This window comes from Aulonocara sp. 'chitande type north' Nkhata Bay, linkage group LG7 (assembly GCF_057382095.1).
Source record: "Aulonocara sp. 'chitande type north' Nkhata Bay isolate Kocher_YH1m ecotype deep benthic linkage group LG7, A_spYH_male_GT1.1, whole genome shotgun sequence".
NCBI classification, from domain to species: Eukaryota; Metazoa; Chordata; class Actinopteri; order Cichliformes; family Cichlidae; genus Aulonocara; species Aulonocara sp. 'chitande type north' Nkhata Bay.
Genome location: NC_141350.1, coordinates 11,535,180 through 11,679,358, shown reverse-complemented (window position 1 = coordinate 11,679,358; position 144,179 = coordinate 11,535,180). Strand labels below are relative to the sequence as shown.

At 38.9% G+C, this 144,179-nt stretch overlaps 1 protein-coding gene and 3 long non-coding RNA genes across 5 annotated transcripts in view; 1 reads left to right on the top strand and 3 right to left on the bottom strand.

Moving 5' to 3' along the window:
- LOC147324645 (uncharacterized) overlaps positions 1-6,015 on the bottom strand; it is an 11,917-nt gene extending 5,902 nt beyond the window's left edge. Inside the window, exons 1-3 of the long non-coding RNA XR_015130206.1 lie at positions 5,832-6,015; positions 5,665-5,744; positions 1-2,236 (exon numbers count right to left, since the gene is read on the bottom strand). The exon at positions 1-2,236 is cut by the window's left edge and continues 5,902 nt beyond it. This is a non-coding gene — a long non-coding RNA (uncharacterized LOC147324645). The remainder of the gene's footprint in view (positions 2,237-5,664; positions 5,745-5,831) is intronic.
- Positions 6,016-7,549: 1,534 nt separating this feature from the next.
- Positions 7,550-13,022, top strand: nr2f2 (nuclear receptor subfamily 2, group F, member 2). Of its 2 annotated transcripts, none has more exons than XM_086298589.1 (3): positions 7,550-8,834; positions 9,845-10,390; positions 12,534-13,022. In XM_086298589.1, the coding sequence occupies exons 1-3, from the start codon at positions 8,384-8,386 to the stop codon at positions 12,806-12,808; spliced, it is 1,272 nt and encodes a 423-aa protein (XP_086154715.1). In that variant the 5' UTR covers positions 7,550-8,383; the 3' UTR covers positions 12,809-13,022. The 2 variants fall into 2 exon arrangements, with proteins under 2 accessions (XP_086154715.1, XP_086154716.1); XM_086298590.1 differs by having other exon boundaries at positions 7,553-8,834; positions 9,863-10,390.
- A 22,385-nt stretch (positions 13,023-35,407) lies between these two features.
- On the bottom strand, positions 35,408-133,736 carry LOC147324642 (uncharacterized). Its single transcript, XR_015130543.1, has 5 exons — positions 133,685-133,736; positions 132,471-132,551; positions 114,520-114,613; positions 67,763-67,869; positions 35,408-35,910 (listed from the first exon to the last, which is right to left on the bottom strand). It is a non-coding gene; the product is annotated as an uncharacterized LOC147324642 (long non-coding RNA).
- On the bottom strand, positions 93,020-94,537 carry LOC147324643 (uncharacterized). The gene is made up of 2 exons (XR_015130205.1): positions 94,123-94,537; positions 93,020-93,288 (listed from the first exon to the last, which is right to left on the bottom strand). It is a non-coding gene; the product is annotated as an uncharacterized LOC147324643 (long non-coding RNA).
- Positions 133,737-144,179: the final 10,443 nt, after the last annotated feature.

Here is a 144,179-nt window from a genome sequence, read left to right as displayed (position 1 = left end):
TTACTCATGACAATTACAAACAAAACAAAAACACATGAATAGAATTTGTGATATCTTCAGGCATTTAGAGTTTTTATTTCTATAGTTATTTTCAGTCAGTTTGTTTAACATTACAGTTGTTTGCTCGTTTATTTTCACAGTTCACATTTAGAAGATGCACTTTTACCTTTGGGCAATCATCCCGCTACTGCACAGCTTGAAGTACTACATACTGAATTCATTTAGTGTTTTGTGACTTCTAGTAGTATGTTCAAGAGTTTGCATTAATAACAAAATGCTAATCCTAACCTTCATACATTAGCGAATAAGAAGTGGCGAAATATAGTTGCTACACACTGATCTAAAAACTTTGTATATCAAATACACACTGTTCAACATATATTTCAGATCACAATAAGACATTATTTTTTTCAACCTCTGCACATTATCACAACATTTTTACAACTCCCCTCTCAATTTATTGTGAGAAAAACAACTCTAATATTCAACTCAGTAAGTGTTGCGGCTCACGTTCTAAAATAAAGCTAAAAGTAACTCCTGTATGTCCTCGTGTGAAGATAAAGTAACTGAGACAAACAATGCGTGATTTTTGGTTTCAAATGGCTTTCACTCTCAAAGTCATGAAATTTTCTTCTTCTTATGTCGAGTCATTACGGATGTGGAGGTCTTTCCAGATCCCACTCACGTTCCATCTTGCGTTTATTCCCTCCCTTATAGACCACTGAACAAATGTGGATTAAATGTGACTTTAAAAAAATTGCATTGCAATATTTGCTATTATAGAACATGTTTTGGTAACAAATGCTGAATATGTGTCTGTGGAGATGTGGTTAAAATTGTCGATATTCATGGACTGCTGGTTTTGGTCATAGTTACAGTATCAGTGACTGCAGTGCTTTTACAATGACGTGCATTTTGATGACAGAACATTTACTCTGGATTGATTTCTCAGTCTGCATTTCTTGTGTTCAAAAGTGGTCCAAGTTATATTGCACAGCTACAGCTTATGTGCGACTGTGTTGAAACCCTGTAAGTCACATAAATCTCAAAACTGACAAATGCTTCTCAGTTTTGAAACTTAGGGTAAAACTGCAGAAGCTGTAGTTGGATAATCAAAACGTTCCTTAATTTGTACCTTACTCCTAATCATTAAATTACCAGAGATGCGTATAGGATATTGTAATTGTTTTTTACATTAATGCCACAGGAATATCATTCAAATATAAAATGAATAGGACTTTATTATCTTAATTTCAGTGAGCATCGTTAGCACCTTAAAAGCACCAAAAAACCAAGCATCCTGCCAAATTACTAGAGCAAGACACTGATAGCTTATACATTTAAGGCAAACAATCACAGTAAAACTGGAAAACCTCATTCTTAACATGTATGATACAGTAGGTGCTATAAAGAGAAAAGCAGTCAAAACACAGCTCATATCTTAAAACTTTATTAGTGGTAAATGTTGCAAATTGATATTATACACAATACTATTTAATTAACTTCTTGACTAACATATAAAACATTAATGCTTAACTGGTTATCTCATAACTTTACGTGGTAGACCATCACATAAAAACTGTGTATTTCCGAGATCTCACAAATGCGAGACCTCATGCTACAAACAGTAAAGTTATTCAGGAAGGAAGGAACATATACGAAAATCACTAAACTGGAGATACAAGGCTTTTAAAACAGAAGCAGTTTGAAATAATTGGTTAATCAAATACTGGCTGATTATCACTTGAGAACGTAAGCTGCTGTTATAGCTATAAATGACTGTAAATGACCTTCAAGAACAGAAACAACACACTTTAACACTGAATAGCTGTAACGGTAAGCTGAAGCTGAAGTAAGCCTCCACTACATCCGTTTGTGTAGTTTTTACATATCCCCCACTGCTACCACATTACACCTTGAGTTACAGTAATTCAATACACTGTCTGCTGCCTTTGGGGCCACATGTGAGCCACGTCTGGCTCGAGACTGAATGCTGCTACGACTTTCTCTCTTCTTTCTTCTCCCAAACTTTTTCTCTCTGAGTGCATGAAAAAAAAAGTGTGAAGCAAGCGGACTGCCCACTCTTCTCTTTCAAAAGGAAAAGTGAGGGGCTCAAAGAGACACATATCACAAGTGCCTGGTACAACTGCACTGTTGTACTGATGGTCACCGTACAGCTCCACTGGGACAGATGGGATTTAATCTGCTTGGCCGATGGGCACTTCAGCAGCAGTTTCTGGGGGTTAGAGAGCACTTATCACACAATTCCCCTACCCAGACTTTCCCAGCGAGTCCTTGGAGTTAAACCATTGACCCTCTGGTCATTGCTGCTACAATGCTGCTGCCTGAAGTAATCATCATGCATGCTCCATCTATGCAGTCTTTAGCAGCCAAAACAACACATCGCTTACAACACTCATCTTTCTCTCTCTACAGTTTTGATCACTTTAAACCTAACAGCAATGATTCAAACCAAAAGCATTTACAAATACATTAAGAGCATGCTGGCAGTCAGCCTAAAGAATTCATTGAGACAAATTGATCCCTATCTGTTTAAACTGGCACTATAATCTGTCATTGGCAAATTGAACACAGTGAGCTATCTGGGATCTATTGCCTTTTTAGATAGTGGCCCTTGGGGCAAGCAGACAGAGAGAAAGTGATCCACGCCGCTGAATGAACTCTATGTAAGGTTTTCAATTGAAACATGCATGGCTGCTTATACGAACACACTTTAAAACACACCTTTTTTCCTCACACTCCACATAGCTAAATGCTTTTATACTGCCTGCACGCGTATGCCGTCAACTTGCTTGCACACATACCACATTTATAATAAAGCGCTGTTACTGGAGGTAGTGGAATGCTGTTTTTTGTGACTAAATTAAAATTACATTTACATCAGAAAAACAAGCACAGTAGTCTTTAAACCTTACAAAATCCCTGTTTAGAGCAATATAACCATTAAAATATTCATATCAAAATAAACTACAGTGTACGTCTGGTCAGGATAAAAGCCAAAAAATAAAATAAAATAAAACAAATTCTATATTAATGATATAATTAAGTTAAGTTTGTTTATTTATCATAAAAATGTAAACTTTAAAATATCCCTACATCATGCTACTTTTCTTATGCTGCCTTTTTGTTCTTTGGTCCTGTAATAATGTTGGTAAAAAAAATAAAAAATTTGAATATTTGGTTTGTTTCTTTTTCCCCTACCCATAATATCACAAAGACCTACCATTCCAAAGAGTCAACCTTTACCGGAGGTAAAAGGTACTGATTGATATTCAGTGCAACAGATGAAAGTCCCATGAAATATGGGACACATCCACCATAATCAAATGAAGGAGAAACAATTTGGAGGTGTTAAGTTTTTTTGGCTCTTTGTTTTGTTTTTATACTAATGTGTGTGTTATGCTTGTAATCTTTTTTTTTTGACGTGCTGCCTTTTTAACTAGAAAATAATCAGCTTATAAGTTATCTGAAATTCTTTCTTCATTTACGATATTTTGATTTAGATTGCGTCAGTGGGCAAAAATATGACCAATATCTCTCTTCGGGGTGTTTTTTAAGTGGCACAGTTTAGTTTCTGTCTTGATTCCACACTGTCATCTAATTCAATCAGACTCTTGAAGTTGATTAGCCTGGTTAACCTTTGCTCCTGCTTGGGTCTGGAAGGGTTAATCAGGCCGGGAACTTGGAGACCTCCGGGTCAGTATCCCTCTATCTGCATGAAGGACTTGGTGGAGGAAGATTAAAGTCAACTTCTTCTTTTTTTTTTTTTTTCATTTTTGACATTTAGCACAAGTGTGAGAGAGCTCTTTGGCCGTCAGCAGTTCAATTTTCTTTTTTTAGATCTTGGTGCGTTTTAAAAGCATATTTGTAGGAATTTAAAAAATTTTTTTTAACTACATTCGGTTTTTAGTATATGTCTATAACGTTTTGCAGAATATAATCACGTCGGAGCGCACTTCCCAGTTTAACCTGATATTGGAGGGAAAGCTTTTCCTTCGCACGCCCGTAAATCTCAAGAATTGTCTATCTCGCTATCGATTAATTTAACTGCAATCATTCCAATCAGCACATCTCCAGTCCCGTGTTCCAGAGACTGTGCTTTGTTTTACTAACAATAATAAAGTGATTTAGTCCTTTCTCCCTGTCAGAGCATGGGAAATCGTTAAAGATCTAGCTATTTGTCTGTGATCAGTAAATATTTAGTGCAGGCGACATCCTCTGTCTCCTCTTAATCGATACTGATCCCGTTGGGCAGCGCAATTGTTATGTGCATGCAGGCTTGCTGAGCATACACTGCTTTTATCCTCTGCTTGAAAAGGAGAACCAGTACAAATCACACAGGAAACTTTTAAATCCGCGAATTAAGAAAAACTGCAGGACAAGAGTTTTGAAGTGGGGGGTCTAATAGTTAAGCAGTTGTGCTGCTGTGGGAACGTTTATGCGTTAAGAAAATAGTGCGCAAATTTCTGTGCATATTTACGCGTGGTTCATTGGGCAGTCATAATTTATATATAGGCTTTCCTACTATCTGCCTGATGCATACATGCTAAAGGAGTATCTGCTAAAAGGTTAATTACCCTCTTATGTCATTACTGATATTTCTTAATAATAATAATGATAATAATAATAATAATAATAATAATAATAATAATAATAATAATAATAATAATAACTCATGTATTAGCATTTTGTAGGATAAAGTTAGAGCATTTATTAAATTATTTATGCTAAATTAATTTTTACGTGTTTAATAATAGCTTGGCTGATATTGCGTCTTGGCTTGCTTTCTCCATATATTTCCTAATATGCAAAATCTCATAAAGATTGCTCGCCATACTTAAAGACAGGTGTCTGTTCTGACTTCACCCCCTCCCTCTCGCCTCAATAGCCCACACAAAGCAGCCGCGTACGAGCGCGTTTTGGCCATATTACTGTAGGAGAGAAAAAGGCGCACAGGATCTCTCTCTCTCTCTCTCTCTCTCTGCCTGCTGTAAAGCTTACTTATCATTTCCAGAGGCAATCAAATGATATTCTGCTCGGACGACACGTCAACTTATATTTCCAGTCTCTCGCCTAACAACACATGACGTGAATCAGTTGTTTGTTTTGGCTCTCCAAAGTTTTTGCATGATCAGACATTGCAATTTTCCAATAAACAGCGTGCTTTTTGTGTCTGATCCCGTCTGTTGGAGAGGAAGCTTTGCCAGCTTCAGTCTGAGCACTGTGTCGAAAAAGAGAAGACTAAATATATTCTGAATAAGAGAGAAGATGCATCCCGCTACGGACGAATCAGCAACATATGCATTTGGTAGGTTTGTTACTATAAGAATACAGCCTCCTGCCTCACTATCACTATCGGGTAACTTTATGAATGGGTGTTTGCAAACTAGTTGGGCTTGATGCGATTCGTCATATAAATTAACGCTGCGATAATAGGCAGAGATGACTGACGGAGTCGTCCGTAGTCAGTGCGCATTGTAGAAGCATCGTATATATGTAGTCTACGTTATGCTCCGTCTGCAGCACACGTCTTTTATTTGAAGAGATGAGCCTATTTAATATGAGATTTAATTGTGAGCAGAAGGATAAAGCATTGCAACATTGCTGATTTATCATAATAAAGCATACAAATCGCATACTTACCATTTGAAGCAAAACTGGGTCCTCGATAAGCCAGTACCTTGCGGGGTATTTTATTTACAGACTTTCCATGTTCACGGGATCTGTAAACAAAACCGACAAAATAGTAATGCAGACAAAATATAATCGGCTAATTTGTTCTAGAATAAAGACACAATTGGTCTATATACCACCGCTGGGACTGCCTGAAGTGGCAAAAAGTAAATCCAACTTTGGCAACTCTCAAAGGTTTGCCGTCCAAGTCATGTAAAACAGAATTTAAACAAACAGTCATCAGTTTAAAATGGTGCTCGTTAGTTTGGTCGATGCGAGAGAGCAGACTGAATCGGTTTCCGTGTCCGACGGCTCCTCTAAATTGAATCTTATTTGAAGCAAAAAGAATTCATACGCTAGGGGGCACCCATATACTGTAATAGATCCTGGGACAATGCATGCATGCTGCTGCTCTCTCTACAGGCTAACACAGTGACCGGGCTGTAGGTTCATCTGGAGGGCTCTGTAAAGTTTTACCTGCAGTTCAAGTTTGATAGCCTCAGGCCACGGTGAAAGTAAATCAGCCCCGTTCAAATACACACAAATATCAATATAATATATTATTATTATTATTATTATTATTATTATTATTATTATTAACCATGTGGGCACAGCCATTCTCCCCCTTGTTACAAACACAGCATCGTTTACTTTGTTTCTTATCGTCATTAAAATAAGATGTTTTTATTTTATTTATTTTAGTGAGCAAAAATCCGACAAGTATTAAGGTATCGTTTTTGTGTGGTGTGTCAATAAGGGGACTCTGCTTTCACCCTAGCCTTAAAGTGAAGGGCATGGCCTTTGACCTCGAGTGACATTTTAATTGTGCTCCGCATTTAAAGCTGTAGTCGTCTCAAGCTCTGACCACATATACAGACAAAACTGTCTTTGGAGAAATCATGCTTTTGGACCTCCTGACCATGCAGATGATTAATATTTGTGGCTTGCGGGATTTTTTTGTTAGGCAACGGCGAGCTGTGGGATGATTTCACCAGGCGATAGCGACAATTTCACGAGACATGTGGATTGTGATGTGTAGCACCTGGTACGATTGGAAAGCACTAATATGTACTATTAGCCTCGTAGAAATATAGAGGTTTGTTTAAAATGAGAAATAAAGAAATCCAGGTGGCGTTTTCTTCTCTTCTTCTTTAAATGGGGAGCGACCTTATTCAGTGTCTGGTTTTACAGTGTGCATGGAAAGACAAATCGAAGCCTACACTTGTTTTGATTTTTTTATATGCATTTATTATCAATAATAATAAACATGTTATTTGGTCTAGGTAACAGCATCACCAGTCTTAAATTAACGTAGCCCATCACACAGCCTTTTTTTGTTTCTTTTGTGTGTTGTTTTTTCATTCATTCAGCAGTGGAGTCTGTCTTTATATCCACATACCTAAAGGATCAAGACTGTAATGAACACAGGTCATGCCAAGAAGGTGCATCTGTGTCTCAGGGATAAGAAAAAAAAGAAAAGAGAAAAAAATCCTATCTTCTTTTATATTTCAGCTTGTTATAGGGTTACCGGATATACTGTAGCGCGACATGATGCACTGCATTGAATTATTGATATTTTCCTTTTTTCCCCACTTGAAATTGCTAAAGCTTTACCAGGCTGCATGTGAGTATACCTTATAGTCTGGGTGATTTGAGTGACTATCAGTGAATACTCTCTCCGAAAAGCGTCTCTTTTTAGGACCAAGCGGCCCTCTCGACCTCCATGCTGGCTCTGGCAAGGTACCAAGTAGCACAAGTGCCGACTAGCCAATGGGGTTCAGGGGGAGGTCCCTGAGCTCTGACCAGTCAAACACACTCTCCTTCCTTATATGGCAGCAGATCTCCATGGTAACGTGTGCTAAGTTGCAGCAGTCGTGTCAAAGTTCACTATATAGAGAGCTCAGTGAGCTGATCAGAGAGAAAGCATTCTGCCAGCCCGGCTCCTACCAATCGCAAATCACTTCCTAACCTCCGCCTTTTTAACATATTTGATCACTTTGATTCTCTTCTCCTTTTTCCTATTATTTTTCAGTGCACGGAGGAGGTTTGTAGGTTGTGATCCTTGTTTTTTTATGTTTTTTGTTTTAGTGCTTTCGCTTTTTTGGGGAAGAGTTGTCTTCATATTCCAAGCTCTCAAAACATTGGCTTCAGCTGCGCGCTTGCTGGCGCTACCTCACAAGGAGAAAAGGAAGAAGACGCAGTTTTTTTCTTTTCTGTTTTTTTACCCAGTTGGTGATTTTCTCCGAGACTTGTGCTGGAACTTGATAGTAGCTGCTACAGTGTGCTCACTAATTGTTTTATGCTGCTGCGAGCACGGTCTTATCAACCTGCTCCATCATCCACTGACTAGCCCATGCTACCTCGGTTGGTTATTTTTGAATATTTAACCCACCTTTTCCCATTGATGGGTGTACTGGATGGCTGACTGTAAGCGCCCCTGGACTTGGCCTTTAAGCGCAAGGCAGCGACTCAGCTCGCCATCGCATCAGTTTTGAAAACGTGCTTCGGCAACGTCTCCAACAGCAATAAATCGACAGTTTTCGGGAGATTCAGACTGGATTCAGCGTAGGCTAGATCTGGCATTTTGTGTGTCCGACTGTTAATCACAGTTTACCGCGTTTCCTTGAGACATTATTCACCGCGACACCAAAACGGCAGACAAAAAGTTTCTTTACGTTGACTGATAGATATGGCAATGGTAGTGTGGAGAGGCTCCCAGGACGATGTGGCTGACACCCAAGGCACCCTTTCCTCGCAAACCCAAGGAGGACTATCTCTTCCCACACCTCAAGCAGGCCAGTTGAATTTGACAGCCTCTCAGGTCGCCCCTCCGACCCCTCAGACTCCGGTCCAAGGACCCCCGAACAACACACAGTCCACGCCGACGAACCAGACGTCGCAGCAGTCGGAGAAACAGCCACAGCACATTGAATGCGTGGTCTGTGGGGATAAATCTAGTGGCAAACACTATGGCCAGTTTACTTGCGAGGGGTGCAAGAGCTTCTTCAAACGGAGCGTACGACGGAACCTCACTTACACATGCCGTGCCAACAGGAATTGTCCAATCGACCAACACCACCGCAATCAGTGTCAGTACTGCCGCCTCAAAAAATGCCTTAAAGTCGGCATGAGACGGGAAGGTATTGGGATTTTTTGTTCTCTTATCCATGTGTGTGTTTGTGCGTTTGTAGGTTTTAGACATCGAACCATATCATGTCGCTCCCACAGCATGTTTCCTTTCCCGACTATTCCCTCTAAGGCTGTGCGGCTGGAGCACGCAATGGAGCCGCTCTCTGCCTGTGGTCGAGACGGGGCTCTCCGGATGTTCCTTTTAGCCATGCATTACAGTGTCTAGCGCCAGTGCGTTATAGCTCTGCATTTGACAAATACGAGCCCACCCGTGGCCAAACTGAAGCTGCCGAATATAATGTGATACCGTGACTGCCGTAGAGATACATCTGTGTTGAATTTATGATACAATAGCCCTCTGCGCTATTATGGCGAGTGGCGAATTAAGAGATAGCGTGTTCTGGCTACATCTCCACATCTTGCCGCTTGCCTTGTTCTCTGTGTCTTAAGCTGGACATTAGCGTGCGTTTAAAAAAAGAACGATCGTGCTCCGTCTAACCCGGAGAAATTATCTGAATTTTAGTCTAAAATAGGCCTTCGTGTATGGGGTAAAACGAGATGAATTGCTAAGTAGGTTAAGGGTTAAACATGCAAGGTCTCCCTTGCCCTCTTTGTGTTCCTTCACAGCCAGCTCATGTTGCTGTTGCTGAATAACAACAATTTAAAGCTAGACATGTGCGAGGCTTGTCTTAATTGTGTTTAAAGCGCATCCCTGTTTGTTTTTTAAATTTATATATATATATGTATATTCAGTGTACGGTTTCTCACACTACAGCCTCTTTATTATCAAGGCACTGTGTCTTATCTCTTTTTAAACTCGGGTAATAATATGTGTGTGTGCGTGTGTGTGTGCGCGCGCGTGCGCGTGTGTGTTTTGATACTGCACAGGCTAGTAAACATTTACAGCTTGGCGTTCAGATTTCAGTTTTCTGCACTTTAAAATACTGTACTGTTTAACAGCCACCCTTAATGCTCAGAATGTCTGTGATCATTTGTAGAATTCAGGCTTCAATATCTGTAGTTTCTCTTTTTACTGCAGCCGTGCAAAGGGGACGGGTGCCACCCACACAGCCACACCACGGTCAGTTCGCCTTGACAAATGGAGACCCACTCCACTGCCATTCCTACTTATCCGGATATATCTCTCTTCTGTTGAGAGCGGAGCCCTACCCGACGTCCCGGTATGGCAGTCAGTGCATGCAACCCAACAACATAATGGGTATCGAGAACATTTGTGAACTAGCAGCCAGGATGCTCTTCAGTGCCGTGGAGTGGGCCAGGAATATTCCCTTCTTTCCAGACCTTCAGATCACAGACCAGGTGGCTCTGCTGAGGTTGACGTGGAGTGAGTTATTTGTGCTCAACGCCGCGCAGTGCTCCATGCCCCTGCATGTGGCTCCTCTCCTAGCGGCGGCTGGCCTTCACGCCTCCCCCATGTCTGCGGACAGAGTGGTGGCCTTTATGGACCACATTAGGATCTTCCAAGAACAAGTGGAAAAGCTCAAAGCTTTGCACGTTGACTCTGCTGAATATAGCTGCTTAAAGGCAATTGTGCTCTTCACCACAGGTAAGACAATAGACTGCTCACTCAAGTTCAGTGTGTGTGAATGTCACTAACCTGCACACTGACATCAGCTAAATCAACGCTGACCTAAATATATCAGCACTGGCCAGAGGCTGTTGCTTGTATTAGATGAACGCTGTACTTAAACGTTCACCTATGCTGCCTTCATGGCCAAGGGCTTTCAGACAGACCCTAGGCTACTCAATTATAAAATCACTCGATTGATCAACTGGTTTATCAGTCACATGCGCAAGGATAAAATGAAAATGGTGGAATGACCACACCAGATCTATCTTGGTTTAAATGAACAACAAAGCAGAGCAAAGTATGCCCAGACACACACATACACACACACAAAACCCACCGCAAATTAAGCTCGAGTTAAATAAAACTGATAACTCCGCAATAATTGCTTCAGGCATCATAAAATCGAGATATTAGAACTCTTTTGGAGACTCAAATAGCCTGCAGATGAATTTCTACACTTGGGCTTTTCGGCCATTTATCATTGTGTGTATACCCCACGTCTTGTTTGTAGGAAATGACAGATATAAATGATGTCAGGCTACGAGGGGGATGGGAATAGAAAAAGAAAGACAAGCCTAATGTCCCATTTGCACACAGTAAAAGCACTGCCCAGGTTTCAACGCTTCCTTGTCATTTAGGTGGCATACATGTGCTACCATAAAAAAATACATAAATAAATAAATAAATACATAAAAAACACGGACACCCCTATATTTGCAAAAATGAGAGAGTCTAACAGCATTGTGTGATATTGCGCAGTGACAAGAGGGGCGGCTTTAATTTTTATTTGCAGAAATATTCTCTCCGCCTAAGATTCAGGGCGTCTCTGGACTCGCTCGAGAACTGGGTCATGACCTAAACATAACCCAAACTTCCCGGCTATTTTGTTACATTAGCTACACCGTTAAAGGAGAAGAAGAAAAAAAAAAACACGTAGGGAAGAGATTTACAAGGTTTCACCGACGACTGAATGCATGTCTTTGAAATGATACCATACCTGCAAGCCATCAGTCTTTTTATTTCATTTAGCTGTGGCAATCTTCAAGTGAGCTCATGGTGGCTGGTTAGTTAGCCCTTTCTGAAATAAAATCATAGTTCATGTCATTGAATTTTACTGTCAAGGCTTTATACATCCACGATGGCTTAATTTGTCTCCTCCATACCTGAGTCCCGGAGGCTTGAACGTGAGCTGTGTGTTGTAGCCTGAGTGACACGCCTTTGCTACTTTGGCGGTTTGGTTGTTGTCATGCATCAACTTTACAAACTTACCCAATGTGCGTACAAGCGTTTTTGGCACATCATCAGCTGCCGCCCACATGCAGCAGCATAGATAGTGATTCTGCGTCTCCGATGGTATAGTATGACGGCAGCTCCGTAGGCTATGGGCCCTTTTTTTTTTCTCTCGAGCTAAATCTCTGCTCACTAAAGGTCAGTAGGTCTCCCTGTCTTTCCCTCTCTCCTCCCTCACCCCCACCCCTCTCTACCTCGCACTGCCTCTGACTGTGAAAGACACAGGCCCATCTGAAACACAGTCTTTAACTATGAATATGCTTAATTATTTAGTTCACTTTTAAATGGCTTTATCGGGGAAAATATAGATAATAATAGCGACGAAAGGAGAAACACAGAATTAATATGACGAGGGAAGCAAGGCTCTCATTTTTATCTGCCCCTGTAAGATGGCAAGTCCCCCCCCCCCCCCCCCCCCATCCCCTTTTTCATAAATTAAACACACACGCAGATAAGAAAATAAAAATCAAAGTAAATAGTTTAAACAAAATAAACTGGCATGCATGTGGAAGCGTATTTTGGTTAATGGTGCCTTACATTATTTGTTTAGCGTAATGCTATGGTTATTGTATTATTGTCATATAATAATTTGTTATTATTTTTTTTAAATCGATATTTATTAAATCAAGCCTTGAGACCATTCAGCTACACTTTTACATGTAATGTTGAGATTTTAATTCTGCAAATAATTGATTTTTTATTTTTATTTTTTATGTGACAGGCTATCAATTTTCGCTGTAGTGTATCACCACAGTGGGAAAAAGCTCCTAGTGAGAGAAACACTTTAGGTTACACTTTATTAATGTTTATTTGTTTTTCCCCCTCTCAGATGCTTGTGGCCTCTCAGATGTGGCCCATGTGGAAAGTTTGCAGGAGAAGTCCCAGTGCGCCCTGGAGGAATATGTCCGGAGCCAGTATCCCAACCAGCCAACACGGTTTGGGAAGTTGTTACTCCGCTTGCCTTCCCTCCGCACAGTCTCTTCCTCGGTCATAGAACAATTATTTTTCGTCCGATTGGTAGGTAAAACCCCCATTGAAACTCTCATCAGGGATATGTTGCTTTCGGGGAGCAGTTTTAACTGGCCTTACATGCCAATTCAGTAAACCAAGAAGGCGACGAACAAACAAAAGGTAGGGTTGGGGGGCTGCGAGACTACAATGATTATAGCTGCTTTTGTGGAAGGAATAAAAAAAAACCCGGCTGTTACACGGGGCTGGCTTTCATGAAGAAAGACATTGACGTAAATGACTGTGAATTCCCCCCCTACTCAAAAAAAAAAAAAAAAAAAAAATTGAGACATCCATTGAACTTTCAAAATGGCAGATACATGCTCCCAGTGTTCATGCAGAACAACCTGCTTCGATCCTTTTTTTTAATGAAAGAAGAAAATGAGGGAAAAAAAGGGAAAGGGGATTCTGTTGATCCGCGTGAGGAAATTTGAAGTATTAAGTGCATTTAAAAATGAAAATTTGGGTTAAAAGAGAAACTGGAGAAAGGGAAAATACGAAACGTGAATTTTCTTTTCTCAGATGACTTGTCCTGTGTCCATGTATAGCTGTGTTTTGTACTTTCTTTGTTCCTCCTTTCTGGTTCCAAACCGGCCTATGTGATTTCTGTAGTACAGGTGGTGTTATTTTCTAAGACAATGGTTTATTTTGAAAAAGGTGAAATAATGAAAAAAAAGAAAAAAAAAGTTCTAAAAAGAATTAAAACCACAGCAATAGGAAAATAGGCTTATGATCTAGGCTTAATGCTGCAAACGCACTTATGTTGTTAGGATGACCAATCTGGACAAAAGGGAGTTTTTTTTCTTCTTCTTTTTCTTTTTTGGAGTTCATGTTAAACTTTATGACCCAGCGGAAACACTTCGCTCTTTATTACTATGAAGTTACAGGATCCACTTTTGTTTTCCACTCCTGCTTTTAACTAAAGCTGCATAAGCTCTCTTAAATTTTTAAATTAATTAGTTTGACGCTGACAGACATGAGGGCTTTACACGATTTTAATTATTTGGCGAATAATCTTCCCAGTTTCATCCAGCTCTGAATATTTGGCTTCAGTTCCCCAATTGGATACAATAATAATAATATTTTTTCTTAAAAAGGAAATTTTTAGAAGTTGCCTAGACCTGCTGTTATAAAAGGTATGTAAAATAGGTTGCTCTAAATGCAGTACATGCGCATTTAAGAGCTTTTGCAGAAGCTGAAAACTGTACTGAAAGCATAGTTGGCTTGCTTGAAGAAAAAAAAAGTTGGAGAGGTCAAGGGTCATAAAAGTTTGAAGCCTAGCCAGAGTAGTGTTTAATAGCAGTATTATTACAGCGTCCCTGAAATGTCACCCTTTATTCACTTCAAGCATTAAGTGCCTGACAAGCATGGTGTGATTTCTTATCAAAACGATGTTAAAGTAGGCCTACAACATTTTTTTTTTTTGGGGGGGAGGACGACACAATTAGATATGAAACTCCAGTCATGTATTTCACTTGAAAAAACTGATTAGAGGCAGTATTCTTGTAAATATAGGTCAATTCATTTCAACAAGTTTTTTCCTTCATACAAAGTATATGTGATTAAGAAAAATCTGTGGTTGCCATTTTTTTTTCCTTCTCGGTAATACAACGTCTTCAAAATTGAGTGGCAGACTTAGCTAGTAGCACTGAAGGTTATGTTTTTAATGTATATACATATTACTACAAATGTTTTCTTTTTCATGTATATTTAGACTGTGAATGCATGGCCACAGGTCGCTAACCTATTTTACCTTTGATATATAAATGTAAATGTTTTTTCTCTCTTTCTTTCACTCTTTTTTTGGACTGTATAGATATAATCTGTGCATTCAGTACACTAGCCCTTGTATTTAAAGCAACAGAAAAAGAAAAAGAAAAGAAACGACGTTCATTATTAGGCTACAGACTTAAACAGGGTGAGCAGGTTTGGGGACAAAAAAATTTAGAAAAAACCTAAAAAAAAAAAAAAAAAAAAAAAAAAAAAGGAGCTGATATTTTAACTTTAGTGTTATGGCTCCTTTTGGTCTCTGACAGGTGCCGTGGTGTGCATGCGCGTGTGCGAGAACGTGTGTGTGCGTGCGTGCGCGTGTGTGTGCGTTTGGAAGCTAGCAATTTTGTCCTTGTTTTGAGGCTTTTCTTCAACACACACATACAAAAAAAACACAAAAAAAACACCATGTTGTGGTTGAATTAAAAGGGATCACTGATTGAACACTGATCTTTGGCTGTTCGGAGCCACATATGGACCAGAGAATGATACATGATTGTAATTATGAACAGTTTAAACTGACCCACGTTTTTATATAAATATATAAAAATATATGACTGCAGGGTATTGATAACGTATAGATACTTTTTTTATCATTATTATTATTATTATTATTAATTGCAAGTGATATATGTGAGTGTGTGTGAAAGTTTATAGTTGAACACAATTCTTGTTTGTTTGTGTTAGCTTATTGTAAACAAGCATTCTGCTGTAAATTTGTTCTTGGTATTAAATTATAATTTATGAATTTGAAAACACCAGTTTTTCATGGTTTCTTTTTTTAACTTCCCAAACTTTATGTGTGAACTTGTCCTTGTATGGGTGTGCGTGCGCGCGCGCGTGCGCGGGGGGTGTGTGTGGTCGGTTGAAGGTGGTGCTGGTGGTGGTGGACGGGGAAGGGAGGGGGGGGGGGTGACTGGAGTCAATTTGCTGTAGCAGGATGTTGCCCTTTTGCCCTTTGAAAGTGATTAATGAATTACAAAATAATTAATCAATCCGGCAACAGGCCCGCTCAGTACCTTAACCCCCCCCCCCCCTTTTTTTTTTTTTTTTAAATTTCCCTATAAGGTTATACTTCCTAAATCCTGATCTCTAAATTACCAAACTGTTTGGGAAATGATGGATTCAAGGTTGCTGTCTGTTAAAGCCCAGAAATGGAATACCACTTGTAATAAGGCGCAGTGCCTCAACAGATAATAACATTTCATAACAGTAGCCCGCCCTCACACGGGACTGCGACCATAGTGCAGGAAATACCAAACCCTGCCTTCCCACCGCTTTATCTGCGGAATAAAGTTTCACCTTTGTACGCTCGCATAAATATTAATGGGCGGAATTTATATAGGAGCCTGTACATTATGCATAGTATCAAAATAAGATAAATCGTATTGAAAGGGAAACCGCTTTGAATGATTTCATGAATATAGAATTGCTCTCTATCGCTGGCAGTGGTTTAGGTTGTTATGCTCTGCTTTTTATTTTTACTTCCAACCGATTCACCGGGCTTCATCAACACTACCAGAACTTCCTGAACTATAGGCGGCATAATGCACATCATCGTTATCGTTGCTGTTATGTGTGTGAGAAACTCGAGAAGTGGATGTAAAGGTTTACAGTGCCAGCTATTTACACGCACTCTACTCTGACGCTAAAACTGTTTGCCCTATAATTATTATTAGTATTGGCTTAGTTGGAAGTTAAATCTGAAGTAGAATTAGCCTTGTTGTGCAGAAGCTTTATCAGGATCGGTATGAAAGCCAACTTCACCGCATTTTTTCCCCTGCCGCTGCTGCTGGTGTGTATCTGTGAGTGCGCCTGTGTGGTTGTGTTGCTGTTGATAATGAAGAAAATGATGATTATAATGTGGCGCTGATGGTCTTTTATCACTGGCTTCTTGCTGAAAGCGCTATTTATCCATACAGTGGTGCTTCCCCTGTTTGTCCAACCAAGCTGTCCCTGAGGTATAGCCTACACTGGGGCCAAACTAAGCCCATATTGATAATTAAAGGTGGACATCTCGCTACACGCGATCATCAGTTAATTGGACAGAGTGTTTAAAGTAGAGCAACCCCGGCCACTCAAAAAAAAAGAAAAAAAACTTTTACCATTCACAGTGTTAGCAGGGGGTGAACACTTTGAGGGATGCAGAATTCACCCACGTATGTCAAAGTAAAGCTTTCGAGTGGGTCTTGACCGGTTGGATTTCGACACTGACCGGATTGATTTGAGGTGACAGAATTTTTTTTTCATGACATATTGGATCTATTGGACTCCATAATTTCTACTTCTGTCCATTTATTAGCATTATGCAGGGGAAAAAAAACCAACAAGGTGTAACTTGCTGCGACGTCACTTTTATTTACGTCTGCGTGACGTGCCAACTGTTTGACACGCGAGCTGGTTTTGCCTATAAGCAAAAGTTTAAAGAAAAATCCTGCAGCCTGCTGACGATGCTACGAGGCTGTGGCATGTATATAGAGTCTTTAATGCTCGGTTAGTTTGTTGGGGTTTTACACACAGAAGCTTAGAACTTATTTAGGGCTCACGGGCTATTAGTGGCGCTATTTGTTTAATAAGATAAGGATATGGTTTGCATTCCCTTGCTCTTCCGCTGTCTACTTCACACGAAAGCACACAAGTACATGTCTGCGCAGTTAAGCCACAAATGCACATATGCACATTATTTGTACCTTGGCACTATCACTATGACAAATTATCCCATACTGCATGCGCTTTATTCCATATAGTTTCAGGCACCGCAGCTCATTTACAATGTAGCCTACAAGTCAAAGGCTTAGCAGCTTGGGGCACCTGCCTCATATGTTAACGCACGGGCTTTGAAGACAGAGGAAAAAATAATTAATATTATTATTACTATTAATATTATTAATGTTATTATTAATATTACACATTGACTATAAAGTGGTGATGAAAGCTCAATCAGCAGATGCAAGACTGTTTTTTCCCATTCTGTAGCAGTTTTCTTTATTTTAAATGTTTTATTTTGCGATCATTTCTCCACTTTGTCTTTCGCCATTAAAATAAATTGCCTTTCACTTCTCCTTAAAGCAAACGCCTTCCCTGCACTCTGTCCATAAATGTAAGAAAATTGTGCCATCTACCCGCTGTCCCTGGAACTGTAGCTTCCCAAGACCTCGGAGACCTCGGCTCACTTTAACACAAACGGAAAGGCGGTCGGCGCTGCACATGCAGGCGCCTCCTCGCGCGTCCATGACAGCAGCTGCCGGCTGCTATTAGGCTGTAACTTTACAAGTAATGTGTGTTTTAAGCACCTGTCATCCACTCTGTATCCCACTGCGTCAGTCTGTGTGAATGGAGCAGATAGTATACGGCCACTGGGCATCTCTTTGCCGGAGAGTCCAAATTCACATGATCCTGAGCGCAGGAGCAGGCACACACACAAACTATTTGGGGGGGGGGGGGGTCGAAGGTAAAATGTCATAGTTGGGGGATAAGCCTTTTTTTTTCTTTTTGGAAATTCGTGAGACCCACGACTGTAATTTACGCCTATAAAGAACCGCGTTCTGCTGTTGACTACATCAGCGAATTTTGTTCCTGGTTATTTAGCATCTATAGAACATGTTATAGAACATGTAGAACATATTTCCCGCACAACTGTAGACCTCCTGGGTTTATTTACTTTTATGAAGAGTTGTTTGCAGCACGCCGTTTTTATATTTACGCCGATATTAATCGATAGTACTGAGTTTTGTTCCGCTTAACTTAAACAGAGCGGTTCCTTTCATGAAGTTTTCATAAGTGTTCGGACCGAAAGGAGAGAGAGAAGGGGACGTGCAGAAAGAAGGGCCAGGCAACACTACCAAGACAAAGTTCACTTGAAAAAAAAAGAAAGGGGGGGAAAAAGGGAAGGGGGGGAGAAAACACTGCTAGACTTTCAAAAGGGGTGCAGCGCTTTGTGGCCGTTAAATAGGGGAGGTAAAGACAATTGCAGCTGATGTAGTCCAGGAGTATGAATATACCCCGTGCTGAATTTATGCCCGTTTCGAGAAGGCTATTTGAGTTTTCTTTTAGCCCAAACACGCTCACAGCTAGTCCATCTCGGTGCCAGCGAAACATTCCCTGCGGTAGTTTGAATATTTACGTGCCAAATGGATCAGAATGCAAACTGATATTTGGCCACCGAGTTTAGCATGAAGACCGTTTACAATATTAAAATGTATTTACGGCCGAGAGAGAACAAACCTTTTCGTTCTTTTTTAAGAGGAGCATGCTGCTGGGTTTCTGTCACACTACTGTGCGCCCGAAACTACAAAGCGGGGAGACCGGCACCTTTTTAAAGCGCACGTTGTAATTTGTCTTAATATAGACGATCACACACAGAGGGGAGGACTTAGAAGAGCGGTGAGCCAGAGGGATGATTTGAAGAGACCGCAAACACTCTGCTGGATATTAGACAGCCCCCCTCAGCCTCCCCAAACCCTAACGCATTACTTCATCATGAGTACTTCATAGGTATTGATCGATATAGGCCTACATCTTGCATTGATTTGTTACTCGGGGTACATAGATACTTTATTAAGATTCCCATTAGGTGCACCGCAGCGGTTGTCAGTCTTCCAGGGGTCGCAGTATTAATGTTACACACTCTTCACTCTGAAATCGTTTGGCGCGGGACCCTGAATGTGCCTACAGCCCACACGTTAACCTGGGGGTTCCCGTGCGTGCGTTTTGGAGGTCCTTGGGGGTGCGCGTGCTTGTGCGTGTAACTACAAAGTGGCTGATTAGGCCTGCGTAATTGGCGATGTCAGTTAACCAGGTTTGTTGACTTAAATCGCACTATTGCGCAAACAGTGGTGTCCGACTTAAGCCAAAAGACGATGAGGAGGAGGAGGATGGCGATACCTGCCGCAGTGATTAGCGTGTATGGAAGACGCTGGACGTAAAATTTTGCATAAATTGCTCAGATAGAAGCTAAATGTTTAATCAATTCTGCATTAATTTGACGGACAGGCCTTCCATGCCTCGCTCGTGTCACTCCACACGCAGCTCTGCCTGTCTTACCCGTCGGTTATGGGGATGTTTTCTGTTTTCCTCCCTGTAAACCTCCCTCACCACGGAACTGTGTGTGTGTGTGTGTGTGTGTGTGTGTGTGTGTGTGTGTGTGTGTGTGTGTGAGAGAGAGAGAGAGAGAGAGAGAGAGAGAGAGAGAGAGAGAGTGAGCGTCTATGAGTGAGCGTCTATCCCTCTGTGTGTGGATGCGTGTGTTTGCCGAAACTTCAAACGCGCACTTGGCAAAGCTCTCTCAAACTGTGAAATTAATTTGGCGTAATTCTGGTCGATGCTGGTGGTAGACTGAAGGTGCTTTAACAATAAATCTCACACCCTGGGCGTTATCTCTTGTCCAGCCTTCATCTTCATCATCGTCATCATTATCACTGTTATTATCATCACCATTTCCACCACCAACACAGTGATCAGCAGCCTACACGTTCACAAATTCCACAGGTGAAAAAAATAAGCCAAACAAAAATCCTCCAAAAATGTAAATTTGTAGACTCACCTCTGCTGTGGAAATCCTCGAGAACTTCAGCTTCAAGAACGTGAATTCTACTTTTTTGTACCCATTTAACCTAAAACAGGGACTGCTAACATTTTCTATTATTCTTTTATTTTACTTTAGGACATTTCTTTCATCGTCCAGGCTATATGTTGCTCTGTCCCTCTCTGTAAACAGCCACGGGAAAGCGTTTAAAGTGTTTCTGTAGGACGGACTTTGCGTATTTCAACTCGTGTTTAAAAAAAAAAAACATAAAAAAAATACAAATAAAAAATAATAAAATTAAACACCAAGCTCTAAACGGCCAAACATCTACTCGTATATTAGACTGAGTCTCCCGCGGCATTTATTTGACCTGTAGGCCATAATAGCGGCAGATATCGGATTCTTTCTTATTCAAGTGTTTCTTAAAAAACATGAATATAGAAACAAAATAAAATTAAAGTGAATGGTTAAATAAATAAACAAACAAATAAACGATGTTATGTTTACGTCCACGTACCGATGGTTTCTCAGATCCTCAAGAAATCCTTAAGGATTTGTGACTCCTTCCTATTCCCTTTTTTTTTTTTTTTTAAATCATCCTATATTTTCAAAGCTGTTGCGCTTAAATTTAAAGTCGCCTCTTTTTACCTTAACTTTTTAAAGTAGCATTCTCTTTATTCTCACCTCACCCAAACAATATTGCGACATAAACACTGCGCGTGTGTGAACAAGTCTTCTCTTCGGGCTCTTTCGCTACCAATTCATGGGCTCCCACACCTTTTCGTGTCACGAACACCAGACGCAGTTACGACTTACAGCCCCCGGATCCCCGCTTGATAAGATGTTGTCACGGGGACCCACGTCTGACATTTTCTGAGGCTTGATAGGATTTTTTTTTTTTTTTTTTTAACACAGTCTCCATGTGCTGCAGACTAGCAGATAGCAGCAGGGAAGCTGAAATCCAGGATCAACATCCACGCAGGATGTATACATACATCCTGTAAATGTGCAACTAGAAGCTGAACGTGAATCACGAGAGGAATTAAATTATTTCTCTGATTTCCGAGGACCCCATTTTATCTCCCTCGGCGAACCAGTATAGCTCACGGGACCCCAGTTTGGGAACCAGTGTATATGTCGGACTGTGATCATTTTTTGTTGAATTAGATTACAGTGAAATGACAGCACTTCTCAGATTGCTGAGGACGACTTCACCCCCTCCTTCGGTGACCCCCGCTGGTCCCGGGACGCGCTCCGGGACCCCCTGCACTAATGAACAGTGATAACAGTATAACTGGTGGCCGCCAAAAGACAGCAGCATGCAGGCTGTTGTCATAGCTGGCTATGCACACAGAAATCGGTCAACCTTATGAGGGGACAAACCTTCACCGAGGGTCTCCGCGGAAAAGGGGGGAAATGTGAAGGAGTATCTGCTTGCAACAGCGAGATGGCGCTATTCTGCATGTTTAACATCAGCTGCGCTCCAGTTCTCTCTGTGCCTGTGAAATGCTCCATGTCTACCTGACCACCTTTGATTTCTCTGCAAAATACGCCGAATGAAACTAAATACAGATATCAAAGGGTAAATAATCGGCAGACTCCAGTCGGACAGGTTAAGCATGGAATTCCAGATGTTTTGTTCACATTTATGCTGAAATGTATGCAAATTCCTGAAGAAAAAAAATTCTTATTATTAACTAAATGTCTACTTAAGGGGGAAAAGAAGTATAGAAAGCACAGTAGGTAACAAACCCAGCTACTGTTTGTCAAAGAAACAGTGAAGATCAGGTTTCACATAGTGTTGCGCTATAAGCTCATTACGCCTCTTCCCCGCAGGCTCCAAATTCGCGATGATCGGTGCAGTTTCGATATTTTGTGTTCATTTATTGACAACTGCTTTATGTTGAAATCTGATCTGCATTATGCTTTTTGTGTCCCGTTTATCGAACATTGTGTTACATTTCAAATAAATCTGCTTTAAGTGTCCAGAACACATTTGAAATTTCTAAAAGAAAATAATTGATAATATAATATATAATCTATATATGGCCTTATTTTTTTCTACACTCTGGATTTTTTTAAATTTTATGTTATTTATTTACTTATTTTGAACCTTTTTCAATTTGAACTTCAAAGCGCTCTGGGCCTGCTGGCACTAGTCTCTTGTATCTCTCTCTGTTGTTCATTTGCTTCGTAATTATTATTATTATTACAATTTATGGTAAAATATTTATTATGATTTTTATTATTGCGATCCTGTTTGTTTGTTGGATCGGAGGTGCTTCCAGCGGCCTGTGAACGAGCGGCGCTCCTGATATAACAAAGTGTAAAATAACACCATGTGATAGTTCATTCGATATCATTTCTCATCCGGTTGTATTCTCTCTGTTTGAATGACTGAAAACAGGTATATTTTCGCTTAAGCTTCCTTCAGCTTTTTATTTATTTATTTAATTATATTTTTTTTTTTCAGTTTTTCCTCCTCTGCACTTCAAAGAGCGGTGGGAGCTGAACTATTTCGATTTTATGAAATTTTGTCTTTTAGCTGATTTTACTTTTAAATTATGAATTGAAACCTTGACCTAAAAACGTTAAACTCCAGCGTCAACACACTGAAATGAAAGATAGTGAAACAAATGCCCCCCGCAGCCTCAAGTAGTCTCAGTAATGAATAACAGTATTAGTTATCATTACTAAAGCCACTGCATTGTACGTACGCACACGTGTAATTTACTTGTGTATCTGCGAAAAATTGGATACAATTAACAAAATAAATAAATAAATCACACTTTCTACTTCTTTAAATTGTTTTAAAAAGTTCGCTTTTGCATCTGAATGTAGGTAAGGCGATAACTGAACGACCTAAATTGAGCCATTTCGTGATGCTGACGTTGTGGACTCAGTCATCAAGCTCCCTGAAGCTTTGGCCAGTCCTCTGAACTCTACAACTACATGTAAACAAGGTGTCAGTTTGGGAATAATCTTTCTTACTTTTTATTGGAAGGAAAATTCAATCTCCCAAGCTTAGATTAAGCAGTTTTTTCCTTTTACTCTCACCCTCTTCTTCTTCTTCGTCCCTTGTCATTGCTGGGGCTGGACTTTGGTGGACAATAATGCGGGAATTGTTGATGCTTTGTGACCCATAAAATTTGAGGGTGGCTATTCTGGCTTTGGTATGTAATTATGCAAAACACTTTGCATAAAGACTTGCTATCCGATCTAATGATAGAGCCTGCAGTCTCATTTCCAGAGAGGGAGACACCAGCAAACCCTACACTCCGAGTGACGGTGGAAAAGCTGCCATAATAAAACCAAGACAAGTGCACATAAGAACACATGCTATTGTTCAGGTAATTTTGTTTTGGTATGGATATTTATAATCTAGCAAAATAGAAGACTGTATTTAAATGTAACTGCCACTTACAGTATGTGTTTCTTTCACATTCATCTCTTTTTCCTTTTTTTTGCCTTTTGTTTCTTTTTGAGTCCACTGTTCTGTTTTTTATGAAGCTCTTTTAATGTGTGAAATCTTTTGGTTTTTGACTTTTAAAATGTCTTTAAAAGAAAGAATAAAGAAAAGGCAGACAGGAGGAGAAAGTCAAACCCTTTGCAGAATGTGTCTGCTCTGAAGAGCAGGTTCATTGTGATATTGTTCAGCACACTGGTTTTCTTCACACCAGGGGTCTAAAAAAATATCTAAATACAACCTATGTTTCTATAAACACAAATCATGGCAACACTTATTTACTTTTTTTTTTAGATTATTCCCAATAAATATGTAAAACAAAAGAATGAAATAAAATAAAATTTAAAAAATGGATGCAATATTTACATGGATATATTTTTTGTCACAATTTTCAGCCTGTTTATTAAAAGACTGCATACTGCATGTCTTTGAGGTGTGCAGTATACGGGATATTCTGTGTGTATGCACATAATAAACACTTGTGCTGCCTGACAGAGGTGTGAATCTGAGAGCTTTTCTACCAAATGAAGTGCCAGCAGAGAGAGAAATAAAGAGATCTGCAGCTGTCAGGGGTCAGTCAGGCAGAGATTGCTTCTAGAGATCTTTTGAAAAAATCACACGTTTGAAGGCTTAGTACTTTGCTGTCTTCGCATTTCAAGCTCAGATCAGTGGAATCAGAAAAAAAGGGAGAACATGGGTTGGAGAATTCTGATGTTGGGATGGACACCGGACGAGTGCTTTTGGAAGGCAGGAGACAAGTCTTTTACCTGATCCTGTAGAGAGAAGAGGAGAACCCATGTTTTTTTTCTTTCTTTTTTTTGTTCTGACATTAAAACATGTATTCCTCAGTTAAAGCAACAGCGTCTTTAATGTCTGTGGGCGTGCATGTGTGTGTGTGTTTGTGCAAAGGAAATGTAATGTACAAAACATGCTCTACACACTCCTCTAATTTGCTGTGTGTGTGTCGACAAAGAAGGAGTTACGGAAAACAACTCTGAACTCTGAAGTGTTTTATAATTCACTCACATATTCAGTTTGTTGCTGCTTGAGAACCTTTATAGTTAAAATGTGGAGCACCCCCCTTTTCCAATGTAGAATCTTTTTGGCACTGTTCAGGAACAAGAAACCAAATAAATTACACTGAGATTGTTTCACACATTATTCATTATTTCAAGGATATAATGCGCCACATTTACTGTTACTTTGTTGTGCTTTTTGAGCAACTTTTCTAAATCCTGAGCCAAGCAGGAGCCTTTTTTGCTCTTTCCTGGCTGATATTTTGTGGCGATCACTTACTAATTTTAGGTCTTTTCTTGAATGATCAAACATTTTTTTTTCCTACAAGAGTTCAGAGGATTCCACAGACACAAAACACATTCTGGAGAGATGAAGTTAAGCGTTTAAGGAAAGAAGGTGAGTTTTTATGATATTAAGAAGTCATTAAAAAAAAAAACAGAGAATCGTTATTCCCCATGTGTTTCCTAATAGAGTGGAGGTGGAGCAGTGTCTCGACAACTGTGAAGCCAAGAAAATGTAACTGAATACACACAATTTAATTTCAGGACTTTGAGGTCCGGGTTGCAAATAAAATTTAAAAGAAAATATGTCATGAAGGTTATTGATTATGACTTTTAACGTACTTTTAAGCAGCATTTATCTCTCTCTGTGTCTCTTAGACAAACACACACACACATATGCACACAAAGCGAGCGTGCTCTGCATCAGAGCAGAGTGTGCTCCAAAGCAAACCCCAGTAGGCAGTTGTAGTAAATTTTGCCAAAGTGTTGAGTCAAGCTATTTCAGCCAATCACTACTCTCACTGCAAAATCCAACAGTGTGAATTTTCCTTTCGCCTCAGACTCCTGCACAGAGCAATGTTCTTAAATAAGGGCAACGTTTTTATTTACAACATAACTTTTGACATAAAGCCCCGTTGAAAGCTGTTGACCTTTTAGAGAGTTTTGTTTAGTGACAAGATTTTAAAAGATCTCTAAACTACTATATTTGGATTTATATCTTTTTAAAGTTTCTGCTATGTTTCTATGATACAACACTAATATCCTGTTTAATACTAGCATCAGAAATCTGACAAATATGCCAACTTGTTCTTTAAACATGTGACAAACTCACCAGCCAGTCAAATAGCGGAGAAGACGAGATTTAGCACTTTGATTCTTACATTGTATGACACTGCTCCCTAAGCAAGGACTAACATTATTTGACAGCCAAGTTTTAAGTGTATTTTGAGACTGGTAAAGCTTTTTTCTCCCCCCCATTTCTGACACACTATAAAGTAAATCTGTTTAAAGATGAAACAAAAGAGAAATGAACCAGAGGGAAACTGCTATGGTGACAGAGAAAAGGAACAAAGTTCAAGTAAGCACATTATGACTGATTATTTGATTAATAATCTTCTTGACTTTGAGTCTTTCAGACAGAAGAGTTTAAAAAACTGTTCTTGAAGAAGCTTTCACCTTGAAGTCCTCACATTTTCAATCACAAGAGAGTTCTGGAGGAACATGTCTGTCTTAACGTGAACCCTAACTCCTGCCTGTGTTTTCTAACCACTTGTTTTTTTAAAATATGCCAGGTGATTTCTTTTGCCTGCAACTTGAGGAAGGCAAAATATGCAAATCCCATCAGATTTATAACACTCTGCGCATTTCAGTTGTATGTGCTTCTGCTGTGGTGTATTATTATTTTCAAGGGTTCTCAGCAGGACATAAAAGGATCATAAGTTATTCTTCCACCTGACAAAAATATTTCTTTTTCCCTCCGTTTCAAAGATGGACCCAAGTAAATGTGATAATGACGTGATTTATTATCATCTGAATGGATGACGGTGAGCTGATTGGTTTCGACGGAGCTTCATGCAATGCTGCATATGGAACAAAATATAAATTGACGGGGGGATGCTTACGATGAAGTGGAAAAAAAAGTCTTTCATGTGACAGCGTAGTGTGCTCATTAAATCATTTGCAAACAAACATTTTCATTCAGGCGACTATAGGAAAAGCCCTCTGAAAGTGGGCTGAAAGTGGAAACGAGAGCAGAGTCCTGGCGCCTGACAGAAAAGCTCTTCAGTGAACTCTGAAGTTTGATTTTTCCCCAGAGATAGTTTTCTTACTTTCTATTTTTTTAAACTAAACAAACACTTACCAATTCTTCAATGGGATTTTTCCCTTGAACAGTTGGCATACTGGTACTTCTTTTTCTCTTTCTTTAAAGGTTGTCCTGAATCGGGATCCGCCGGTTTTGACTGAAAGACCTCTGATTGGCCTGGTGTTAAAGAGCTCTGATCTGGGCCATGACAGCTTAGTCCAATCAGCCTGTTCAACATGCTGGTTTGACTGTCACTTTCAATTTTCACATGACCCCTTGGTCCTAGAATGGGGGATAAGTGGCAGAAAGTAGGGCTGAAAGCTCATATTATTGGTCTGACAGCTTCACTCATCTGAAAGTAATGCAAACCACAGTTCATATTTATTCTCTGACCTTATGCTCAAACAGGGAATCTACTGTATCTGCATGTTGGATGCTAAGAAAAAGGCCAAAATGGCAAAAAAATAAAGAAACAAAGGAAAGAAAAGTCAAAATTCATATGATTTCCTCACTAACTATCCTGTGAAAAGAAACAACTGTGCCTTTTAGGCTAAAGAGCAAAACTACATCTTTGTACTTCATGTATTAGGAGAACAGCAGGTGCATGAGCAATCCATAGTCCATATTTTTTCACCTTTCACTTAACACAATGGAAACAAAAAAACATGAAAAACACAGTGTCTGTTGCTGCACATTCACAGCTGATAATATTCTCAATATTCCTCCCGAAATGTTTTTATCTGAGCTATATTTATGCTCATGTAGGTCATAATAGAAGAGCGCTATCAGTGTTGCTGGATGTGGTCATTATCAGACATGGTGCTAGACAGAAGGGAGGGGTTCATTGTTCACTGTGTGCTGCCTGCCCAATGACTGAATAAGGTGTGTTCATTGTTCATTCTCTCTGTGCGATAGCCACAGGCTCCAGTTTTACACCAGTGTTGTTACTGCGCTTAACTATCACACAGCAAATAATCTGGTGACTTTAAAATACTGTAATTTTTTTTTAAAGGGGACATAAATGAGAGAAACTGACATCACCTCCCACCACGGAAACGTTCACAATATTTTGTCATTTACCGAAAGGCTGTAAATGAATGATGGAGTTTGGTTTAAAAACATGTTCCCTTATCAAACTGAGGTCACTAGACATATCAAATATTTCCATGAAGAAAAAAGAAAATGTCAAAAGGTGCACGTTAAAGGCACCGTTTCTCTCTTCTTCTTTTTTGCTCTTTTTTTATATGCTAGTGTTATCTCATTTTGTGATATCACTTGTCATAACTCCAGCAGTAAACATGTAGAGTTGGGTGCTGTAGCAGTAAAGGTTGTTGTCTTTTCTGTATAATCCTCACTTCTTGTCCCCTGCCTGCCCTCCTAATCCCTTGGCATGTGTTGGTGACATCACATGGCTACTGGCTCTAAATTCCCCCTGCAACTGTCATTAACTCTGTGAACAAATGAATAATGACTGGGAGACTCGCTGGCTCCCACCACTGACCTTGGGTATTATTAGAGTGACCTCTCTTTGGCTTGACCAAAAAAAAAAAAAAAAAACCTTTTTGATATCATTGCTGAAAGTACACTAGGAATGATGGCCTATCTGCCGGGGGGTGGTGGTGGTGGTGGTGTAGTCGACAACCACCACTGTCGTGTAAACCTATACTTTCCTCCCACTGCTGTTTCATGAATACTTAATTAGAGCACACAGCCTGAAATACCCGACTTGCAAGTTGCCTGACCTCTCTTTACCAACAATGCACAATATTTGGGTTTAGCCGGGTGACATGGTCAGATGACATGTTTCACTGTAAAGGAGGGCCTTTTGGGAATCTTGTGGCAGTTAGCTGTGTGATATCATCTGTGCAGACAGTCAGGTGTGGCTGTGGGAGGAAGCATCTCCATATGTCACAAAACTGGTGCTCATAAGAACATGCTGGAAATCGCATGCTGATAATGATCACAGCCTGCAGAGAGATGAGTGAGGTTTTATTGTCAGCTGTAGAGGTGTAAAGTAATACAGTGCATTTACTCAGTTGCTGCATTTGAGTACTGCATTGTACTCAAATGAGTACTGCGCAGCTTATTTTTAATTGGCAATTAATAGCTAAAGATTAGGATTTGATATAGCAATGCTGCATTTTTACAGGTTTGACTAGTCAGCATATGCAGCCTGTATTTTCAAATTTCACTCTAAATGACTTAAAATTTAAAAGAAACACAATCACATTATTATCGTTATTATTAAAGAATTAACATGGATCTGAAATTATTTATTTATTTACATATAATGGCTATTTTTAATATCAGTTTGCCAAAAGGCAACTTTAGTATCAATGTATTCCAATGTAAATATATTATTTGGTAACAGTAACACCTGCAAGAGGAGTACTTTTACTTCATGAACATTTAGATATTAATGCTTTTATTGCATGATACCTTAAACTTATTATTGCTACTTATACTATGTTATTATTAATATTACACTTATTTTATCTTTGTTGGTTTATAGATTTAGATGATATTTATAGATTTTATAGATTTGAATATTATCCATGCATAATATAATAAAACATTGAATCTGCAACAATATTATAACGACAGTGTATACAGTGATAACATATTTTATCAGACTTTTATTCAATTATTTATTTATTTTTACAGTTCAGTATTTGTACTTGTTTCCAGTGAATAGGCTTCTTTCACAGCTGAAGTAACTTTTCACAGACGCATTTGCTAAACTCCACTCTGAAAAACAACAATAACAAAAAAGTACATGGCTCATTACAGCACAGCTCAAAGAATAACTGTGTTTTTAAGGCACATCTAATAAACTCATCTGTATGTTAACGCCAACTTCATCTGAGTCCTAATCAAGCACTGAGATCAGCGTATGAAAGAATAAATGGATGAAATGAAGCTGGCATGGTGTTAATCTTAACGGTAGTTATGGAGAAGGCGTCCCTGTATGGACAATGACAAATACATATCGAAGCTGCAGCTATTTAGGGATCGTACAGAACGAATAAATACCTGAGATGAAAGGTAGACACAGAGACTGGCTGATGTAATCAGTGCTGCCACAACGAGGGCTCTCCATCATTGCAATCTGTAGATTGCAATAAAAGTTCCCAGAATTGCACTGAGCAACCCAATCTAAACCAATGGACAATCACAGCCTCTGATCTCAGTCCCAATTGAGACATATCCCAGCTGAATGTCCCAGAAATTAGACCTACTTGGTGTGTTCATGATCTCGAGATGGACAGATAGAGCAGGTGTCTTCCCCCCTGTCTCTCTCTCTCTCTTTCAAACACACACACACACACACACACACACACACACACACACACACACACACACACACACACACACACACACACACACACACACACATGCGCGTCAGTCGATAAGCTTCAGAAAAAGGTTTGTTATTTACATCACTTTATGCTGGTACAATTTTACACGGCATTGCAAAAGCCAGAGGGGGCAAAGTGAATCGCAATTAAAGGGTGACAATTAGTCGTTTGGTTATGCTGAAGTCACTAAAGCCGCACGACAGAGCAGCACGACCTCTGGCAGCGGAAAACAGCAGAGTGGGGAATGAAGGGGCGACAGAGAGGAGAGCCCCGCTTGTTCACTTGGGATGCTGATGTTGTCGGCTACAGAGAGCGTCAAAGCGCCGAGTCTATGATGTTACACGGGGCTGGTAAAAGAACCGTGTCCCGTGAGTTTTGGGACCGGCACACCAAATGAAAAAAAAAAAATCAGTTAAAATAGTGGGAGAAAAAAAACTTTCAAAAGCGCATTCTGTTGATTTTTCATTGTGTGATGACAATAATCTAAATATATAAAAACACACTGAAAGACTAGATACTTGTAGACAAAGCAGCATTAATTTCTATCGTTTAAACAATCCCTCATCAGGCTCTCAGTAGTTACCTCCCTGGTCATTTAATTTTTGGATGCGTCACCATTTAAAGCTGTGTGCACGTAAACATTTTACGCAGGTGCATCACCGCAATGTTAATGAATAATCTCTCATTTATCCCCTCTTCGCGTTTAGAAATGTACAGCCTGGATCGAATTAAATACTACTACTACTACTACTACTAATAATAATAATAATAATAACAATGATACATAATAATTGCCCTACGTTTTAATATTTTGTTTTTATTTTTCATTTGAAATAAAATAAAAGGATAAATAATAATGAAACAATTCCCAGCGCACGGAAATTATTTATTTCTTTATATATTTTTTAAAACCTCACGCGGTTCTTAAACGGAGCCAGATTCTGTCTGGAAACGAGTTTTGAAACGCGGCGTATTTGGAAGCAGAAAACAGCAGGTTTAATGTCCGCCCAGCACCTGTCATGACTTGGATGTTGTTGACGAGCAGGAGGTGGAACAAGAAGAAGATCTGAGTGACAAAAAAGGACGCGGGAAGATGTGAAGGAGTGAGAGATAAATGTGTATGGATCCGACCTTTCACAGAAAGTTTAAATGTGCTGGGCCAAGACCACGTGTGACCAAGGTGGCCAAGATGATAGAAATCATCATCAGAGCGGTAATTATAGTATAGTTTATGGCTGGCTGCCTTTGCCAAAAACAGTAATTGGAGCACACCTCTTCTTTTAAGCGGAGAAAGCGTTCAGCTTGGAGGATGGAGGCAGTTGTGAAAGCAATGACGGATACTATTGTCCAAAATTTGACCCTCTATTAACATCTCTTGGCAGAATCTGGATTCTGTCACCATGGAAGAAGACAAAAGTCATTTTCTCAACATACCAAATCCCCTCTTTTTAAATGCCTCCCCCACCAATAAATTGGTGGAGGCCAGCCCAGAAGCTCTTCCTTTAACACTCTCCACGCTACCACCTCTCCATCCTCCCTTTTGTTTTGCAGGTGTCTCCAATTACCTGCTAATTTGCCACTAATCTTGGCACGATTCTTAATAAACATGTTTATCTCCCCCCCTATAAAATAAAAGTTGCTGAAAATCTGAGCGCACACTGACAATAGCACTGACATTCTCCCCCGCCTTGTCATTAAACAATGTGGCGATTTATTAATTTCAGTGTAAAAGTATTGCAACCCAAGAGAGAAGTGAAGAGTGTCGGTGTTAGAGATGGATGCAGGTTGTCGGGTGGCATTTCATTATGAATTTCCTTGGTGAAAGATGAGTGCCAGGGAGCAGTCAATTCAACACAGACACGAAGAGAGAAAGAGTGTTGCTAAGAGACAGGGATGCTGCACAACTTCCATCAGGAGCTTGACTCTGACCTTATATGCAAATTAGCTTCTGCCAAATCTTTTGTGTGAAAGCAACTGTGGTGTCACAGCTACCTGGCCTAAAAATGCTTTAATATCTAGACTCCTCTTAGAATGCAAAATGCACTTTGGAAAGTGGAGCAGTGCAATAAATAAAGACCCAGGCGCACTTGTTGGGGTTTTAATGGGGTCTAAATGAAGAGTACAAAAGAAGGATGAGGGCTGCTATGAACCTTTACTTGAATTGCTCTGTGTAGAATCAAAGGCTTTCTTCCCCTTTAGAAATAATGCTCTGGGAAGGGATATTCAAGAGCTGACATGTTTTCCAAAATTGCCCAGTGCATGAAATTTCAGCTACATCTACTGCATATTAAATTTAACTGGCTTTAAACTGTCCTGTAAACATTTGTTATTTACCTTTCTTCCTAAAGCTACCTGATGAAGCAGGAGATTTTGCAGGTGGCGTCTAGAAGCGACATGGATTATTCACACATGACACATCAATACTGCACAGTTTTCTTGACCTGTAAGTCATTTAACACAAGAATGATAATGATGCTGAGGGCGGGGAGGTGGGTGGAGGTGGTCGGACAGGGCAAATAGGTTGCGACCTGCGAAAAGGGGCTGTATCAGGTTGGAGCATTTTATTTGAAGTGGACACTGATAATGGCCTTTTAGACATGCCAGGTTTGATCTTTCACCACTCAGAAGAGAGCGTAAATCAATAATCGGAGTGAGCAGTGATATGAGGTTACTGTATGAGCAACTAGTAAGCAGACGACAGCATCTGTACATGGCTTAATTGGCTGGACATTTAATGGGGTCAACATGAGAAAGAAATACAGATTCACTTATCAATAGGGAAATGCTTTGGGGGGTTCTGTCATGGAGCGCTTCAAATCAAAACCATTGTGCATCGATTGTACGTTTTAATGTTTGGTCTTTACGCACGAAATAAACACTTTTGGAAATTTAGAAATTATGATCACAGCCAGCTCTTCACAGATTAACTTGCGGGAGCAATGAACACAACTTCAAGGCGCAAGCATAAAATAGCCATTTTAATCAAAGCTAAGTGAAATATAGATCCCTCTCCTCCTGGGGTTCTTCACATTATGCAGAGATACAGACAGAAAGAGAGTGGGAGGGAGAGAGAGAGAGGAAAAAAGAGAGGAAACGGAGAGAGAGAGAGTCCAATACACTACTGTGTTCAAAGCCAACCTTGTCAATAGTACTCACAGTGGGCTAGGGGAGTGTAATAGCACTTCCCTGATTCTACATTGATATCATATAATCCAGTGTGCCCTGTTTCAGTATCATATTTATCTAACCTGCTGGGGGACAGGGTAAGGGGGACAGTGTCCCTGCTGCTAGGAGCAGACACATTACACACTGCCTCGTGTATTCTTATTGATTACTCCCAACCCACAGCCCAGGGACCATAATTTAACTCAGCAGGCACTACAGTTAATACTGGAATTCAAACATTCCATCTACACTTCAAGAGACAAAAACAATTGACACTTTAAAAATGTGCAGGGCCTCTCTAAATGGGATCTGAAGGGAATGGATCTCCATTTTCTGGTCTGTTTTTTTTTTTTCCTTTTCCTCTCTCCTACTTCAGTCTCCTGCCTGCACCACTACAGCATTGTTTCTGAGCAGAACTGTGAGCAAACAGCTTTAAATGAATTGCAGTGAGTCAAGGAAACTGGTAATCAAGAAGGACATGAAAAGATACATACATTCTTTTTCTTTTCTTTTCTTTTCTTTTCTTTTTTTTTTTTTTACAAAAATGTTCTTTTAATGCTTCAAATATCTGGAAAAAAGCATTGATAATAAAAAGCCCAAAAAAAAAAAAAAGCAAAACAACGACAAAAAGAGCATTTTCTAACTCCAGATAAAAAAAATAAATTCCTCTGGTAAAGTTTGAACACTGAAAAAAAAATGACGAGATAACAAAAAGCACTATTGACATGACGTGTGAGGGTGGTGTGCCCTGCTCAGGAAATCACAGGTACCAGCAGTGGCAGGAAAAGGAAGCTGCCTAGTTTAATAAGAGTGTTTGAAATGTAAACATAAGCATAACATTGAAGCTAAAGTAATTAAACCCTTGCGAGGTTATGCAGGAGAAGAAAAAATCTTTTGCAGGACTCTTTGTTGGTGACCAAGTATGGGGATGTGGACTAAATCTATGTTGTTGCTGATCATTTTTAAAGCATACTGAAAGAACCTGTCTCTGTAAAATGTTGAGCCAGGAATGAACACTATTCATTCGAAGGACATTCCTTCATTTGCTGTTTTTGATGATGGTGGTGCAGGCACATTTCTAACTCGCTGCTCCCATAGGTGTTCAGTTAAGTTGAGATGTGGTCACTATGAAGGCCATATGAGTCACATCATTTTCATACTCATCAAACCATTCAGTGACCCCTAATGCCCTATGGATGGGTGCATTGTTACATTAGAAGAGACCCCTCCCATCATGATAGAAATGTTTCATCACAGCATAAAGGCGATCATTCGGAACAACTTTGTATTGATTTCTAGTGACCGTCCTCTCTACGGGGGCAAGTGGACCAAAATCATGCCAGCAAAAGGCTCCCAGCAGCATATCAGAGCCACCAGATCTCCTTAGCGTAGGGGTCAAGGGTTTAGATGTATGAAAAATTATTTGTTGTCCTTTTTACCATCTATTGAAACCAAGTAACAAGCAAAAAAAAGCAACAAAAACAAAAATATTGGTAATCCTGTAAGATAAATTATCCCATCAATAACTATTTCATAAACAAATCTACAAATTCAGAAAAAGTGAGACCTCAGTTTCTTTCAAACCGAGGTCTCATTTTGATTCGGAAAACGATCAAGCCTTAGAAATAGACAAATCTAACATAGACTGTCACACTTTTTTAAAGCTAAAATGAGCATCACAGGGGATTAATATGCATTAATTAAATTGACTCTGTTTCCTTTAATGAGAGGGAACGGATTTGATGTTAATGCTGTTGATCTCACAGAGGCTTGAATCTACCTAATTAACCAGTATTTCTGTAACACACTAAAATAATCAATAATGAAAAAAAAAGAAAAAGAAATTTCATCACTACCATGGATACAGATACCTGAAACACATGAAATGCTACCTCACCTCGTCAAAAACAGGCTTTTCAGTTTGGAAATGTTTCTTTTATTTCTTTTCTATTCACTCCCTTTCTTTTTTCATCTGGTGCAATAATTAAAATGACTGCTTTATCTCAGGTTTTAGTCATAGTGTGGCAGCACTCACTGTTGCATCTGTGTGCTGTGCAGAGATAGAGAGTCTGTGGAGGGCCAGGGAGCAGGCTCCAGAGATCCATCCATCTCAATCTGAGGCTACAGCTGACACCTTACAAAGAGGTACAATTAATAAGGGCATTATCCAGCAGTAGGCAACAATAGAGTCCTAAAGCAGAGACACCAACCTCAGGAGGCCCAGGGAGGAGAAAAAGGGAGAGTGTGTGTTTATGGGTGGGGGAAGGGAAAGCCAAAGTGCTTCAAAATGGGATGCATTACAAGCGACGTCTTCGGAACATGAATTACAATCTATTAAAACTGAGGTTTATGATGGATGATAGAGGCTATTTTGTGTGCTAAATGGGTCACATTAATTTTACTGCTCTAAAATCTTACATTTACCGAAGTTTAAATGATGAAAAGTCATTCATATTTTCAATACATCAAGTTGCTTAAGCTATGAAATTCCAGACTGGCAGAGCCGAATCTGAAAAACAAAACAAAAATGATTATTAGCGCTTTGTTTCATGACTGCTGTTTAATTTATGAAATGGTCATCATGAAATCTGAGCTATCAAATGCAGCATAACTGATAATGGAGCTCTCATGAAAGTGTCCTGTTAGTGCAGGTTGAGTGTAGCTCTGTGGTTCACAGGGGAGAGGGCGGGGACAACGCTGCACTGACATTTACAGCAATCCAGGAGTTGTTTGTGGTCACTGGACTGGAGGCAAACGCTGAACCCCAAAGGTCAGAGGTTGGGGCTAAATTTCATCCACAGTGGAGGTCCCTCTGTTGGAAAAGACAAACAGAGAAAACAGCTGAGGTGTGAAGTGTTCCTGGTGTCGGGGGAATCAATCAATCGTCATGTATAAACACAAAAAGGAACACCAAAGGACTACAGACCTGCCTAAATGTTGGTACAAAAAGTGTTTAACGTCGTAAAAAGAACAATAAACACATGCAGATCAATACAAGATGACGGGTGAAATAATAATCAGAGAACGTATTCTTAAATAACTCTTAAGGCTGCTCCAGTTTTTAAAAGGAGTCAAGAGTTCCCCCCCACAGTGATCTTTTTATATTTTCCTGCTCATTCCATGGGGAAAGGATGAGCTTGGTTATGGATTAACGCTGTGATCAATAACAAGATAGGAGCCCGGCTCTCTAAGCTCAAGAAAATTAATTCGAAATGCAGTCAAACTCTTATCGACCTGCAGCCAGGGGTTGCTTTCATTGCAGGTAGTTGATAATCCACCAATATTGTGATGAGCAGCTAATCTCTCATTTGAAATATGACCTCCGCCGCACATAATAAAAGTTAAGACTGGCCATGCATTTGTTGTCCATACAGCACGGTCCCCTGGCTTTTTTGTCAGTGGTGAGATTTTGTGATCTATTCCAGGAGTTTGAGTTAATCTTCGCTTTAGAGTTTGAGTCAATTAAACCAACTTAAAACATCTTGATTAGTAGCTGCTCTGAATTAATTATATGTAAATGGCGTATAACAGCTTTCAGATAAGATTTGATTTTTTCAACATTCTTTTTTTTTGACATACTAAAACTCATTTAAGAGAAGCTTTAAAAAAGCTTTAAATAAAAGCTTGGCATGTGGAAATGCTTATGAAAATGATCATGGGTTAACTTTTGCATACTTTTTTTTTTTTTATTAAAACACACCAAACAAATTAAGGGTTTGCTAAACATACAGCATTAGAGGTCTGAAAGAGTCCATCTTCAAACTCAAAAAGCAAATTTAATCAACTCTCATAAATTTAACTTTTGCAGGTTTAAATTCTTTCAAAACATTTCACATAGGTGATGAGAATCGCAATTTGTAATAATGTCCTAAATGTCATCAAACATCAATTTACTGGAGTAGCAAAAATGTTCCAGCAGAAAAGAAATCACTCTAGCCTTCTAGATTTTCTTCCAATTTCCGTTTACTTTCATTTACTTGGGCAATAATAGGAACAGCAGATAATGGCGATGAAGATGAAGGCTATTTAAATGTTGTGTTAATTATTATGCATCAAAGACAATTAATATTCAGTCTTCCTTTTCAATCAACAAATCAAAAGTTGTCCCTCCATGACACGGGGCAGCTCTTGTGATGTATCTTGGTCACCTCCAGCCAACATTATGCACAAACCTTAATCACTGAAGAGCCCGAGGAAAAGTGGTGTTATGCAAGTTTCAAATCAGAAGCCCAACAAAGCAGGTTAATTGATGATCAACATAGTCTGACTTTAATGAGGCCACGTTGCCCATGGCCAGGCCCAGTCCAGGGTATACGGGACTTTCTCCTGACTGCTCCACTTTCTTTGATCTTGTTTGCTTTCTCCACTGCTGGGACTGTCATTGTTGGTTTTAATTACTTCACCACCAAATGGTACAGATAAAAGATAGGTGTCTGTAATTAATAAAATCTCCATAAATTTGAATCACTAACCAGTCTCATTAGCTTCTGCCTTTTGTTTTGACTGAAGTTCTCATGTCATCTTTTTCCAGCTCTAACTATACAGAATAATATTACTTAGCCGAAGAAATCACTTGATATGCACCATATTTTCTGATAATCAAATTCACTGTAGGTAATTAAATGCAGCACATACTGTAGTCCTCCTGCAATGATTGAGGTCAGCCTGAAGGAAATGGCAATTGTTGTATTAAACCAATATAACACTCGAAAGTCTTTTCAATTAGTCATTTCTGAGGAACACTGGATGTCGATTTTAGTCAAGCTCAAAAACATAATCAAATTGTTGAAGAACTCATCTTTGATCATGTGTAATCAGGATCAGGGCTGTGTGATGCATCCCTGGGCCACAAACTAAATGAGTTGCAATGCTGCTGGCACTTACTGCTTTGGATGGCAGTCAGCTTGGCAGTCACAGAGCTGCAGTGTATTCACATGATAAAAAAAGCACAGTTACACAGAGGGGCATTTTGGGGGGAAAACACCTGTTGTTTTGGTGACTTTGAATACGTTAGCATTCTGATCAGATATGTGTTTTTAATGTAATCCCCCACAACCCCGCCTCTTCTTTTAAAGTTGTTTCTTTTGCACAACTTGAACAACAATCTCTCAGCAAAAAAGAAAACAAAAACTTTATTCTTGAAGAGTTTAACACATTTCAAACACAATTTTGATTACGCATACATCATTTTTTCAGGCTCACACCATTAAAAACAGACTTTATATTCAGTCATTCGGTCCATATTAATAATTCATTGCATTACAACATAAAGCACCTGTATTTTAAATATAATAAAGACATCCTTCCGTAAACATACTTTTTCTGTTTACCTGCAGCGTAAAAATAAAGCTATTCTCAATTATAGCACATCAGGTCAGACACAGGGAAGCAAGTCTTTGTTGCTTTGTGACAGTGCTCTATAATCTTGTAGAGAACAGCCTATCATTACCAGGCAGTGTGGTAATAGACTGACATGGATGCTATGGGGAGCAATTGATTCCACACATCAATCAGTAGGGAAACTCGCCTTAACGATTGCAGAGAAGTGGCTTGTTTGTCCTCAACATCGCGATAAATGCTAACACGAAGTGGTGCACAATATCTGCAGCTGAAAGCAGGGGCAGTTACTCATCATAAGAAATTCATTAGTCAACCCCTACTTTTCCCAGGTCCTTCTTCTGATATTGTCAAGCAATGTTTAATACCTTAAAATGTGCACTGATGTTCCCCAGCTTAGATAAAATGACAAAAAAGTGGCTACCAGCAACAAAGGAGTGATCTTAGTTTACATTTCAGACCATTAATCATGCATATCAGTGATTTTTTTTTAAAGCCTACAACACCGGATTTAGTAATCCTTGTTAATAAGCTATGTTTCAAGTCTACTGATGATAAAATAAACTACTAAAGAGATATTTTTAATATTAAATTTTATGATTCATTTTTAGTATATTCACTAATCCACAGATTTCTTTTTTGGACCTCAGATAATTTGCTTTTTTCTACTAACAAACAAAACTTTTGCCTTTTTAAAAAAAATAAAAATAATACTCTATGTCTTTATCGGTGCCAGTTAGTATAAAAGTCACAGCTGGATGCAGAGAATATACTATGTTCTACTCTAAAAGAGAAGGGTCCCACCTGATTAAGAAGGGCAGGGGAAAGACTTTGGCAGGCCAATGGGAGAGGTCAAGGATAGACCAACCAGCTTCACTCCCCCACCACATCATTTTTGTATGACAGCACCACCCTAAGGTTGAAGTTCACTGAGACTTTTCATGAACAGAGCGCTTAGCGTCAAACACAAGATTAAAGCGGGGGTGTCGCATCTTGGCAGGACCAAATGAAAATATCAACTGCTAAGCCCCCCTCTGAAAAGCCAAGGGACAGGTATCTAATATTAGAGAGTAAGCCTAGTTAGCAAAGGCAGCCTGCTGCTTTCCACATTCTCAGTGGTGGTCAAAAGGCCAGCCTGGCTTTGGAATTGCTTTATTGGTGAAATATATTACAGTAGAGGCCTGCAGAACTACCTTATTAAGGAGGCAGAGAAGAGATGCCCTTGTGACATATAGCAGGAACTGAGGACATTTCCATATTACAAGACAAGAAAAAAAAACCCTCTGCTTTTCACAATTTAGAAAAAAATACAAATATAACCGAGGATTATTTCACTAAAATACAAACAGTCTGATACCGCAAAATAAAACTGAAATCAAGTATGGGATAAAAACTCAAAAAGGCACCAAGTATAGTAACATTACACCCGAAATTGATCATTTTAAAATGTTAATGTTTCACGAAAGTGCTGTGAGTGTCCTGTGAAATGTAAGTTTTATATTTTAAAGCTTAGACAAGCTATCTGAGCAGTGGTAACTCTTATAGCATATTCTGGATCTGAGGGAACACATTTTAGAAAGAAGCCATTTTGTTGTACACAAATGACTTGTTTTCGTCCCTCGCAGAGTAGCAACAGAAGCTGGTGCTTCAGCTCTTTAAGTGGCTTGGAATCATAAAAGAGGCTTATCTGCCCCTCTCATTTCTTCTGCCACACAATCAGATGACCTGAGGAGATCTAAAGAGAAACAAAGTCATTCAAAATTCTATCTATCTATCTATCTATCTATCTATCTATCTATCTATCTATCTATCTATCTATCTATCTATCTATCTATCTATCTATCTATCTATCTATCTATCTATCTATCTATCTATCTATCTATCTATCTATCTATCTATCTATCTATCTATCTATCTATTATTTTCAAAATGTCAAAAAGTTTCAGTTTCTTCAATTTCTTTTTGTATTTCATTTCAAACAGACAAATTGTCCAAAAATAAAGCAACGTCACATTTAAATAACAAGAAGGCAAAGCTCATGACCTAAGTTCACCCATCCTGAAATGAAGACATACACAAATTCATCAGTCTGAAAACACAACTGTGCGGTTATAATAAGTGAAATCAATTCACTTATATATATTCATATATATGAATTCTTTAATTTACACCTTCCCACGTGTTTACTATTAAAATTGCTTATTACGGGTATTACTTTTGTTTTATCAAATAAAGAATAAACACACATTGTAAAATATTTAAATTATTTAAATGGATGGTGAGATTAAAGCATATATAATTAGTTTTAAATGAAATTTAGAAAAGTATGCCCCACGTACCATTCCTTCTTTTTGACATTGTAGGTAAATAAACAGCTTAAAGATATTTTCTCCATATGATCCTTGCCAACGCCTATTTTTTTTTTCTGTTACATCGCACTATTAATAATCAGAAACTCTAGTAAGACATGAAGCTGATCTCGAGGCTTTTCTATAATCCCTCCCCTGGAAGTGGTCTTTACTGGAAGGCTAGTTTGTGATGGGCTCACCCAGTAGCACAATGTTGCATTGGGATACAGCATTCAGCTTAAGCCAACTTATCAACTACATTCAAAGCACATCCATTGAGCTATGCGGGGAGACTTTTTGCCGATCTATTAAAAATACTCTTATCTGTATTTAGCATATGCTGTGTATGTCAGTGCTGGCAGCTTTAGACGGATTTACACTCAAAACACCTCAAGGTATTCTTGAGCTGAAACTACTGATAACATTCTGAAAGTTCTGCAGACAAGCAGGTTTTACAAATAGATAAATTCATTCAGCACGCTGCTATATCGTATATTTACTTATTGTTATTTTTTGGTGGACAATAACTGTTTTTAAATACCATTTTGCCCTTTATTTCTTTAGTGTTTTTTTATTTTTATTTTTAAGAATCATTCTTTTCCTTCCACCTGCATATAAATAAAAGCTCTTTTAAATATTTATTTATTGCTTGATCACACAAATACAACAATTTACAAAGTTAACAGAACAAGGAAATAACTTTTTGTAAGGTCATCTTGTTTTTTTTACTTTTGATAATAATAACAGTTTATTAAATATTTTTTTTAAGTTGATCTTTATTTTGTTGGGTAAAGTGAGAGAAGAGCAAAATTGTTTCTTGTAGAGAAACAAACAGTCAAACAAGGCGGTCAGTATAAAAGAATTGCTGTTGCTAGTTAACAAGAACTTTTTGGAATCCAGCAGCAAATAATGTGGAAATAATCCACGCATCAGGCTTTCGGTGCGTTTCAGTGGGAAGTCCTTCAGAGGAAACACTGGGGCTGCAGAAAGCCTCACATTCTCTCTTTCTTTCACTTTTCTTTCTTTGCAGCAGACAAGGCTTATTTGTACTGCGGGATAATTACTATTAGACATAGGCAAGCTCATGTTTACTTTAACTAAGATGTAATTACAGCAAAAATTTGTTGAAATTTTAAAAATACACAAACTGATTTAGGGCTTTCTCGGGCAGTAAGGAGAAAAAGAACATTTATTTTTCCAAATCTAAACATATGCGAGGGGAATTTATTTATTCACAGAATTATCATGGCTTAACTTGCTGTTCTGATATTTATCCATAGATTTTTGTTGTTCTGGAATATGTTTAAAATATTAATATGTTGGGTTTTTTTTTCAATTGCAGGCAAACCTTTATTTAACTCTGCTCTCTGGGCAGTAGAGGTTTGGCCTTTGAAGCGATTGAGAAAGAGCACCGTTATTCATGCTGCATTCAGTGCTGAGAACTGAGACTCCAAAAACAGCAGTATCCTCTCATACCTGTTGAGAACACTTTCATCCTTAATGGGCTCATTAGCCACATTGTTAATTGAGTGCTATTCAGGCCAACATCAAAGCTAATAATAATTGTTTACTTACTTACTTACTTCACTAAAATGGACCCAACTGTAGCATAATGCTGCTCTCTTGGAAGCTATATGTTCATAAAGGGACATATATTTATGAATAAACTGGGGGGAAAAATGGGACACTCATCATTAACAGTCTCCCTTCACACTTCACACACACAGAGAGACACACACACAGAGAATGCTGAGCCTTTTGTGGACGTTTTATATAACAAAGCTGCTTCAGTTTGACTGAAAAAAAGAAAAACGAACACACAAAAAAGTTAATTTAAAATTTACAGCTTTTGCATTTGAAACCTGTCACTGCCTTAAAAGTTTTCAATAGTTTGTTTTAATTATTTTTTTATTTGTTTTTACTTTTTGTATAAAAAAACCCCCCAAAACAAATGCATTATGGTTACGAAAAATAGACAAAGAACAAATAAATGTTCAGTGTAATTATGCAGCAACACTGGCACTAATAATTCTACAAGTACTACAAACAACTGCAATAATAATAATAATAATAACAATAATTATAATAGTAATTTATTTTTTTTATTTATATATAAGAACATATATTTTATTTTTGAGTTCTTGTCCTGTAAGTTTTCTCCTCCCACGCGCTGCTGCCATATTAGTGGATAATAGGATCCGAAAATGGAAGCTAACTCATTGGAATTAAATTTATCAGCATGTGCTCAGAGGTAATAAGCTGTCAGTTATAAAATGAAGATTTGTATTTAGATATATGATAGGAAGAAAAATGAATAGGCAAAATAAATGAAGCTGCTTTACAACTAAATTACTTATTTGGAGCCAACAGACCACGAAGAGAATTATGATGATGACAATGATTATTGCAGATAATATTTTCCCTATGGAGGTGAAGATAGCAAATATGAAAAAAAAAAGTCATGCAGGTCCATAAAGAGTTAACAGGAGGGAATGTTTGCAGAAATGTTCTGATAGAAGGAACCAAACCTTGAGGCATTATCAAACATTATAATGGAGGAAATCTAATTAGCACTAAGGAGGGATGTTGCTGTTGAAAACCAGACTCGGAAAAGTGCTGACTGACTCACAAATGTTTATATATAGAGATATAATAAGCAGCAAAGATTGCTAATTTTTAAACCTTCTGACAATCACACATAGTGCTAATTATATACATTTGTGGAAATGCTTGTAAAACAGTCTCACTTTAACTACGATTACAGCCCAGTGGGGAATCTGAATATCCATTTCAAACTGAAATTTTCATCATAGCAGGATTTCTATTTTTAAAAGGCTGAGCTGATGAAAGCTGGTCTAAGCTACACCTAGGCTTGGGGCTAAAGCAGCTGCATTTCAATTGATTAGGTAGCCATGCATGATGAAAGTTTTAATAAATGACACCATAGTCAAAACATTTCAAAGAAAACAATCCCTGCTGTATGCCAGCATACTGCAAATATGCCAGAAACCACATGGGAGAATTAGATGAGAGGAAAGTGAACACAACTGGGTAACACATAGGCAAATTCAAACACACTGAATTTAACAATATATGACAGTAAGTGTCTTATTATTGCTTATTTTTGTCTGGTTTCCCCACCAACTAATTTGTAGTTTGCGTAAGATGTCATTCTGCTATTTTTTAGGTGACTTGACAGCTGTGAATTGTTATTATTTATCTGTGCTGTGTTTTAAAGAAACTATTTTTACCAGAACAAAGACATTTGGAGAATTATAGGTAAGAATTATAAATATGTTTATGAAAAGAAACAAGCATCAAGGTTGGAAAAATCTATCTACAAAAACAAAAGTACTGAAAGCTGCTGGAGGTTTTAATATTTTAACATATATATATATATATATATATATATATATATATATATATATATATATATATATATCACTTATTGAGAGAGAGAGGGAGATGTGATAGATATGTTTTTTTTCATCTGAGGAGCCTGGTGAAAACAAGCAAAGAAAAGTGTATTAAAAATGTCGTGTCTATAGGGCTCATGTCTGATGTCTGTCAAATCATTAAAAAGGAGAGGCACTGTTATCGAATGCTCGGGATCAGCAATAGTGGTGGCACATCACTGAGATGAGGTATGTCTTCCATGGGGGCAACTTGAAGGCCTTTTGTGAATTTATAGAGTGCGATAAAATCAGCTTCATATTTCTCTGCGAAATCGGCTGATGAAAGAAGCCTGGGAGAGAATTACATGGCAAGAGTTTTGTCACCAGACTCATAGGCTTTATAGGCTGGGAATTGAAAAGGTAATGAGAAAAGCCATGCTGCAGTTTGGCTGTGTTTAATAAGTCATCATGCCGCTATCTATTGTTAGTCGCGCAGACCCCACCAAGATTGTGTTTTCACCATACTTAATACTCTGCAGCTAGCGGGCATTTCAATGGATATAATACATCCAGCGCGGAGGAGAAAGCTAGCAGCTTATAGCACAGACACCATTACACAGAGTCGTGTGATAACAGTGAACAAAGAACAAAGTCTAAAAAATGAGACTGTTCTCCAGTTGCTTCTCTTCTTGAAGAATATGTGATTGCAATTAAGATAGATAGCTTTACCCCCCCCCCAAAAAAAAGGCAAATTCTGGGATGGGCTAATTACACGCACAACTTACAAGTATAATTCTCCCTTTCTGCACAATGGAGTTTGTGTCTGTGCATGTGTGCAAACACACAGAATTCGGGTTGCAGTCGACAACAAGATAAAGAGTGAGGTAAATGCTGTCCTCAGGATACTGAGGATGATACTTGGCAGATGTATTTTTCTCCTTTTTAAAATTTGTTCATCTCATAACTCATCAAACAAATTTCCACCATCCCAGTGATCTCTTTATTCTTCTCACAGATTTTCTGTCTCTTAGTAAACTCGGCACACAGGAGGATAACAAAAAAAAAAAAAAGCAGCCTGAAGGAAAATGAATTTAAATGTGAGCTGATGATGAATGGATGAACTGATTTTCTGGCAAGAATTAAAGCTTTGTAACGACACTTGACACAGACTGGATAAAAGGAAGAGTAAGACTAAAAAAAATTAAAAATGATAGGACTACTTTTTACAGTTTGTGTAATTACTGTGTGACATATAATGGGGCATATTTTCCATTTTGACAGCACACTCTACAGCCATCTTTTGTCTTTATGTCACTGCCTCTGGGTATGCATGAAAACAAGACTATTACTACACTCAAACCTGGCCAGACTGTTTGTTGTGCAGTTGTAAACTGCCATTTACTCACATGAGCAGACTTGTTTTAAGAGACAGGCTTGTCATATGCTCTGATCAACGAGAGTCAGTGTGAGGGATTTCTGGAGCGTGCAGAGTTTTTAACATGGAAATTGGCTTTGAACCCCATCTGCACAGGTCGGCACATCTTTGGGCAAAGCTCTGGTACTGCTGACAGGGAAAATGAACCATCAATTCTTTATAATGTGGCCTGATTATTATCCTACTTACCCCCCCCCACAAATTTAAACTGCAAATGTCTGCACTCTATAAAATCTGCAAACTCAGAGAAAGAGAAGAACTTATGTCTTCTCGCTCTTTTTTTTGGAAAAAAAACAAACATTCAAATTGAAGCACCATCAACACTGCAATTTCAAACTAAAATAACCTCATCAACTAAACACTTTTAGAAAAGTGCTTGGTGGTTTTACTAACACACTTCAACACGTTTTCCAGCATACAAAAATCCATCATATCCATCTGATATCTGAAAAGAATGCACCTCTACATCTGAGATAAAATATTCAAGCGAATTAAATGTTTTATATAGGTTTAAGGTAAGGCGCAAATGTTACTTTAACATAAAATTCTGGAACTATGAAATGATTAAAAGTATCCTACCTGTGTAGAAATGTTGATTTCCAAATCAAATCAAAACCAAAGGAAACGAAAATAAAGGTTTTTACTGTATATGTTAGGTTCTTAACAAGTGAAATGGGAGTCTGACTGTGAAATGTGATACAAACCAGAGCAAAGTTTGAATGAAGCATGTTCAGCAACTTTGGGAAGGGATCTGTCAACGGCCAATCTGAGATGTCTTTATTTGACACGACTGGTTTTGTTAGGTCTCTTGCGCCAGTCCAGCCTGCCGGTGTCCCTTTCACCCCTAAAAGCAGCTGGGCCCTGACCTCTGCAGCACTGGCCCTCAAAGCCGAGCTCTTTTCAGCTCAGGCATATAGGGAACCTCCCCATTCCCTCCCACAAGCAACATCCCATTCAGCTGCAGAGATAACTTTATTCATCTTGTGCATCATTGTATCCAGTTGAATGCAGATACTATGCAGACACTTGAGTGAATTGAACTAGCAAGCGTGCATGTGTTAAGGACAGGAAAGAAGGGGAGGTGTTATGTCTTAATTTCTTCATTTTGACAGAAAATTCATGCGTGGGTTCACTTTGAAAAGCCACCTTCAGCCGTTTCATTTCAGTGTGAGTGCTTGGAGCATACCTGAGGTATCAGATTTTTAGGAAGACGTGTTAAGATGACATTTTAGCACTTAAAATATGCAATCATGCCAAGAAATTTAAATAAATTCAGGAAATTACACCAGTGTCTGCAGATGATTTCTCTCCGTTACTGGTGCTAATTTACATGAAAGTGCTAAACAGCTATTTTTTTCTCTCTCTTTTTAAATTGGTAAACTCTGGACAGACAGCTGGCAGGGACAGTTGAGCTTATGTTCACCTGCCTAACACCAAAACAGCACCAGGACCACCCTGCTTTTCTCTCATCATTCATATTCAAGCCAGGGCCTCTTGACAAGTCTGCTGATCTCACTCAATGTTTTGTGATTTGGACAATACGTTTTTCACTGTGTGGGCAAAAATGCTGAGGCCATCACACTTCTTGAAGCCAGTCTTGTGAGACTCAACTGAGGCAGAAGGTCTCAATTCTTCCTCCTCTGTGAGAGTTATCTCTGTCTAACGCTGTGGTCAGATAGAGCATGGGATTCTCGGTTTCCATACTAATGTGGTAAAAAAAACCAAACCCCAAAACACACAATTTACGTATAACTTCTGATTGAACATAAAGATTCAAATTTAAACAATCTTCTCTCCTGAAAGTTTCTCATTTTAAAGCTAATATTTTCTTTTTTCTTTTATATAGAATTTGACAGAATTTCAGCAAAACATCTAAATACAAAATCCTCACCGCAACATTTTATTTATAATGCTGTTCTTTGTATAACATTATTATACAAAATACAGCATTGACTGAACTTTTTTTTTACAAATAGAAGTGGCTTGGCTGCCCAAATAGACGTGCATTTATCATTACACCGTTTGATATTAGACATAGTTTTTCAGCTGTTTCATCACTTGTTTACAAGTCAACAAATATAAAGATAATATAAATAAATACCACAAACTTTAGGTTTTTCGCACCACTTTCAATCTGTGGTTTAATACGACGTAAAACGCAGTGGCACTCAAAAATATGATTCTCAATAAAAAGCGTGAATATTTGTGATGTAGCCAGTGGTAAAAATCCTTTTGGGGATTTCGATATCTAAAAGAGAGAGGTTTATACATTAGCGCTGTAGTTGCAAAACACTGTTGATATTCAAATGATTATTGTGCAAAATCTGGGATAAGCTTCTGTGTGAGAGCTCTTCTAAGTGCCTACAACTATTGCTAATTCCCCTCACCATTGTGGGCCGGACAAAGGCCTTAATCCCATTTCACTTTTGCAGAAGGCTGGGGCTATTTTCCCTCTCATAAACCAACAACACTCCCCCAAGCCAGAGCTGAGAGGTTCTGAGAAAGGGGCCAGTGTGTGCATACTTCAAGGCTTTTTTGTCCAGCTTGGCTAGTGCTCTGCATAAACTTTTAAGTGGTCCCAGTAGGCCTCAAACACCTTTTGGCAGAAAAAATAAGCTACCACAAACTGTAAAAAGGAAACCAAACACTCTCTTAACCTGGACAATACAAAAGAAAATATATGAAGTCTTTTATAACTCAGATTGGGTCTGGGCTGCAAAGAGTTAACACGCTTTTTTCAGGCGCTATAGTAAAGGAACTTTCATTCTTCTGAAAGCAGCTCTCTTTCTCTGCATTGTAAATCCTTTAATACATTATTTATAACATGGTGGTCCACTATCAAAGAAAGTGGAGTAGAACAGGATTCAGTTCTTGTACTTTGTAGTATAGCTCTAGTTCGCAGTGAAAATAAATCCACTTCTCTGACTTTGACATAATATTTTCTCTTTGTTATTGAACCTACTTTAATTCTACCTTTTAAATTTATGATTTAATTAAAACAAGAGACACTTTAAGGGATTTTGTCCATTCCAATTATAATTTCATCACAGAACCCTCACTGCAAATATGAAAAAAAATATCAAGACATACAATAACTTTGATTTTTATTGAACTCTGCAGTATGTCATTTTTGAATTTTATGTCATATTTGAAGAATAATTTAAGTCTGATTATCACTTAATTTCCCTTTTGAAAACAGGGATGATGAATGTAACATATATATGTAAAGACTGTCTTTTTTAATATTAAATTGCATTTTCTTAACAACAACAAGAGCAGAATATGTGCAAATGCGAGTTCGTGAATATATGCATGACTGGCGAAGCTGCCTGGAACTGAGAGCAATGCCACTAGCTCAGTTGTTTAGTAAGTAAGTGATGGCTTTATTCAGCTGCTGTGTCATGCAGTGCATGTGAACCAGCATGCAGACCAGCATGTGGCCTGTGTTGGCTCATGTTAGGTGTGTAGTTGGAGGGTTTACTCGCACTTAAAAAGGAGGGGCACAGCAAATACAAATCAGCCAGGAATTTTCTTCGACAGCCAGACAAACCATTCTCCTTTAATCTTAATCAATTAGACACCCATGAAGTGCAAACAAATCACAAACCTGTCAGCATACACAATACAGTGTAAAGAATCTGCAAATTACATGCAGTGTAGACAAGCTGTACCCCTTCCTACAACGCTGCTGGGTTGAGTTCCCTAAAAAGCTTCACATCACTCAGCTCATATTTGTGCCACTGACTTACAGTATAATAAAGAGGATCTCTTTGCTAAGATGCCCACCGGAGTCCAGAACTGTTAGTTTAATATCCACTGGGATCCACTGGGGTTAGTGTAGCCTTTCACATACAATACTCAGTCCTGGAAAGTGATACGTCTTTGCTTGATGTTAATGGTTTATAACATCCCATGATAGCTAAATTTATCTCTGGAAAACCTGGCCTAATGATATTTCCCTTGCTCAAGTTGACAAAGAGAAAATCCATGGTTAAAGTACTATTGAATTTTCACACCTGCATACAGGGAGTCATGTATCACATTGTTTCGACTCTTAACTGCACAAAAGTACACCTGAGGGTTTTCTTACTGCTCGGGGGTGGAGTGTTGGGGGTCAAGAAAACCCACCATACCTATTTCTTGGTTAACATTTACACTGGTTGACAAGTAAAGAGAAACACAAAGCTTGAACATTTGCCAAAGCCATATATGAGATAATATTCCTTTGCTAATTTATGTGTTAATGACAATTATTTCATTTATGATATGTTAATTGTAACTTTGTGATATTAAATAATTGTGAAAAACTGGTTGGTACAGCCATTAAACATAGTGTGATTAGTAACATTGTTTCTTATTACTATAGCGACTTTTTTTTTTAAAGAAGGAACAGCTGTTGAATAGATACAATGTTGTGACAAACTGGTACTCAAAGCACACTACCAGTAACCTGTAAGTATTTAAAGAGGAAGATGACAACTGGTAATATGAGGATAATCTACTCAAAAATGGTACATTGTGTTTCAGATATAGCCAAGTGCAAATTTGATTTAGTTCCATCAAATATGCAGACATTTTAGTGGGTTGTTTGAAGATTTTATTTGTTAACCACTACCGCATGTTTCAGCTGACTAACCTTATCCATGTAGTTATTTTTTGAGCACTTCCTCTCCATAACCTAAACCAAGTAGCTTCGGTTGTCTAAACCTAACCAAACCTTAACCATACTGTACTTGTCATAAGCAGATGTTGTAGGAATAATCAAGTGGAAAATGTTGGCAGCAAATGCTCAAAAATGTTGTCACGAGCGTAATCTGGGTTTCCGAGAAATCATCCAATATCAGCGGCCTGTCTGGTGAGTGGGTTGTGTAAAAATGATCTTTGCAACCAACATGTTGTGAGTTTCCCCACAGTAAATGTCCTGGCAGTAGGATCTGGCACAAGAATCATTTGCAGGGTGTCCTGATTCAGTTACTAATATCCATTCAACTGAATGCTGTCTGTGGTTGCAAAATCTAATTTAACCCATTTATCCAGCTTCGAATGTAATGATCACAGAATCTACTCACATACTCAGTAAGCCTGTATGTATGCTTTTGCTGAAATCGCTGTGTTTCTTTTTGTAGTATTAGTGTGGCATTGCATTTAACCACTTTTGATCCTCTTCTGGCTACAGATTTATAGTTTTCCTTCAATGAGTTTCAAAGTGCGTTTTGGCACCTGTCATAAAAAGTAGAAATTGAAAAATATAGTGTTTAATGTCAGTTTCTTAGACAAACTTTTTTTAATCCTCTATCACAGCTTCTTTAGAATGATATATTCATTGAATCAAGAAAAGAGTATTTTCTTTATTTGGAAAGAAATACCAATTTAGAAAGCAAACATTATACAGAATGGCTTTCATGCTTGTAGTGTATGAAAACTTTAAAAGAAGCATCTATAAGAGCAAGATATTAGTAGCATTTATAGTTGTAATAGCATTATTAGCAATAATACATTTATTAGTTATGTAAAATCATCAAAAGATCTTTTTTTTAATCAAAAACTAAAACCCCTCTCTTAGGAGGCAATGAAGAAGCGTCCTGTTCAGATATCCATACCACCTCAGCTGGCGCCTTTCGATGAAGAACAGTACTGGCTGTGGTCTTAGCACATCCTGTGGGACCAAGATCCACACTAACTCTAAGGCTGAGCTCAGAGACCCTTTGGAGAAAACTCATTTCTGTTGCTTCTTTCAGTCAGTATTCACACCAAAGGTGAGTGTAGGCACATAGATTAAACTGTAACTTGACAGCTTTTAAATTTACGCCCACCTCTTTCTTCACCACAGCAAACTGTTACACCATCCAAACCAATGTGCCTGTCAATTTCTTGTTGCACTCTACCCTCACTTGTGAACAAGACCTCGGGATACTTGAACTTCTCCACTTTGGGCAGGAACGTATTTATCCATGACCAGGCATCAGTACTCCACCCTTTTCTAGCTGAGAACCATGGCCTCAGATTTGGATGTGCTTATTCTCCACCCAGCTACAAACCACCTCAGTGTAATCTAGGAGCCACTGCCTCATGGAGCCAAAAGAAGCACGTCATCTGCAAAGAGCAGGACAAAATCATTTGTACCTCTGGAGTTTGCAGTCAGTAGGATGAAGGTAAAACTGAGTTTGAACTAGTTTGAAGTAGTCTGAACTGTGAGGTGTGCTCTAGTAGTATGGAATTCCAGGTCGATTATCACAGTCCATTAGGTTGTAGTGAATGTTGAACTTTAGAGTAGCCCCTTATTTCTAATCCATTGTGATGAGGGTGAGGAGGATTTCCATTTTGGGAAGCTCAGGATAGAACCCTTTCTTTTTGCAGATGATGTGGTTCTCTTATCTTCATGACGCTATGAACTTCAGCATGCAATGAAGTGGTTTGCAGCCAAGTGTTAAACAGCTAGGATGGAAATCGCACATCCAAGTCTGAAGCCATGGTTCTCTGTTTGAGAGAGAGGTTGCCCTAACTGAAGGAGTCATAGCATCTTGGGATCTTATGCACAAGTAATGAGAAAGTGGAGCGTGAGTTCAATTGGCAGACTGGTGAGGCATCAGTAGTAATGAAGGAATGGTTTCAAACTGTTGTAGTGAAGAAAGGCACTGAGCCATCTGCGTTCGAACCCTGTGATCCTGAGATCAAGGCCCTGAATACAAGTCGCCGAAATGAGTTTTTTCTGAAGGGTGGCTGGGCTCAGCAACACACAGGGTGATGAACTCAGACATCCAGAGAAATCTCAAAGCCATTTCAAAAGGAGTGGCAGCTGAGGTGGTTAGGGCATCTGGTAAGCATCTCTCCTGGATGCCTACCCATGGAGATTTTCTGGGCATGCCAAACTGGGAGGAGATCCTGGGCTATACCCAAAACCCATTAGAGAGATTATGTATCTCATCTAACCTGGGAAAGTCTCAGGATCCCCCACGAGGAAGTGGAAAGTATTTATTAGGAGAATATCTGGATATATACCTGAATATTTGGAATATCCTGCTTAGCCTGCTGACACTGTAACAAAACTTTCAATAAAGAGGAAAACTGTGGCTGGATGGATGGATGGACCACCAGAGGAATTTTTGCCATGTAATGCATGTATAGAACTGTGGATGCAAATCCTGAGAGACTAAATTTAATCAACTGCTAGCCAGACACTCAAAACAGAAATGCAGGAAACTGGTGACCCAGCTGAAGCCAGTCCTAAGAATTGCATGGTAATTATTTGCTATAGTTAATGTGACTTTATGGACTAATGCACTAATAATGCAGAAGCTGGGATTTATTCATATGTATCAGATACATTTATCAAATTACTTCAGTCATAGGCAAAAAAAACACAAAAACAAAACATTACTTGACTAACAACACTACACTAGCAAAGCACTGTTAACACGAATGCATGTCTGCATATGCACAATGAACTCCTCCTTAAGGAACCTAGTCTCTGGACACTGAAAAAATGGTCACTGTTACTATGGTTAGCGACCTGTCCTGGGCGTGCATCTCGTATTATGGTAGCTGGAATAGGCTCCAGGCCAAACACGACCCTGGTAAGGGGAAGAGAATGGATGGATGTTAACTATGGTAACCATTGTAATATAGAAATATTGCTTTAATAGTGTTGCAAATAGTTTTTAGACAGCGGCAAGTCTACCTTTAAACGAACAGTTTTGTATTAGGATCATATATATATATTAAATACATATAATATAATGTCTATAACACAGTATCATAACACATCAAGTGTAAACTGTGTCATTGATATATGGTGAGATGTGAGACCACTGAGGTCAGTAAAAATAACATTTATTTACTGTGTTAATCTGGCTCTTACCATCACACAAGACTAAATGTGCACTAGAGCTAAACTTGGGCACAGCTGTACTAATACTGTACTAAATACAGGAACCAATAAAGCAACACATTGGTTTATACTTCTTATACTCCTCAAGAACATTATCAGAGCACGTGACCATCACAGTATATGGAGTATGGAGAAGAAATCAGTTGGGGAAACTGGACGGCGCAGTAGAAGGGCATCACTCCAGCCCTACAAAATGACCTCAGTAGTGTTCACACTTAGTACATGTGACAGATTACACAATATGTGACAGTAAGGTTTTGAACTTCACTATTTAACAAGGTCCTTTAGCAAGGTCTGATGTGTGATTTAAGTGCCCCCTTAATTCTTCTGACCAATGTATTTATTCCTTTAAACAAGAAAACTAGATGAAAAATATGAGCATGATGAAGGTGATTATAATCAATCTCCAGTAGAACGTGAATGTGCTTCAAAATATCGACCAACTGTTAAGATAACTGCGCATAGATACAAGTTTTGGGCTGACCAACCCACCACTTGGCTGACTCTCATGTGTCCATAAAGCTGCATTTGACCTGTTTTATTAGCCTTTGACAGAAAGAGTGTGCTTACATTTTTCTTTTCTTTACCGCCAAAGAAAGATGGAGCCAGTGGACTAGCAAAGGTTTGCTAATTAAATATCTACAGTCATCAGTGATCATCTGCAGCCATTTTTGCCTGCTCACCAAAAAGACTTTAGAAAACACAAAGACAAACATGCAATGGTCAATGATGATTGACCATTGCATGATTTACATATATAATTAGTTATTATTTAGCCGGAGTTTATAGGGTTATGCGAATAAATGTTGTCCTACAGTATTTTATTCAACAAACAGCACAAATATGCTTGATGATACAGTACACTGTTGAAAGCTTCGTGTACCATTTTTAAAGAAGCAAACATAACATGAGGTGACAAATTAACTTGTCACTGGTGGAAATTACTCATACTGTAGTTATGAACATATTAAAATGCTTTTAACTTGCAAAAGCAATCCACATCCACTCAACACATATTGGAAGATAATTAATGAAAAGACAAAACAGACAAAAGTTCAGTTATCCCTGAAAGGTGACAACATCAAAAACAGAGCATCTGGCAACTCACAACACGAAAATCAGCTGTGTCTCTGAAAGAATCTGTTACTGACGAATATTTGAGGTGTTAAATGACATACTTTAATGGTTTTCAGTAAGTAAATAGAACCCCTGAAGGAAACAGATATTATAAAATGCTGGCACATTTATTCACAAGTTTGTATTTCAAACTATTCCATATCCAAACTTACACTAAGCTACTGTAATTCACTACTTTTGTATATCTCACATTTTGTAAAGCCTGCTAAGGGACTTTCTGCTCTTGATTTTGAAGAGAATATAGTGTGTGTAGTTTCCATTTCTTCACTGACTGATGACTAACAAGGCATTTGCTTTATTGGCAGCTACTAACCTAAACACCAGCCTTTGCAGTGGATGTGCTAGCAGTCTACAACACTGAGGAGTTATGTCAGGTCAGGAGGACAGCAAGGAGAAAGCCCATTTGCTATCATTCATTTGGGTTTTGTACTGTAAATATTTCCCCTGGTCTGTCAAGGTCTACTTTAACATCCCCCGAGGTGTGTGTTAGAGAACATGACCTCCAGTGGAAGTGACTTCCCACTCACCTTAAATACCTGCTGAAGTCCCTGCAAAAGAATATCATGGGTTCGTACATCCAGAACATTTTATGTACCATATGCAGACATTGCAAGCATCTAGTGTGTCATTTTATGAAAAAAATAATAATATGCAGCAAAACAGTGCAAAAAAATCTCAGCATTTAATATGTACTTGGGTTTATAACCCCAAGCTGCCCCCTGCAACTTCTTCCCTCTTCCCTAGAATGACATTTAAGTTGAAGAGTTGTCCTTTTTGACAGAGCAATGTCAATATATTGGCAGAAGTGCTGGGGATGCTATATTAACCTCCTAAGACACGAACTCTTCCACGGCATGCATTTTTAATTTATCTTTGACATTAGGGCTGATTGGCACCTGATGAATGTAAAAACAAAGAATTACCAGTTTTTTGTTGTTGTTTTTTTACCTAATTTTTGTTCTTGAGAAAATAATATCCACATATGAGGATATTTGTTTAAAATTGCAATAGAACAGTGGCAGTATAATGTCCTCATAAGTGGATATCAGGCACTTGTAGAGCAAAATTTTGTATTTTGGTCTAGACAACCCAAAATGTGATGTCCACATATGTGGACACCAGGTCCTAGGAGGTTAAAGCACAGGTTTACTACTTCGGTTGGGTTAGTGGCCAAATAATCTTTTTTGAATGCATTATGTAACTAACATCAAAATAAAGTTAAGATTTGCGTTTTTTTATTCATTTCACAAAGCAAAAAGTAACATCTAAACAAAGTTTTAATTAAGTGTTTTTAACATTACTTATTTAATGTCTAATTTAAAATAAGAAAATCTTATCACTTGCATAAAGCAAACCACATCTTTTGCATATAACTATTTCCGTTTTTGTTTTAGAAGTAAACGTGTCAAAAATGTTGTGTACCCACAAAGAAAGCACAAAGGAACCTGCCTGGGTGGTTTTTCCCAGGCTTTTGGTGACCGTTGAGTTACGTATGGACGGTGTATGTTGAACATGACTCCCAAAAGAAAAGCAATAGAGAATGTAACATTACAGGAACAGGTTTGATGATGAAAAGAACATAATATATTTAAAAATCAAAGGAACCCTGAATGCTAATTAATGTTTTTTAATATAGAGATATTAATAATTGCTGTATGTGTGATGATGTTTGTGCAAAGTTTCATTCAGATTGGTTCACCTATTAAGCAGAAGATAGGGTACATATGGACTCAAATCTTTGTAGTAATATTATATAAAAAATATTCCATTTTATTTTTAACTGTGAGAATACTGTAGTGATGTTTCTAAGTTTTGGGATGCATAATACTTCTATTATAATCTATTTAAACCTGCATTAGGCAATGCCATTTGATTTAGACTGAAGTCTAAATAAGTACATAAGGAAGTAAGTTACGTTTATTACTCGTGTTTCACAGCTTGGACGTGTCAAACACAGCGCTTCTTAACTGCTATTTAGAAGGAAATGGTAGTTTTTAAAAATAACAAAAACTGAACCTACATCACAAAGTTAGCAGCATTTTGGTGAAGAAAGTCAAACATTCTGCAATCCAAGATCCAGGTATTTCCACATTTTTCAGGTAGCTGTATGTCATAATATCAGCCATGTCAGTGTATCTGTCAGCTTGTTTTGGAATTATTTTGCTCCCTAGTGGAAAAACTGTTATTATATGGCAAAATGGAGGGTCAGTCACAGCAAGAGGGTCCCGCTCCTTGTGCTTGCACAGGTTTTTTCTGGGATCTCCTGTTTCTCTGGCCACCAAATAGACAACAGATTAAGGTTGCCTATCCTGGCTCAGGGCACACTTGGAGAAATTCAAAATTGCAAGAGGTTTGTTAGACAGTTAACTAAAATAAAAGCCTAACAAAAAAAGTTGGACTGATTTCTTTAAAACGATGGGGTGCCTCAAACGAGCAGCATGTCACCACTTCCTCTTCAACAAGATAGTCTTCATCTTTTCTGCTAAGTCCTTTTCCTGCTATATTTAGGAACCTCTCTCAACAACTCAACATAAGGAGACACTCTGAGTAACATGAACAAGACAAAGCAAGAGGGTGTAGCAATGCTGCTTGAAGAGAGGCGACTTTGGGAGAGCGATGATAAGATCTTGTGGTGTAGTTACTACTTAGATAAGGATAAGAAGCTTAAAAACTAGCTGGCAGGACACAAACAGTAAGTAGACTGTAAGTGCCCTTACTATTATGTGAAGTCCACTCTTCTTTGTGTACTTTTGTTTTGCCCTTAGAAATATTAGATGTGGCTGAATCATTTAGCTTCTAACTATATTTAATTTCTATTTTAATTTCTATTTTCTTCAAATGGTGAAAATGTTTCATCTGGAAATGTGAAAGTGCACTACGGCACAAGTCCAAGAAACTAACTCTCCTGAACTCATTTTTTAATTTATATCATTTAGTATATAAATAAATACACATGTGGAAACGTGCGAAGACATTTGCTATGATTTGCTGTAAATATCTCTGCAGATATACTGCAATGTAATGATTATACATTCTGTACATGTAAAAGTAGTTTTTGTTTTTAGATATTATGGCAGTAGCAAAATAAATATATAAAATAAATTCGTCTTTGCCTTAAATATTAGATAATTGCTTCAGAATTTTGTTCCATTAATAAAGAAGGATTTAGTCCCAGTTGCTTATTGGTTTTGTTAAGGTCTTAGTTGTAACATCCAGGTGATCATTAAATAAAATCTCTTATCAGTTGCTCACTTGTGGAGGAATTAAGCAGTACTTTGGTAAAGAACATTTTCACCTCAGAGTTTAATTAATATTAAAGAAGTGGCAAAACAATAGCCCCACTGCATTTGAAATCTTAACCCCAGGTGCCCTCATTTGGAGCGCCTAGCATATCTCCATGCTGCACCAGTCTAATCTATGGCATGTCAGCGTGACCAGGTGAAAAGTGGCGTTAATTCTATATTGGAGCTGGGCATGTGTTGAGAGCAGCAGAGACAGGTAGAGCATGCCATGGGAGTCAGCGTGTGACCTGACAGGGATTGGCAGGCAGAGTGTTAATTGGATAGGTGCGCCAGCCCATTTGTGTTGGCCATCCCATCGCAGAAGACATTGTACCTAGTTCTTGACTCCCAAGACAAGCTGTTGTTCTCTTCGTAGGCATGCTCTGAATATAGCCAATGAAATTATTTGTTTCATGACTGTCATGTGACTTTGCTCAGACAAAGACAGGGGGATGGGAAAGACAATGCATCACCCAGTTGAACCTGAGCACTGATATTATTTGGTAAGAGTGTGCGAGTGCAATTATTTCTGTACAGAAATAAGAAGTAAATTATAAAAGTACTCAGGAAGTGAGATTTGTCTGCCGAACACAATACTGCAAGGATACAGAAATGTTTCTGAGGCACTAATTTGTGATTAGTTGGTCAATAAATGCATTTGTGGTGTCCATAACTAGAACTTTATTCAATTTGAAAGTATTATTGTATCCACAGGCTGTTTTGCAATCATTTATGTAGAAGACAAAAGACTGGCTATTTTGCAACTTGTTAATGGCAAGTTGGTGGCTGTATTATATTTGACAACGTAGTAACAAATAAATAAAAAATTGTTTAAGCCTAAACGAATTAGCAGACTTATTAAAGTTAGCTCTTTTCTTAAGCTAATATTGGTTCAGCAAAACATTTGTGTTATATTTTTCTTTTTCTTTTATTTTCTTGTATAGCTCATGAATGTCTTGAGAGAAATCTTTAAAAGAAAATGGTTCACATCACTCTCACTTTCTTCATATATGTGCTAAACCTCTTTGTAATTGATAGGAATGTATACTGGAAAAAAATTCCTTTGGTCTAATCAAGGCGCTTTCTGTTTGTGATCACTCTGGTTGATGTTGTTTTATAATGATTAGTCTATTGGCCTTGATTTAAAGTAAAGAAATGAGAAACTTGTCATCATTTATCAAATCCTATATTCTAGGTGAACACAGCAGGAAGCTGCGCCGAACTACAAAAGCAATTTAATATCACAACTTGGCAATCGGTTTATCCTTCAGACCACGTACCATTAGATTCTCTCAGATTTTCTGATATAACAGTATTTCATAAACTTCCCAATTTGCCTGCCAAAGTTGTCTGTGAAATTACAGCTAGTGAATATATGATGTCCAATAGGGTCATAAACTGCATGTGACAACCACATGTTGAAAAGTCCTTTGTAGTATAATGCAACCTATTCTGTCAGGTGTGAGCTACTGAGCTACTGAACAGTGGTTTAATTAAACACAGAGCACACGTCCGAGTTATCACAGTAAATAGTTGTGGATTGTATATTTGTTAATCATGATTAATGTTCCTAAATTTCTATGGAATTACAAATGAAAAATTACTAAAATAAGTACTGGCAAAATGGAATTCAAGAGCTTAAATTACCTGGTTCTGTTAACTATAGCATGTCTGCAATGGGTAAACAAAGTCTTATTAATTTTTAAGATATCTGTAGCCCGGAAGGGGGATTTCACAGTGGTTGCAGAAATAAACATCTATTTATGATGAAACACTGAATTAAAAAGAGGCTCGACTTTTTCCATTGACTTACAACTTCCCCAAAATCCACAAAAATCAAAATACATAGAAAAATGACAGTTTTGTAAGCAAAAAATTAATTTATGATAGCTGTGTAGTATTATATACTTTAGTAGATTAAGAAATATACAAACAAAAAAAGAAACAAGCTGCAGTTCATGCTTAAACAGTTAAGCAGTTGCAAAAATTAAACATGTGCTATCAATGTGTTTTTTAACATCAGAAATTGTAACTGCATTGCATTTTTGGTTTATGAGTGCAACTGTGAGATTTCACATTGCGATGCTGTATGAATCAGTGACTTCAGTCTGCTTTTATTTGAATATGAATGGTTCTAATACAGCAAAGGGTATACACAACCCTCAATTTAACCTTAGCCATTGTGTTCGATGCAGACAGGCCTTACTATTGTTCAAGATGCTGCATCTTATTTTTTTAATAAGGAAAAGGATTAAATTAAAACCCATGCAATCCAAATGAAATAGGGATTTTTGGATGCATTCATACAAAATGTGTCTGGAAAAGATAATTCCACTTAATGGAAGCATTTAAAGAAGTTGGCTGATGCATCTGCTGAAACTTGGATTACATTGTGTATGTGTGTGTGTCTGTGTGTGTGTTTTTCTTTTCTTTGTGCCATCATAAATTATATTAAGGGCAAAAACTCAACATTAACATAAATGTTTACCACAATTTCTGCCTTGTTATTATTAACTATTTTTTATTATTATTTCATTAAATATGATACGGATTAGTACATTCTTTGTCACTTATTTATCTTTATTGGGTCCTTTATTTACCATCCTCTGTCAATATATAGATTTTTCCCACTCTGCGACAGGGGCTGGTGTTAACTGTCAGATTTCCTGGTGATATCTCAATTAAGACAAAAAAAAAAAAAAAGGAAAGTCTATTGTTTAGGGGGGTGTGAACGGATATTTCCATGCTGCAGGCTTTAAAATGGGAACAAGAATGTGTTCGGTCAGCTTGAACAGCGCAGGACGATTTTGGGGAGGACTCCTCCTTTGTGACACATGCTGCATAGACATAATGAATTATATTATAATTACAAAGCACAGTCTGTAGAAGTGGACAATATAGATATTTGGCTAGGGGGTGGAGTGTGCTGCTCCACAGAGACTGAGCCACTCCAGACTGCATTTCTATTCAGATCACTTTAACTTAGACAAATCTCAATATCAATGAATGAGGCTTTGTTCAGGAAATAAAAACATTTGAACAAGGACGCCTCATCTTCTCATACACTGGCGGGATGTAAGCAATTTTAAACACTCCGTAAAGAAACCCCCACTAAGTTCAACTTTCTCGAAAAGTACTCGCTTTGTCTTTACATAGAAATAACGACACGCAGAAATGACATACGGAAATGCAAACATATATAACACTCATTTAGTAAATAAACGTTAGCGGGGAGATGGTTCACCAGAGAAGATTGATTTGTATTGTGTGATGGCGAAGGCACTATATATTGTGGAGAAACTGGGCAAAGCAGAGCAAGTAGAAAAACAGAGGGGAGGGAAGCTGGCAGTGACTGAGAAGATGAGGATTTGACGGCAAGGTGACAAAGAGTTCAAACAAAATGAGGCTTGTAGATTAGCAGCACTCCCCTCAGTGACAGGTGTCATCTCTTGGGGCAGTCTGTCACTCTGCCTGCTGCCACTCTTTATATAATATGAGGAGGGAGAGAAGGAAAGAGAGGAGGAGAGGCAACAACACTTGCACCTCAAAAGCCATGGCCTAGCCTGCTCTACCTGCCAGCAGCCAAGATTAAAGTCTAAGTGCCCGAGAGAGAGAGAGAGAGAGTAATGAAATGAACAAAAATAAGCAAATGTTTATTTACCCCACTGCCTATTTTGCTTTAATGATTTCAGCACGAAAAGCCTCTGCAGAAACATCTCACAGTAAGTCTGTGGGAAATAATCAAATGGTATATATAATCCGATGTATATATAGGGAGATATGTTTTATATAAATATTTATTCGTAATGTGATAAAAATGTCTGCGTCTATAAGTTATTTAATGATTTATCTAAAAAAGAAATGTTTTCTAAATACACAGCAAGATTAATAAACTATATACTAAATATAATACACTCCCACTGCCAAAGAGAGGGAGAGAGGCTGAGGGCAGTACTTACCAGTAAATATTTACTACCACCCAGAACAGGCAACACGGGGAGAGAGCGCAAAACACAGTGACACAGAGAGAGAGAGCGAGAGAGAGCGACACAAAGAGAGAGAGTATTGTTCTTTTGTAAAGAGTCAGTTGAGTTTCACCCAAACCTTTAACAAGTCTGTCATACAGGAAGGTATTAACTAAAGCTCAGAGGGAGCCAGCTCCCGTCATCCTGGTGACATGCAGACTGAGACCTGCTGCTCTCTGCCCAGGACTCCAGCCATCTGCTCCACAGATTGCATTGAAACACACACAGCAAGTGCTGCTGCCACCCCTCTGGGTGAGAGAGTCACCAGAGGGTCAGCTACTTCTCCAGGACTTTCTCCCTTATATGTTTTGACTGCTCTTACGTGCATATGTTGATTAGAGTCACCAAGCAGCCTCACTAATGACATTATAATCTGCAAAGACTGACAAACTGAGAATCCACAGTAAGTCTAACAGGCAGCCACACTACACAAAAAGAGGAAATGAGAAAAGGGGGGGGAAAGCAGGAGACATATTCTGATGTTTGTTTTTGACAGATGAGGGATGCCCCCTATTGACTTTGTCAGGAAGGATAGAAACGGGGGTAGAGAGAGTAAAACCAGTGAGCAGTAGCGACTGTGAAGAGGGAAAAAAATAATGGAGTGCCAGTGTTCCCTTAGCAGGAAAAGGGCCCTTAAGATATCATGTATGGACAAAGGAAAGACTAAGACTGCCAATATACATTAAGGTTTTAAAATATTCATTGCATAGGTTGGAAGGGATAGAAGGTTATGTGAGTATTTGGCGCCCTCCCAAATGGAAAATTCTCTCTGAATAACAATCAGGTCGTACAGAATCAGACGCATAATGAAAATGAAGACGAGCGGTTGCTGGTTATGGCGACACAGAGTAATTTTCCAAAGCCTTGAAGAGAATCAATTAGAAGTTGATCAAAAATAATTACGAGTCTTGAGATACAACTTAAAGCTTTAAGTCGCATTCTGAATTCCTTTTCTTTTTGATTCTCTGTTTTACGATTAGCTTAAATGAATTTCCCTGATACTACAATTTCACACACTTGCAGCATGACGGCATCTGTGCCCTGTGCATTGAAAAACAAGTCGTACGCCTCACAGTGCCTCTCTGGTCTGTGAACCGGTGTCCGTTGGGGAAATCGACCACCCTGGGCACAGTTGTGCTGGAGTGAGTAATGAGGCAAGCTTTCCATGATGGCTGATACAGCCTCCCATTAACAGCCATGCTTCAGGGTATTCTCTGTTTCTGTGTTGTGGAATGGAAATGAGATCTGATAGAGCCATGTATAATTTGTTGTCACATCAAAGTGACACTTATTAGCTTTATTTCCTTATCATTGTTACATCTACAGTACCTCTGGGTAAATATTTCTGAAGAGCAGACTGGTGCTAGCTTGCTTTTGTTACGTGCTGCTGTGTGCCTCTAAGTATAGCAGTAGTCACTAACTTTCATGGAGCAGATCTTTAACAGCTGGTTGTAGAAATGTGTGTCTTCTATTGATGTTTCCACAATGGACACAATGAACAATGGACGTTAGACTACAAATAGATTTTCTGAAAGTACACATCCACTTCTGTTGGATCTTAAGGAATAGTTTGGGCATTTCTTTTCTTACGGGAGAGAAAACATTGATGTCACTTTCATTATTCCTGTGCATGTCATTTCATTCCACCGCCAAGGCTGATAATCTTATTAGTAACATCATTGTACACTATATGAAAGTAATTTTTTTTGCTGCCCTTTTTTAATATATATTTTATTCATCACTCATTGCTCTCACGCAGACACGCACATGAGAAACACACACATTAATCTCCCAGCTATTCTGAAGTGGATTATTTTGAATTCATCCAACATCCCTCTTCGTATCTTTGTGACTTTGAATTGGGATATTGCTGGATCGACCACTATCAGAGCAGAATTATTCCCCCAAGTCCTACAGAGAGCTGAGCATTGAAGGGCTATATTTCAACCATTGCATCTATAGATATGCAGCATTATAACTCATGAGTGGCACCTCATTTCACACAGCCTAATGGCTTGACACGGAGCACACTGGGGATCCAGGCAGGGGAGCTTCCCCTCATTTTTTTGGTCCAAGTTTTATGAGAGACAAGGATTAGGGTTGATTGAAAGTCAGAGTGAGCTGCTTGCATAGGACTGCACTGTTGCAAGGCTTTTCATGAAATTTGCCTCATTGATAATTTGCATTCTTTAAGAATACACAGGCATCCCACTTCATTTCACTTTCATTTATGTTTCAACAAATTCCACAGGCTCAACTTGCCAGGCCAAATAAAAGCCTGCCAAGTCAAAGATCAGTTCAGATGTGAGTCTCTCCCTCCCTCCAAAAAAAAAGAAGAGAAAGAAATTGTGCTGCAGCAGCCTTGAGATATTTAACTGATTTAGATAGAGAAGCGCAAACACTGAGGCACAGTCTACTCTTCAGTGAACTTATCTTGCACGCCTGGATGTGACAGACAGTGTAGCCCTCCAGCTTAGTTGTCATACACCGGCGACCAGTCAGAGCTCGTCAGGTTGGATGATTGTATAATTGTGTTGTGACACCTTGAACCCGCCAGTGGTATATAACCATGTTAATTTTCTGATAGCACACCGTGGGCCGGTAAAAATCAGAGTTATGATGGGTGTAATTTGTGCCTCTGACGGCAGACTGAAAGGAGCGGGTCATCAGCAGGATAAATACAAATTAAAATTGATGCAGGTCTCATTTCTGCTTGACCAGTTTGTGTTGGGAGGCTGCAGAGAGCTAGGAATGGTGCACTTGCCATTTGTGCCATTTGGTCTTCCATTTCAATTCAGGGCCTGAAGGCAAAAAATAAAATGTACCTGCCCGAAAGATGTGCTGCAGCATCACAGACGCGATAATAAAACTCTGAAGGCTGGAAATACGGCAGCGTTTACATCTCACGAACTTGAGTTTTACAAAGAGTTGTAAAACAGATAAAGTTTCTAATTTCTAAAATAAATAAAAAGCGTAAAAGAAGGTAAAGACATACTAATGGTGGATTTTTATTTTCCCAATATAAACAGAGAGACCAGACATTGTTCATGTTAATGCTTAAAACATGAAAATAAAAATAAATGAGTGATGGCTTCATTTTTAATTCCGTGTTAGCTGTTTGCCCTGGGTGCACGCGCGGATGAGCATGTGTGTGCGTACAGGTGTGTATGTGTGTAATATGTCCAGCAAAAGCAAAGTGGCATCCTCCTGAACTCCTGTCACAGCTTCTCTGACTGTGAGTTCAAGAGCTCTTCATTACAGTCTCTGCGCATCTGAGAGAAAGAGAAACAATGCTCAGAGCCCACTGCACATAACCTTTCCATTCAATCAGCAGTTCAAACTGTGTCCCGCAACTGCAAATCATTCTGTTTCTACCGAGTCAAGTGTAGCACTGAGTCAAAAAGCCTCCCATCAAAACTGGATAAAAATATCTTTGTATTGTATTGCCCGACACGCAGGAAGCTACAACACAATTCTGATACATAACTCATATGGTTGCATCGGAATAATTGTTATCATCACTATACTCAGATATACAATACCATTTGATTGGTTATATCTGATCAAAAGGAAATACAGACACTAGTGATTACATTTAAAGTTGTATGCATTAGCCATCACCATCTGTGGAATATGTATATTTATGAAAATAAGCGGTGAAACTAGCCTGACAGTACGATGTAGACGTCAAACAAAGGCTCGTCAGTAATGTTTTATACAAATCCACTGATATAATAATTATACTATCCCCAGTCCTTAGTGGAGGTTGATTGTTCTTGCTGTGAGCTAACACACTTAATTGTAGTATGCAAATGAGAGCAATTACAAAGCTTTTAGGTGAAGAGATGACAGCTGAGGTTGGTTTTATTGGGGGCCTCACCCAAACAGTTGTCATGGAAACTACATAGAATAACTGTCAAATGGATATAATCTCATGATATGTCCAGAAATTGCCTCCTCTCTACTTTGTGTTCATGAATCGCTCCATATGAAAAGGAGATTCTTTGATTACTGAACAAATTGTCAATTTGTGTTGCGCAAAAATGAAAAGAGGGCTCATTTGAGAAAAAGAAAATGCTGGATTGGGTTCAATTTCCAAACTGACGCTTCATAAAGATGTAAAATATACTCACACAGAGTCGGAAAAGCTTTGAGGCTTTCAATAATTAGCCAGATGTATAAAAAAATAATAATTCCTGACATTTATTTTTAGTCAGAATGTAAATCGGTTTAAACTGTGAATTGAGAGCCTTGAACAAACAGGCCTTGACTTAACATATGTAACAGACAGACTATATATGTATATATATATATATATATATATATATATATATATATATATATATATATATATATATATATATATATATATATATATATATATGTGTGTGTGTGTGTGTGTGTGTATGAGACTTGTATTTATTGTAGATCAATCAGGATTACAGACAGTCCACACTCAAGCAAAACTGAACAGGATTTATTCAGGCAAGTACTTACTGTCAGTGGAACCGCCCAGAGTCACTTTTCATACAGTTGCTAACATGACATGACTAATAATGGCACTGATTATTGTCATTGTCTATGATATGAAATAGGTCGCTATCTTTCCAGTTAAAATTATCATTGCCTTTTCTCACAATAAATCGTTTTTTAAAGCACACTCATAATGCTGTTTGATGAAGTTGCATGTATTTTTTAAATCTATACTTTTGATAGTAAGTTTTTTTTTTGTAGGCCTGAATGAGGCTTTTACTGTTTACTGTCATTGTTTATCCCACGTTACAATCACTCCTGCTATCATGCAAAGTTGTGGTCAAATTTTCTGCAACAAACTACCCGAGTACAACTGCTCTTGTGGAGGCTTTCATGAATTAAATATGAGTTGTGCCTGAGAATGAGATGTTATAGAGGTAAATGACAAAAGGCAGCCCGTAATTGAGGTGGTGGCAACACAGGCCTACTGAACTAATCCCTGACTCAGTCATGTGACTGGGTGTTCACCAATAGCGGCGGTTCTATTTACCACAAAGCCAAGGCAGCTGGGAAAATTGATTTCTCATCTGAGCTGTATTTGATAGCCTTCGAAATCAAAAATTGAAATGAACTAACCTACGCCCCATCATTACAAAAGAGCAAATTAAACTGTGCCACGGTGGTTCCTCCGAGCACTAGAAGCCTGTGAAGGGGACAAATTCAAAGATCCAAGCTCTTCTCAGCCCTTGACTTTGTCTTGTGTCTCGCGTCCAGCATCGTATTGAAAACAACAGCAACAAAAGAAACGTGTTTTCCTCTTGTTTGTTTTTTTTAAAGTTGCGAACACTGGCACATTTTGAAAGTACAATTCCTAAAACATTTTATAGATAATTTTCTTGAGTGTAAAGAATTAGGATGTAATTAAAATAAAATATGGTGTTTTTTTTTAGTTTTATTTCTGAATGTCTGTTTGATTAAAACATCTGCCAAAATTATTAGCTCTTCCAAAAGAAGGTTTCAAAATAGAGGAAAAATCAAGAATGCTTTAGTGTAAATTTGTCATTAAAGCAAAATAAAATTGCAAACTAATTTGGAATTAAATATAGACACTTGTTTAACTGCCAAGCTACGAAGAGTGTCTCAGTTGCTTTTATTATTACAACAATGTAAACAGCAATTTAGCAAGCATTTAGGAGTAGTACTGCTTCGTGAGAGTGAGTGAAAGTGGACAAGATGTGAAGTGAAACAAAGTAGCCGCTTGTGTTGACAAGCGACATGCCGAAACAGATGTTCCTGCAGGTGGACGTGAAGATCAATAGGCGGTGGAGAGCAGCTAGATAGTTACCTGAGCTGCTGGAACTTGTAGCAGATGTTAAGCAGACTGATGCCCTGGAAGGCTGATCAATGGACAGGAGGCAGATGGAGGAGAACATGGAGGAGTGCTGGGAGGCGCTGTTAGCAGAGAGGAACATAAAATAATAGGAGTCACATTTGATATGCAGATGGGCGCCTGTCCACAACATTAACCCATCAATGGGAAAATAAAAAGCTTCAACTTTGGGGGAAACTTCAACTTCATCCAAAACTCTGCTCCCTCCATAGGTTGGGTGTCATAGTAATTACCGGCAAATTTACCCCTTCAAAGTCAGAATCCTGATAGGGTGATTATTGGTCCCATATAATAATTCTGGCCATGTAGGGTTAGGGCAGCATGATGGCCAATAACGGGGGAGAGAAATGAGATTCAGCAGTTTTGCTGGGCTAAAAAACTTGCCTAATTAGAAGTGGTAAGAGACAGTGTCAGGCTGCAATCTAAAATACTATCACCTTTACCTTGCATTAGTCAATTAAATACACAATGAAAATCCCAAAGTAACTCTTGCCCATCACTAGTGCTTATAACTAGCACATTATCCAACCTATTTTTTTTCTTCTTGTTTATTCTTATTTGATAAATTAAAAAGGAAAGTATTTTTCAGATGTAATAAATGCAGGAAACATAATTCAAAGTAGTCATTTGACAGCTTGAACACATCACATAATTCACACTGAATTTATGGCACAATGCTTTTCCTTGCAGTGGAAAATTGCTTTCTCTCAGCTTTGATCGTGGAAATTCAAGTCAAGCTACTAACAAGTGCAGCGTCTTTCCTCCAGCTCTGTACACCTGCCTGAGCACATACACGGACCCACAGAAACACATGCTTACAGTACGCACAAAGAAGACGCACACACGCACACACACAGATCTTCTGACATCCAGTGTCCCAGTGGCCTTGCTGTCCGAGAAGCAACTTGAACTAGGCGATAACCTGATAGACTTTATCTTGTCTTTCCTGGATTTCACTGAAGCCTGAAGAAGACACTTCAACTGCGCAGCATCCCCCCAGAGTCTTAACCTTCCCCTCATCTCTCCTCGCCGGCACCGGTGCCTGAGAGCTGTCAGCGGCCTGTTGCTTATTGATGTTTCTGCATGTTTTATGTCTTTCTGCGATATGACGGCCCTGACACAGTGCTGATTTCAATCAGCTTGCCACATACCGCAGAGAGTGACAGCTAGGGAAAGTAAGAAGGACAAAAAAAAAAAAAAAGAATTGGTAGGGATGTCATTGGCTTAGATCAGCTCCGGCCTTGTCTCTGACCGAGGATTCTCCTCCCTTCTAATGAAAATGTTTCATTCACATCTCACATCTCATGCTTCCCTTGCTGATGAATTCAATAGGAGAAAAAAGAGAAACGAATAGTGAGGGATAGAAATTCAGCTTTTGTCAGATGGAGGAGGCAAGAAGAGAGGATGACCCCAGAGCCAAAGGTTTTGACACTGCATCAATCCCTTTAGGGGTGAGGCCTGCTGGACTAGCTCTGGCTGAAGATTACTTCAGCACATCTGAGGGATGGCTGCTCTATCTATTTCACACATTCTATGCAGAAGAGAGCCTTGTATACTTTGGATCCTGAGCTGCCCTGTAAATTAGGTCTGAGATCATTCCATGGAATGAGGGGAGCTATCCAAGGCAATTCAACTCCAAACCATTGACAGAGAGCTTACCGAATCCCTGAAAAAAAGGAGACACACATCTACTCCCTCTTTCTCTTTATGATACCAAATAGAATGTACCGTGGGTAATCCCAATAAGGCTCTTTACTTGCAAATTCAAGTATATGCACACATGTACCGATAAGACGCTCCCACACAGCTTTCTCACACACGTGGTATTGAAAAGCATTCGTCAATTCTACTCTGCTGTTTGGTGCTTTGTCCCAAAGTGAAGCAGTGTCTTGGATTTATTTGGCAGCGCGCAGCTAAAATATAAAATGTTGTAAATTATCATTAGGATTTCAAGAATTCAGACTGCAAAGGAAAATATTTTTGGCATACAATAGTAGTTTTTAGGTGTTTTTTGTTCATGCACAGACACACATATATATGTATAAATATATATACAAATTACAAATAATTATACTCTATTTAGGAATCATTTAAAATGTTTTTCTTGCTTTCTTCCTATATTTGAATCTAATATTAAAGAAGAAATAAAAATCTCCAGGATCTCCTATTCTTCTCAAGCTTATGTTTGTCTCAATCAGATAAAGCACAATTTATTCACTTCAGTTTTCACTGAGAGATATCAAATTAATAGCTGCAGTCTAGGTGCTTTCAGCATGTGGCGATATTTCACATTCATTATTTTTTTTGAACACAATTACTGCGGCCATAATGAGATTCAAAACAAAGACTAAATTAGCTGTCATTAAATTATTTCAATTTCCTTACTCTAATAGAAGATTGTGACAGGTGTCATAGTTGCCGTTGTGTTTGGCATCGCAACATGTTATAACGGATAATTGATCCATCAAAAAACATCAAGCCAAAGCAATAACTGGCTTGAGTCTGGCGTACTGAACATGCAGAAAATCGAATTTAACCCCATGTTGACTAAGACGCTCCCTTGCTCTGTCGATCAAGCATGTCTTTCGTTGACAGCTCTGTTCGCATGTTGTTAAATAATCTAAAGGGAAAAAAGAAACATGAAAGAAAAAGCAGTCTCAGAGGAGCTGTCACAGAGAAAGGAAAATGCCATGGGGGGTGAGGAATGCCTTCAGTCGCACAGCTTTTCACATTTTAATTTCAGTCTGCGGGACTGACTCATGGTAGCGCCTGAGTGAGTGGGTCCTGGGAGTCAGGGCTCACACTGACCCCAGAGCATAGACTAGCCCAGAGAGATGTCAGCTGAGAGCTCCTGAGGATCACCAGGCTGCCAAGCGCTTTGAAAGCTGCTGCCAATTCAGCCTAAGTTTCAGCTGAATGGTCGCTACAGAGAAGGGGAGCGACAGCAATAAAAACAGGTTGCAAAAGGAAGAGAATTTGCTTTCAAAATGTATTTGGCCTTTGACCTTGCATCCAACCCTGTGGCCTGTGTCTTTGAAGCTGAGCATATTTTTTGAGAGACACTGAAAGAGGGGAGGGTTTTAGGGGTGGACTTGGGGCCTGTCAGTATAAATATATTAATAATCTGACAGCTTCATCTGCTTTTGAGGGTTAGACTTGACAGCTCCACAATGGCCTGCGCTGTAGTCCTTCTCGTACATGTCTAGCTTTCCTGTCTGAACAACACAGAGAGTTTATTAAGACATCACACTCCTGTGAAGTATTGATTTTACACCGGTCTCTGTCACTTACTGTATTAGACAATGCAGGAGCTCCAAAATAAACTATGACAGCTGCATGTAACCTGCTGAATATGTTTGCGAGAACTGCTCAGTTCAGGGAAAATTGCGCTTTATTTTGTTGTACATCTTTAATCTGATATCTCCTGGCCAAGTTCTGTGATCAAACATAAACACACACAACAGGAAAAAAAAGCTTTGATTTTCTTTTAAAAGGGATTTTTTTTGACAGTGACATAAAACGGGAGAAATGCATTAGAGGGAAAAAAATGTTGCAATTAAGTTTCTGCATTTCACAAAAAGGAGCAATTGCTATGTTGAACAAAGGAGGGGGATGTGCATCTGCCTGTGGAAATGCGCACCGCCTCTCAGACAGTGGGTCTGTCCGCAGAGAGACAGAGGGAGAGAGGGGTCAGAGGGAGCACAGGTAATTGAGGTGTCCCCTCCCCTCCCTTTTTTTCCAGGGTTTCTCACCCCATCCTTTCACCCCCCACCCTAGCCACACAGCGGGCACAATTACGTTCCCCATCACCCCACCAGCTGGCCCCCGTGATCCCACACTTCTTACTAAACGCGACTCCATTGGCCCTTTCCCTCTTAACCTCTCAGCACCCGCTCCAGGGGAATGGTAAGGCTGCACACAGAACTGGGAAAAACTCAAGACAGTTCTACTACTTTTAACAAAACAAAAAAAGCGTGGAGAAGTTGAGTTAACTGCATGTGCATTGAGAATTAAACGCGGTTTACGGCAAGTGTGCGGAAACTGACATCTGAGTGTCTGAATCTACACACTGCAGCTCTGAAGAATAATTTAACTGCATGAGTGACTGGACTGAAATCAAGCGCCAATATGATATTGTGTCGTTAGCGGATGTAGATTAAAAAAAAAAAACACTGGCGGTGTTGTGATATTTATTTTGCATTTTAAACGAGAACAGCATTCATATGAATTTGAATGAAACTGATCATTTCCACTTTCAACGAGTAATCGCCTGTCTGATATCAAGTACGTTAACAATTTTAATCAAACTCTAATAGCTATCAACATGAATGTTAATTGAGTGGCTTGAAATAGATTTCAACATCCGAGTGTCAGTCTGATCACATTTCTCAAACACGCTCCGAGTGTCTCTTGATAGACAGTGTTTTCACTCCATCCCTTCACATTAATGAGTGGGAAGTCTCTCCTGTGCATTATTACCTGAAATAATACCATATGGTAATATGTAAACAACATCTGCATATTCATGTCATAACTTCATCTGTTTAATTAGTTCCAGCAAAGCAGTTTACCCTCTGAGGCCCTCCCTGTCAGAGCAGTGATGGTAGAGCCGTGCCCCGCTGTCGGTCCTGACAGTCCTCCATTGTTCAGTTGACGCCGCTGCCCTGTCTGTTTAATGCCAGGTGCATCTTTACAGGCCACAGATCAGGTGAAGTGAGTTGGGGAGCTTCTTTCACTCTGACGCCAAGCCTGACACATCCCTCTTTAGCATGGCGACCCACCAGTTATTTGAGGACATTCGTTTTTACTTGTTAGCGCAGTTTGGTTAAACGCCAAACTTTCACGAAAAGACACAATCTCTTATATGTGTCGCCCACTGTAACAATACTGCCGTCAATATGTGTGGTGAAGCGCATCTGTTGTCACTCTACACTACAGCATTGTTAAACAGAGTGTGATACAGAGAGCTCGGGTCAATCACATGCATAAAATAATATCAGATGCTGTTTAATATTATTATTTCATCTTTTCAGATTTATCCCCTGGCATAGATCGGGCCTATAGAAAACTGCCAAGAGGTGTAATTCACGCAAACATATGCTTCACGAATAGGTGGTCTTTGATATGTAACACTGCTTCACAACGTTGGTAGGCATGTTTCATTTGGCAACCACTATTTTTGTAAGTAAAGAAAACCATGTTAGAGCCAAAAGAACTCACGATATTTTAAAATATTTGTTCCTTCCATTCAATAAAATATTCCCCCACACAAATAAATAATAAGTAAACAAAAAAACACACACACAGAGCAATGTGGTATGAAAAGCTTGAGTGGGTATTCTCTAATTAAATTCTCCTTCATCAGGCGCTCGTTTGTGCACAAGCATTAATACTTTTGACCCCATGTAGCCTGAACACTAACATGCCTGAGGAAGGAAAAAGAGGAAGGAAATGAAAGAGAAAAACATGAGGGAATATCTTATTAGGGAAGTCAGGCATGTTTTGGCCCTCGCTTCTTGATGGCTGCTCTTGGTGTCGCGACCTACTGGCGTCTAGCTAATACGGCAGTGTACGCCGTGCCATTGTTCTCAATCAATAACTAATTATCAAAGTACTGGCTCCGACTCGTATTGTCCTCTTTGCTTGGAGCCCCTTGTTGTGGACTGAAAGACAGAAAGGGGAAAAAAGGGGAAAGGAGGGTGGCTTTTGGCTGCACAGTGATGCTGCCGCCACAACATCCTCGCATGCCTTTCAAGATATACTGTGCCGTCAGTTTGAATTACCATTCCCTACTAATTGATATGAATTAGAACAGAAGAATTATTGTTGCTGGTGAATGTCATAACGATATCCTCAAAGTAATCATGTGAGACAAAAAGAGAACAGCACAAAAAACACAAGCAGACCAAATATGAAAAGACAAATTAAGCCGACTCCTGCTAGGGACTTTGCAAACGAGGCCTTAGACAATGGAGAAAGAAAATTAGACTGCTACCAATCTGTATGTTTCATTATTTCAATCTTGTTTGCAACTATGAACCATGATTTAAATTCACCAGAATGGATTTCTTTTTCCCAGGCACACTACACTCAGTCGTGCCTTATTTGTGGGCCATATCTTAACTATCAACAGGTTCCAATGCAGCACCCTGACCACTGATACAATGTCCTTTTATCACCTTGTCATTGTTAGCTGTTTTTTTTACAAATGAGCTGACAGAAATAGAGGAACTCTGTAATTTGTAGTTGGCAACTTGGAATGGATTGTGTGGTGGTGCCTACTTGTCTCTGTGCTTGCTATTAGAGTACAAGTCCTGTCATCCCACGTGGCAGCACAGTTCACTTCTCTGCAGTACTGTTGGTCCTACTGGCACCAGGTCTGGGGGCTGAGGCCCCCCAGGAACCCAAGGGGTGGCTGGTGCCCCAGTGGCAGGCAGGGGTCAGCCCAGTAAAAGTGCCGCCCTCAGGACAGTGAGTCTAATCCCACAGCAAGAGCATGGCAGCTGTAACAGCCCATCCGTTCAGCCTGTGTAATGATATCACTTGCACTGGATCTGATGTCTGACCTCATTACCAGAGTTTAATTGTGTTGCTCACAGAGTTTCAGTTCTTCCTTTCTCTGCCCTCTTTTTGTTTTGGACAGCTCCCCAAAAGAATTTCTGTGTTGCTCACAAAACAAAATTAATATCGTACACATTTGTAGCTGTTGACAACAAAAAACCAAACAAATTATATAAATAGATAAATTAAATTAAATTTCAATAACTACTCAAATGATCATTTAAAAGACTATAATCATCTAAAAGAAGATTCTAAAAATAGAAAAAACACTCATTATCAAATTTATTCCAACTTTTTAAAAAATCATAATTTGTAAACAATATATTTTTACATCTCCTCAAAGGTAAAAGCAAAATTGAATAAAAAGTGACTCAAATGCCAATTCATTTGAAAGTAACACAAATTTAAAGATGCATTGCACTGCTTATTATTTATTTTAAGATGACAGGTGGTTATTGATTGGGTAATAATATCAAACAGAAAAGCGAGTATTAAAGCAGCAGTTCATTAACACCTTTTAAATATACCTGGTCCTTATCACATTGTGTTTATTACACATGAGTGTGAAAAAGCTCCACTACATATGTAAATGACATTGCTGTTGTTCACACTTTTAATTAGGAAATTTGTTTTTACCATTACACAACTAAAGGTAATGTTTAAAAACTGACATTTTTACCTTTATATTTTTCATATTGAGGTTTTCACCACTCGGATTGATGTTAACCTACATGTTCTGGACGACTCCTGGGGACCGGGCATTATATCTCAGGGGAAATATTGCTTTTCTATCATTGCTGGCTGTTTTGATGTATAAATCCAGAAAAACCATCCCTGACCCAACTTGTTATGAGCCATCCAACCTGAGAGCAAGCCATAACCTGCAGTGCACCATGAAGGAAATAACTCTCTTTCATGCCATGATACCGCATGAAATATGAATAATGAAAACAGAGTTGTGTTGTTAATAGGAAGAATAACTGTGTTGCAAATAGCAGCTCTGTGCCTTTGCTAGCAGCATCCTTTTCCCTCCCACACAGCTCAAGAGGTAGAGTCATCTTAGTTTCCTTCTCAGTGTCCAAACTGCAGCCCTTCATAACCTGCACACCGCTAGGAAGCTAACACTAGGTCATGAGGAACAGGCCACCACTGTTAATAGGGTTGCTCTTTGAAAACATCACAACACAAGTAAACAGGGCACTCCATTGTGTATTAAGTGCAGTGAAAGTTTGACTAAAAGAATCATGATGGGTAAAGGTTACAGACAGACGATATGTTTGTGCAAACAGCAGTCTGCGTGCAGAGACACAGCAAAAGATGCTGTGCTGTATTGAAAATGCCTCATTACTACCCATCCCATTTTCTTAGGCTCATATAGTGTAGCTATGTGCCCTTGAAAACAGTCCCCAATTAATTCTTTGCAACGTGCATGTGGCTAGATTTTCCCAATATTCTCATCATGAAAGAGCAATTATAATTCCATGATTCATATGCGCAATCCATTTGAAGCAGCTAGCCTTGCCTATTGTCAGTTGTCAGAGAAGAGGATAAACCATGAAAAGGCCTAATCCTACTCTGGGCAGCAGGCTTTAATGAGCAGCCTGTCTCAGGCGGAGCCATGTGATACCCTGGCTGGGGCCAGACCAGTGCAACGTGGAGGTCAGCTCCTAATGGAGGGCTCCATGGCTTCCCCTCTGAAGAAGGGTGGAGCCCACTTACGTTGACCTGTTAAGTCAAGTTGTTCTCCTCTGACCTACCAAAAGATGCCTGGATGTGGGAGATTGTCAGTAAAGCTACAGTACAAACAGCCATGCTGCCTGCAGGCAGTGCGGCTCACTAGAAATGAAAGAAGGAAAAGAAAATGCCAGCTCGGAACAGGAGAGTGGAGCCTGTGAAAGATGTAAATTCAAAGCAAAAGCAGTAGAACTTTAACCTATGGGCTATTATGTGGCAAGTGAAATAAAGCTGCCGCTTGGAATTAAGGGACAATGGGGAGTTCAGGCCAGGGGCATTTAACCAATGGACATCTAGTGTATCAGATCCCAATCTTAATGACATCAGTGACCGAAGCTTTGCAGAAACTCTGATCTCTGGTGGCATAAAGAAAGGGTCATGGCCAGAGGGGATTAGTAAAATATATGGAAAAACTGGAAAAAAATAAAGTAAAAAGAAAGGATAATGAAAAGAGGTTATGAAAAATGGAGGGAATATTATTGCCGGACTTCTCTGAGATGCAGAGGGGAAGAAAAAGCTGTGCAAATAGTCATGGGGATTGCAAAGTCAATAATACGTGCAATCTTCACAGGCAGAAAGCTATAATCAACAAGAATCCATATTGAGGGTGAATGCCAGAGTTTTTCAAAATGTCAGTGCAGTGTGTTTGCAGAAGGGCAGGAATGACAGATGAAGAGCAGGGAGGTGAGTGGCAGGGACACAAGGACAGGCAGACTCTGTGCTGATGAGGTCCTGGACACAGAGACCAGGCAAAGTGCATCACCAGGCCAACAGAGCATTCTGCCTCAGCCTGCTCCCTACAGAAAAGCCAAGAGGAGTCAGCAGTGCTACTGGTATCTAATGGGAACCATCCACTTAAAATTCACAGGTTAACAAGACAGTAGGCACCCTGGATTGCAAAAATGGCAGCAGGAGCGATTTGTGGAAACACTTTAAATTGACAATTTTAGCAATGATAAAATTACTTTTTCATTCTTAGTGCAGTCCTATAAAACACAATGCTTTGTAATACCAGGCAAAACACAGCAACTGAAAAGTGAGTGATTGTGGAGGAAGTGCAGTTTTTTTTTGTGAATATAAGCACTTAAAGTTGAGCCATTTTATGGATATAGATATTTTCCATTTTCAACTCTTGACAAAAATGCAGCGAAATAGGGTGGCCATTTTTTTTTCTTTTCGATTTCTGTCTCGTAAATCCTTTTCAAACGCAATTCCCATTCTTCTTTTGAGGTCTTTTGAGTCATTATAAATGTTTTCTCTCTCCCTCCATTTCTATCTGTCTGTCTCCCTCTCCCTAGCTTTGGTTTTCTTGAATAAAATAAGTGCAGATTTGCTGGAAATCAGTGGCTTTTGTGTGTGGCTGCAGGAGCATGGTGAAATGTTTGGACACTAATACCCATTCATTTCGGTAGCGCCATAAATAAAAGCTGCCAGCTATGCGGCTGCCGTGAAGTGGTATTCTTTGGTGCCCAGCGGGATGTCCTGTTCACATTAGCGCAGCAGGGAAAACTGGCCGGAACAGCCAGACAACTAAATCAAGACATTGTCAACTTCTGACAAAATTGCTATGGGGGGAGAACCAGTTTTAAGAGTGGTTGTGCATGTCTGGTTGTATGCATGTTGCAATGTGTGTGCCTCTGTGTGAGTGTGTCTGTCTGTGTTTTCAAGACACAGAGAAAAACAGAGAGGGAGCGCAAAAGAATGAGTGAACAGGAGAGGCACAGGGGGAAGAGATGGCTTTTCAAAATTTAGTATATCCTGAAAAATAATTCCTGACTGAGCAACACCATGGGGTTGACATGAATGAGGAAGTGTTGCTAAAATGGAGATGACGAGGCTTAGCTTTAGAAATAAAACCTAAACCTCCACAAACACTCATCCCCTGTTGTGTTTTTATCTCAATCTGTGGAAAAAGAAAAGAAAAACCTCTGTCAGTGTCAATTTTCCAATATGGCTGAACGTTGTGCAAGCTATCGTGATATGACGGAAAATACTACAGACAAAAACAAAAACACACACATAGTGTGCAAAGTGTTCTCACTACTGAGTTTGAATGAGGCAACAAGGTATGTACGTGCAGACTTTAATAATCACCTCCCAAAGGGAAAAAAAAAAAGGCAAAAGTCAGAGGGCCAGGTTGGGACAAACAGCGCACATGTGGCAGAATGTCATAAAGCATGCTCCTTTAAGCAGTCCCAGCCCTGGGCTAGATTTGTAGGTGGTCGATTGCCTGGTCTTCACAGAGGTTAACTCTTCGGGTGTGCTAAAAGCTTCAGGTTTGAAATTGAGTCCTATCATCAGTGGAGGCCTTAGTGACAACAAGACTCAGATAATGGCAACTTTGACCTCAGTTAAGTACAAGCACAGCAAGAGCGCTTGGATGTGCTGCCCAAAACATTGTACGGGGAGAAGAGAAATACTGCGCCAGGGCCACAGCTGGGACATACCATGCCCGTGGGCCTGCCATTTTGATTAGGGGTAAATAAGCCTTTTAACGTGGTTAGATTGAAAGGGAAAAAAAGAAAAAAGACAGGGTGGAGTCTCTATTCATATCCCCTTTCCTTATAAAGCCTAGTTGACAACACAGTGGTTCAACACTTCCCTGGTGAAATGAACCATTGCGGTGCATGTCAGGGGCCTTATGTGTACTCTGCCTTATTATTAGGAAAAGAATGAAATGAGGTTTGGCAGTGCCACCGTGAGGTTATGGCTGGATTTTGTGTATCTCGAGGCAACCTGGAGCCCATCCAGACTGGCCCTCTTTTGGAGTTCTGTGAACTGGAGATGAGAGGAGTGCTCCCTCTTCCTGCAGGCTCTAAGTTAGAGTCCTTGCTATAGGGTTCAGTGGACCTTGAGAAAACACCACTGAATCCGTCACCATCATCTCTCCTGGGACAAAGCTAGCTGGCCACTTCTGAAGCTCCAGTGACCCAAGGCTTGAACCCTGCTGCTCTCCATTCCCTGCCTTACGCAGCCACTGGGAATCTCCGACCTCAAGTTCATCAGGAATCACACACTTGCGTGGCAGCATCAAAAGCACTGCTGGCTCTGTCATGTTTTTTAAACTGTGTTGTGCCCTCCACTGGCTCTGTGCAAATTCACGAAACAAAAATACTGATAAGTGCATTTTCTTTGTTTAACAATTCTTCATTTTCGAGAAGACAAAGCTATTGTCAAAGGAGTGACTTTGTTTTTAAATATTGTGGAATCTCCACATCAAAAACATAACTTGGCAAATAAAAACAGTTATGATATTGTAATAGCTTTCTTGCAGCATGCGAGCCCAGATGGCTCTTAATTGGTTGGCAAAGGGAGCAAGAGGTCTTTTTTTTTTTTTGAGGGATGAGTGTGCGATTGTTGCTGCTGAATTGTCGCTGTGAAAGGCTGGCTGCGTGATGTGGAGATGGAACAGTGTGAGCAGAGGTCACACAAAGCAGCCACCAACCTTGTACGTGGGGGGTAGCTGGGGGTGTATGGTGTGCGACTGCTGGGGGAGGAAAATGGAAGACAGCTTACGACAGAAAAGCAAAGACATATAAGAGGGGGAGGGCGTACAGAAAATCTACTCAGAGTGAGAAACTCATTAAGATTTCTTTTTAATTTATTTGAGTAGTTTATCAAAGGCACTTCCATCATACTGTAATGTTGCTCAGGCATGATAAATCTACCTGGGAGATTGTGCCTGAAGTGCACAAAATATTTCTTTATGTAACATCATAAAATACCTGTTTCTAAAGGAAAGTTAAGTGCTATGATTTATAAACCATAAAGCTGATATTTAACTGAAAAAGAAGAAAGGCAAAGTTTGCTGTGAAACGGTGAAGCAGAAAAAATTACTGGTTGGAAAAATATACGCTTAAATTTGATGCCAACAGCACATTTAAATGAAAATGGTACAGCGGCATCAAAAGACAAAAGAAAAGTAAATAGAAATTAAAATAACACACCTTGTAGAATATCTTATAGCTGATTAGGTTAAGTGGCAACAGGTCAGTACCAGATTTGTATCTAAAAGGAGAATACAAGAGAAGACTGGGTCTTTCAGAAGTAAACGTGAGAAAGAGGTTTACCATTTTGTGAAAAGGTGTGTGGGCATAGTTGCACCATGTACAAGACACTCAATGCACAAAATGCAGAGAAATCTCTGCACACAAGGGACAAGACTGAAAGCCAATATTAAATGGCAGTGATCCTGAGGGCCTCGGTTGGTATTGCATTAAAAACACATACGATTTATTATTGGAAAGCTCTGTGTGGAAACATTTCCAAAAGTCACTGCCAGTCATTGCATCCACAAGGTAAGAAGAAGAAAAAAAGCCGTTAAAGAATGTAATCCATAACCAGTGTTGTCTTCTGTGGGCCCAAGATCATTTTAGATGGTCTAAGGTAAAGTAAAAAGATATATGTAAAGGCAACATTATTGCTAAATGATATTTAGACATATTGTTTGAGGAACATATGTGACATTTAAGTCTTTTTTCAGATAAGACCTCGTTTATCTTAGCAGTAAGACGGCAAACTGCATTTTGCACATATTAAAACTGCAGCAGGACAATAATAAGATATTAATTGCAGCTTACAGTATGTACCTAGGATGAAGCCAGAGCACAAAAGTCTCTGATATAATTAAAAATCCTCTTCAAAGGCATTCAAACTTTCCAGTAAATTTAAAACAATATTAGCAGGAATGAACAGCAGCTCAGTTTAAATGACTGTGTACTGGAAAAACTGTATCTTTTGTTTTCTCCAATGTCCTGAATAATTTATATATAATATGTGATTTTGCATACTGTTACAGTCCTGCTGTTTGGAGTAATCAAAGAAGTTCTCCCACTACCCCCATTCCTACATTAAAACATTCCACGTGGGTAAAATAAATTTGGTTTAGCTGTCTTGGCTTAAATAAAACCCTGCTAGGTCTTAATGCTCGGAGAGAAGAGACATAACCATGAAAGATAAAGACCTAACACTTGTGCAACACCTTCCAACAGGATGTCTTTATGAGCAAGGGGCAAAATTAAACCGTGGGAAAATGGCAGGCCATGGAAGAGGTTGCTGTAGACATCAAATCAACAGCAGTCCAATACAGGATCCCATTATCAATGACACTATATGGTTGCCCCCAGCCAAAAGTCTCCTACACTGGAGAAGTTAAGGTGTTGCTTGATTCATTAGTGCCTGTGTCTGAGTTGAGGTGATGGCTCCCTCATTGTCCTGAGAGGGGTGAAAACTGGAATGTCTTTTCTTCCTGTCAACACTGTGTCACTTTAATTTCTTTTTCTGACGCCCAGTCTTGACACCTGGAAAGGTTTGACCGAGCATGGTAGTAAGGGATCATAGGAGACTCCTATTTAAAGGGAGTGGTTGACACTGTTGACATTTCATTCTTGTTCTTCCTTGCAGCCTCACCTTTTTTGTGTAAGAATAGAAAAACGCATCGCGTGAAAGGTAGATAAGTTGTTCATTGTTTGAAAGCCCAGATAATGATCAGTCATAACTCAGATGTTCTTTGAAAATTTGGCCAGACACCGGCACTATCATCTGCATGTTAGAAATGATCACAGATGGCCAGCGGAGTGATTTTAGATATTAAAATAACTTGCAGTAATTTAAATTAAAGATGCAATCTCACCCACCGTAATATTAATGCAACTCATAAGGAGACTTCAGGCAAACTAACTGATTGAAATACACTAAAGTACAACTAAACAAAATTGTTAAAGGAATGACGCTGGTGCACATTATTGCCTGGTATTTTTGTGTTGAAGTATTTACAGTATGAAGTCACCCATAATACACTGTTAGAATATAATAGCTGTCGATGGATACACAGTGCTAATAATGTAATGCGCCCCTCCCTAAGGGAGCTGATCTCCTCATCTGGGTCGCGGTGAGTATTAAAAGGGTTAAGGGTGCACAGTAAATTTATTGTGGGTCTACCAGTACCAATGGGCTAGAGCACTAATGGATGACCTTGGGGTTTGGCTGTTCCAGACTTGAGGAGATCATGTCTCACCACCACCCTACCACCAGGATGACCCTGGTCCTCTCTGCCCCTGGCCTCAACCTTTAACTCACTGATCTTTGACCAAATTATTAAGCAGACACCTGCTTTCCGGTGTATGGTCAGAGTGGGGGAAGAACTCATTCTGGGCACTCTAATTTGATGTAGATGCGTGTTGCAACAGTATAAATCTCACTAAAGATAATCCCATCTGTTAGACTTCCCTGCAGTGTAGCTTCCACCGATGCCTGTACGCAGTGTAATCAGTTTACTGTTTGTACTGGTTAATATCACTTAAAATATTAATTAGCCTTGATAATCTGTTTTGTTCAAACTCATGAAAACACTATTGATTTAAGGCCAGATTATCACCAAACGATATTGCATATAATTTATAAGGACATAAACTTGGAGCAGCACCAGTAAATGACATCATGTTCATGTGATATATACAGATTTACAACTTTCAGGCACTTTTCTCCGTATTTTTGTTTCATTTTAAACACTTATTTTCTTTTATAATATACTTTATCAAGGGAAGCTATATGTATAATTTGTACATAAACAAGTATTAAAACATTAAATATTTTCTAAAGATTTTCATTAACAGTATTAATATTCAATTTCATTACAAATCTATATTTTTTATGCTCAGCAAACTAACACAATTAGACATTCATACTACACATGCGCACACACTAACGCTGACAGAATATTTTGTGAATAAATCAACTATAAAATATAGTTCTCCGTCAAGGGCACCGTAGTACAGGGACCAGCCCCAAAGACTGCTATGGACCTGTGGGACCAGAATGTGTCAAATATGAGGGGGAAAAAGAAAGAAAAAAATGCTGCCATTAAGGTATAGCTTGGAAATGACTCTGACCTGGGTCTGCCATCTTGCATTGTCCCACCATCTGCACAAATGTGAACTTTGCCTTTAAATCCTGGCTTCTCAATTAACATGTCCAGCTGGGTGGAGAATTCCGTCAGCTCCCTAATATCATTACTGCCACACCAGACTGTGATATAAATATTAAAAAAGTGCCCAGAGCTCTTTGCTTGCTATGCGAGCGCTTCTGCTTTTTGGGTTATAATGACGTGCAGCCATGCAGCAGGGTAACCGTAGAACGCATGTTCTTATTAGGGTTTCTGTAGACCACAAGACAGAGAGTATAATGTCTTAGACTGTATTTCTTTGTTTTTCTTTACCTTTTACTCACACAATGAAACACCTACATGGTAAAATAGCACATCCTGCAATCCTCTAAAATGGTACAGGCTCAAGCCTCTTTGAGATATTTCAGTGGTCACAAAGAGCATTTGAAAGCATCAAGTCTTCTTCCAAAATGCAAGCTGTGTGGTCTTTGTGATAGCCCCATTACACCATGAAGGACTCTTACTTTAGGCTGTATATCTGTGTGTCTCTGTCTGTGTTTTCTTGTATGGGTAACTGTACTTTCTAGGAAAAAAAGATCTTAAGAGGAAGTCTTTGAATGTAGGACATTGGCGCTGTAGCGGTTAATCTTCCCCCACGGCTTTACAGACGGCTGTGGATTTAGGAGTTGGCATCATAACTGACCAGTGCTGTTTGATTAGATAACAGGGGATCTACTGCAGGCATCAATGGTCCACTGTGCTGAAATGAAACAGTGTGCCCGTTCACCCGTTCCTGCTTAGAACACGATGGGGGTAATTCTTCAGCAGTCTGATGCCACAAGCTGCCAAGCAGCGTTCACCACAGCGAAACCACGATCACGGCGATGCTATGGATAACACCACCTTGTACCAGATGTTGGGAATTGGCTGTCACCGTTGCTGTTATGGGTTGTGCCCTGCAGCTCTCCTTGAGACTCACAGGACTCCGGGTGTTGATGAGCTGCCAAAAGAGGCATGAAAAGATACTTAGGTTTAAAAGAAAGGGTAACTATAGTGAGACAAGTCTGCCAGCATCCTGTAGTGACCATGTTTTTTGGGCTTTTACGGCAAAGACACAGATTTATGCTAAGTGACAAAATAAAAATTGTTTTGTCTACATTTGATGCTAAGTCCTGCTACTCATTGAAACAAACTCAAAGGTGTTATAATGAGTATCCATAGCTGCTGCAAATGCTGCAAAGCTAGATTTGCTGTACATAAACACTAAATTAGTTCCCACTTACATTGCTATCTGACAAAGAGGTTGTAAATAAACCCCAGGACATAATGCTTCTGTTGTACACCTTATGCTTTCACTATTGTGATTGTGGACTGAAATAAACTCTTTTGATTAGTAAGTGAATTTGTAACAGAATTTCATGTCTCACTGTTAAAATGCTACAAATGCATGACATTAATATTACCACACTCACCACTTTTTAATAAAAGTTCTCTTGAGGCTCGTCAGACCAGCAGCAGGACCGACTGGTTAAGCTCGACCCTTGCTGTACTGTAGCGGAGGGCCTTTGTCCCCTAAAACTAAATACACTCTGAGTGCATGTGGGTGGATGTCACTTCAGATACAGATGCATTTGGGGTCTGCATGGGGGGAAATAATGTGCAACAATGATATCTTTGATCATTGCTAGAACTCCCCAACACAGGAACTGTGTCGAGTGTGGTTATCATCAGCCCATTTCTATTCCCCCAGCACAAATCATTTCATGGCTCCTTCATCCCATGTGCCAGAACTGGGTTTCAAAAGCAATTTCAGCTGAAAAATAAGGTGCTTTTCTTCAATTTTCAAGCCATTTGTATCAGGGTTAGTGTTGTTTACCTAGCTAGTACACTGGTATTTACATACCTCTTTAAAGAAAAAAATAGCCTGGTATGATTTATGGACTGCAGCAAGAGCGCAATTTTCTGTCGTACACCTAATCTGAGAGGGTATAGAGAAAGGTCACATTGGCCATACAAATACCATGGCCCTTCCACAGAGAGTGGGTGGATATTCATTCTCTTTAAAAAAATGTCAGTTAGGTCTGATTTATGATATGCAGAGCTCTACAACACCTTTGGTTTCAGCCTTACGTCTGGGTCGATGTAATAGAGAGAATAAGAAAATTGAATAATTTGTCCTAAACTACTGTCTTTGATAACACGTTGGGTATACGGTACATCTAACAATAATGTAGCATTTCTTGCCTCTTGCTTTTCTTGTGGTTTTTCTTTGTATCACACTGAAAATAAGAGCACTGAAAGCAGTAAATGGCACTGTTATAATTACAAAGAACAAAACAGAACGAGAAACAAAGAGAGATGCTGTCAGGTGTTAGGATCAATGCCATGTTTCAGAGAGGTAACCTTTAGCCTCCCCCTTGACTTCTGTGTGATATGATACCATGAGACTGATAGAGGTAGAAAATACATTTTCACGTACTTAGCGAACATGATACCATTGTGAGGGCTTCTTTTCCCCCCCTAATTTCCCAAACACATCTTCCCTTTATCTTGTCTTGTGTGAATTTGGTCTGGATAACAGGAAAGAATAAACCCTTTCAGTCTCTCTTGTGATTTATCAAAAATGATTCCTCGAAAAAATAAAATCACGCATAGGCGCCTTTAAAGTAAAGTATCCATTAAAACCTGACACTGTCAGGTGTGTCTTCATTAATATTAATATGAACTTTGTATCCCATGGTATAGCGTGGCAGGGATGACTGTTTCGTCTGGAGAGAATAACAGGAAGATTCCCACAAAGGTCAGCCAATTCACAGAAATGCTGAAACACTAAGCAAAATAATAAAGGGCATCGCAATCAACATATCATTCTGGGACAAGCCAGTGAGTTGAAATGATTACAGCCAAGACAAACGTAAGGCTGACAGTTGTGGCTCCTGCAAGTGCTTGCTGAGAAAAAGAGACAAGAAGAATAACTGCTGTGCATTCTTTTAGCTATGGGTATAAAAAAAATGTTGGGTGAGATCACTTGTTCCACTATGAAACACTGTCTGCCTTACATGCTAAATGTTTGTGCTAGATGTGTCTCTGGGTTTATAGAAGTACTTTGTGACTATGGCACATATCACTGTGCCCAAGTGGATCTCTGTAATATAAAAAGGAAAAGTATAGGGTGTCAGTTTTGCGATTCCATTTCATGTTCTGCGTTATATGCTCATTATTTACAGTGTGCTCACTTCTCGCATGGATGGACCAATTTAAGGGGAAGCAGAGGATCAAGTTCAGTCCTAATGACAACCTTTCACTGACCTCTCCAGAGAAAACAAATGGAGCCCCAAGGTGATGTTTCAATATCACTAACTACTTGGGTGTCCTAGGGAAAGGAACAGATGTAGCCCTGAGGACAAGGAAGGGGTGAGGTGCAGGTCAAGGTCACCATACGCCAAGGTTAGGGTCAGATAAGCATGGCTGACTTGGGGTCTTCACAAGCCCACAGGCCATAAAAGGGAGGCGTGGACAAAGACTCAAGAGCTATGGATCAAGTGTTATTCCACTGAGGGCCGGAGAGGCGGGTGAGGGCAGGAGAAATGTGCAAGGTTCATACAGTTACACTGTCTCTTTGCTTGCTTTGTATTATTTTTGGGAAGTGCTTGATAAATTACTAACTGGAGAAAATGACAGGTCTCTGCATGAGCAATGCAAATGAGCGATATAAGGTTATGAGATAACTGTTAGACTGTTAGACTACGCTTGTGCCTGATGTTTTGATGCAATTTTCAGGAAAAACTATTTTATAGTAAGTTTAAGGTAAGACAGTTCCTAATTAATACAGCACTAGCAGGACTTCAAAAGAAAATGCAACAAAACTAAGTGCATAACTTACAATGCAAATTTATACGTATGTATACTGTCTTACAACCACAACGAAATAATCTCTAATTGGAAAAATCTAAATGAATTACTCCAGGTTATTTGTTAAGACTATGAAATGTCAGAGTATGCCATTAGTTGCAGTGGGAGATCCCATGGTATTTGGATGGAATAAATTAGCTCTAGCACATTTATTTTGACTTAATTAATAAGATAACCTAAGTGATTTATTTGATTCCCGAGACTGTATGGCACAATAATAACCTACAGTACGAGGTAAATTTGCTAAATGTGTTCAACTAGAGAAGGACAACAGGAACAGAGTGAGACTGCAATTACTGTCATATTCATGGGGAGGAGGATGCTAATAGGAAGATTTTCTGCTCCAGATCAGATGAAATGAAACTGTATCCTGGTGGGTTGTGCTTTCTTTAATTAGAAGTGCAAGTAGTTTGATAAACTCTTAAAGATTGTGGTTCCTCTGGTTGTCAGCTAATTACATGCCTGCTCATTCTGCTGAAACACTATGCAGTTCATATTTCTTTTCCATATGTTATACTACAATGCAATAACAATACTGTGCGGCGCAGTTATTGTACGGCTAAAGAAAATCAATCCTAATTTATCAGAAATAATTCAAATAAGAAGTCTTAGATAATGAAGAGTGCTGGATCTTCTATTCATTTATTATTCAGTTTTAAGGTGAAAAACAAGGCCTGACCTTTCATATAATGAAGAGATTAAAGAGGGTTCTAAACAGGAGGAAACGAAACACCAGTGACACTCAAAGTCTTTTGGAGAAATACAAGACATTTCAGATGAAAGAGAAGCACTGTATTTTTGCATCATTAGCTATGCAAAGAAAATACTTTAAACAATCAAGGCCTTTATTATTCAGAAATATATAAATAATTATTTTCTTGATGATGTTGTTGGACAAGAAATTAAGAGACAGAGGAACTGAAAAGTGGAACCTAAGTTGATAGTATGTCATCAAAACATCAAGTGTGGCGATTTTTAGCAAGTATTTTATAAAGTATAATAATTTGAGAAAATAAACTGAAGGCTGAAGGCTACATATGACAGGACAGGCCATCCAATAAATAATAAAGGTATTAGTTTCACGAGCTTTTACGGGGAAGGGATTCTCTATATGACCATAATTTAACAGGTTTTTAAACACTAAAAGGTTTTTTACACATTATCTCTTCTTTCAAGTGCTATTAATTTTTTCTTTTCAAGAGTAGCACTACATTTTAAAATAATATTATATGTATATCTGTTTAATATATCCTATAGTATCTCTTGTGGGTTAGCTGCTTTTAGATTCAATATTATATTCTGTATTCTGATATTGTAACAGAGAAAAAGTAAGTACATTTTATTGATAATAAACATAATGCCAAACTATTAGACAACTATATAATTGTTATTAAAGATCCATTATTTTAGCTGGTTACTTTAATTATCAGTGACTGGATAATAGAATGTCATTGTGTGTGGATCCACTGTGTTACTGAGATACCATCATATATACAGTATGCTAAGTAAAATTGGTGTTATGAGTTCATAACTGTTTTCTCATTATGTGTTTTGTCAGTGTTGTAAATGCCTTCTTTATTATACAGCGGTTTTAATGAGATCATCAGAAAAGTTCCTGACAGGGAGTATATTAACATCACGCATGTCAACCAACTGTTGTTGCCCAATGTGACAACCTACTGTTGGCAAAAGTTAACATGTCACCTGCAAAACAAGGACAGGAGTAAGATGTAAGAAATAGGTGACACCACGGAGAGCAGGGGGAGCAAGAGAGAGAGAGAGAGAGAGAGAGAGAGAGAGAGAGAAGGCTTAACAGGCGATAGAGGAGAGAGAAAAAGCAATGACTCCACAAAGGTCACTCCTTTTTTGTAGTCAATAATTGACATTTAAACACACATTTCAAACGTCACTGATAAAATTACGCAAGATAATGGAGAGCGAGCTGCTTACACTGGCATGCAATTATAACCGTAATGAGATGCAAAAATGCTAATGTCTTTGTGCATGCTACAGCTTCCTTTTGTGGGGTGCTGCGGCGTCTGTGGTGGATGATGGATGCCACACTGGTGGTGGTAGACAGAATGGTGACATGTGGGAGTGGGAGCAAGCACAGAACAGAACTGGGGCAAATATGCCACACACCCTCACATGAGTAAATCCCACACCCGCCCTTTCTAATGCTTCCTTGAATGTTCTCCAGGTTCATACAGTAAATTAACTGTTTCAGCTATTTTTCTATTAATGGGGGGGGGGAGAACACGATTTACAGGCAGGTTATGTGTGTTTTTTGAAATACAGTAATATTGATATAAACTTTATTTTAAGATTTAAAGTGAAATAAACGTCCTTATGCGATTATGCACACATCATTAAGCCAAACATTTGTCTCTTGTATAATGAATTGAAACCCTTTGGGAAAATTGCTCTCTCTGGCCAAAATAACATATAAACACCACCTTAGCATTTTTTTCTTTCCATTTCATGTCCCTATACTGACAGCTGAATTTGCTGTAGATTTATTAAGATGCTTTCCTAAAGTTCCAAATGTCAAAATTTCTATTTTTTCCTTCATTAAAAAATTAAGGGCTATATTCAGATGCAGCAGTTGAGACCATTATAAAGTCTAAATAAACCACACCAATGCTTGTTCCCTTAGCTCATGGACAGCATTAAATAAAAGTAAGTAAAGTAAGCAAACACTAAGCGCATACTCCTGTAAGCTTCCTCCCTCATTTTTAGGTTCATCCTTTCCAGACCTATCGCCCACCCCTCTACCTCTGAGGCTGATAAGAATGGGACACAAAACATGCTAGCAGTCATGCTGTTTGTTAGAAGCAATTAATTTCTCCAAGGCCTTCATTCCATTCAGGGTAAGCTTTTGTGCTCTAAATCCTACTATTCTGAGCTTCTCTTGTGCCACGTAGGAGGGTATGAGAGAGTGGAGGATCGGAAAAGAGAGGGAGAGCCCGAGACAGAAGCTTTGGATGACAGATTATCTTGGGCCAGTTAAGCATGTAATTGCTCAAATGAGTTAAAATCCCTTCAAATATCTGTCTCTGCACCTCATCACACCACTTCATACACTCAAATATTTGACAATTCACAAAGATAAACCTAAAAGGAGTCTTCAAAAGCCAGTTGCCAAGATATTTTTCAGCTAAAGGAATATTATTGAACAGATGAGTTGGGAATAGGAAAAAAAAAAAGATTGTCATGCAGTCTTTCAAATGTTGACTGACTTTCCACAAACTTTATTTCTGTGGGCTAACCAGGGCAAAACAAAGAAATAGTTTCTATCACCTTATACAGTGATGCCAAGATTGAAGCTTGGATGGAGCTTTGCCATCAATGGCATCTAGAACAATAATATTAAAGATCAAGGAGCACACGGGATGTGTCTTACATAAAGAGATGGTGGGATTGTTAAACAGAGTAGTACACATTTAGATCTGGAGAATGTGGTGGATCGTCTTGCCAGGCCTTTTTCACATGGCTACTGAAGCTCCCTCTAGGGCATGGATGTGAACTGGACTGCTGCTTTCTTTTTAAAATTGTAATCATTAGTCTAAGGCAGCTTTACAACGCATTATTTCACATTATAAATATATTTTAGAACGTATTGTCTACTGCATTTAAATGTAATTTGACAGTACTGACTTGCAATGATTTCTTATTTTGGTACAAAAAATAATTTGTGATTATTACAAGTGTGCAATTTTTGGAAAATGTGTTTTGGGTAAAACAAAGACTGTTTTTGTGTGCGTGATGGAAAAAATAAATGTAATGAGCATGATGGGCTAGGAAAAGATGGAGACTTTTTGCCAGGTGTATTTGGCCCTTGCCAAATGCCACCCTCAGAGCAGAGAGGGTGTCCTGCATTGCTTCCCCGAATGAATGCTAATGAGGGCGTGTGTGTATGTCTGAATGTTATTCACACCACATCAAACTGGGCCTGCAAAGAGGTGCAAAACTGGAGCTGGCAGCCTCCCAAACCAAAACAACCTGGAAGAATGTCAGACATTACATGTGCCTAGGATATAGTACATGCATGGATTATTGTAGAGAACGAAATTATAAAGCCTATATTAACAGAGGCTCAGCTGTCATAAAAAAGGTGGAGCTCTCTCTAGGAAAACTGTTAATGTTCATCGAAAATGCTAGCCTTTGTTTTGCAAAGCTAAATATCACAATAAATAACAAACGGAAATATGTAAAAAGCCTTTCCACAAGAGAATTTACAAAATGGTCAAATCTGTCATAAATTAAAGGAGGGGGCAGTATAGCTGGCAATATGATGAGAGTTTCAATAAAACTTTTACCAATGCACAATGCAGAAGAATCAAAGATGGATTGAGAAACCAATTACAATCATTCAGGATGGTCTAGTTTGCTAAGGTGAGACACCCTCTGGATTGGCTTCACATTTGCTGAGAGCTGATGGGCAGACAAGGTCACTGGATGTACAAGCTCTCATTTAAAACATAGACATGAGAGCAGAACTGGGGTTAGTTGGGTCTATCAGAGCTGTCAATCAATTAATGACAATTATTGAGCAAGGACGCCCGTGGGAGGAGGGAGAGGGAATGAGTATGACCATGGGGGAACAACACAGGGAAAGGGACGAATTATGGAGATTGGAAAATAATGACCGAAACTGAATGATATTACCAGCCCACACATGCAGATCACTTACTTCTCCAACAAGTGGAAAGTGTATCAACTGAGCACCATGAGAAGCATTTCTTTTATCAATCAAACTGCCAGAGAAGAAGATATTCAATAAGTTCTTAGAATGATAAATAAATCTGTGATTTTATTATGCCTAACTTTATTATGTGAGGTGTCAAAGAAGACATGAATTATTTCGTAAACAATATGCCTGTTTTCACCACACATATAGAAAGTTAGTATACAAAATCACTTGCATGTCCCACACTAGGAAGGTACTGGTGCCACTGCTGTGCTCATACAAATGAGTACAGGACAGAGTCATGCTCAGTCTAAACTGGGAGAGAAAAAAAGGAGGGAGGGAAAAGCATTTTGTAATTCTCCAGCTGGCAGGCTTTAATTTTCCACCATTCTAATTAAAATGCAAATTAAATTTATAATTAGCAACCACAGTATCCGAGAAACCACCTTGTGTGCAGCCCAAACATATGGGGCAACCAGCGGTGGGCAGTACTATCTCTAGGAGACAACAGAGGTGGGTGGCTGGACCGGAGAGTCGAGGACGAAACTACTGATCACGGCTGGGCTGATGACACGAGGGTAGCACTGTGCTTTAACCTGCTCCTCTCAGCTGGGAGCCCTCTAAGCTCTCCAAGTACAGTGAGGCAGGGGAGCGCAGCGCACTTTACTCTGCTGTCACTGCCCATGTCACAGGTCAGTGCATGTGTCACCTAGGCTAGGCACGAGTGCAATGACCAGCACTGCTGGGATCAGCTCCTCTGGATCGAAAGGTGTCTGACCAAAATTAACCTTTGCTGACTCTCAGATAATTTATTTTTCAGTGACGGCAACTCTTTGTAAACACAACACCCCAACATTTTTTTTACACAGAGTTGCGCAGGCTGTTGCTCAGTCGTTCTGCCATTATAGTGCGAAAATTTATCCGAGCCTTACTATATGCTTTCACAGCTTGTGATGGTTTTGACAGAATATATTAGAAGACTAAAATGAGAAAACCGCACATAGAAGTGTAAAAGCCACACTTTTTTTCACAGTTGTCTTTGATCCTAATGGGAACAAAGAAGTTTCTTAACAATTATCAGGAGCAGAAATTTCATTGGGGACAAAAGTGTAAAAGATGCCGCTGACTGTCTTTTGTTGTCCAAGTTAAGTTAAAGCCAGGTCACACTGGGTCAAAGTAATGCTTTCTGTAAATCCAGTAAACTTCTTTTCACTTCTCAAATATCACTGTGTGTGTCTCCTGTATGATATTTAACTGACATTTTTTATTGTAACAACCAACGATTTATACAGGAAAATAATGTCTATTAACAAGGTTGCCCAAACTTCTGCATCCCACTGTATCAGTATATTTTGTCATTAGTATAATATGAAATAAATTCTACATGTGTCAAGTTGTGTGCCAACATTTGCTGTGTAGTAGAACTGAGACATTAGTCATTATAAACATTTATTTGAAATAATATTAAAAGTCTCAAACAGAAAAACATTAAACATAAATATATAAAATATAAGAATTTACAGAGAGACAGGAATAAAAAGGACCAGCTGCTCTCCAGAGCAGGAACAAGGCTGAGGAGGAAATGCTCCATTGGAGACTGGTGTGGCCTCTTCAGGGACTCCAGGATGGCCAGCTCCACCGCCGATGGACCGTCCTGGGACCCGTCCCTCATCTGCCTCGGAGCCGTCCTCCTCTGTGGGCCTGTAAAACAGCACAAAACACAAAGAAATGAGAAGGCTGCTACTAGATTTTAATTTCAACATTGAAAAAAAAACAAAAACAATAACAGGATATAATCAGATTGGTTGTAGATATTTAGTAAAGGTGATCACAAGGGAATCCCACCGACTAAAAAGGTATCAGTGCTTGCTGTACATATCTGTGGGTGCAGCAGCAGGAGCTCAGGGACTGGGGATGCTCTGCTGCAGAATCAGTTGGTTCTATCAATACAGTATTAAATGTTAACAGGTTGGATATAATAATCGTAGAGTAGACAGTGGTCCCTCATTTATTGCAGGGGTTCTCAGAATAACTAGCCCCTGGTCACAGTTCTCACAATTGATTCTCAAAGTGCAAACCTTTGTAGATTGCAAAACGTAAAAGTATTATTATGCCGCGGTTTGTCTTCATCTGCCCGCCACTTTCGTGCGCCTTTTTCCCTCACGGTGCAGGTGTCTATTTCCGAATGAGGCTCATAGTTATGGGTGTTTTTGTGCTGTTTTTTCTATTGGACGCGATGGTTATCAAAACCAAACGTGATAAATTTGGCAAGCGCAGGAGATTTGTCAATCAGGCTGCAGAATGCAATGCTGTACTGTGCAATAAAAAATCAGCGAAAAAGCAAAGCAGTGACGGATGAACAGCGGGACCACTGTGTGCTGTTTATTAATAAACAATAAAATATATTCCTAAATGACAACATGCATAAAAGCAGAACGGTATTTGTACGTCAGTGGGAAAATAGCGTGGCTTGCTAGCTTTTGTGCGGCTTCCCGGGTCAGTGAAAACTTTCAAAAGAGAAATGAATGAACTTACCAGGTTGCCCGATCTCTTCACATATCTTCCTCCAAGCTCGGTCCTTTTTATTCCTGTCTCGGTACTGAAAGCAGCTGGTGTTGTACAGCTCCGAGTTGTTTGCTACCGCATTGATTAGCCTTCCCCTCCATTGAAGTATGAAAGGCTTTGGCTGGATCTGCCCCTTTGACCTAGGTAACAGCCACGTCACCAGGCTCCTGATTGGTTGTCGCGGCGCGATTTGACGCTGGAGTTCAGATTTTTCCAACTCGAGCGGTAGACGCGAAACGCGCGTATGCACAAAATGCAACACAAAAACTCACGCGCGTGGTTTTATTCGCGAGTCAAACGCGCCAGACGCGCTACACTGACGCGCGTTTCACGCGTTTTGGCGTTTTCGCGACGCAAATCTGCTTCCGAATTTTCGCGGGACCCGCAATCGCGCGTCATCGCGCCTTTCCATTGACTTCACATGTAAACCTGACGCTCTATTCGCGTCCATCGCGTTCGGTGTGAACACACCGTCCTTGCTTTTCTCCCAAGACAGCTGAAACAGTACCATCAATCATCCATCAGTTGTCACAGCCTGAAGCTAAGGTCAGAAGAAATCCATGTCAACACAAAAGGCCATATCTTACCATGAGCTTTTGCTCAGCTGGACAGTCTGCTGGTGACACTATGTCAAGAGACTGCTATCCTACTCTATAGTCCTTCTCTGTGACTGACTTAGTCAATGAGAAGGTCTCATATGACCTCTTCAACACCCCTATCCCTTTTGTCACCTGAGTTGGACCACCAACTTCCATTACGCAGTTAAGTGTCTCGACTACAAGACAGATTTATCTAGGAAGCTGTCAGCTGAGTTAACTCGCAAAGCTTTGGGTAGACAATTGGACTTGGCCCTGTGTCACGAATGACACTGTTCTCGCTTACATGCTGCTCTGTAAATGACACTTTTTGCTGTGCAGAGTCAAGCATTAGCACAATGTCATCTGTAATCTTGTGGTGTAGGAGCCATTAAGAGATGCAATACTGATATCTATGTATGTCCATGAGGTCATTGTTTTAAAGACAACATAACAACCTAGTATGTATTCGATTGTGAATTTTCAGGTTTCTGTTTTTGACTTTCCTTTGGATCAAACATGTGCTAGGCTGATAGTCAGAGCACTGAATAAGCACTTTAATTTACCACATTGTGAGGATATGACATATCTTCACGCGTCTGACTGGGCTGACAAGACGGACACAAAAGAAACCTTTCTGTGAAAATATCCTAACTGCAGTGGTAGACAAAAAAGTCAAAATGATATATGGCTTCACCAAATTGACAGTCACTGTTGGACAAAACATAGTTTCTAAATATAATCCTCCATTGTTTTCTCGCCTTTAAGAAATGTTCTTGCTAGCTGTTTAGTTTTGCCACCTGTTGTCTTGTTAATCATGCTGTGAAGATACTCATAAATCATAACATTCTTCAATTAATCAAGTTGTCAGCTTCTAGGTGAGGGGTCATGCATGGAAGAGACAGAGGTCATCGGTGCGGTGTGAAAGGGTCATGGTTGTGTGGCATCTCTTATTCTTGGGAAGTGTCAGTAGAGGAGCCAGCGGAACAAAGGAGAAATCAAAGTCCAAGGGACACGAGAAAAGGGGGTGGGGGAAGTGGCAGGGAAACCTAACCACGTCTACAGAAAAGAGGCAGGGAGCAAAGCATAAAGCCAGTCAAATTGACCTGTCATTACATCAAGAGAGCCGTGCCAAGCCGCTACATTATCACGCTCACCATACCCTTTTAGATGACAGAGTTCCTGCAACTTACCAGGTTCCTGCAGCACTCTATTTGCATAATTAACAAGTCATTCATGTGTCATTCATATGACTTCTATTCATTTCTAGGAGACTTCAGATTAAATAGCATGCACTGAATCTGGTAATTTCGACGGAGTGTCACACGATTATTACTCTAGAAATACAAATTAGTCTTTATTAGTTAAACAACTCTATCAATGATGTGTCCATCCACTTCAGGATAAACGATAAAGACATACGTAGAAAAAAACAGCGCAGAACATTGTAATGTATGTTTGTTATTTGCATTTCTGTTTCTGGGATGTGTGTCTTTGGAAATGTCTTTATAGGGACAAGGGAACGCAGGATCAAAGATGGTGGTCCTTTAGAAGTCCACGGATTTCAAAATGCCCACTGGCAGAAGGGGCACTGTCACACAGAAATGTCTGGTTAAACAGAAAAGAGCTAAAAAACCTTGAAATATTCAGGTCCACATTGTTAACAGCAATATGACAAAACTAAAAGATATTGCACTCAAATGGGTACTTGAAAGTTAGGAACAGGTGCACATTATAGGGGTTTTGTTTAATGAAAGATCATATCTGCTTAATATTTCTGATGGGATGGTTGACATGAAGATATTTTAACCCTTTCACACGTAGTGGTCACTACAGTGGATAGCTATTCAAAGGTTGTTTTCATGTATTTGTCTCAGTGTTGATGGTATACTTGCACATAAACCACTACATTGGGCACTGAAGTGTCACTCCATACCCTGCCGGCAGGGACATGTAAAAAACTCTTTGAAAAGTAGAGTAAAGTTTAAAAAATGAAGTTCAATTTTTTTTTTCATGCCTAAAGATGAATAAAAATACTTTAGAAAAAAATCTGGATTGAGGTTGTCATAATTCATGCATGAAAGGGTTAACTACTTTATACAGCACAGTATGGATCTGACATTTTGGATTTAGAAAATCCAGAAAGTACCCTGGACCTACAGTTATAACATAAATCTAGTGTAGTAAAAAAGTACAGTATTTAGTTCCTTTCAGTACCTTTCCATGACTCATTTTTTTATTCCTATGTTTTTATAAAACACTGTCAGTTAGGTTCAAATCCAGAAAACTGGCTGCATAATTTAGAAGCGCTATTTGATTCAAGGATATCTCTATAATATAGCCTCGCCATACATCTTATAGTCAACTCTGGTGGTTTACCTCTTTCACATTGCTGTAGGCCATTACAGAAAAAGCTCCATGAACATCAGCAAGCCACATGAAGCTTAGTACACGCAGGTTTGAGGTCTATAAATAAGCAAAGTGTTATACAACAGTTGCATTTATCTCCATTTGAATTTGGAGCAGTGCTACCTTTGGTCAGCAACAGTGCATTTTTTTTATACACAATAAACGTGACTGATTATTTCCAAGCAAGAAAACAATTAGCAGAATAAACGTGCCCTCCTCTCAACTCTCTTTCTCATGAAGGTGAATGAAAAGCTACATTTATTCTGACTGGAAATTATTCTTAACATTACTTTCTCACAATTTTCGCCATTTAATTTTAATAAAAGCATGCCATTTGCAGATACATGCCAATCTTTCCTTGTGGTACACATCTTAAAAGCACAGAAGAAGTACTTTAACCCAACACCATTTAGCACATGAGGTCACTCATTGCTGATAATTACAACATCTGTAATTTCCTGTCTCGATGTGCTATACATCAAGCTTGAACTTTACAGAGCTTGATGTGTCAATCTGCTCTATGTATTTCCCTTTGCATTAGTGAATTTGAATGACATTTAAGTCTCACGAATGTTGCTACCAGCCTGTCACTGCCCACTCATCCACCAGCTTAGAATTTGCAAGTGATTTTAGTCATCGATTACTAAGTGGAAGCCTCCTGCAAGTGTACTCGGGGATATTTAAAAGATCTTTAATGAGTTCGTGTTACCACTTAAGTCAATCACTGCTCTTTTTTTAATGGGGGATAATTGTGTCACAATTTGAGCAAGCCACATTTCTCACAAATCCGAGCATGCTCGTGCTCTGATTTGTGATTTATGTAGAAATGCTTCTTTTTACCCTCCAAAATAACTCATTTAAATGTTACAGATCTTTGCAATTTTCGAGAGGAAAAAAAATGTTATGCAGTGCTTTATACATTCAAGCAATCCAAAACATTTATGCACTACTGCCAAATTGTGCTTTTTTAACTGTTTGATTAAATGCTTTAATCAATCACAATCCCAGCCTGTGTATTAATCACTTCATCAAGCAGTTGATGCATTAGGTTTTTAATGGACTCCATTTATTCTGATTTCTCCTCTCTTCATCTTATCGAAAGGGCACTCCCAATCTGGACAGATAAAAAGGGGGATGTGAGAATGGCTGCCTATAGTGGCAAGAGCTCAAACAAGCCAGTCCCTTAACTTCCTTACAATCATTCTGTTCAGACTTAACCAATTTATTAGTGGTAATATGTGTCCTGAGCAATGGCTAGGTAAACCACATAGCTTAGCTTAGATAAACAGGCGCCCATTCATTTGTCTCCTCACCTGACACCATGGTGATGTATGATCCTAATAAGATTAATATCCCCTGGATTTATTCCCTCTTAGTGCCTTTGGGCATCCTTTAATGTGCCTCCTAAATGATCTAAGATGGGGGTTTTTTTTTCTGTGTTGGGAGAACTGACACTAGAAATATAACTGTTTGGGTAAATACTTCAATTCATGCTGATTGTAACACTTCAGATGTAAATGATGGCGCTAACAACAGTTTATTGCACGGAGACAAGGCAGTCTATTCTTACACTTGAGCTGTGAATGAACATTCTTCCCTCCAGTGGAAGAGCTGAAAACAAATTTCTAAAACAGAAGCTTCTCTCGCAATTACATTTCAAGTTTCTGTTGTATTCAATAACGCATTAAAGTAGTCATTGAACCATCGTGTTCTGGTCAGAAATGACCACAATTAGCAAACAATCCATCTCCTTTTAAGCCCCCTCCCATCCAACCCCGCCATCACCCAACCACTGTCGCCTTTAGTTTGGATTCATGCGCAGACTTTCTGTCTCTTCCATATCTCCCCCCCCCCCCGTCTGCCCTTCAGCTTCTCCTCTTCTCTCCATTGTGCGCTAAAAAGCTATTGTCTGCATCACCTGAAACTCTGTTCGCTGTTACGAGGCAGCGGTGAAAAACATGAGAGTGCACAGGTTTGGAACGCTGAATAGAAAATTGTACTTAAGTGGTCTTCTCTTGCCCATCACCTCTACCCTCTACCCTCCTCCACATGAGAAGGGCTGCTGGGGTGGGCTGGAAGGGGAAGCCAGCAGGGCAATAGCAAACTTGAAAGCAGCCAACATTTGCAGCACTCTTGAAAAACAAGCATTTCACACCTGAAGCCTTTCATGCAGGGCCTCGAGGCATCCCCTTCAAGGCATTTAATTGGCTATTGCTTCAGAGCTCGTTCAGTGTGCCCATTATGGTGAGGCGACAGGCAGCCAAGTATGTCGAATGAAAAGGGTCCTTCTCCCAGATGGGCCTAGTGGTATTAAAAACTACCCGATCACTTCTTGTTGACTGGCAGAGGTAATTCAGATGTATGCATATCTACAAATACTTACAATGAAAAGAGTAAACTAGAAGAAAAAGAAAAAAGACTGGCCTTCATGAGTCCGTCCTTCCAAACTCAGTTACAAAGACTGTTAGACTATGCAGACATTATGCTGTGATACTGACGTACATATAATATAAAGCACTGCACATACAACCAATAGCTCCAACTTTAGCTCACCCGTTAATCAATAATGACATTTGACCCAACTGTGAAACGTTCTCTTACTGTCAACTGGTGAAAATGTAAAATAAATAAATAAATAAAACACCCTGCAGCATGCCTCTACACATCAGGCACTTTGATCATTTAAAGTTCCAGTTGAAACGAAGACATTTGTGGCTTCTCTAAACATATATTTCATGCTTTAATCCCAGCCCTGGGACACAAAGCTCTAGGATATATGATGTTCCACTTTTGTTTGGCAGTTCTAACTTAAAAATATAGTCTTCTTCCTTCCCTGTGCCATCTGCCATCTGAAGTTTCACCCATATCAGCCTGAGGCATTGGAGCCCTCAGTGGAAATGTTTTTGAGGGCACCCTGACTCCCCATGGATGGACAGCCTTGGGGGAACCAGATAAAGTAGGTGTTTAGTCTCTGGGCTGCTGATGAGGAAGGGATTGGCTTTTAGCTGGGTTCGGGCTCATGGGAAATCTGGCGTGCAAACTAATTACGTTGTGCTGCCAAACTGCCTGTGATTACAAAATGGAGAGGCGGCGAAGGTGGAGCTAAGACTTTATCAATTGCCCTACTATTTCTTTTTTAGAAGAAAACAGCTAAAGTTAATGAGATTATTTAACAAGATCTTCTTTGTGTAGAATGACTTGTATTTTATTTAAAAAATAACAACTGTAACAGACCGATCGATGAAAAGATGCTCAATAAATGAATGAACGACAATAAAACTACTCCACTGTCAAAATCTTTTGACATGAAAGTTGTATCATCTGAAAATTCTGAATTCTCAGGATGGTTCAGCACCAGCAAATATCTAATTACTTCTTCCATGTTTCCCCACCTGCCAGTCACACTTTTGGAGAAAGCCACTTAAAAACAGGTTAGCTCACAAATTATCTGCTATATTTGTATTAACGCCTCAGCTGGTGGCATAGACAGCCCCCGAAGATCCGCACCAGGCAAATCATTAAAGGTACACTGAGCTACTAGTTCACCTCCCTCATCATGGACCAAACTGAAATTCAGGCTCAGTATCTGAATATTTGTGCAGTTTTGTTAAAATGATATTTGACTTGTGTTACTTACTTCTTATAGCTGTTATAAGGTTCAATATCCAACATTTGTGATGCTCTATGTTGCCATGTGGACATTATCACTGTATTGCATGTGCAGATGCAAACTTTAGGCCATGTCAAAAAAAGACATGATGGTGGGGTTTTTTTTTGAAGTTTTACAGTGAGTGTGTGCAGACCAGCTTTCCATAAAAGAAATCCCTGTGTTGTCTCTTGGAAGCTTGCAATAAAGCATAGCAAGGATGCCTATAATGGGAAATAAATCTTCTATGCTCCTGCCATTATTTTTATTACATTATGTTTCATTACATATGAATGTGCTTAGCAGATGTCTCAAAGCATTGTGACTTACATAACTTACATTCTAGCTCATAACCCACTTATACAGTGGGACATGTCACCAGCTCAGATGAAGAACATTTGTCAAGGACGGAAAGACTGAAGCAATAACATCCTTTAAAATAACTTCACGTTTCCCCCTTTCTCCTCGCTCATTCACTTGCTCACCCTTTTCCCTCTGACAAAGGATTTGGCATCTTGTGGGTTAAAAGAAACAGGCTGATTTTATAAGAGGACAGTAGGCACAGTCATGGATCTAATCATCAAGGGTGGGGTGGGGTGGGGTGGGGGGATGGAGGTAACATCAGTCAGTGACATGGAGCAACATGATATCAGACACAGAATAGATCACTGTCTGTGTGGTATACATAGCACCACTCTTCCTGAGACCTCATCCTTCAAAGGGGCAAACTGGTTGTGGTTAGGGAACTGAACTTGGGACAAGAGGGCTACAGGTTCAATATCTCCAGTCAGACACTGAGCAAGATACTTAACCTGAGCTGCCTCAATGAACAGCCCGACTAATAAATAGATGGCATATAAAATGTCAGCACAGCACTGACAGATAGTTGCACTGCAATAATAACAACAATACAGAGCTCCTATAGAGGAGAAAATATTTCTTTATACACTGCAAAAAGCACTAGCGTTATTAATGAAGGCTTAATAAATGCCATTTATTTATTGTGCTGCTTTTTCTTTCTTAATTTATATTTCATTATATTTACGTCATGTCATTTGTAGTTAACATTTCAAGCTTTTATTCTTCTCTTGCTACTAAAATGTAGAATTTCTGTGTGTGTGTGTTTTGTGTGTGTGTGTGTCATTTTAGGTTATATGTCTTATTTGATTCTCTGAAGCACTCTGATCTGCATTGAAAAAAGTACTCTGCTTCATTTTCAGCTATTGTTATTATCATGCAAACTGCCTGCGTTGCGTGATGGCTAAACCCTTAAGTAAGGTATAGTCTCTTTTCTTACACGGCTCTCGAGTATCTGTCCAATGCTCACAGAGCAAGGTAGGAAAATCAATAAACCAACAGGACAGCTAGCCTCAGAGGAATTCACTTTGGATTAAGAATAGAGGAAAAAAAGAGAGCAGAATCCAATGCTGAAATTGCATTATGACATTATCAAAATCCTCATTGATTACTGATGTGTAAAAATAAAAGGTAATCCTACAAGTAGTAATTGAAACGAAATCCAGAAGCTCAGTGTTCGACTGGGAATGATAGCCAATGACATGACATTAAGCAACGTGAGACAAGGGGCAGTGGTTTAAGTGATCTGGCAGGCAGTACGATGCCCTCCTGTCAGGATCGATCAGTCCTGCTGAAATTTAGAGCAACACTCTAAATTGGTCTTAATGGTGTGTTTCATCCTCCAGTCTCCTCCACACATTGACTGGAAGCCAGTGTCCTTCATCACGCCAGGTTCCTGCCCTCCCTTTCAATCTGGGCATACCACTGATCTCTGCTCTCTGTGGAGAAGGAGCAAATCAGGCCCAGAGCACCCACAGCATCGCGTGGCTTACATCCCACCTCCAATAGTCAGGGAGTTTCCCCTTTCAAGGCAATAAAAAAAAGACTTCAAAACAAACCCGAGCTCCTACTGGGTGCCAAGCAATTTTCTGATCTGGTCAAAATCCACTTCTTGCGTATGTGAATTATCAAATGGCAGCAAATAGCATATATAGAGTCACCAATGTGAACAAACTGGATGGTACAGGGGTGGCTTCTGCCTCAGCCTTTAATGGGGCAGACCTATAAAGGGGCACGAGAAAAAAAGGGAACCGGAAAAAAAACCCCTCTATGCCCCGTTTTCCACTCTCTTGGAAAGTAATCTGCTTACATCATTAGGCTAAGCTTGCTGAAACAAATTACCAGATGTTGTGTTCTTTTTTCTGTCGTCTTTTTGTCAGCATTTTAAAATACTCTCCTCTGTTTTTCCTCACTAGCGCCCCCACCTCTCTAACACCTCTGCACAATAAGGCCATTTGCAAATAACAACAATTGGAAAAAGAAACGTCCCTCCCGCTATTCACAACCCCTGTCTGGTTCTGTTCATGTCCTTCCATTTTCGGGCGATCCAGTCATGTAGCGGCTAATGACCTGAGAGCAGCGAAGAAGAAGAATGAAGCGAAGCAACTGAGGTCCCCCACCCGCAGTTGCACGTGGTAGGGATTTTTGAGGGTCTAGTTTAGCTTATCACATTAAAACCCATTCAGAGATAAAGACATGTCCCAGTTCTTATTATAACTGTGTAGCATGCTGAGCGTGCAAACACATATTTCAATCCGCTTTCCTTTTAGATATTTCTAAGAGCAGATGTAACATTAACTCCAAAGTCAATAGAGAAGAATTAGGCTATGTGTACAATGCCCTTGAAATATTGTTAAATTACAATTTTGATGCATAATAACGATGTAAATAATAGCTTGCGGTACTGTTTAAAATATATGTAAATACAAATACAATATCTAACAGTGTTTTACTCCTAATATTAAATAAAATAGAAGTGTCCAAGATGACTAATAAATTCTAAGATCTTTTAGGATTATTGAATTTTTTTTAACTGTTATTATTATTATTAATATTATTATTATTATATTGATATCACAGATCAATTAGGATTCTCTAAATTTAAAATTTAATTTGGTATTCCTTTCTGCAATTCCTGCAAATTAAATTTAAGCTTGTCATTTAGTGTAAACATCTGCCTTTTCAGCGTGGTGGCAACGGATGTAAACTGGAAAATTCAGTGTCAACAGTACAACCTCGCCTTAGATTGATTGTGTGAGACTTTTAGAGATAGCAGTGTGCAACAAAGCAGACATACTGTCCATCTGGCCCTGACATTATTTTCTTGACACATAAAAGAATACATAAACAGATATATAGTTTAAAATCAAATTGCTTGTGTATTTACCTCTTATCAACAGCCAGGCAGCAATTGTGATTCATAGCAGTCATTTAAGTGATAATGCACTCATTCACTACACTAACAAACGCATAGCTCCTGGTTATCAGTGTGTCAGCGTCGTTGTAATGCTAGTCGCCAAACAGGAGGCAGAAAATTCAAGATGGCGTTGATTGATAAATTGACAGGTTAATTTTCGGACGGATAATGAGACCCTGAAAGGTGGTTGAGAGAAGTCTCTGGCCCTTTGCTCTACCTTGCATGCAGTGCCATCTATCTGTTAACGCTAGAACCGCAACTAAGAGCAGGTGTCTCAGGCCCTGCCAAATGTTTGTACTTTCCGGGTTAAATGCTTTATATCTTCTTTTTCTTTTTATCAAAACTCAGGAAAAAAATAGCAGTAATTTCACATAAAATTTCAACTACAACATTTAATTATTAAATAAGTTTATACTATTACATATAAGGCTCAAAACATTTTAACATCTGATTGTGCAAACAAATATGATTCAGAACTGATCTACATTTTATCTACAGCTGAGTCTGTTATTAAAACTAATTTTAGAAACTTTTATAAAAGGTTTTTTTCTCCTTTTCCATAGCGGATCATTTTTGCAGCTACTTTGTGACATATGTTGGACAATAGCATACATTATGATTTTGGAGAATACTGTCATTTTCTACAATTGCAATTAGCAAAATTGTGACTAGTTCTAAAGAAATAACTAGGCAGTCCAACTTGGAACTTAATTAGAGGGCAAACTGTTAGAGCAGTAGCGAAGGTTTAACTAGAGGTTAGAAAGGTTTCTATATCTTACACACATTTCTACCACTTGTCATTGCAATGTCCAACTCAGCAAGCACTCTAATTAAGTCTTCACCAAAGTTACACTGCAGCTACTCCTCATGAATCAGCGTACAGTGTAATGCAAATCAAATGCCCTTATTTTACTTTGAGCCCTAATGCTCATTATTTCTATTTTGCCTGATGTACTTATTTGTCAATTTGCATGCATCTTTATTTAATAAAGGGGAGATGTGTGGAAGTAATTTCATATTGTGAGATTGGGGAAATCGTTTACCAACATGTCAGGATGACAGTGACAAGATGGAATTATTAAACATGACTATGAACCAAAAGAATTTATTTTTCATAAAAACAAGAATTCCCAAGAAAAGTGCATAAAATTACTTAATTGAATTTAAAAATAGTAATTATGGTAAGTGAATGCAATTATTTGCATAATTGCTTCTATATTTTCATATAACAGTAAAGGAAGATGGCACTTTTTCCCTTATCTGCACTAGTCTCTTTTATCTCTTTTAGATATGCCTTGAATTGCTCTTAAACAAACTAATTATTTTTGCCAAAAAGCAAAATCTTTCAAATTTATCATCCAGCAATTAATCGAAAAACTCTTTCACCTTTCAAATGACATAGATGTGGCTATATTGCCTTCTTAATATTTTTTTGTCCTATCAAAATAGGATTTTCCCATTTTATGTTCCCTAAGTAAATGTTATATTCTGTCCTTGAAATGAACACAGAACAATTTACAAAGCACAACAACAAAGAATAAATCATGGACGTGACCATAGTCATGACACTCTGCGCTCCAATATTTAACAAGAAAATAGAAATAAGCATAATAATACATGTTCCTAAACAATAATAATTACAATATAATAATTAATATATTCTCCTAAGTCAGTTACACTGCGGTCGTCTTTGCATTGTATTCAAACATGAAAATAAGGTGTTGCTATGCTCTTGTGAAAACTCACACGCACCAATTTGTAATGCAAAGGCTCAATGCAAATCAAACCAAAACTAATTTAACGCCAGCAAAAGTATGAAAGGACCCAAACAAACTGCAGAACAATTTGAAAATCGGGTATGCACGTCTACAATACGGCTCCGCAGCCATTTTCTTAACGTGCGTTTTGTCTTGTATTATTGAAATCGAGCGCAATTGTGATGAGAAGAATTATGGCTTAGGGACTCATTGTATTGCTGTAAATGCTGTTGATTACCAATAACCACATGGTCACAACCAAGGGTGCCTCACTCCGCCCATTCATTTGAACAGTGTTCTGAGCTCTGACAGACACCACAAGAACGAAAGGAAGGGTGCAGAGGACACATCTTGGGGGATTCACCCCATCTGAGACTCCAAAGCGCCCAACAGCTTGATCCTGTGTCACTCTGAGGGCATGGCTTGGCTCTCCCTTGATTTGCTTTTGAAATCTAAACGTTTAATTGTGGTCAATGAAAAGGGTTCAAGCAAATGAATGGTTGAAGAATATGAGCGGAGGGAGGGGCTATTTCTGAGTGTCAGGCTGTAAAATGAGTATACATAAAAAGCAGGAGAGAGAGAGAAAAAAATCAAGAGGGAATAATGAAATTAGGGATGGGGCGAGGGAAAAAGAGAAAGCAAGGGCTGGAGAACTTGAGGCACTGACCCCTATCGTCCATGGTGAAAAGCAAGAGATTAGAAAGTGTTTCATGCTAATTTCCATGGAGATTTCTGTAATTTCTCAAAAATTACTTCTTCCTGCTTTGATTTGTCCATACTGCCGGGCCCCCTGCTAGTGTTGTCGGGGTGGTCTACTCTATCATGACTCTGCTCTCGTGGGCCCCTCGATGGCCCCTCGCTGCGGCCAGCCGTCTTGAGATTACTGAAGCAGCGCTGACGTCTCTATCAGCTCACGCCACTGTCATGCCCTCTCCCAACCCCCTACCATTCACCGATCCCATTCCCTCAGCCCAGCTTCCTTTCTGCCCACCCACCACCAACCTGCCCTTAGTGCAAACTCTCACAGATCTGTCAGATGATGGCTTCATTGGTTCGCATGGCTCTCTGCAAACTCATACCGGTCTTTTTACACTCCCTCCTTCCTTCCTCCCAGCCCTCCAAGAAACCTGCACCTCAAGAAAAATATCTATCCCTCCCTCCTATTGTACACTGCTTCACCTATTGCTATCCCTGAGCCTTCTTTCTCTCTGCCTCATCCAGGTTTATGCTTCTCCCTGCCACATCAAAGGAGAACCAGGGGTCACGGAGCCACAGGCATGGAATATAAATGCAGCCAACTGCGTGGCAGTATGGGAAATCAATCCTCTAAAGATAGCTCCATACACTTCATGAACCCATCATCAGACTCTGATACATATAGTAACATATAGGAATTTGTGTGGCCTTTTGTGCAGTGTATACTGCACAGTACGTGTGTCTCAAAACACCTACTGCTTGCTGTTATGTACTATTTCAGCTCACATTTTCTTAAGAACTTTAGTTTTCCTTGTTTTTAACAGAACGTACGATATGCAGCATGCACTACAGTATATAATGAAGTGTATGAATGAATTCCAAGTAAAACTATATTCCTTAAATATGCCTTCGTGAAGTGTCGATACAATTTGCAGATTTTATGTTTATTGCTAACACGACTTTGAATCTGCCTTTGTGAGAGTCTGCATGTGTGAGGGGGCTGGTGAAGAGAAAAACGGCCGAGAATAACACCGCAGCAGAAATATGTAAACAACTTTAGTTGGAGGCCCTGAGCTGGAGATTCAAGCCAGCATTCACAGGTAATGTTTTCTGTAATATCAGATATTTGCTTTAAGCACCCGTGATGCAGTCAGGCTGCCTAGTGGGTGATGGTAAGATATCTGGCTAAAGATAAAAAAGAAAAAAAAGAAAAAGAAAACATGACACAGAGGAGCAGCAACATCATTGTTATGAATTCAAAGAGTCTTGAGGGATGAATGGGAAAACTAGTGTGATTGCCAGACGCTGAGAACTGCAGCAGGGTTGGATGGCTCCGTGTGGGGGTGACTGGCTCTGGTTGCTTAGCATTAGTATTAGATAAACACTCTGTCGGAAGATGTCAACGTCTCCATTAATGCCAGAGTTGCCACACAGGCTGTGCTTGAGTGACACAGTGTTTTGTGGACTGTGACAGGGGTTGTAAAAGCGAACTCTCTCTGGCTACATCTCCGAGCCTGGTGGAGCCAAATCTTGGCGACATCTGGGAGCGCAAACACTTTTGACACTATGAGGAAATTATATGTTGGTACTCTCATTCTCACCTAGGGAAGAGCATTAAAATTAAATGAGAATGAAATAACAATTGAAAAGATGTTTTAATTGCACGGACTTAAATGTGAATGTTTACTTAGTTCGGCTTTAATATTTTAATTTTGAGTTTGAGGCTTATTCTGAGTTATAAGTGGGGGAGAAAAAGGCTTAAAAACAAACTTTGCTCACTTATCACTCTGTACCAACCACAAACAGATTAGCCTCATCTGGAAGTGTGGTTACCCCAAAAGGCTTTTCCAAAGTCTTTACAAACCACAATATGGAAGCTGTGTAATCAGCACAAGTCTAATGCACTTAAAGCCTGCCACAAGTACACATATTCACCCACACAATGCGCAGGATATGGGTTTTTCCATGCTTTCACAAAATGGGCCAAGGCATTTTCCAGTTAGTAATTATACACACACAATACTATTCCAGTCAGAAATATTGTGCAATTTTTGCTGTAAAAGTTGTAGAATTGATGAGGAGTATGTCTACTTACACAAAACGAAGAAATTACAATGTCTGTAAAACTAACACTGAAAAAAAATGTACAACCACGCATACAGCATGAATGCAAACGACCTTACAAGCATGAGCATGCAGGGCCACTGTGAAAGTATTCAAAGACCATTTCGTTCTCCAGACTCGAAGGATTTTCTCAACATTGCAACCACACAAAAAAAAAAGTGGAAGCAAAACAATACAAACAATATGAAAACGTTCAGCCTCACAAAACACTGTACAGAATTAAACTGCCTTGAGCTCAATAATTCTGACCATGTAGGCGCTGCTGAGTTGTTCTGCAGGCTTGAGGGTTGGACAGTGTAGTGTACTCTTCCCCCTAATGCCCTGTCCATTGATCTTTCCCGTAACTACAGCTCCCCACAGAAACCCACACAATCTGTGCAGAGGAGTGCTCCTAGGCACCCCCCACTTCAAAAGGTGCATATTTACTCTTAGAAATTTAGAGAAAGTGCAGCTGTGGATGCATCCTCCAACCTCAATCAATGATAGGGCTGGTCCTCCTGACCCCCCCAACCCCACCCCCCGCTGGCTAATAAAGTGCTTCTTAGGCTTGGTGGTTTCCCTGGAAGCCTTATGGGGTTGGTTCAAACTAGCACTTAGGTTTGTTTCCATCGTCTCTTCTCGAAAATTGATTTTTAGAGAAATACTTATCTTGTTGCTCAACAAAGTTCCAGAGTGAATTAATGCAGACAGTTTTTTTTTCTTTCTTGTCCTCTATTTTTCTCATCAAACATAATAACTGAATTTGAAAAATACGAATATCAGACATTTCTGCAGGGCCAAACTGGAAAATAAAGTTGAACTGCACGATCATGGCTTTCCGATGCAATCTACATGTTTTTTAAGAGCAGAAAACTTGAAACACTTTGGATGCCATATCAAAAAGTGCCTTTTGTTTTTTTAAGGAACCTGTCACACTAGTCTCCAACAAATCTATAGTGTCCTAAAAACATGCCTAGAATAAAATACCTTGATTTTTAAATGATATCAAAAGAATAGACTGCTGAAATGTCTTTATATAGCATTTTCACAGAATCTCTGTAAGAAATATGTGGACTTAACATGTCCTGCTTTCCAGTCTTTGACAAAAGTATTTCATGCTGCGACGCACATTATCATAATTGTCATTTCCAATCTTCAAAAACAAATGTGTATTAAGACAGTGGCTAAAATAGGCCTTCTGCTCAAAATCAGACAATCAAAATCTTTTGTAATTAGCAAGCAATATTATAATTACCAATGATTCAAGCTACTCCATGCTGCTTCTGCCCCCCAACCCTTCTGCAACAATTAGAAAAATATATGTCAGCTGTGATTTTTCCTTTATTTCACTTAAATGTGAGACTCCAAAGTGGCGCAGTGGGGGATTTATTCAAAAACAATGACATTTTCAACTCCTCCTTGGAAGAACTGCATTTATTCTCCACTCAGCGGGAAAGACGAAGTTTTAAGTGACTGGACTAAAGGTCTGAAGCGTTTTGCATATCTGCACAACACCACAAAACTCGATGACAATGTAGTATTCATTGTGTAGAAATTATAATTTTTAGAGTAGTAAAAAAAAGGGTAAAAGTTTTACATGAGAAATAATTTCTCCTAACTTTGAATTTATAACTGCATTTGTATGACGAGCACAGCAGCCTGACAAATTGTGACCTTACAACTACACTGTCTGACATTCATCATTTGATCATCACCCTGTAGGTAAATGCCTACCGAACCCAACTTTTCTTTATGGTGTTGATTGCATTCTTCAAGTCTGCCACAACAGTGTTAGCTCTGAAAGAGTGAAAAAAAAAAACTTGTTTCAATGTCATTAATCCTAACTTGTTTGGACTCCTCACATTGACTCTCCCACACATCTCTTTTTCTCCCCTTTTTTTTTCTCTGTCTTCACATACTACTGCTCTCACTCTCTCTGCCTCGCTAACATGTTGACAGCAGTTTGTTAGTAGGTATCAGTTTTCAGTGAACAGGCTGAGAGGGAGAGAGGGATGTGGTAATCATCTCTATCTCCGGCTGCTTGGCAGCGTTCCCCTCGGCATGCTGGCAGACACTTGCCATTGAGCGGCTGTCAGGCAGAAAGGGTGTGGGATGTGGGCTCAAGCTACACAGGTCACGGTCATTTCTTTCCAAAAGCCACTGAAGCTAAAACCTTAAGTGGCATTTGAGCTACCTGCACTGTCAGTTCTGACACTCGCAACACTAACAAGGAGACCACCGGTAGAGAGTCAAACTCGATTATGCCTCCCTGGTGGTTTTCCTTAATATAGCTAAGCTACTGCCAGACTTGTTTTCCTAACAGCACAACATTAAGGGATTGTTCTGCAGATGTGCGAGGTATCATTTATCGGTTTATCTAAAAAGAGTAACAAATACATTTCTCCAATGAATTAGATTAACTGATTTAAAAAGTGTGTAAATTTCTACGTAATCTCTATATGATGAAAACAGTATTTTTTTTTATATATTGTGATATACTTTCTATATTGTTGAATTTTTAATAGTTGTCAATTTTGCCTGATTCTGTATTTATTTTATGTGACAGCATTAGTTTACTTGTTTAGTTATGTATGCAGATATGCATGGCTTTTAAATTCAACTGTATGTAGTGTGTAATTATGGTAAAACTGGTGGGCTGCTTCATTTACAGCATAATAAAAAATAAAATTAAAAATGATTTTTAATTATACTTCAAAAATCTGTCTTTTGTTCCTTCAGGATGCTCTTTTCGTGCACAACAGGATTATACTCATTTTTCTCCTTATAATAGCTACTCTGCTTTAATTCAAAAAAGTCTTTAGGTCACAAACCCGAGGACCATATTTTTATTCTGAATTATTTGCAAACATTACTAATCAGCAAAAGAACCACCATCAAGTTCCAGAGAAAGGTTAAAACTTTAAACAAAACTGCGTGGAAAAGTATCCTGACTTCCACAGCTGCAAAATGAATTGCGCTTGACAAGCTGCAGTCTCTAAGAACCTGAACCTGTGATCTTTAGAGTGATAGCCTCAAGTTCATAGCAACAAATACCCTCAATCACTCAGGGAGATCCTAAGTCTCTCTGTTGGCCAATTACTGCTTTTCAAAAGCCTGCGGCACCCAGGAAACTTTGACTCCTGGAAATAAAGACCAATCTGAGAGAGAAACATTGCAGCTATTAAAATCTTTATAATTCTGTAAATCACAAGTGATTTGTTTTGCCCCATGGCTTGTTCCGATACATCCTTGCTGCTATTGCAAAGGGCACGGGGTGACTGCAATTGAGGAGAGCAAGCTTATTTTTACAACTAAGCTTAGAAAAAAGGGATGCCTTTTTTCTTCTTCTTTTGGAGTGCAGAAGGCAAAGATCTCCTCTGTGTCATAATTGCCTGAAGTTAGAGAGTAAAGGCTCTGGACTCCTGATGTTAGTGTGGGCCTTTCATCAGGGGGGTTGGAGTCAGAGGTGCTTTAAAAAGATCAGGCACTCTGGAGAATCAGACTCTGTTTTTATTTATGTAATAAAGGCATTTTAAAGAGAGAAAGAGAGAAATTAGCATCACTTATCTGTTGATGCCTTATCCCAGGGTGATGCTGTCATTGTTTAGGATACTGTTTTTGTTGATGATTAAGGCTCCCATTATTCAAAGCAGATTTACATTTTCTCAATTATTTCATTTGTGAACTTCAATATTAAGTATGCTATACTGATTAATTTTGAGGATGGATTCTGAAATTAGCCTGCTTATTCAAACAAAGTGGAAGCCAAAAGTGGTAGAGAGGATCATGCAATTATGAGTAAAATCACTCCAATTAAACAGTGCCATGTTAACTTTTAGAGAGCACACACTCGACATAATATAATTAGAAATTGGGATGGAAAAATGGAAAAGAAAACACCAACATTATGGAATGAAGCATTTACAGTTGATGGATTCTCAAAAGGCTCTTCTATCCTCTGGTGCTCTGGGTTAAGAATGGCACTCCTCTGCTGCTGCAACGCTCTCCCTCCCAATCGCCACGCTCCCCATTCAGCAGCGCAAGGCCCCTCTGGTACTAGACAAGAGCCCTGACTGAGGACGCTTTGATACTTCAGCCTTTAATCACCAGAGTATCCTTATAGCACCAAGCTGATGGAAGAATGGGTCATAGGAAGGATGTCCCAACCATAAATCAGACTACAGGGGTGACAGCACACAAAATAGGTGAATTGTCCTTGGGTTCCCAATGCTGGCGGCATCCCTTGTGTCCCCAAGTCACACAACCCTTTTTATTATTTGGGAGCGAGTCAAACGGATGCCCTACCAGCCATTCTGCCCTCCCCCTTGTGTTTTCCCCCTAGTCTTCGAGGTTGGACCCTGCTATGAACTGTTTCCAGAGTCAGTTACTGGTGTAATTGAAAGTGCTTTGTCATCGCTTTGAGCCAAACACTGATGGATGTGAAGTTGAATGAGGTTTGGGTTTTAGTTATACGAGTGAGCCTGCGTAAGATTTATCACCAAAGGCTTAAGAGGCTACAAGGGACCATTAAAGCACCACCAGCATCTACATCACAGTGAACTGTTCATTATTATTCATTAAAACAGAATACCTTTAATATGTCTAGTTTCCCATGTGGAAAAAAAACACACACACACATATAAATGCTGGAGAATAGAAAATATTCAGCTGCCAGGTTTTACAGTAAAGCAAGTCTGATGCATTTGAATGGGGTTTTTTTTGAAAGGGTTTGTAAAATACTAAAATGCCCTTGGAATTTGAAAAAATCAGAGTTTAAAAAAAATAAACTTTTTTTGTCTTTATGTGTATTGTTTTTAATCAATGCCCTTAATTTTGCCCTTTTAAAACTCAGTATAGAGAAATGAATAGCGCATATTTTCTTAAATTGTGCTATAAATAATGCTTATAATAATAGTGTTAAACTATACATCTGCTAAACCCACTAGGGGTTTTTATATCTTTTCGGAATTAGGGTGGCCTATGGAAAACCTATGAAACCATTTAATTTCAATTCCGAGTCGACATGCACATGCAAAGCGTGGGAGGTGTGCTAGTTCTCATTGTCTCCCACTTATTATAGGCTGCCCCCAGCTGCCTGGGCTGTGAGGGCCTGGATTCTGGCTCACATCCAGCATTGCTCTGATCTGGGCCTCTTTGTGATTTGAGGAGTATAGAGCTTTGCTGGGCTGCTGTCCTAGAGCCATGTTGGAATGCAAGAGCAGTGTTGGAGGTGCAGAGGGAAGTGACCTCACTGTGTGATGCGAGCAAGAGTATGGGGCAAGAGTTACACATTGAGGTTGGCTGGATTATAAATAAAGTAGCGTGTGGATTCTGTGCTGCAGCCGGAAAACAGGAAAGGTGAATACAAGTGCTCACAGCACAGTTGTAAATGGTGCCCTATCCGAACATTGGCTCAAGGCTGCCAAGACAACATGGTCAAATAAAATAATACTGTTAAATTTAAGTTAAGGTTTTGCTTTTCAATTGTTTATGTATGAGTTTTCTACAGTATGACTGTGTTTGCGATCATTATTGTCTGCTATCCTAAACAATATTTCTTAGCAATGGTTGCACATGGAAGGAACTGGATGCTTGTGTTTCTACATTCTTCTTCTGTTGCGCTGATGTTGTTCTGCTGAGTAAAAAGCTAAATAAGTAAGCAAATTTTATTTCTGTAGCACCAAATGCTTTACACTAAATAAACAGGTTCCTAAACATGTTCACGCTATCTGTGCTTTTTCATTTTTGTATTTCAAAATATTTTTAAAAATACAATATTGAAAAACTTAAATAAATTATTATAAAGCAAATAAACTTATTTTTTATTAATTGTGTTAATATGCCTACTTTGTACAAGACCAATTATGTGAATTGCTAGCTACATGTTAGGGGATACTCATGACTGACCTTTGAGGGGCCTGTGTTCACATGGGCCGCCTTGTGGAGCTGAGGAGGAGCAGGGCGAAACAAAAGACCAAGACCCTGCCAAAGGCATAAATACCTGGGAGGAGAGACAAAGACAGCTTCACTTCAACAGGATTCACAGTGTCCAGGATAAACAGTGCATACCTGCATGCACCACCAGTGAGTGAAACTTAACATGACCCTCAGGACATCCCAGCGCTGTTTAAAATGTGGATGGGATGCTTTTGTACTTCTGTGGTTGTTCTGGACCATTTGTATAAGTTTATCAGCACCAGATGGATTCTTTTTCCTGTGTTTTTAGTTGCGCTTATGGCTTAAAAATCAATATCTTAGAAACAAAATTAAACATACTCACACTTGCAATATAGATACTTAAAAAGTGCAATTTTCTAAATTAACTATTTCATAATGCTAAGTGTAGACAAATCTTTTAAGAAGTAATCAATAGATATGCAGTTGCCTCTGGAAAAATTAGCATGGTAAATTAACATTAACTCGCAGATGGTTGGATATGGGGCATCGCAGTGGCTCCAAACAAACAATTGATTAACTTGTAAAATCCCATTGCCCAGCTGTTATTCAGGCTGTTTACCATAAATAAAAGAGGGGGAGTAGAGAAAAGATCCAGATGCTTTGATTGTAGCAGAAAGGCAATATGTCATTGTTCTCAACTAACACTGATGGATGCTGCTTTAAATGGGCATTGGTTTTACTTATTAAACATGACAAAGTGAGGGATGACACACCACTGGTCAAAAAGGTCTGGAGGTCCAGCAACGCCTCAGCACTTCCTTTTTTTTTCCAGCCAAGACAACCTCTTGTTCATGTATCAGCTGCCAATAAAGAGAAGATGTTGTTGGGAAAGGCATTCAAGTTTATTTGTTTTGCTGTGTGTTCACGCTGAACTTGAGAAATGGAAAAATGATGACAACAGCCTATATCAAGAGAACAGCCAGGACCAGTTCATAAACTACTTTCTTTTACTCATTCCCAGATATTTACTGGTTTGGTTTTGTTTCTTTTTTTCTCTGTTTTGTCCATGTTGGCTCACTAGAGCCTTTAATCAGAGTAGTTGACTTGGGTACAATTATAATTCATTACAAAGTTATCATTAATTGTTAAACCCCTCTGCATATTGGAATGCATTCCAAAATTTAACAAAGAACATTTTGTGAAACCCTAGAAAAATATGCAGAATCACTTAGCAATAAAGTAGTAATCACTGTGTTTTTAAAAATAACCATATAAATTGGCAGTAAACTAAAGAAAGTCTGGAGATCAGGTAAAATCATTATATGCAGATATATATGTTTAGTTATATAGCATGACTTAAAAATGTGAAAAACTTGCTGTGCTTTTAAACATTGCTTTCAATGGACAGATGTACCTCAACCAGACTTCAGAGTGATGTCAGATGGTAAATGGTCCAGTAAAGTCTCTTTTCACTGGTATATAAAATGCATATCAGCTGGTCTGCCAGCTGCAGAAGATCAAATACAGGTTCTCAGAACAGGATGACATCAGAAAACTGGAAGGAAAAAGACCAGCCTTTCTTTGCATGGTAAACTTGTACATCAGACTTTAGAAGTCATGTAGTTTCCCAGACAGAAGGAGGTGAAGGAGAACTGAAAGCAAACCTTTGGGACATTTTAAGTACAGACTTCTGCAACTAATCATCCACTGTCAAAAACGACTGAGATACAATGCAGGCAGAAGTTTTTAGGTCAACTGTTCACATAGGATATAATGTTAATATGATCTGGTATTAATATGCACCAATGCATTTCATAGCAACAATGTGACATGCACAAAAAGTGATAAACATGTAATGCATTTGTCTTCCTCAATGCTTTCATTGCTTCAGCATATGTTTGTTACCCTAAGTTTCCCAAAAATGGATATCTATCATCTTTTCAGTGCAGTAGCTGACGTTAGCGTTTTGCTAACGTCAGCTACTGCACTGTTTGTATTAAACAACAGCTCTCTGCAGAGGAACAGAAGTGTGTAAGCAAGATTAATGAGTTAAGAAGTTAAGTAGAGCCTGACAGAGTTTTCAGTGTTGCCTCTTTAGGTAAGCTTTCTTGTCATTCCTTTCAGTAGTCTTAAAGGCGGCCAATCCATAACTGATATTGTTTCTTTGTGTTTCTTTTTCCTATCCAGATATGTTTTTACTGCACTGGCAGAATGTTTGAGATCATTGTTAAGCTGAAAAATAAAGTTGCTGCAAATCAACCCTTTCCAGATGGTGTTATATGGGGGATCAAAATCACACGATACCTTTCTGTGTTCATTAATCAATCAGTTTTGACAAGATCCCCAACACCATTGGCTGAAATACAGCCCCAAACCATAACAGTGCCACAACTGTGTTTTCATAAAAAAGTTTTACAAAGGAGGCCAAGAGAAATTTAGTTTCATCACTCTCCGAGACCTCTTGCTACCCATTTTCTGTCTATGTCTTGTGTTATCTGGCACACTTCTCCCTGTTTTACTTACTTAAAAATATCTTCTTGACAGTCATCGTTTCACTAAGACCCTGTCTGACAAGGCTTCGGCAAACTGTACATGGATTAGGTAATGGCCAAGACGTATCTCTCAGGTCATATGTCAGGGTTTTTTTTCTTATTTATACATATAAAAGTTGTAACTGTATGACAAAGTTGGGAAGAAAAAGTGATTGTACTTTTTCCATATATCACTTTCAATTACCTGCTAAAGGCAGTCTTTAGTCCTGCCACCTCTTCTTTTGTCCAGAGTTTCTAGTTTTTGCCAGTTTTCTATTTACACACTGAACACAGTGGAGTATCTGCCAATTTTGGAGGAACCACTTGTTGGGCAAAAATATTTTATGCCTGTCAAAATGTGTTACCATTGGCATTTTTCATAGATTGAACAAATCTTTTTAAGTAGTCAAAGTAACTAAAGATACAGAAGTAGTAGTTTGAAACTGGCTCTTTGCTAAGTTGCCTGTTGTGTGCAGACACCAAACATATTCATTCTTTGAGTGAGGTGCTTTTTCATGGTTCGATGAGTCATAGGCCAGTGTTAAGTGACTGAAAAACATTCATCCCGAAAATTGTTACACTACATACCTAGCATAAAAAATAGAGAAAAAGCAGCCAATGTACAAACGAAAACTTTGAAAGAAAGCCCCAGAAAGCCAGGAGACACATTGTTTAAGACCACTTAAAGAAATGAGAGGTGTCTTGAGTCTTTTGCACCATGCTTTACCTTTGCCCTGGACAAAGGTACAGTAAGTGACTAGAATCAACATTTTTTCACTCATTTTTTTCCCAATGACATGCTCCAAGGAAGGTCCAGGCTCTCAAGGTACCAAGGGTTACACAACAGCTTACACAACCTACTGGACATATGAATAACACTGAAAGCAAGTCTTGAAGTAAAGTTACCATAGCACAAACTGCCTGCATGTATTGTAACAGAAATATAGAGACACCAGTAAATATATATATATATATATATATATATACACTCTCGCCCCTGCAGGTCGTCTATCCTCCAAGCTCAGGTCCTCTACCAGAGGCCTGGGAGCTTCAGGGTTCTACAAAGTATTTTGGCTGTTCCTAGGACTGCACTCTTCTGGACTGAGATCTCCAATGTTGTTCCTGGGATCCACTCTGATTATCACTTGGACCACTGTTACCTTCACCCTCCACATATTTTTGAGCGCTTCTTTGAGCCCTTGGTACTTCTCAAGCATCTCGTCTTCCTTCTTCCTGATGTTGCTGTCATACAGAATTGCTACATCTATCACTACGGCCGTCTTCTTCTATTTGTCTACCACCACTATGTCCAGTTGGTTAGCCACTACCATTTCGTCCGACTGTATCTGAAAGTCCCACAGGATCTCAGCTTAACCACATATATTGCACTCATAACTAGGAAATCAGCTTTGTATCTCAAAGCAACTTCATACCCAAAGTTAGCTAAAGACCAATCAAAAGGCAATCTGTCAACAAGCAAAAATCAGACGACAATTGCTATTACAGCCATCTTGGTGCTCAACAGCAGAACGTCTGATGAACTTAACCAGCAACTCCTTACTTATACAAATTTGGCTTTTCTGACCTCAGTGGATTTTTGTGTGGCAGTGATGTAAACGTATAATATAGGGTTATCTCAGTGGCATCACAGCTGTCACAGCCAGCTGTGGTGATGCTGGATGTGGTGATGCTGACATCAGCAACCTTGAAATCTTCAGTCAGAAAATGATTTGATGTGAAATTAAATCAGTAGTAATTATTGAGTTTGTAGAATTAAAACAAGACTGACATTGCACTCCTTATTTGGCAACGTATAACACAACACTTACTCTATGCAGTATTTTATTATAGCCTTCTAAATACTAGACCTAGGCCCATTTACTTTAACATGGACAATTAAAAATGTGATTTATGATATTTTTCTTTGAACGTGTAATGCACAGTTGCTTTATGTAGACTTGCTGGCAGAAACAGCCGAGTATAGTTCATATGAAGTAAAGGAGAGTCAAAAGAGGAAACAATTAAGTATGTGCAGAGCAAACAATTATTTGCTTGGAGTTGTATGCTTCTATATTATGTTTCTGTATACATACTGCATATGCATATGTAATGTATATGTGTGTCTGTATATAGCAGTGTGTCTATTTGTTAAGTAAAACAAAAAACCTTCCATTTATGTGTTTGCCTGGCCAACAAAGCTGCACATGAAGTTGTTGTTCTTTATAAAGAAACACAAAATTCTAAAATACAACATCCATCCATCCGCTTATCCTTTTCTGGGTCGCGGGGGGCACTGGAGCCTATCCCAGCTGTCATAGGGCGAAAGGCGGGGTACAACCTGGACAGGTTGCCAGTCTGTCGCAGGGCTAACACATAGGGACAGACAACCATTCACACCTAGTGGCAATTTGAATTATCCAATTAACCTATCCCCACAAGCTGCATGTCTTTGGACGGTGGGAGGAAGCCGGAGTACCCACGCAAACACGGGGAGAACATGCAAACTCCACACAGAAAGACCCCGGCCTGATGGTGGAATTGAACTCAGGACCTTCTTGCTGTGCGGCAACAGTGCTAACCACCGTGCCACCGTGCTGCCATAAAATAGCAACATTTTTTAATAAATACCAGCAGGTCAAACAGCACTGAAACGTTTGGAAATCTAAATGAATTATATGTTTTGTTTTTCTGTTTCTTCTCAGTAATCAGACTTCAGGTAATACAATAGTCATGCTGACAATGAAAACATGTGTAGGTTTGTATTTTCCAAACAGAAAACTGACCAAGAATAAATAAGAAAATCAATAAAGAATTGGACCTATAACCAAAATCAATGAAGACACTGGGATCAATATGCTATCAGTCTATATGGGCAGCTATAACAAACCTACCTAAAACAAACTAATAACAAAGTGAGCCATTAAATTAGATGATGATTTTCTGTGACTTACATTCAAATTAAATCAATTTCATTTGATTTAAGTTTTTTTGGCAAACATCAAAAGAAAAAGGCAAGCCATTGCTTGAAATATAGAATTTGGCATTGCTCTTCAAAGTCAAACCCACACTACACAAGTGCAGGACACAAAAGTCCAAAAATGCTCTTCTAGGGAAAAAGTTTACAAAAAAACAAATCAATCAAGATGCAATTGTGACCTGTCAAAGAATTTACAGATTTATTAATACTTGATGTCAGCCCAGATGCTGAGATGTGTGGATTTGGAAAGTTTTTGTGGGTTTTCTTTGGGAGCTCTGGTTTCTCCTCCAAATAAATAACATTTCATGTTAATGCTGTCATCGACCCATTTTATGATTAAACATTGTTCCAAAAAGTTTGAAAAAGTACTTACAGACCATTTTATACTAATGCCTGATGGAGTTTCAGTGAATCTGAAAAAAGTATTGCACTTAGTTCCATCCAAGGAAAGACAATAAAAAAAACTATGAATAAAAACAAAATTCATATAACGTCTCACTTTTATGTATTTAATGTTGAACTTGTTAAATTTGTTAAATTTAAAATTCAAAGTCTTCCAGGGAGAAAGAGAACAATGAAATATAGCTACTTATTGTGAGAAAATATCCTTTTACTGACAGGTTTTCAATGTGGAGATCCAATATGATTCCAGTCAGTGAGACAGTATGTCAGATCAGCATGTTTTTTGTGATGTTGCTTTTACTTCTCTAATGTGAATCCATGTGGCCAGACTGCTCGCAGACTTGGCCACTGGCTGAAGCCAATTTTCTGAGTTAGGCAGCAGAACACAAGACTCCCCACTTGGAAAAAAGAGAAAAAAAACAGTGGAGGAGTTTTAGCAGTCAGCCCTCAGACAGGAAGACTCTAGAGGAAACACCAGAAAGCCATTAACTAACCACAGAATTATGGTGATCTATTTGCTGGAATGGGCTACAGATAGCTAATGAACAAGCCCCCCCACCCCCCGATCACACACACACGCATACACACACTGCATATACACACAGAGAAGCAATGCTGAGAGAGCTCTTACTTGTACAAAACAGCATGACAGATCAATGCCTGATTCCTAAATCAAGGGAAAAGGTTATTTTCTGTCTCACTGGGATTCCACTTACTATCCCCCCTATATCTAAGACACTCCCATACCCATTTAAACCAAACAAGTCCACCCCCAAACAACACACGCACACACACACACATCTCCTAATTAAGAGCGAGGCGGTGCAGCTTTTTTGTGTCTGTGGTTATGCTTGCAATGTTAGTGTCTGGAGTGTGAAAACAGATCTGATGGACTGGTGCCCTCAGTTCTCCCTGATCAGGCTCCAGCAGGTATCCCCCATGATTGACAGCTCACAGGTCATCCGCCCATCTCTCAGTCTGTTAGAGGGTGGGCGGTAAAGAGATTTGGAATGCCTGGGACCCTGATTGCTTTATTGCTCGCCTGTCAGAACCATTGTACAGCTCTGTATTATTAGGGCTTGCCATCTCTCACCGTCTGGTAGGTGTCGCGTCTCAGCTCTGCATAAAGAATCACCACTCCATTCAAAACCCTCTTTCTTTTTGGCTGAAAGGAAGAAAGCACAGATTTTTCCACAGAATCTCCTGTACTGGTTTGTCAGATAATACAACACAAGTGTCTCCAGGGAATGGTTTGGATGGCGCTGCTTTACACTCAAATGAAGAAGATTTGAGATTCCATTTGGCAATAATTTATCACAGTGATACCAACAATAGTCTATAACACTACACTGAAATTACTCTGATGTTCCTGATTATGTATCTAATCATGCTGAATTTTTACTACTCTAGTGTGCACATCCCTGAAACCGAAGAAGATAGCAAGTTTCTCTATTATGCATTCCTCTTTTGTGATGTTTTATTCTATAAACCACAAAAAGGAACCAAAATATCTTTCTTAAATAGAGTGGCAAAAGTTAAAAAGCAATGATCAATTTAAAAGACAATTATATATAAATTGTGCAACACATATAAAAACTGGTTTATCATATCATTCATTTTTAAATAAATAATGCCTAAAGTTACAAAATCCAGCTTTTCAATTGTGAATGTGGACAATGTGTGTGGGGTTTCTTTTGTTATAAATTTTCATTGAAATTAGTATATTATTGAGTTTTCTGGTCTAAGAAAATCAATAATCAACAATTTCAACAGATTCTAGAATTCACTTTTTAAAGAGTTAATTCATCAATAATAAGATCGGCATGTTTAATCAATAATGAAGTTAAAGCTCCATCTCCACTAAGAAAAACTGATTTATTTATTACATTTTGAGAGTGCCCTAGTATTTTGATGATGATATGGTGTAGATTCCGTATAATAAAAATGTTCCAGACTAAACTGTTGGGTTGTACTGTGTCCAGATGTGCATTCTATTGGAATTTGTTTAATATTGCAGTTTAAATATAACAAATTGAATTTTCAATCAAAATGTTTAATCATAAATCGCCAAATTTAAGTTTATTAAATTTTCACATATAAAAATCTTATATAAAATCTTAAGGTAAAGGTAATACAGGGGAAAGAAATGGTTTGAAAAGTATACTTCACTAGCTTTGATTCCCATTGGAACAAAGAACCTCATCCAAAGCTAAAATGGCCCAGTGAACAATGTCTTTACACAAATCCCTAGCTGATTTTTTTTTTCATGTTATTCCCCAGACCGCGATGACAGACTGGCAGGTTGTTGAAGGTCATCAAAGCTATGCCTCCCGCCCCCCCGAAGCCCAGGTGATGGCCAGACTACATCCCCAAGTGATCTTGCTCCTCCAGGCCACAGCAGAAACAAGCCCACTGGGGTACCACGTCACTGTTTCCATGGAGATGAGGTGACAGGCTGGCCGCGGCGCAGACTCACACCTTTATGGTCAGCGACTCAGCGTCTCTGAGGAGACTTCGCTGTCTAACAGCAGTTGCACACAAGTTGCGGTTGCCCCCACTCCCACCCCAAAACCATTCATTGTCTCTTTTTGTTGTCGTTTTTAAAGCCAGTCCATGCGCAACATGGGACACCCTTCCTCTAACAGTCCAACCCTTCTTGCCCTGGCAGTGCTACCCTTGTGAGCCCTGCTGGGAACAGTGGTGAGATGTTAGATTAGACCTGCAAGTCTGGGCAGGGCCTAAGAGGGAATGCAATGTGAAGGGACTGCCCATTCCGTCTATGGCTCATGCTCCATTGTGGTTTTATATGGGGGTGTGAAAATATCATTCCCCAGTGCTGTCTCCTTTAAGAGCCTCTCACAATTGGCTGCTGACGAAAACTGGCTTGACTAGCTCAGTTCAGTATCCCTGTTGATCTATGTTATCACATCTCATTACACCGACTATATCTGACAGACAGTTGAATAGCAGATGCATACTTTCAAATCTATCCATCACTGACAAGCAGCTTTCATGCCAGTGATCATATTGATTTTTAAAGCGAGACTGTTCTTCATTCTGTATGTGTGTCCTAATCTGAGAAATGAATGATAACCTCTTCATCACTCTACCCCCTGAGTGTTCTTACTGGAAGCCATATTGATTTTGTTAGTCTGAGAGTCCTTGCATTGCATGGCCTTTACCTCAGGGACAAATCTAATTGTTTATCTCTGGACAGACTTCTGCCTTTACTCCCTTCTGTCTCATTATGTGCCAAGATTTGTCAAGTCAAGTCTCTCCACACTCTCAAATCGCGCTTTACAACATGTCGTTCGGCAGAACACTACAGATGGCTTACTTATCAACAGACCCTCCCACATGGAATGCCACAAACATGACAGCACAACACACTTGCAAAAATATACACAAACTGACATACAATGTAATCACACTCTGGAGACATGATTACACATACTGACACACAAAACATGAGTCACATTTTTTAAGAAACACTGATTTTTGAGATCATTGTGTAAGCTTTCTGGAGAAAATTGTAGACATTTTTTATTATTTTGAGGACTGCAATACACTTAAAAATAGTTGTAAGAATATTTCTAAATCTTTATTTTATCATGAATTATTTCCTCATGTCTAGTGAATCATACCAGAGGTGGCTCATAGTAGAATAAACCACCGATTAAAATGAAAAGCTTTAATAACTCATCTGCAAATGCTATCTTTACCAGCCTGGTCAGGTCACTGACCAAAGCTGAATTACAATAGCATTCCTCTACTTTATTATAGCAAACACAGTCCTTTACAGATCCAAGTTCTTTTTTTAAATAAGGAGTGTAACTCAGTGCATTGTGCCAGACTACTTCAGCTGCACTTACAAATGAATGAATGAATCACTGAAGCTACTGATTTACTACAGTGTGAATTCTGCTCAATATATTCACTGCAAAAGTCCTGTTGTATGATGTGTGTGAGTTATCAGGAACGAGAGAATGACAAATGCCTTGCACAACGATGCCAAAACCATTGCAAGAGTCAGTACAGTGCATTCAGAAGGTAGATTTAACCACTTGATTAGATGCATACATAATGCAATCTCATCAGTACAGTCATGGATAGAATGTAAATAGTAAGCAGGTGAACCAAATAATTATGGTTTATATACATACTGTATATTGATTTGATTTCCTACTACCTACTCAACTAAAACATGTTTAAAAAATAAATGACTTTATCAAGTTCAACATCCCAAAATCATGCAAAATTTTAAGATTCTAACCAGTCTACTTGGCATTATAACACTTTTCAAATTAGTAACCCTAACTCTTCCATAAGGACTATAATATGAAAGGTTAATCAAATCTGATAAGGGTTAATGGCTTAGGATGAATAACTATACTCTTTCAGCTGCCAACAATTAAAAGCCTCGTCAACATAGGAAGACAATAATTCAGTACAACTGGAAAAACCTGAGTCTGTACAGTTAATAAACCAACTTGAATGAACATGAGGACAAAATATTTTTGTTAATATAAAGACTTTTCTTTCCGATGACCTTTCTCGCTAGCTCTCCAAACTCTTTTAGGCCATTGGAAGCCCTTGGTCAGGCTTTATCAGTGAGTTAACTCCAACGAAGTAGGCTAGATCAATAAGCCCACTCTCAGAAAGGAGCCAGAGCAGAGAGTTAGAGGCGCGGGGGAGAGAGATAGACGCAAGAGGCAGGGAGCAATCAGAGAGCTATGGATGTGTGCCTTCAGGAGTGGATCGATGCACTGACAGGAGCCCTGCTTTGTTCTCACACAGTGCTCAGATGTTAGGCATGCTTAACATGATTGCTTAAAGGTTTTTGTTTGCCTACTTGTGTTTTTGTTTGTCATTTGTCTACTTATAGTATATCATGCTGTCCCTTTTACAATGTAGACAGATCGTTAGGGTTGTTATCCTATGTCCCGTTGTTTTTTTTTTGTTATTGTTTTTTTCACAAAGTACGTCAAGATATGATTTTTTTTTTCAGCTAGACTTTTAGTAAGCATTTTATTCTGTCAAATTTCTGCAAAATTTCTACAAATGCTTAAGACATGGATAGCAACTAGTCCTTAAGTAACAAATACAAATATTTCAAATATGCTTCTGAATTAACAAACAAACAAGCAAAATTGTGTATTCAGACATATTTTGGCATCCACAATTTTCAGCTATGAAAACTATTTCTTTTTGCAAAATTTGGCTCTTACATCCTTGTCATTTCTCTAGATCAAGGGGTTGTCTTATTATTGCTAAATTGCTTTTTTCATCTTTCATCTCTACATATGGTCGTCCAAAGCATGTTAAATAATTTGCCATACTAAATGCTACGCCAGCAACTGCTTCTAACAAAAACTTGGGTGTGCCTTGGGTGTGTTAACCGCAAAGGACAAGTAGGTGTCAATAGATCTGCTCTCAGAGCGCATGGGCCGTTGAAACGCATGAGCTCTTTTCCAAGGCTTAATAAGATAGCACAGATGTGCCCTTGTCTCAGCCCAGCCCTACGTCTCATTGTACTTTGGCCTCCCAACCCTGCCATTGCAAGACCTCTATAGCACTGGCTGCATGAGAGGGTCTCATTAGGACAGACAAACGAAAACCGAGGGTCAAGGTATATAAAGGTAGCCACAGTTAAGGATCCTGCCTCTAAGATTAGATGGACGCTTCACCACATCCTAGGGCCACCCTGCAGACCTCTGGCCCTCCCAATCATGACCTCCAATATCCACCATTATTTGATGAAGCAGAGCTTGATAATTATTTTGCGTGGATGAAGAAGGGGGCACAGTGTGAAAGGAGTGTCTCATTCTAAGGGAAAGGATAGTAGGGGATGACAGAAAAAAACTAACAAAAAAAAAGATCAAAAGCAGGCCTTTCGCTTTTCATGCCTCAGAGGCTCCAAAGAGGATAAAGAACAATTGGGTCCTGGGTATCCTGTCCTCTCTGGCAATTAGACTCAGCTGATGAAGTGAAAGGGATGAATGGCAGGGTTCAAGGCCTTCTCTAGGATTCACACAACAGGATGTGTTTTTACCTTCTTCTCCTTTATCTTCAGCTCCCTTTAGAGCGGCAGAAATGCAGTTGAAATATTTCTAGATGAAGACAATGTAATTCAAGGTGCCAAATCTTAATCATAGGAACTGTTGAGACTCAAGAGGTGTGAGTCGAGTGAAAGGGCCAAGAGAGACGTGCATGTAATCGTACGTTCATGTACACATTTTTTTAAGGTCACAAAGACCATTATCTGTTTCAGTGAAAAAATAATGTGAGTGGATATAAATGTAGGATAATCAAGCCTGTGATATGAAATTTAAAAGCTTAAGAGAGTATCTCACAATTAGTATATCTAGTTTTGTTTTAATCTGCCTTTTTTCAAACCACATGACATTTCTTTAACATGATATAGTCACATACCCCTAACCAGTCGTGTTAGATACAACTACACAGCAAACAATAATTCTGTTTTTACTTTGCTTCATTATAACTGTGAATTAAGACAAAACATTTTAACTCAAATAGGCTTTTAATTACTAGGAAGGGTTGCAGGAAGTGTAGAGTTTATATTGTTGTTTCCCATGTGGGCTTGTCAGGGACATTTCGGGATTGAGCTAGGTTTATACACTGTTATGTCTAGTCTGTCATGCTAAATTCTTCATGTTTTTTCCACCATCTGTACAGTTCAGTTTTGTGTGCTGTTCATTATTTACATTTGTGTTAGATTAGTGATGCTGTGACACCATGAGTGCAGTGGGTTGCTTGTCTGATGATACAAATTGCAAAAAAAAAACCTAAAACTTCAGGTCATTTTGGTTGGTCCTTTGGCCAGGTATGACGAGTGGGAATGGAAGCATAATTCAAATATTCACATATATTGAAAACACCTCCGAAAACTGTTTACTGAGGTAACGAATGAAGTGATGTTTATTTTCATTTTCTCACTGTTTTCTTGTGTCTTCTTATTACGACTTCACTGACTTCTTAACACGAACAAAGTATGGCTGTTTGACTTTATGCAGCAACTCATGCCTGCTGGCTATGACAATAACATCCAGTTTGAAGACACCATCTTAGGGGGCTATTTGCACTTTACATACTTTCCATATATACTGTTTAGTGACAAGCCTGTGTTAGCATACACAGTTGTCTTCAGAATGATGCTCTCCTAATTGTTAAATCCATGCCGAGATAGTCAAGCTGCTGACTTTTTAATCAAGACTCAGAGAATACCCACAACTGCAGAAAGAAATAATTAACATGGCAAACAGGATAGGGTCAAAACAAGGCTTTGCATTAACCTAGGACAACTGGTAATAGAAGAAACACTCAGTTGCTAACTAGAATTGTAACATGTCACTAGCACTTTTGAAAAAGCACAGTATGGTCCCACTTTAGGTCAAAGGGAAATTAAAAAAAATTTGAATATAGAAACTAGAAACTGTTATTATGAGTAGATGACACACTGGAAAAATGACCAGAGAAATGCTAAAATTAAAGTTGATTTGTAAATTGTTTTAAAAAGCAAAGCAAATCTCCCCATTGTCATTTTTTTAAAAGTTATTGAACTGTTAATAGAAGTAGAAAAATACATTTTTAGTCCAAAAAAAATTAGACTACTGAGAGGAAAATGTTATACTCTACATCCAGAGGCAAAAAGAAAACTCTAAATTCACATATTAGATTAAAAAAATAAGTCAATTAGCTTGCAGTATATTATCTAAATATGTGAAGGATACCCTTTCAAAAGGTCCATGTCAAATTCTTGACAGTTATACAAAATATATTAAACTTTAAACTTGGCCTGGCATTAAAATCCAAGCCAGATTCTCTAATGTGTAGGAAGAGGTATTAACCTGATACACAAAGTATGCTAAATGTTACATTTTGTCTTAATGACTGTTTTTGCATTAGTGAATCTGGTTTCAGTGCACTGAATTTTTTAGTTTTGGAGACGGAAGATGAAATGGGAAATATGCACGAAAAAACATTTTATGTGATTTGGATAAGGGCAAAGTTCTAGTGTTGTACTTTGAAGGCTACTGGATCCATTTTAGAGGAAAGTAAGTGAAATTAAGAAGAAAAAAATGCTGGGCACCATGTGTTAAGATGCTACTTGGAAGATGCTAAGCAGATACAGTCATGCCCCATGATATTCATATGCTGTATTTTCCACAAAATTGCACCCACACTGCTACTTTAATCTGAATACATAAACTTACAAACCACTTGCTGCCATTAGGTTATCATAGATTTCATTGAAAATTCCTTACAGTGCCCATGCCAGTAAATGGATCCCGTCTCTTAACTATACTGCTACACTGCACTAAAACCTTAAGATGATTAGTGATATTCTTTTTTTTTTTTTTTTTTTTTTTTCTCTTAGATTAGTGATATTCTTAAAACCTAGCCCACTGATAATGTGTTTAAAGAAGCGATACGGCTTTTCCAAGCTTTGAGTTCAAAGTCTGAGAAGCATGGGGTCAGAGTGCCAATGGGCTAAACAAAGAGTAGCCAAAATGGGCTTTGGGGGATTTCAAACTCAGGCCCCTGAACCCCTTTGATCAAAACATAGCTAACGCTATAGAAATACTAAGTATCGAGTGCATGGAACTGTGCTGGTAGCAAAGAATCATGAGTTTGGCTTGTTGAATAAGAAGGTACAAAGTATGCTGGATATGTCACGAATATTATTATATAATAAAAAGACTTTAAGAACTATGAAAATACAATTTTTGTATGTAATGGTAGGTAGATTCTCAAATTATGTTATATAATGGCTTCCAAAGCTGCTATATTTTCAAACAGGATAGATGCAAGGGATGCTGTTGAACCTAGTATATTTGTTTAGATGTTTTATATTTCACTTTTATTATCAATCATCACTTTTAGATATGATTTTAGACAAGATTTCTTTCAAATTTATATATAAAACTAATTACACATAAAGATTAATCAGGTGGTAAGCAGATTTTTCTTCCCCATCTGTTTTAAGGGTGGTATGGGCTAACTCACAAATATTCAACTGGCTAATTAGTTCTACTTTGACTCTCAGTGAATGCCAGTGTACTTAATGAAATAAACAAGAATAAAAATGACTGAAACTCAAACTTGAACAGATTTTCCCATCTTGAACAGCCCTGAGCAATTAAGCAGGTATGTTTTCATATTATTCTAATATTAAATCAATTACACCCAAGAGAATGTGACTGTGTCGGTTATCACGAAACTGTCAATGAGGCTAACAATATAGTATCAACAAATGTACAGTGAAATTGATGTCTTTTTTCTTAATTTAAGGAAAAGAATGTCATGAAGGGAATATTTATTATATGTAAGATATCTAAAGTTGTTAAATGAAAAAAGAAATGCGTATAATGTCAAACTGCACTTAATAAAAAAAGAAAACTTAATTTTATGTGATTATTAGCATCCTTCAGTACAACACCTCTGGGTATCAACAACAACAACAGATTAGTCTGGGAGAAAACCATATTGGCAAATGGAATATATGATGGAGAAGATAATTGCATTGTGAGAATTTCAATTAGCCTATGTAGGTCTTTGAATATTTCCTTATGGCACTGGTGGTTAGCTCATATTTAAACAGTTATCGCTGTGTTTCACAGTCCATTAAGAATGTTTTCAAAAGGTCCATAGTGAATGATGTAGTGTCTAGTACTTTCAGATAGACCTTATACTACTCCAACTTAGGAACATACAACTGCAATATAAACCACAACATATGTTGCACATCTGAGAGAGGGGCAGTTATGGCTTGTTACACCCAGAGTACTGCAGGCAAAGATTAAAAAAAAGATTAGAGTCTACAAATGAATCTTTCCCTCATTGTTGTCTACCCTAGCTGTGGATTAAATCACTGTTTGGTATGTAACGCCATATAACAACGCTATAAATTTGGTTTTCATTAATTTTCCAACTTACCTCAAATAATTTGCTTCTTTGATTATGTCGCTATCAAACGATTTCATCAAATGCTTGGGTCTAAAACGTTGTAGAGCACAAAATTAAGCAACAAATTTTGTTTTTTCCTAGCACACAATACAAACCAAAGGTTTAATTTAGTATAAGACAAAAAAAACAGTATAACTATCTTAATAGTGAAGCTAAACTAATCAGTTTTGGGCATTATAACTTGAAAATAACATTTAGTGATTAATTGACTATTAATGGCCATGATATAAAGAAAACACACATTTTATTTATTAATAATATGCATGAAACTCAAACAAAGGTAAATAGTTTTGAAGATTATGATGAATATCATATAACTTTACACCCCAGATTTAAGTCAGGAAAGGTTAACACTTTCTCAACAGGAATCTTCATTGCTTTATTTTTTAAGCTGACACAAACAATATAGCCAATATAGCCAATAGAAAAAGACAAACTTACTGCTATATTTTCTATTTATTCCACCCTGAAAAAGCCAATTACTGCATTAAAACATTATTTTTCAGCATGAAAGATATCTTCCTTTATAACAATGAACAAAATTTCATTTTATTATTTAATCTATTAGAACTGGTTGATGCCTCCTGATGACACAAATAGATGGGATGCACAAAATGTAATAGGCATCTTGTTTTAATTGTTCAAATTTTCTCTCTTTTTTTAAGGTGACAGGGCCATTACTCCAAAGTCACCACTTATCAGCAGTATCACCGAGGATTAATGGTTTCACTTCTGCTAGTAAGAAATGTTTAAGTTGTCCTGATTATCAGTGCAAGAAAAAGAATAATGGTTATTTGTCATTGTGTTAAGCAGTGGGAGAGACTAATCTAACAAAACACCGAGTTAAGAACACCATTAACCCTTTCTAGTGAAGCTGAGTGGGATGTGAGTTGGATTGTGCCCAACAGTGAAGCCCAGTGTCTAAAATAAATGCTTGTCTTTGTAAGAGCTGTGTCAATCTGACTCAGAGGTGCATTATCCATGAGCAGTTTATGCTATAGCAACTATAGTTACTCTGGCTTCCATACTGAGCTTAACATTTTCTACATTATTCACCATTTTTGGACTCTAATCACACTTTTATTGTGTAGGAGACAGTGACCTACAGAGGAAAAAAGGTTTGTTTTTATAATACTGCATAAGAAAAAAGAAAAGCTAATGGGACAACATCTACTTCCTTAAAGTTAATAAAAGCCAGTCAGTCAAAGATACACAAACAAAAAAGGAAATTTCATAATGTTACAGTAAATATTACATTCATAACCCCATTGCAGAACACAAACTAAATATGGCAGTAAGTGAAAGATAACATTATAATGGTAAATGTTCAGACATTGAATTTAGTTTAGGACTTATACTTGTTCGCACCAGAACAATTACCACCAATATCTGGCATACTACCGATTTAACACATTTGTCTCGTAAAGGATTTTTTTTCCAGTGGTAGAGTCCCTGAAGCTTTTGTACTGGTGGTGCTGCTCCAGTAATCGCCTACATTATTTTCCTTGTCTGTCACCTTTATAGTATCTATTAGCCACTCTCTACTATCTGTTTGTGGGGCATTTTCTCTTCCTTTTTTCCCATGAATGTTTTATATATTGGAGGGAGAATGATTGTTCTTTGCAATGAGGCTAGCGCGTGGCCTCAGTAAGACAAATTGCTCCAGAACGTCTAAATGGCAGTCAATGATAACTCATTGTAAGGAGAGTAAGTGACTTCCAATGGAGTGGATAGGGGACAGAGAATAATGGCAGAGCACAGGTGAAAAATAGATGTTTGGCTCAGTGTAATTACTCCATTAGGGGGCTCTCTGTTAATCTACCAAGCCACAGCAAGTGTTTTTACAGCGATGAGGAGGTGACAGGCGAAAATGACTGCAACTGGACAGAGAGGAGCCGCGCTGCCTCCCCAGTCACAACACACTCTATGAAGTGTTTACTAATGGACAAATGTACTCCCAGTCTGTGCTCTATGCGGCATGCCATATGAGCTACTCCAGTCAGAAGTTCATATAGTGATAGATGTATTGATGAAGCTCCTCAATGAGCTGACATATTAATTACCTGCAGTATGGTCCCATGCATGCAGAGTGCTTTAACCTTCACTGTCTCTGTTTTGTGCTGAAGGATGGATCAGCTGTGTGCCTGTTAAATATGAAAATCTGGGTTAGAACAAAAAAGGGACAAAGGAAAACCCACCCGCTGGAAATCAACACCCCCATTCTGCTGATTTTCCAGACAAACATAATGATAACAATTTTTTGACCATTTGGTGTCTGCTGCTTCCGCCTGTGGCAATCTAGACAAAAGAAGCCTGGAAAAAAAATGCTCCAATATGGTCTTAAGAGTTTATTCTGACCATACAATCTGTTTTCTTAAGTCAACTTTTAAAACACTGCTACGAGCAGTGCCCACAGCATTATCAGTGAAGCTCAGATTGACCTGGTATTCACCTTTATACCATTTCCCATCTGTTTAGGTTCCACCCTAGAATTCATCCCAGTTGGCTGTAGGCCCACTTTGCATTGGGCTTTCTCCGTGAAACCCTGAACAAAACCCTGTAGGAGCTAGACTTTCTGTTCGGCCTATTTCAGAGGAAGATTTCAGCTTGCATCCCAGGATTTCAGCACCTGACTTTTTCCAAGTGCTTTCCAATGTAAAAAAAAAACAACAACAAAAAAAACAACAACAACAAAAAAAAACATAAAGACGAAAGCGGAAAAATTTAACCATTTGTTTCAGCGCAACTTTAAATTTAACTCAAATAAGTCGAATATCCCTGCACCTCAACAGCAGTAACTATGGGTTTATATAGTGAGAGGAAAACTGCCTGCAAACAAGCTGGTTACATTAGCCGACAACGAGTTTATTCGAATTTCTTTAAACGCATCTATTTTCATTCAAGTTACATTAGAGGCTACATCCTTGATTATAGCTGTTCTCCTTACTGCAGCTTATTAGATAGGAGGGACCGACCTTCAACTTGATGAGAAAAAAAAAATTAAAAAAAAATAAAGCTATCAGCAGGCAGGAATGGCTCAAAACACACACAAAGGCACCAATACAAGGCGTCCAGCTGGACAATTTTCTCTGCCCCAAAAGCTACAGGTTGCGGTTAGGGGACTTCAAATGGTAAGGACAGTGAGAGGTGCCATTATCACTCAGTGATGAAAACGAGCACGGTGACCCGATTAAAGCGAGAATTTCTGGGTCATGGTCTTGTTTTTCAATGCTTAATTTGTCTATCGATAGTGACACGGTCCGCGGCTTGCACCTACCTGTAATATTATCTTTCTAAAAGTCGTGGTTCAGACAGGGCCCTTGTCACTGTAACCCAACACGGAGTGAGTGAGCGGATTAGCCCGCAGCGTGTAGCGGGGGGGAAGAGCAGGCTGCCTGCCTGTGCTGTGCAAGTTGCGGGCTGCGGCGCCACTCAGTGGACGCTCCGGTTTCAAGAGCTCCTGCTTCACCGTGGGGTCTCAGTCACTGCAGTCTGCTGTGCGTGAACGATACAAAGTGTTTCTCGAGTTTTTAAACCATACATAGATAGATAGATAGCAAAACCTTCTTTAATACTTCTATTGAAGACAAGTAATGATAAGTAATAGCTGGACCTACATACAGCCACATAAGATATGCATAACAAATACAAGCGTTGCTTTCTGTCTTACATTGCACAAGAGTATTGGGAATACTATGGACCTACACTTTAGCCTTCACCTGAGCTGAAACTAGGTATAGCTTGTTTAGGTGGCCTTTGGTGTGTGATGTATGGTAACAAATAACAGTTCACAGTGTCTGTGGTCTAGCCTTCTCAGGGCTCCCTTTGCATCAGACACAGTCCCCTTCATCTCATGCTAATGTAGTGCAAAAAAGATATCCAGCTTTAAAGACATGGCAGTGAGTTTAAAAAAAGGCTGTGCTTAGTGTTTGAAGTCATAAATGTGACAGAAGACTTCAAGAGAAAAGACCCAAGACTGGCAGTCTAAAGATGAGTGAGAGGCGGACAGGGAACATGTTTTTTTCCCATCCAGAGGGATATTCTGTGGCCAAGCTTGATTATTAGAGATGAAGGACAAGCTGAGAGGATGTGGGATTGTTAAATTCTTGAATCCTTTCACTAAAGAGCCCCCTCCTATAACATTCTTCCGCGCTCCATTTCTGTGCATTTATGGCGCACCCTTGATTTTGTTCCCTTTTCTTTTTAAGGCCGAATGAAATTCAGATTCCTTGATGATATGCAAAAAGCAGAAGAGAAATATGGAAATATAATTTGAAGCTGGGCTGGCATTTAAAAATAAAACTGCAATATACATTTACAGTGTTTATATTCGAAAACCAAATAATACTGCTACAAAATGACCGAATTTCCTGTTTGACTAGAAATTATAGGCTCACCCCCCCCCCCCCAAAAAAAAAATTAATCACTACACTGTATATGTAGAGAGCACTTCAGCTGTCTATGGTGTTATGTGAAACCCTGGCTGTGGATTCAAAACCTTCTTTCCCCTTTCTGTGAGAGGCTGTGCTTCATTTGATGCCCTGTCCATTATTGCCAGCATATTTGAAAAGTGCTAAGCCTTGAAACGAGTCCCATATTATTTCAGGCCGGACTGAATATTTCACGGCAGGAGGCAGAAAATGAGACCTTCCCTCAAGAGACTGCCTGCAGTGCATTCTACTTGGTGCAGCAATCGGAAGGTCTCATACTGTGCAAAACACACTTGAACAAACAATTATATATTTATCCACCACACTTGTGAGATTTTTTTAAATTTCTTTATTTTTCCTATCCACTTGGTTGTACCGAAAATTAGGTGGGGGGGATGCAAGTAAACTGTATATATGGAGTTTCCTTTAGTTTTGGGCTTGCAGCTATCGGTATCAGCACCTTCACCAGGGACAGTGAGTATTCACCAACCCTTAGAATAAGGTGTTTTATCACCACCTCAGGAGCAGAAACACATTCTAGGGAAAGAGGAGCTTCCTTTGAGTTGCATCCAGAGTAAACTGCAGCAGGCTAAAAAAAATTAATAAATAAATATAAGCTAACCAGATTGATACCTGAATCCCCTCTGCCTTCTTTAAATCCTATCTCGTTCTTGTGAGATTAATCTGTGTTCTGGTGCATGATTTCATGAATGTGTAACAGACTCTTCTGTGGACAGTTGTCTCTCTCTTTGACTGATTCACGAGAGTTAGATAGCGGCATAGCGCTCTGAAATGTTTGCCGGCAGAATATTCATGAGTTAGGAGTGGCAGAATGAGGAAAGTTCCCGAGAAAGCTGTAACACTTACTAGTAAAAAAGAACTCAAGAACATATGTAGGTGTGTTATAGTCACCCACTCAATTTGCCCTCTGCACATTTATACATTATTACTGTTTGAGTCATTCCTGGATTATTCTACTTGACTATGTATGTAGATATGCATTAGGGCATTATGGTAACAAAAAAAAGCTGTTTCTGTGGAGATGTGTTCTTTTATCTGGTAACATATATAAATACATACACATATATTCCCCTTTGACATTTGATTTTATTATCTACCTTCAAATTATAAAATTGTGGTCGGCCACAAATGACATCTATTCAAATTTAAAGTTGACATATAAAATGTGCTTCAATTTTATACCATAATAGTGAACAAACTACTCAATTTGCACCTAAAAGTAGATTTGCTACAGGAAAAAAGTCAGACAACAAAGCTTTGCTTAATCATTAAAACTTCAGCTGCCAGTGACCTTTGGGAAGGATCCATATCTCTGTTCCTGGAAGAAATGATGTGAATGGCAAGCAGTTGTGTCCTTTGTGTTTTGGGAAGATATTGAGTGTTTGAAGTGTTAACCCTGACACTACGCCTTTGGGGCGAGCAGGCGAAGGAAACATGTCACACAATAGGATGGGACTTGGATCTTTGCTTCCCCTATCCTGACCTCTGACCGTTATTGGTTTTAAGGGTTGCTGCAACCCCAGCTCCTTAGGGGCAGTGTCGGCCTCTATCATATCAACCCAATATGTAGAAATAGTACCACTACTAGCTAATAATTTGTACTTTATGTAAAATAGTCTCACTGCCATTTTAATTATTTCTTTTTGTTTAAATGTATCATAAATTCAATATGTTGGTGTGATGTTATAAAGGATGTTATGTTACCATTGCAACTGCTGTTAACAAATTTCTGAACAGCGGTATAATGATTTTTTCAACCCAGTAGGACTGCAAAATTATAATTTCGATCCTCGCTTCAAGGTTTTTTTCATTCAGCCTGTTTATAATATCCTCATTGTGGCTTCAAAAGTCTTGGCTGTCTATTAGGTATTTGCTGTCATGGAAATGACCTTTGTTAATGAATCTTTGAATTTTGGTTGACAATGTTTTTGTGTGATCTCTGCATGTTATATGCCTCCAGTAGCTTCGCTGACATAATCCGCTGGGGCCACACATAAAACAGTGTGCCATCTGCACCTGGAGCATGGCTATCAGCTCTTTTTTTTCCCCCTCACACTGCTTTTGCTTGAGCCTTCTCCTGCCTGTGTGTAGCCTGACCCTGCTCTTCCCGTTCCAGGCTACAGAAGCCAAACCAAAGGCAGCTTTCAAGGGGGACTGTCTGCTCAAATCAAGTCAGAGGCCTTTTTAGAATTGGTTCAGAGATCATAGCAAGTAGAAGTCAGGGAAGAGGATGACCCTCTCCTCGAGGCTTGATCGGATCTTGGCCCAGTCAAACCCAGCAGGGCTCAGTCTCTGGACAGCTTCGTCTCTGCAGGCTTTGACTCTGTGATAGTGCGAATGAAAGAGGGCACCAAGAGAGCAGCAGTTCTGATGTGTCAGGCTCAATGTCCTGGCAGTCTCGCAGAGCAAAGTGGGCAAAGCAAAGGACACAGCCAGCAGGCACGGGGCCAGAAGAAGACCCCTATATTGTGTGACATGTCATCTAATGGCTGTCTTCCTCTTTTAAATCCATGCATCTGAGATAAGTTGGGGCCAGTGACAAAGGTCACGATGTACAAGACAAATAAGCAAATGTAAGAAGGCTCTTTAATGACCCAAATAAACATATTGTTAACATTTTATAGTCAAATATTAACAGTAAAATACCACATTGTTAACAGATAGAAAAATTATTACTTCCCCTTATTAGTATCCATTAGCATCTGTTGATTTTTCATAGACATGTCTTATCTCAATCAGTAATTCAAATTATGTTTTTCCCCTTTTTACACTCCAAATAATGCCTGGTGTTCAGCAACATCTTTTTGGGATGAAAAAGTAAATTCTGAGATTTTGTCCTGCAGTCACTCACTTGGTTTATTGTTGAACAACAATGTCAGATGTCAGAAAACGTTTGAATTCTGCTCACTGTAAACATGGCTACACATTGGGATGGAGAGAGCTAGTTGTGTCTTGTTGACACAGGATTATTCACCCTGTGTTTCTGACCCTTCTCTACTTGACTTGGGCTCCCCTCACTCCCACCTCCACAGATCTCAGCATTCATTAAGATTACGTATTTACTTTAAGCCTGCCGCCTCTTTGCATAATGGCAAGCAGGTTCCCTGGCCGGCACAGTGTGTTTCAAGTGCTTGGTGAGGATACGACTGAATTTTAAACACGATGTGTCTTGCTTCGAAGTTGACCTTGCACAAAAAGCCCAGTGATCTCATTCTTCGCTTCAGTTGAAAGCTGCTGATTCTCTCTGTTACAGTGTTGCTCCTGTAAGAAAGGAACTCTGTATGGCCCGCATATCACTGCAGGCCACTTCTGCATACTCCCTCCACTTTCTCTTTTCAGCAAAATGGGAGGGCAGGGAAAATGGCATAATTCATAATTCTTTGATATGGAAATCTAGGTTAATTTCGCTCTCCAAAGGGAGTAATTTACCAACAGAGAATAATGTCCAGCTAAATGCAGGAAAGGAGATCAGCCATTTTCAACTTCAGCAGGGAAAAACTTATCTGAAGTTATTATTGTACAAAGATGAAAAACACGATAAAACTATCATTTACATTTGGAGCCTGATGATCATGTATCTCGCAGTATATAGTGTTAGATGTCATGGTTCCTTGTGTCAACCACAGTCATTTCCCACAAGGCGATGGCAGTAAGAGGATACCCAGCTCCCACTAGATGTAACTTTATCTCAGACTTACTTAAGGTCAGTGAACTCACAGGTCAGCAGAGGTCACAGAGGAAACCCCTATACACTGAGTACACATGATTCTGTCCAAATGGATTACATTAAATAGTCTTGAGCTTCAGCATAGCTTTCAGCAGCTTGACTTATCTGTGAGAACACAAAGGAAATACAGCCTATGAGGCAAAACTTTGTAACATTTTTTAACTTTTTCAGAATATCCTTCCTGGCAACCTGTCCAGGGTCCACCACACCCCTATATACCTAACGCTAAGGAAATTGTATGCATGTATGGATTGAATATCCTTAATAAAAGTTATTTTTTTATGTTGGTGTTGTAAAGCTACAGTAGCCAAAGCCCCAGTAATAAGGAAAAGACTTTTATGAAGTGCTCTTCGAGCTAATATCATCATGCTGGTACCATTTCATCCATAGCTTTATGTGACTGAAAGCATTTATTATACTGACACCAAACAGTTACTTTGATACTGTGCCTGTCAGTCAGAGGCATTGCCAAGCTGTCCAATGCGACTTGGGGTTATGAAGGTTAATACTGGCTAGTACTCAAAATTCAAATCATGACAGGATGGGTTCATTGATGAAGGACTGATAGTTGACCCCATATTTCACTTGTCACTGTGTCCACTAAAGATTTCTCGGACAAGGTTTGTATGAAGAGGCTTGCAGCTTAACCCTCAGTTGTCTTCGTTTTCCCTCACTCGCCTCAGCTGATGACTCTGTTACTTATCGTGACTCACTGTCAAATCTGATTAAAACTGGATTTCCTTTACAGTGCTGCAAAACTCAGGGATTTAAGACGTATGTAAGTGTACGTCTGTGTGCTGAAAACAAAGGCACTGATTTCACAAATCCGATATTATAGACAATATAATCCCGCAGTTTTTAACACAGTAATGAAGCAAATACTGAAAATCAAGACAAGCAATTAGAGCTGGTAAAAGGTTCATTAATCTAACCAAACCTTTGTCTGTTGTTTAAATATCTTTTTTATTACATAATAGCAAAGAGGATTATGAGTAATTTTGAAGAATTGTGAATCTATTCTTTACTTGATGGCAATAAGTATCATTACTTTCCATAAGATTATCCAAGTATAAGATTGTTTAACTGTTTGGTTAATCATGACATTTATAAATTCATAGTTTTATTGGGTCCTCACAGCATGTCTAACCAGTAAATTATCAACAATGTTACACCATTTGTTTAGGCCATTCACAGTTCTAAACCAGTCTATGTTATCATCTAGTGCTACTTTTCCCCAATACTCAACTGAGTCTTAACAGTCATTGTTTTGTTTTAACAGCCAATCCATTTGGACAGAATAATGCGTACTCAGTGTATAGGAGTCTTTGCATTATTTCGTACAGCACGACTCAGCACAGAGTGCCAGACTCTCTTTGTAGGGCAGCTAAGTTCATTTTGTGTCATGAGGGTTGAGCTATAAAGACGCAATAGGCTAGTGGGGTGTTGTTGAGCCACTGTTTCCTTTTATATGCCTGAAACAATATGGTAGCCTAAATCATAAACAAAGGGGTGTGCTTTCAACTTGACATGAACATATCACCGCACAATTAGTGTACAATATTATCAATCTGACTGCTAAATGCAATAAGCTAATGAATTTTCTAATCTCTGGCAAAGTCGGTGCTACTATAACTATCCCGCATTGCTTCATTACGTGTTATTACAAATGTACAGCTCAGCAGGTTGTATATATAAACTGTATTCCCTGAGAATGTGTATTGCTCTTGTCTATCGCACAAATTTCCCCGCCGTGGGATCAATAAAGTCTTGTCTTATCTTTTCTTATAATTGTAGTGATCAAGGTTTAAAGAAAGCCACTTTGTTATACTGAGACACTAAACAGTTCTGGTTTTAAGCTAACCAATACCTTACTAAACCATCAATCACACTTCAAGGTAAATGCCTTTGCTCTGGAGCAGGTTGTGTTAAGAGAACGTAGCAAATGGAATATTTTCACAAATTCTTTTATACTGACAGTTTGATCGAATGGCAAAATATAATCTTAACTGAGGGAGTATGTTTTTTAATTGCAAACCTGTGTACACTGATACACTAGCAGTTAAGTTACCAACAAATGGTATGTCTGGTGTCTCCACCAGACATACCATTTGTTGGTACAAATTTGCATACATTCATCTGGTGATGAATGTACAGAATCTACAGAACATCCACAAAGCTTGATAAAATACTTTACTGTCAAATCTGTTTATGGTAAATGGTCTGGTATTCTACTCTACTTGAGGGCTCAAAGCACTCCATACAACATGTCTCATTCATACAAGCACTTTTTTTGGCTGCTTCTAAGTTTTCTATCTAATTTTCAAACTCTGATAAACACATCCAGGTTCAGTATCTTGCCCAAGGATACTTTTGCATACAGGTTGGAACAGCTAGGGATTTGACCACCAACCTTCCAATTGGTAGATGAAGTGGTAGAGAATGTACACTACTGGCACTGTATAACACAAAAAACTAAGTAGCCTGTTGTAGCATATTTGATAGAGATTATTTAATAAGTAGAGTTCATTTTACTTTGATTTAGATAAAAGCCGGTGTGATTTCCACAACTTTTTCATTACAGGACCATATCAGGTTCGAATGTTCTTCTTGAATATCACATTTAAACGCCACGAGTTTAAAGTTCACAAGTTTAAGCATTTCACTGAGTTTGACTGAAGAAAGCAGCACCCATTCAGTCCATGTTGTGTGGAAGATGAGTCAAATGAATGGTTTAATAGGAGTATACACAGAGTTTGAGGAAGAAGCCATAGGTTAACAGTAGAAAGTTGATAATCACTGTTTTGATGCCCAATATCTCTGACTTTAAATTTCTGGGTTTTAGGTTTTGTCAAAACAGCTAAGACACAGAAAACCCAGCTATCTAGTACACCCTTCAGATGTTGAACATACTGAAGCCTTTTACCACCTAATTGCTAAATACATATTTTCCACAGGATAGTGGACTCCAGGCACAAAATAAAAAGGACAGTCTAATTTGTGGTTAGACAAACAGCTAGAAAATGAAAAGTAATGTTGCAAACAGAAGCTGTTAATAAAACAAGCTTACCAAATCAATAACACTTGTGATATAGCAGGGTCCATTTCAGTACTGAAAGAGCACATACTAAGTGTTTCAAACTGATGTATTTGAAAACATCTGTATTTGAAACTACCAAACTTAAAGCTGGTGGTATAATGTCTTTTGTTTTGTAATGACCTATAGAGTGACACACTTTTAGGCTACAATACGCGTGTTACCTTTTTTACTGTCAAATGCCATAAAGCCATATGGTTTTATAAGAGTAACTTCATCTGGCCACTGCTTTTCAGAAGTCTTGCCTTGGAGTGTGCTCTTTCAGAATTTCAGCTGGAGGGCATATTGGTGAAACCTTGTGGTGATGAGGGCAATATATCAGTCAGAAGCATTTTAAGTCATTGCGTTGCTGAACACAAGGAATGACTTACATTAACTGCAGTTCAACAGTCATAGAGTCAAAGGACAAAAGGTAAAAAACAGGGTATAATCTGAAAAGGTCAAGTCAATCAAGCTTAATCTGATACACAGAAAGTCCATATGTACAACTGTCATTTTTACTTCAACTCCAGGGAAGTTGAAATAAGCAATATGAGGCAGTATTTAGTTGTTTAAAGTCTTTAAAACCTTAAATTTTACTCCTTAAATGTTGTTTAGAAAATAATGTTGTGTTTTACTTTGTAATTATTTAATATCTGAAAAATATTGAGTAATACAGGCTTGATATGAAAAACTGCATTATGTATCAAGAAGTGTTTCTCACATTTGGACCAAATTTATGGCTTCTTCTTCTCCTTTTTGAAAAACTAAAATAATAATGCAACCCCAGCTAAATTACCAGCTGCATATAGAGACCAGAATCCATCACAGTGAATTTTTGTAATTTTAAGCAAAACCCTTTTCCTTTACCAGGGCCTACTGGAGCAGTCAGGATGCCCCCGTTAGGTCTCCCTCCTGCCTAGACCCAGCGTATCTGCACCGTACAGCCATTAACCACCATTACCGGGCAGGGCCATTTCATGGTCAAAGAGCATTTTAGTGTTTGCTCTCCCTGGGGCAACAAAGTCATCCAAGTGAGTTTCAGCCCTGCTTGGCTACATATGCTATGTTTTACATCTACTCTCTTTTTAAGCTTATTTTTTATTAATTTCGCCCCGTTATGCACTTTGACTCTGTGAGTGTGACTTAGAATGAACTGTGGATTTTGCAGAAAATAATAATTGTGTTGGACATACTTGCATCATCCATTAATTAATGAGACCTGACTTACAGTAGAAAAAAAAATCCTTAAATGATCTTTAAACCCCAACACCAAAGAAAGAAAACCTTCACTGTACAGTATAGCTCCGTGCTCACAGACATTATGTAATGGATGAGTGTGTTGCAGTGCTCCAAAATAACATCAACCAGCATCCATTGATCCATTATTAACTATAGTTTTATGATTATTGGCTGAAACCGCTAATTGGCTGAAACCACTAATGGGGCTCTACAGACTTACTCCTCTTTGCATCACACCATATTAAAATTGTCAGGCTCTCACTGTCAGATGAACCTTTTCAACCCTGTTCGACTTTTTATCCACTATGTATTCAGCAATGGGTGGAGTGGTGGCTCATTAGAGGGCTGTGATTGCTGAGTTAGAAAGTTACAAAGGTTACTCTCCGCAAAACGCCTGACTGAGGGCTGGCTCATTTAAAACAGTAACAAATAGTGTTTTGGACGCCAAAGCCCCATCACACCCCGTCCTTGCTGCTAATATCTCATGCAAAGCATCCAAATTAAATGACGAAATACACAGAAATTGCCCTCCTGGACACCACACAGGAAGTATTTTCACAGACTTGTTGGCAGGACACATGATCTGTCTGAGCTTTTCAAAGTAGTCACAAATAGCAAGAAGGTCCTGAGTTCAATTCCATCACCAGTATTTCTGTGTGGAGTTTGCATGTTCTCCCTGTGCTTGCATGGGTTCTCTCCAGGTACTCTGGCTTCCTCCTATAGTCCAAAGACATACAGTTAGTGGGGTGAGGTTAATTGATGATGCCCATAGGTGTGAATGTGAGTGCAAATGGTTGTCTGTCTCAGTGTGTTAGCCCTGCAACAGACTAGCGACCTGTCCTGGGTGTACCCCACCTAGGACAGCTCCCTGCAACCCTGAATTGGATAAGGAGAGGGGAATAGATGGATGGACAAAATCCAGGTTGTGATTTGGGTTTAATTTGTTAAAGTTAGAGGGACTTCATTATCATGGTTTGAATAACAACTAAATGTTTACAATTGTGGTCACGCTTTAAAATTTGCCAACTATTAGTTAGAAACAAAAGTCTTTATAATGCAGATTTTGTCTATTTTGACACCTGACTAGTGCCTTTTTGTCTATTCATAATTCCTATAAACCAGGCATGCAATTCCCTTTATGTAACTGTCCCCCAGTGCAGCTAAGTTGGTTACAGGGCTCTTTAGACCTCAGTAATTCAGCCAAAGATTTCCCACATGTAGAGCATTTTAAAACATCTAGGGATGAAAAAGAGCACCGGGGGAAGGCATGTCTCAGTTG

Bases quoted from the DNA above. Each gene is read 5' to 3' on its own strand.
- nr2f2 (XM_086298589.1), top strand. From the start codon at position 8,384: ATGGCAATGGTAGTGTGGAGAGGCTCCCAGGACGATGTGGCTGACACC. The intron at 8,835-9,844 runs GTATTGGGATTT...CAATATCTGTAG, and splicing joins AGTCGGCATGAGACGGGAAG to TTTCTCTTTTTACTGCAGCC. The intron at 10,391-12,533 runs GTAAGACAATAG...TCCCCCTCTCAG, and splicing joins AATTGTGCTCTTCACCACAG to ATGCTTGTGGCCTCTCAGAT.